A 143585-nucleotide genomic window follows, 5' to 3' on the forward strand; every position below is an offset into this window, starting at 1 on the left:
TAATAAATAAACTGAAATCGCCCACAACAGGTGTAACATTTTACAGTATAACTGAGAATGTGCATCAGACGCACGTGTTACCAAAATAAACATTACAACTGTATGCGTACTAAAAACGTGCACGTTAGAATTTATGTTTAATTCTTAAACATCTGGCTCATGTAAAATGTAAGGATTCATAAAATGTCAACGTTTCTTTCTTTTACTGTAGCGAGCTGACTTTTATCTCCCAGTAATGTGTTCCTATGCAAACTCCTGTAGATTACTGACGCTTTTGAACCGGTTGTGAGCCCATTGACGTCATTAAAAATTGCTTTTTAGCGTATACGTCATAGGATATAATACTTAGACAGGGTTTCACTCAGGTAGCATCACCCAGATTTAGAATGGGTCCTCTATGCACATGTAAAAAATGTGTTAACTACAATGGCAGATGCTTAGTATAAGCATGGGGCAACATGTCGAACTGCAAATGTGTCGTCATTTTTTATTGTATTTTATACCACGGTCACTTTTTCTTTGGTGACGTCAAAGTTAGCGTTGCGGTGAGGTCATACGCGTGCCTCGAGCGCGCTCACAGAACAGTTGCGCACTTTCACAGTTAAAATGAAAACAGTTTGGATCATTTTGACCAACGTCCAGACGGCCTCCCTCAAATATTCAATATGGACCATTGTTTGTTTTCTATTAGTAGGTGAGCAAAACTGGTACCATTTCTGGCTGTTTATCCAAGCTAGTGATAATGTTAACGTTTGTGGTGTTAAAATGAACCTGAAAGTCGCAGATAAAGCGCGAATTAAATAATATAATACCATCACACTTCTAAGCAAGAGTTTTTGATAGAAATTCGATTTTTTTTTTTTAAAAAAGCTATTATTATTATTATTATTATTATTATTATTATTATTATTATTATTATTATTATTGTTTTGAAGTTGTTTAAAATGTAAAATTAACGTGTTGTCAAGTTTCAGGGAACACATGTTTTAAGCCGCAACAATATTTGTGTATTGTATATTATTATATTGTAAAGTTGCCGTGTAAAGTTACTGTTTTTTTTTTTTTATCACAGAGATAACAAATACATGTCGTTTTTGTTTCTACAGTAAAAGTTTTACATTTGGGCGCACAGTTAGACAACACGATCTTTGGCCGTACAACAACACCAGGTAAAGCAGTTTTTTTTTTTTTTTTTTTCTCGCCTTGTAGGTTTCAATAACATAAAAAAAGTATAAGGCAAAACTCGCACGTTTATTTCTTTCAAATGTTTCCCGTCTTCTAGTAACTGTTTATGTGAAGGTGCGCCATAACAGCCCACGTTTGATCTGTATGACGGAAGAGCTCGCCAAAAGAGAAGTAATGGATCCTTTTTTTCTTTGGACCGGACCCGATGGAAGGAACATTAAAGGTTAATTATCTTAACTGTTAATATCTAAGATATATGAAAGGACAAAGCTATTCACTGCATTCGCTCATATTTATTTTTTAATGTGACAAAGTTTTATTGTACATTGTTAAAACTCTCATATGTTACTATGTGGAACACAATAGCTGTGTTAACTGGTTAAGCTTTTTTTACACAGTTGCATTTGGTATTATAATAAATTAATCCATAAACTCCTATTTCAAGATCAGGAAAGTGGAAGGGCTTTAAATGAATGTCTGTCACCTACATATGCTACATATACAAACACAAAGCAATGCACAGTTTTTATCACTCTCTTCTCTTTTAGATAATAGTCAGGTTAACCTTACAAACACAGGTGTGCTGATTCTAAACGACAAGTTTCAAGGCTCCCTGTCTGGAGTTTTCACCTGCACCTTGAATTACAGGAGCATGAAGAATGAGAAAGAAAAATTTGTCGTTCTTAAATTTTTGGTTTATGGTAAGTAGTCCATCAAAGGGAACAGCCCATAAAAATCATCAAAACATTGTATTATTATTATTCATTTTCTTAGCAGACGCCCTTATTCAGGGCGATTTACAATTGTTACAAGATATCACATTATTTTTACATGCAATTACCCATTTATACAGTTGGGTTTTTACTGGAGCAATCTAGGCAAAGTACCTTGCTCAAGGGTACAGCAGCAGTGTCCCCCACGTGGGATTGAACCCACAGCCCTCCAGTCAAGAGTCCAGAGCCCTACTGCTGCCATATGTTTTACTACATAAAGAGCTGTAGCCATATGGAGATATTACCTGTAAATACCTGAAGTCTACAGAACACCATTAAACTGTATGCTATTCCAACCACAGTACATAATTTCCCCACTAGCTGGCGCTGCACACTAGTCTGTTTAATTTGAATGATGTTTTTATTGAAATATTTTGTCATTTTTTTAGGATACCGTGATCCTGATTTTCAATACAGGTTTAGGAGCAGGTTTATTGCTGGGGATTGCAGGGATGGTGCAAACAATTATTTCTTTGACAACCTGACTGTTGCTTTAAAGCAGCTGGTTGCTAAGCTAACTTGCAGAATCCTTAATCCTCAATTTGAATGTCATGTTATGAAGGAGCCAGGGGCAGGCCTGCAAACCAATCTCTTCATTACTTTCACAGGTACATGTATGAATCTATCTGCTGTATGTGGGCTATACTTAATAGTTAATGAATGCAATAAAATAATTAATTGATTTATTGATTTATGCCAGGGCTTCTCAAACCTGGTCCTCGGGACCCCAGTGTCTTCTGGTTTTCGTTCCAACTGAGCTCTGAATTACTTAACTAAACCTTTAATTGAATTAATAATTTGCTTAAATTATACCTTTGTAATTGTTTTCAGCTCTTACACAGTTGGAAATTTCAAGTTAACTGTAACATTTTATGCAATTCGAAATTGCGTATAAAGACTAGAAAATGCTCTCAGTGACTATTGTATGATAGAAGTATGAAAATGAAGTTTGGATTAATTCTGCATGTTTACTCTGCAGTGGATCCTTATGGAAAAGGGTGGGAGCTAATATGTATACCGTATCACCATGACTGTGAAGATGAAACTAACAACAGGGCGAAAATGGTAAGCGTGTTATGGAGAAATAGAGTTCTTTATATACTAAAACACGATTCCTGACTGACGGCTTACTACATTCTTAATAGGACTGCGCCTTTTTTTCCAGCAGTAAAAGCTACATCTGTGGGTTGTAGAAATTCATATCAATTTCCAGGCATTTGCACAAAAATAAATAAATAAATAAATAAATATGCGTCATAGCTACTCCTGGTTGCCAGATATTGTAATTACACTTTTAGTTTTATAACAGCACTATATCAAAGTTATGCTGAAGGCCATCAATCTTTTGTATTTTAGGCGCAAGATCTTGTTCAAATTTTCTTTGAGAAACAAGCAAGCATACTCAATCAGTATAGTGGGAAGATGCCCCTTATATATTACATGAACGGCAGTTTAACGTCTGAGCGCGTAGACAGCTGTCGACCAGGTTATGGCAAGAATAACGAAATGCATCCGAATTGCACAGAATGCTGTGGTAAGTCTCCTTTGCTCTACATTCCATAATGCATTATTATTAATATTATTTGTTTATTTAGCAGACACCTTTATCCAAGGCGACTACAGAGACTAGGGTGTGTGAACTATGCATCAGCTGCAGAGTCACTTACAACTACGTCTCACCCGAAAGACGGAGAACAAGGAGGTTAAGTGACTTGCTCAGGGTCACACAATGAGTCAGTGAGTGAGCCAGGATTTGAACTGGGGACCTCCTGGTTACAAGCCTGGACCACACAGCCTTTACTGTTATATGGATATACACAAAAGATATAAAATATATCTTTGAACTCACAGAATTTGAGCGCTTTTTAGGTTTGGTTCTGGTTACTTTCCAGTAATATTTAGTGATACAATTGGCATGGGATTCTACACTGTATTTCACACAATCTCAAACTTTCTCTGTTTCAGTTGTTTGCGAGCCCGGGACCTACAGCCTAGATAATTCTGTAAAGTGTGTGCCATGTAAAAGCACTGAAGTGAGAATTTATGGAGCAACAGCTTGCTAAGTAAACTATTTTCTTTTGAATATTGTTTTTTATAGTGTATTTTATTTATGGAAAGTGAGGATCAGGCATAAAAAACAATTCTGTAAGTATGTTAAATATCCCTAGGTGGATTATATTTAAAATATGTTTTAACAGATGTTGCAGTATAATGTTGTATCTTCATTAAAACTATTACAATAAAACTCAATACAATCTAGGCACTTACCAATACTAGGGTAGTCCTTGCGATCCCCAGTGGCCTAGTTTGAAGGCATTATTGGTTTATTAATGAATTATAACTTAAATTAGATATTGACATATATTTATTATTGACTGGTAATGAAAAATACCATTGCTCTTAAGGATGCTGCTACTTCTCTGTGAACAACACCATTGTTCATCTCAATGCTGGAGATCAAGCCTTTCAATGGAAGGATCTGAACGAAAATGCAATGAATAGAAATACAAAACATAACAAAAAGAAGATTTGTAATCTTAAGGAACTGTTGTAAAACCAGAATGTCATTCTTGATTGTGTAGAATTCTGTATATGAGATAAATATTTTTTTTATCTGTAATTTATTGCTTTTAATAAATGTTCAGCTTGTGATGCTTTATTTAATTTCCTGATTTTATTTCATCAAATAATTAATTACCCTATGTTTAAATTAATGTATTTTTTAAAAAGAAAAAAAAAATGTTTAAAGAAAATACTCCAAGGCCCTTAAACCAAGTGCAAAAGCAATGCTACATTTTCTGATTGAACAAATTTTACTCCCTGGCCATGAACAAGATAATTGAACACTCGATTTTTTGCTGATCCCTTTTTCAAATTCTCTTATAGCCTCTTGTTTGTCATTCTAAATCTTGCATTTTGTTCGTACACTAAAGACATGAAAAGTTCAGCTTTAGAGATATACAGTACTGAAAGAGTTAAGAAAAAGAAAAAAAAAACATTGAGGGAGTGGTTATTTGTAAATCCTTCTGTGTCATTGGTTGTTTATAGTCACCTGATAAGGGTCATTCCCTTTGGTTGTGCTGTTGATTGTGATGCTGGAAGGAAATACGGTGGAAGAACTGCATTCCAGGTCAGTTTACATGAGCAACTACACACTAATCTATGTGACCTACATTGGGAAAAATATATGCAGAGCTGTGTGAAGTTAGACTGCTGTTTGTTCCTTATAACAATGCCTATTGTGTTGCCAAGCAGAATGAAAGATAGATATGAGTAGTAAAAGCCTAAATCATGATAAACTGGAAACTACCATTTCAAGGTAACAAGTAACTGGGCAGTTACAGCAGATTATATTGCTATTGTAAACACCATGTTTTTTTCTGAATGCATACTGCAACACAAACTACAAATGTAAGCACTATAATCATTTTCGATAAATGTATTGAGAAATGAAGGACACCTTAATCTCCTTTTAGCATTTTAACAACAAAGATGGTGCCTGTGCTAAGCATGACTGTTAAAAACTTTGAGCATGTGGTTTCCTGCATCACAGTCTCCAGCACAACAAAAACAGAGAGACAAGTGGGGGGGGGGGGGGGGGGGGGGGGTTGCTCTAACCACGGAAGTGAGACTGTGTCAGTACTGTACAGGTGGAACTTTAGCTGTCACCCAGGCAGTATAAATAAGACTGGGAGCACAAAGCAGAGCAACAGCTTTATCCTACAGACCCAGAAGGATTCAGGATCAGCAGAAGAGATCGTTTTGAAGCAACGGCATAGAACTCTGAAGAAGAACAGAGAGAGTTGGAAGATTTGTTTTGCTCCAGCGTTTTGAGATTGCAGAAAGGCACTTTCGTCTTGATCCACTATTCCAACACAGAAGAAGACAGGGCTTTCTCAATACAGACTCAAGAGAAATACAGCAGACCACCATGGGAATCCTATTCAGCTCAATCTACAAATCCCTCTATGGCGTGCAGGCCAGGATCCTCATGCTAGGGCTTGACGCTGCTGGAAAGACCACTATCCTGTACAAACTGAAGCTCAATGAAGCCATCTCTACCATCCCCACCATCGGCTTCAACGTGGAGACTGTGGAACCCATGAGAGGCGTGTCCTTCACCGTGTGGGATGTGGGCGGCCAGGGCAAGATCAGGGCTCTGTGGAAACACTACTACACGAATGCGGAGGGGCTGCTCTTCGTGGTGGACAGCTCTGACCCTGAGCGCTTTGATGAAGCCAGAGGAGAGCTGGAGGGGATCCTGAGCCACGACGAGATGAGCAAGGTGCCCTTCGTCATCCTGGCCAACAAGCAGGACCTACCAGGAGCCCGCAGCCCCGCTGACCTTGCTGAGGCGATGGGACTGAGCAAGCAGAGAGGCCACGAATGGCAGGTGCAGGGCTGTTGTGCGGTCAACGGGGAAGGGATAGTGGAGGGCATACAGAGACTCACTGAGATGGTCAAACAGTTCCAGAAGACGAGGATTTTAACAGGGACGTTTTCTTAACTACATGATAATAGAAGACTTTCCAAACTCAAGTATGAGGCGCTGCTGGGTTAGGGCATCTAGTTGTTTTAAGTGGATTTGTTTGTACTATCTCTACTAATAACCCTTCTGAAATGTAAATATACATACAACGTTGTGCAAATGTTGTTAACTATCTGGTCAGATCTACATGCACTTAATTTTTTTTATGTTTGGCTAATCCGCAGAGTACGGTACAGTGAAAATCAAAGTTTGTCTCTGTTCCAGAATTTTATTTTTATTTTATAAGCCCAGCACTGTTAGGAAAAAATGGTTACTGAATTACCTATTGCTATCATTTAAAGATTTTACTGAAAGATGAACAAAATTAATCGTTGAAATAAATGTTACTATATTTTGTCACACGCACTTTTAATTACATTACATTTTTGCGAATGTGTTTTTAAGAAAAAAATAATAATTATAGCAACTTGTCTCCTTTTGTACTTATTGTTATCGATTATTCAAATAAATTATCTACAGTATTTCATTTCTGCATTGATTTTATTTTAGCGTTAGGAATACATACTAAAGCATAAAACAAAAATCCAGCATTTTTACAAACGCATTGAAAAGCTCAGGAAATGCTTTTTGCCTCAAGTAAGGAAATCAGTCTGTGTAAATATGCTTCATGTATAACTCTTTCTGTTACTGTAAATAGGGATGTGGTGAATATACAGGGAATCCGCTGCTGTGAAGCAGCCTTTTCTCTCATTACTGGTTACTGGTACCCACAATGGGGATTACAAACACAGTACACAAGTTATAATATTTCTGGCAGTGTATCCAACTCTTGCCAGTACAGACTGTACAGTACATAACAGAACAACACCCCTATTTAGGCAAAATAAATCAATAAACAAAATGACGCATAAAAAAAACATGCTTGTATTTCATTTTTCATGCAGACTGCTGGCTCTGTCTCAGTATTTGATTTGCTTATCAATAATAAACACCTGGAAATTCCTGTTTTTTTTTTATTTGCGATGTGTTGCAACTACCACTAGGTGGTACAAATGTTTATGATATGCCAATGATTAACATATATATATATATATATATATATATATATATATATATATATATATATATATATATATATACACACATGCACACACACACACACACAAAGCTGTTTATATAGTAAACTCTCAATCATTCTTATCTGTAACTATACTTAAAATTGTCCTATAAGATGCTATTTCCTGGTCATACTCTGTATCTTTATTTCGACCACCAATAGATTACAACAAAGACACTTTAACCTTTTTTGGTCAGTTTTGGGCAATGCAGCATTTTTGCTCTTTTTTTTTGTTTAGGTTCAGGATACAATGAGGTTTGGTTTCTGATTCCACTAGAGCAGGGTTTCCCAATCCTGGTCCTGGGGCCCCCCTGTGTCTGCTGGTTTTCATTCCAACTGAGCTCTCAATTACTTAACTAGACTCTTTATTGAACTGATACATTTGCTTAATTAGACCCTTTTAATTGTTTTCAGATCTTAAACAGTTGCACAGTTTATGTTACTAATTCCATGTTATAGCTAGCTTGAAATATGCAACTGTTTAAGAGCTGAATTATTACAAGCTGATACTTTGCAGTCTCTCTGTGCTGTGAAGATGGAGAGAGAAGATCACTTTTCTCTGGTGTTAAGTGCAGGTACATTTTTTCTTTTTTTTTTAAACAAAGCTACTACTTGAAACCGAGTGAACGTTCAAAAACATTTCTCCTAATTGTGGATTAGAGAGCTCGCCTATTTAAAAAAAAACAAAAAAAAAAAACATCACATTACACCACGATGATATCCTGCTGGCAACTGGTCAGATGACTGATGCACCTTGATATAATTAAGAGAGAGAGTGTGTGTGTGTGCGTGTGCGTGCACGTGCGTGTGCGTGTGCGTGTGTGTGCGTGTGTGTGTGAAACTGATTTGCAACTAGGAGATACATCTTATCTGTTTTATATACATGTAACAAAATAAAATATGTATAGAGATAGGTACAGCATTATATAAAATAACACAGAACTACCTATCAAATATAAGAAATTAAAAAAAAGTTAATTATTCATAGTTCAACACTGCAGTTTGTAGTTTTAGAAAGTGATAAAATGATATAATATACAATATAGAAGAATAAAGGAAAATAAATGGATAAATAAACTCAATACCATGATGCGTGGAGGCTTAAATAGAAAGGAATAGGAGATACATCACTATGTAGTAAATTACATCACAAAGACATTCATATGTTTAAATAGAAATAAGTAAGTGTAGTTACCATGGCATCAAAACTACCTCCACTGTTTGTTTTCAACATACTTCCCTTGACAAAGGTATGTTTAACATAATGAAATGTATACATGTATATACACACATACTGTATATATATATATATATATATATATATATATATATATATATATATATATATATATATATATATAATGTGTAAGAAAACTGCTGTGTACCAGAATGATCAATAAGAAAAAAGAAAAAAAGAAAAGGATATTTCAGGTACTTAAAAAGGTAGAATAATTGATTACAAATCAATTATTAGGACGTTTCGGACTACAAGTCCCTCATCGGCTGAATACAAAAAAACAGTGCTTTAAGAAGTTTATAAAAAAACAAACAAGTAGTCTTTTAAACAAAATTCCAGAACATTCTAAACTTCTTAAAGCACTGTTTTTTTGTATTCATATATATATATATATATATATATATATATATATATATATATATATATATATATATATATATAATGTGTACCTTTGCAAACATGTGGCCCCTAATTTACTACAGGATGAATTTATATAAGAATTAGCCAGGGTAAAGAGAATTTACACAAGCCTGTGTTATTGATCTTGTCTGCAAAAGAGTGCAAAACGGCATGCTTTATAATGTTTTCTCCATTCTGTCCACTTTCTCACATGGAAATGTAAGAATTTTATACAAGGCTGAAAATGAACCCTCTCTTGGGTCCAGTTAATATGCACACATTTAAGTGAAACACTATTGCACATGATTGTTTCTAGATGTGTAATTTACTTTCTTAAACACAGAACAAAAAAAAAAAAAAAAAAAAAAAGGTGCACAAGATATAAGGTGTATTTAGGGTTAATGTTTTTCTGGACTTCAACAACGCCAGATTCTAAATGCGACTGCTGTTATTAAACACCCCATCGCGGAGGGACTTCAGTTGCTTTCTTTTTACAAACTGCATCAGTTTCTAGACTGGCTTAAATACCAACAGTGTGCCTGACTAGTGGACAGAGCTTAACGTTTTTTGTTCAGCTACAGACAGCACAGAGTCCCTCTCAAGCTGTACAGCAGACTGTGCCTGCTCGGCTCAAAGGATACAACATTCCTTGTAATTAGCAAAATGCAATTCTGGCTCTTGAAGGGGAGGGGAGGGGATGGGGAGCCTGGGATTTCTTCCCAGCCTGCCTGCCTTGGTGATGGGCTGCCCTCCCTTCACCGTTTCCTGGCTCTGCCTGAGGACTCGGAGGCGTGTCTACAGCCCAGTATAAAGTCCAAGAAGCTACAATTGTGCAGCCAGTCTAGAGTCTGAGCTAAAGTGTTTCTGTACTTGACTGAGCATTTGACTCAACCAGCACTAGCTACATATACAACTGGGGAACATTACAAGAGCTCTGGTGCACTTAGAAAACAAGAAATCTTGCAATTTTTTTTTTCTTGCAATTTTAAAGAAAGACAAACTTATAAATAAATAAATAAATAAATAAATAAATAAATAAATAAATAAACAAATTTTACAGCACTTTCTTTTCCTAAGGATATTTCTGCATTCATTAAAAAAGAACTGTATTTTGAGGCATCTATCCTGTGTTTTCTTGCCAACTTTCATTTTGAAAGCCTATAAAGGATCAAGGAGTCTTGCACTTGCTTGTGGAGGGAGGGGGAGGGGACAGGGAACCCGGTCCGTATTCTTCAATCATGCCCTCTCGCCTTGGCATCTCAGTGGCGGTCCTCTTGGCGCTCTGGGGCCTGTGCCTGAGCGATGAAGCCATCCGCTGCCCGCCCTGTTCTGAGGAGAAACTAGCCCGCTGCAAGGCGCCGGTGGGGTGCGAGGAGACTGTGAGAGAGCCAGGCTGTGGGTGCTGCCCCACCTGCGCCTTGGCCAAGGGCAACTACTGTGGGGTGTACTCTCCCCGCTGCGGCTCCGGGATGCGCTGTTTCCCACCCCCGGGGGTGGAGAAGCCCTTGCACTCCCTGATGCTTGGCCAGGGAATCTGCATGGCAGAATCGGAGCTCACACAGTTACAGGCTGCGGGTAAGTCAGGTTCCCTTGTCTTTTTTACATTCTGTCATGTGATGTTTTTTGTTGTTGTTATTTTTTCATTAACGCTTTCTTTCAGCACCCCCAAACATCCTGGAGATGCAATCCCATAGGTTAACATAAAGATTATTGTATAGCGTGCTGTATGACACTAGCTGAAACCCACCCTAGGAGAGGTTGAAGGCAATATAACGGAATACCGAAGACGACCCTTTCAGACCATAGACAGTGACCTGGTAAATTGACCAACAACCTTGTAGCGGTCGTGGCTTACAAGCTCACAGCCAACCAAATGTGCAGATACAAATGTGCCCATCCAAACTTCAGCTGCCTGACAAATGACACTTGAGTTACCTGGGGTTCCTTTACTGTAGCCACTGTGCCATTCTGGCATTGCCATGCTTTGTTAAGAGCTTTGAAATTGTTAGCGCACAAAAAAATCTATAGAGAGTATGAAATCATTACATTTATGATTTTTTTTTTTTTTTTTGCTGATCAGTTCACTCTTGAGCTATAGAGCTGTACATCAGTGGTGTGCGGAAGAGTTTTACTCTTTCTTTCAGTGGCTCTTGCCAACCCAAAGTCTAGTGGTCACACCTTTGTAACATTTACCCAGGCTAGTTGTCTTTATGTAATACTGATACATCAATGATTTAGTATTGCAAAAGGTTCGCACATGGGAACAGCAAGAGAACTACAAAACACTGTTAAAAAGGTGTCTTGAATGTCTAGACTCACTTCTTAACATATCACAGTACATGTGGCATGTACGTAAGTTTCAAATACCTATTCTTCTTCTACATGTCCAGGTGTGCTGAATGCTCCATTATTTTGTCCTTAAACTAAAGTTGAACAACTTTAGTAGAGTCTTGTTATAAAATACATGACATTCACTCGAGCAGAAACAAGAAAGCCAACTTGTTAGTACATGGTAAAGGGTCAGTCCGTCTGCAAGATAGCTAAATTAGGAGTCTGAAGCAACCGGGAGCTTTTCTTGTGTCTCAGAAGCTAAAGCAGCCCTCTGTAAATGTAAAGTAAACATTTGCGCTCCCTATACAAGCCTCATCAGTGTAATTGACGGCAAACAAAGTGTCACTTTACATAAATAAATAATTTCTGCGTACATCACATTAAATGAGGCAGAACCTTGCTATTTACATTTTTGTAAATCTTGGCGACGGACTGTATAGACCTACAGATCAGCAGACTACAGGGAAAAACAGCTTTCAGTTGTTACAGTTCAGTCAGGGTTTTTTTTTTTAAATTTTTTATTTAGACTGCCCTACTGTACACAGTCTTGCTGTCACGCACACTGTAGGAGCCAAAGCTGTGATCACATGTTATAAAACATATTTGATTTAAGGCAATGTATTTTGATGAAAACCTAACGCTTGGAGAGTCGTTGAACAGTTTGAGGATATATTATTAATTAGTCCTTTATCCAAAGTGACTTACAAAGACTAGGTGGTAAACTATGTGTCAACAACTGCTGCTGCAGAGTCACTTGCAATCTCCATCTCATCCGAAAGACAGAGCACAAGGAGGTTAAGTGACTTGCTCAGGGTCACACAGTGAGTCAGGGAGTGAGACGCAATTAGAACCGGGGACCGCCTGGTTACAAGCCCTTTTCTTTAACCACTGGACCACCAAGCCTACCTTGAAAAAAACAGTGGTTCCAACAGGGGACCTCAGAGAAATAGATGGTTCATGTGGGGGGGGGGCACAACCTTGGTGCACTTTCAGACTTATTCTGCACAGCAAGGTGTATGCTATTCCTTGCATTATGCATTAATAACTCATATTTCTGATACCAGTTATTTGTGGTTTGCAAACTCTTTTTGTGGTGCATTTTTTTAATAATAATTGCATTTCTTAATGGTAATAGGGATGTACAAAATGTTGTTGGACTAATCTCTTCTACAAACCGATTAGTCACAGATTAAAACCTCACATTTCTAGAATTGAGTTTCTTTGTAATAAACTCAGGGGTGAAATCTGGCTAAAGGCAGCTGCACCTTTAAAAGAGAAGACGGAAAACATGTTATTGTCAGGAAGCTTATCAATGTTTAATGCGTATCATGGTACTGAAATCAGGTCATTTTTTAATAAGTAACTACAGTAATGCACACTTGTAAAAGTTAAATATACTTGACTTTGAACTCTCCTTTCATGCATTGTTCTTTATGCTGGGAAGCACAAGATTGTGCAGAACTAAACATTTACATTGTGCAAGCCTTTTTCTTTTTCTTGCTCCGGTATACTTCAGCTGTGTTATCGCTTCCCCTTTTACATGAGATTATGGCTCAATTACAAAGTCAGATTGGAAGCAAATTCAAAGCAGGGTAAACACAGGACGAGTGATAAACTCGAGATTCTGAGAACAAAAAACAAGTGAGCTCTTTACCTCTTTTTTCTCTTTCTATCGTTGCCAAAGCAGACCAAATAAGATTCTTGTTTCCGAGCTCTGGTTTAGAACGCTTTCTGGGATTACTCCTCGAATTCTGTTTTATATTTGAGGAATGTGTTCACTGTATGTACATTTGCCTGGTTAGGTGCATTGACACTTGGCAAAGATGGTTGTATAATATATTATACAAATAGCTGTTGATGCCCATTGCTTAATGCAAGGGTGGCATTATAACAGAGATTGGTACCTAAAATGTCTCCAAGGGTTAAAGGGCCATGAATGAACAAATTAGCAATGTGTAACAGGGCGGAAGTTGGGCGTGAACCGGCGACCCCACACACCAGTGATTGTCTTAACCACAAAAGAGATGGGCTCGTCTGCATTCACGGTTTAGAGCTTGTAACTCACTCTCAATAAAGACAGATCCAACCATCGATGCCAGCTGTGATCCTGTTAAAGAGTTCACATATTTAACAGTGTGGTTTTCATCAACTTAATGCTGTAACATCAAATCCGTTGAATTATAATACGTAACACTTTGCATTAAGTGTCGATAATTACTGTGGAATTACATAGTAGTTACTTAGTGTACTTACACATAATTACAATGTTATTATGCATCGTTAGAATGTACTTAATGTGTACATCTTTTCGCACAATATATGTAAGTACACAATTATACCAGAAAATGGTTAGGGTTAGGGTTAGGTATAGGTGGCATCAGGCAGCTTCCAGTGTTAAACATTAACCTCATCACCAGAAATGTTAACTCTGCTGCTTACTGTGCTGGAAGTTTAATTCATGAGAAGATTTTTATTTTTCTACAGCTATGTCCACAATTTGTGACCCTATAGAATTATTAAACAAATTCTCGTTGTATTTGTATACTGAACTTCCAGTAACACACATATAATAGGTCATGCATTGATTTCATTTCTACAAGTATTTCCACAAAGTGTCTTTCGTCGTCTTGTCAGAATGCTTTACTTTTTTTTACATGTCACTAGTGGCTTAGTTTGTGTTTGTGTCCACTGTCATAGTGGATGCACTGTTGTTCATAACAGACCACTCTACACCCCAATTCGGTGCAATGATTAGCAGGGAGTGTTCAGGTCATGAATAGGGTGCATCATCTCCCTTGGCGACCCCTAAAAATGCCCTGAAAAGTGTAGAGCTCTCAGGTTTTGAAAAATAGGTAAAGTCAGCCCCAATAATAAAACATGAGGGACTGAGTCAACTGATCTTAATATAGAGGTGAAACCGAGCGCTGTTGTTGAGTGGCGTGTGAGGTGATGTTATGGACCAGGAAGTAACACAAACAATGAATGGGTGGGTGAAGCTGAACGCAACGGCGCTCAGCGTTTTTATTAAATAAATAAACCAAAACAAACAAAAAGATTTAAACAAACAACACAAAACACAGCAAACAAAAAGGCGCGTTGGCCAAACAAATAAATATCATGCTGGTGTAAACCAGCACGCTTAGCAGTTATTTGTAAGATAAGTTTCGTTTCGTTTTCTCTCTCTCCCGCCTAATACACTCTCCTCTGTACACCCTCCGAAGCACAGACAGCTGCAGGTTCTTATACTCTGGCTGAGGAGTTAACTAGCTGTTAATTATCTTATTACCCCTCGGCCACAGTCTGCACGAGTTTAGTAAGGCTCAGTCACGCATCCTCACTAGGTTTTTAAACACAAAATAACAAATAACAAAAATCAGCTTTCGCCGTAATAAACAAATCATAATAAATAAATAATAAACAAAGGGGCGGGACACTCCGCCACAAGAGCGTGTCCCAATAAAGAGAGATCTGATTTTTCGGACTGGTATTCCATTAGGCCTATACCAGGCAGTGAAAGGGTTTGGGGGGTGTGGGGGTAGGGGGTTAAGAGGATGATAATTCAGCAGTCAGCGTTGTTTTGAAACTCTGACCCCCTTAAATGCTTTGTTGAAAGAGAAAACATTGTTAAGCAAATTCCATTCTGCTGAGGTTATCGCTCATATTACTGTATTTAGTTTCTACAAAACCCATTAAAATAGTTTAACACAGCTTCTTACAGTTTCAGGGAGAGAGAGAAGAAAAAAAAATAGATTTTGCAATCTGCCAAGAATGTTAATGTAAAAGGTGAACAGTGGCTCTCAAGAGACAATTTGCACAGCTGAGGAGTTAATTGAGATAATAAATTAGTCTTCCCACACAGCACCTGAGCTGAACTATGCAGGTATGGTTTCAAGGTTTATCTTATAGCCCCAGGGATGGATTTTCTCCAGGGTGTAAGTGGTCAAGGATTTTGTTTCCCTCTTTGTACACCTGTGAATATTAGCCAACAATATAAATAATATAGGTTACACAAGACTTAACATTCAGGGATCATCTACAGTATTCATTTCGCCTTTGGTAGAGATTTGCAACTTTTTATTTCTTAATTAGACAAACGTTTCCGACAATCGTTTCGACGTGCTATGTAACTATTGTAACACTTTGAGAAAGACTTGTCTGCTTTTATCATTTTAGGGTCATTCAGTGTATTATGATTGGCCGAGTGTTGAAGTGTAAGCCCTGAATATGACAGGATTCTTTTTACCTAAGATCTTGTCTCAGTTTGTGCCAACGATTATTCTCCTGGTCTTTTGTTCAACATACAAAGAAGTATTTTCTTATATCTAGGTTTGACAATCCTGTTTCTTTCTAAATTACCCTAACTTGCTTGAGCAAGCCTGCTAGTATTTCACCAGCCCCTATGTAAACTTCAACTCCAGCAGCTCCGAGAGAAAAATCTGATAAAACTTTAAAATGTTGCTATAGAAGCTTCATACCCCTGCATACCTGCACAACTTAGCATCGCTCTGCTAATGGAAATGGTATGATCCGGCTATCCATTGCAACCTGAGAGCTTTCGCGGTGAGAGCAGTGGCTTTCTGAAATGCAACTGCAATTAGTAATTGTTCCAACAAAGAGATCGAAATACTTAACGTTAACCACAATAACCTGACTGCCCCAAAGCATGTGTGTGTGTGTGAGTGTGGGGGTATTTGTGTGGGGTGTACGTGGCTGTGGCCCTAATAAGAAAAGCAGGAGAGAGAAAAAAAGAGAATGAGAGAGAGAGAGAGAAAGATAAAGAGAGAGGTGGATAAAAAATGCAAAAACAAACAAATCGTCTTGGAAGAAAGTCTTGCTTCAGGAAATACTTGCGGAGAGACAGAGTAATAAAGAAAGCATCAAAGTTTTAAAACCATTGGCTTGTTTCCGGTTCATTCATGGCAACTTCTTTCCTTTTTCTTTTCTTTTTTTTGTTGCTATTCTAGAAAAAATAAACTCTGGTGACATTGCAGACCTGGAACGGAGATGCCCAGATTCTGAAAAGAAAACCCTCCAGAAACAATAAACAAGGTTCTTCCCAGCAGAAAGCGTTCAATCTTGCATTGGTAGTTTGAAAAATCTAAATGGGACACCCTCAAGAGACCCAGACAGCTTCATTACCAGAACCCCACAGTAACATATGCAGAATAACGCGGTCACTCTCTGGTATTTGTTATGGTGCCAGTGTGTATTATGTATTTATTATATTTTTGTGATACCATTGGCCCTAATTACTGTGTATTTACATAATAGTTACTTAGTAAATACATATACTTACACATCATTACAATGTTATTATACAGTAACAATGTACTTAATGTGTCATTTTTCGCATGATATAACCCTAACTCTAACCCTAACCTCCCAAACCCTAACTCTAAACCTAACCTTTTTTTGATACAATTGTGTTCTTCCATATATCCTGCAAAACGATTGACATGTTAAGTACATTGTAACTATGCATAATAACATTGTAATTATGAGTAAATGCATGTGTATTTACTATGTAACTACTGTGTAAATACATAGTAATTAGAGACACTAATATAGTAGGCCTACCAACAAGGTAGATAGCTGCCCTTGTACTAACTTAGTAAGACTGGAATGCCACTAATTTACCCTTCTAGAATTTTGATTCACCTAATAAATAATGTCTGGCCCCCTGTCCTTCTTATTCCAGCTGTGTGTGGAGGTTGAGTCACCACTTCGCTATGAGGGCATGAATTAGTCTCGATTTAGTCTGTCCCTATTATTAGTGGAGTTTTCTAACAAAATCAAAATGCAAAAAAAAAAAAAAAAAAAAAAACCATGGCCAACCGCCAGTCCCGAATAATTAAACTTTCTAGGGCTAAATACTGGCCCGGAGCCATATTCCCATAGGCTCTAACCGAGATTACATTTCCTACCCCTTGACACAGAGAAAAAAAAAGGGTTTTAAAAAAAGACATTAAATCAATTCTATTTCCCATTCGCTCGCATGCGGTTTATTTAAATAGCTCATATCGGCATTTTTAGAAGTTAAACAACAAACCGAGCTGCATCGGACCACAGTTACAAAACAAAACAAAACAAAACAAAAAAAAACCTCCTTCAGGCAATAGCAATAGTGTACCGTGACTCATCAGTTAAGAGAAACAATCCAGTTTGCGCTGCACGCGATGAATTAATACTATTGAGATTTTTTTTTTTTGTATTTTATTTTTTTGCATTTTAAAAGGACTTTTTTTTCATTTTTTGTTTATGGAATTCAATCACACCATCCTGACAATGGCTGTTGAGTGCCACCTCAATAGAAACCCAAGTGCTGAATCAGCTTGCAAGATCTTAGCTCTCTCTCTCTCTCTCTCTCTCTCTCTGAGAGACTAAATAGCCTTGGCGTCAGCTATCAATGACCTAAATGGTTTAAAATTGAATATCTGTGGACCTCCTCAGTCTTGGGTATTCACTGGGGCACGGAATAGCACAACACAGCTCCCTTATATAATGGGGCTTTTTGTAGGCTCTGTTTTAATTACACTGCACTGCGAGTGAAATGTAAGACTATACAGACCTGCATTGACATCACCATAAATTATGTATGCCCCAGGATTAATTGGCCGGAGGGATACTTTTCTATAAGTCTGCCTTACAGTTGTGTTTGAGCGTTTTTTGAAGTTATGGTTTTAAAACAGAGAGGGAAATCATTATTATCAGTTTGACTGTATAAAACGATATCTTCTCATGCTTCGTTCTGTTTAATTTCCGTCTCAGAATTGCACAGGTGTGTGTCTCGCAGTCTCACATTCCAAGTGGCCGTAACATTGATTTTTCAAAATTCTATGTGTAACTTTTCATATTGTATAATTTGGGGGCTTACACGAATCGATTTGACAGTTCACGCCAGAGGAAGGAGAGGGAGAGTGGAGAAGACAATCTGAGTACAGTTGGCGCCAGGGACCAAACAAACATGTACAAAAGCGACTCTTAAGGACAACAAAAAAAGCGGTTTGTTGATGTATAAAAGTGATGGACGACAGGTCCCACGACTGACAACAGTTCAACTATCTTTTTACTGTCTATATAAAAAATGTTGGAACAATCTGACACGCGTATAACATGTCACAGCTTCCTACCTACTGTAATATATTCGTTATCTCGAGTCCCTTCCGTTTTGCCCCCCTTAACAGCTGGAACGCCAAAATCTGTTCCTAATCTTAAAACACAATTGTACCCCAAAACATTTAAATTAATCCTAACGTTGAAGTCAGAGTGCGGTATTCAACAATAATAGATGGTGATCCAAAAAAAAACAAAAAAACACGTGTATATATATATATATATGTAGAGAGAGAGAGAGAGAGAGAGAGAGAGAGAGAGAGAGAGAGAGAGAGAGAGAGAGAGAGAGGCTATTTTAACAGCTTGCAAGAAAAAGTGAATGTCTTTTTATTATGTGTTTTTTCTTGCCAACATCTGGACGACTCAGTTCCAAAGATTAGCTTTTAAATTCCTATGTCTGCTGGCCAGACCCTGGGGTTTTTTGAAAGCTTGTGGAACTTTCTTTGGGGATATTTTTTTTGCAATCCAGAGAGCCAAGCTCAATTTGCTGTGCAGACACACACACAGATTCATATTAATCAAATCACTCAGCTACAGTACCTAAGAGACTTTCTTTCACCTTTTTTTCCAGCAAAAAAAAAAAAAAAAAAAACATTTACTAGTTCGTTCTTTAACAAGGAATAACCCCATTGATACCAAGGCCTCGTTTACAAGGGGGTCCTGGTATGATGACCAGAAACAGGCAGCAGTCATTCCACATTATTAAAAACAACAGCGTCTCTAAATGACAATATTACGGGAGCGTCCTAGTGCCAATTAAAAAAAAATAAAATAAAAGAAAGTATCTCCTACCACGGAGTGTATATCTCCTACGTAGGACTTTTTAACTCCTATGTCGACTTAATTCCTAAGTAGGCGATATAAAGTCCTCCTAGGAGACTGATTTTTTTTTTTATTGGCACTAGGACGCTTCCTTACAATATCATACATTCAATCTGCGATCAGAATAATTTACACTGCGATTGTTCTTGGAACCGACTCAATAAAATAAATGTAATCTTTGTTTTAAGTTTAGAGGATACATTTGTGTTACTTATCTGATGATCATATCCTGGATACTATGGTCAGTACTATTCCATGCCATAGGGGGCGCTGTGAGTAAATGTTGATCGGCCAACACAGGAACTTTTTCAAGGCACTTGATTAAGAAGTATAAAGCTGAGAGAACACAAAGTGGCTTGGAACTTGGTTTCAGGAGACTAGGTTTCAGGCCGAGCATGGCACAACAGGGGAGACTTGGGGTTTGATAAAACAATGTTGCCTCAGACTAGGTCTCCCGGAACCAGGTTTCAATCCAGTTCCTTAAAAAAACAAAACAAAAAAACACAACATTTACCTATCACTAAAGTGTCTCTAATGACTGTGTAGTTACTTTGTAAATACATGACTTTGTAATTACAATTTTGTTATGCATAGCTACTTCAATGCAGAAATATTTTTTTGCAGGATATATGTAAGTACACAGTTGCATCAGAAAAGGTTTAGGGTTATATCATGTAAAAAAAACAAAAACAAAAAACAATACACATTAAGTACATTGTAACTATGCCTAAAAACATTTATGTCGCTGTTTAGAGAGAGAGTTTCTAAATTCATGCATTACAGAGCTGCAGATAGCATCAACATTCCAGACGGGTTCGTCCTGCTGTGCATTGTGCTGTGTTTGTGACAGGTTGTTCTCGATGTTATGCATCTCTGGCCAATTTGGCAAAGCGTTGACTCGTGAACCTGTTGATATAGAACATGCCGCTCGGGAATCTGTTAATATTATCTGCCAGGACTCCCCGTGTCAGAGATGAACCTTTGCTCAATGTCGGTTTAAACTAAATAAACGGTAATAATCATAACAGAATTCTGCCAAGAAAATTGGGGTCTCGTGATTTGCAACCAATGAAAACTCTTTCTGTGGGGGTTTGAGGAACATCTTGTTCGGCAGCGTAGCCGATTTAATCTTAACCTCCAGGGCTAAACTATTCGTGAGTCAACTAAAAAAAATAAACAGTGAAGCCAGTCAACGGGCCAACCACGTACTGAAAGTACACAGTCGATACATTTGTCAAAGAAACATTGGTATTATCAGAGAGGTCACTGAGCCCAACTGGACTACCAATGAAGCATAAAGAAAGCGACAGCGAGCAATTATGTTTTTATTTTCCGTCCATTGAATACTTTAGTTTAGTTAGTTTAAATCTTGAGCTCATTTTGGCGTCAGCTCATTTTAAAGCTCATTTTAAAGCACATAATCTAATCTTTTTATGTCCCCAGTGTTTGAGATCCTTTTGATCCTACTACGTCACCTGGTAGGCTATTGCATGCATTTATAACTGTGTAAAAAAGTGCTTCCTACCTTCTAAAGTTAGTCATGTTTTTAGGCATTTTGAAAGTAATTTGCAAATAGTTTATAAATAGGTGACTGTAGGTTACTGTTAACAAAACTGGAAAAGGTTTCTTAACATTTTAATAAGCTAATTATTAACAGTTAATAAACAAACAAACAAAATATGCCATTCTTATTTTAGGGTGTGATAGAAATCTAGCAGGCTGACTCGTTGTGTTATATAAACGGGGGAACAGCTTTAACACAGCGCCATCTGGTGTTCGGTAACAGGAATAGCACAATTGTTGGCCCTACACACAAACTTTTTTTTTTTTTTTTTTAATAAAATGAGTAAATCACATCCAGTTGCTGAATTTAGCTGATAAAGAGCTTATTCAATCTGACTGCCTATCTTTCAGAATGATACAAGGCTCATAAGACAAGAGAGAAAATCCATTGATGGAAATTACACGCTGGTTTAGCACCTCCAGACCCATACAGTTTGGAACAATCTTGTTAGAAAGGCTTATGGAATTTGGCACTGTGAATCCTTTTGAGGATAAAATGTTCTGCCTAAAGCAATTCCACAGATTAAAAGCACAATGGATAGGGATGAGAAAACTGCTATCGTTTTTGCTAGGATTCACTCCTACAGTCGAAAAGTTTAGATCCCAAAGTGTCAAATCAAACTTCCCCTCTTTTATCAGCTTGAGTTTCACTGCCCTTATCACCTATCAGTGGAATTCTAATTTATAATACATATCCTTAAACTTCCAAAGATTCTACAGCACTCTCCTTAAGGTGGCTTTGAGTATCACGCTCTGTGCTTTCTTTACTGGGATGAGAATCCTTTTCTAGTTAGCTATAAATAGTGCAAAAGGTTTTTTGCATTGATTGGTCAATGTTTGTTTTGAGAAAGGGTCTGATTTTTGAGACGGCAATAAAAAAGGTGCCCACATACTGAATGTGCCCAAAAGCTGACTATGGGTACTTTTATCAGCCTGACAAAACAGGGATCCACTTTCACAATTAACCCCTCCCACCATCGTCCCTTACCCCTGGGGCAACTTAAAGAGTTTCCATTTCAATTGCCGCCGCCAATCTCCCAGCAACAGGTGGGTCTATCCACGCCCATCCTCAACGATCCCTTCCAAACTTGGGAGCCTTCAGAAGCTTCATGATTAAAGAAAGGGAGGGGAGGGGAGTTTCTAAATTCTCCTCTTCGATTTCCTGGAGAGGGACCATGGAAAAGGCACCGTTGCTCTGAAATTTATGCACTTTAATTTCATCAGCATGCAAGTCTTGGCAGCTTGATCAAACCCTATGAACTGGCAAAGCATCAGTCGCCAAGGCCGGCTATCGAGAGGCAGCTCATTGAAATGAAAAACTAACATCACTCATTGTTTAGGGGCCCCTTGGCTCCGAGGAGAAAAAGAAAAGAAATAAAAAGTTAAAAAAAGAGGTCAGATAAATATAACTCTTTTTCTATGCGGTAAGCAAGGGTAAACCAGATTAGAGAACCCAATCATCGTTAGTGATCTTCAATGGCAATGCAGCCAATGACTTGTACAATGGGACAGGCCTGCCATTGGTTGAATGGTATCACAGTGGTAACAGTTTCATATGTGGACAACGCAATCCAATCACAATGGTTGGAACCAATACACACAGATGGAAATCAATTGGAGTACCATCTACTAGATAGTTAATGATGTACCTTTCTATTTAAAACCCCCAGGCATCATGGTATTGAGTCTACTTTTTGTTTTTTACAGAAAAAGAAGAATTGTGGAACCTAGACCATCCCAACAACAGCCACATTCCCTGCAGCACACAGGATAAAAAGTGTCTACTGAGACACCAAGCCAAGATCCGAGAGCAAGGGATAAAAAACGGGAAAATGAAAAACAATGGAAATCGAGAAGAGAACAAGCCTCTGGTGAGTGTGCGTCAGGCGTTCCAAAACAAATGTGTCATCCATGAATCGATGATGCCCGGGAGAGAGAAATCCGGCCAGTGAATCTGCTTCATCTGCTTAGGCAATGCAGCCCGACCTGTTTTTAAAATTAGAGGCATGGCCTTTTTTGTGTTCGCTGAACAGAACATGCAGGGTTTATTCAATTAATCTCGTTTAAGACGGATCTCAAATCTCAGAGACTGTTGTGAGTATTGTGAATGGAAAGAGATTTGGGTAACATCTTACACGGAATCAAAATGGAAACTCTCTAATTACTGTGTACTTACATGTGATTACAGTGTTATTGTGCATAGTTACAATGTAATTAACATGTAAATCTTTTTGCATGACCCTAACCCCCTAACCCTAACCCTAACCCGTTTCTGGTACAATTGTGTACTTACATATGTCATGCAGAAAGATGGTACACATTAAGTACATTGTCACAATGCATAATAACACTGGGATTATGTGTAAGTACACACATATTCAGCAACGACTGTGTAAATGCACAGTAATTAGAGACTCTTAATGGAAAGCGTTATTGAGATTTGTCATTTTCGAATTGCTGTTTAGGTCCCCCCCCCATGCCAATCAGAGATGCAGAGAGCTCTCGACAGACTGGCAAGCCAAACAAGAAACCACGAGGACTTCTACATCATCCCCCTCCCCAACTGCGACAAGAACGGAAACTTCCACCCCAAACAGGTTTCTGTTAAGAGCTTGTACATTTATCTAATGTAAAAATGAAAGGTCAAAGTCTTGGGGAGAAACACAGAAACAGTGGGCAGTATAAGATGTTTAACAAGTAAGCAATTAACAAAACTAACATCCCCTTTGTTTTTTTTAGACATTTCTGTTAAGTGAATTTTATGGGGACAAGAAGCTGCCCTGCAAGGATTTAGAAAAACAAAAAATGAGTAAAAAGCTCTAAAAAGCATGTCATAGATGGGAAACTTAATATGTTACAATTATACATGCAGTGATTGACAGGTTTAAGATATTAAACAGGTTCTGTGAGAAGGTCCAGGATTTTTTTTAAATTAACAAAATCTGCTAAGAAATAAATAATAATAACATAACACAACAGCAGTGACATACAGAGAAGCCAGGGGCAAGTTTATTTATTTATTTATTTATTTAATCTTTACCTGTTTTCTCCGACAGTGCCTCCCTGCTCTGGACGGTCAGAGGGGAAAGTGCTGGTGTGTTGACCAAAAGACTGGCATTCGGCTGGTGGGAACTCCGGAGGTCAAAGGGGAGCTGGACTGCCACCAGTTTATAGAATCGATCAGGGAATGAGCGTTGATTGACACAGGGGCTGCTGCTGTGACCCTTGAGGACTCACCCATGCCAAAACCTACTGGTGCTGTTTTGTATGATGACAGAAGGGACAATACCACATAACCTCATGAAACTTGCGGTCAAAGGTACTAGGATGTGCAAAGGAAACAAGTTAAATAAATTGACAGAAAAAGTAATCTCAATTTCAATCAATGTTAAATTGTTAAAACTAAATAATAATAATAAAGAAATTAAAACAACTTCACTGACAGGCACATACAATGCTGAGTAATCTCTGTATTCTCAAAGGTTCTGTTAAATATTGAGTTCAAACTGAAGAAAACAATGTCATTTTGAATTTTTTTTTAAGTTTCTGATTCAAAACGATCATTTGGTTTGGAGCGTAGGGTGTTTTAATCATTTTGACTTTGATACCAAGCCAATGGTCCTAAATTCTGTCGATTGGCTGTAGTTTTAGAAGCAGTCATCAGTTTTCTATTTTTAATTTGACGAGCCATAACACAAAAAAGGGACTTTTTTATGGAATCATAAATTAAAGATCAAAACGCATACGCCTTGTTGAACTGCTAAGTTGTTTTGCACATCCTTTCCAATGTTTAAGCTACAAAAAAGAAAAAAAAAAAACACAAAAAAATGTAATTAGTTATATCCTAAGAAAAGGCAAAGCTTGCAGCTACAATAAGATGCCAATAAACTGTTCTCAAAGAATAGCATGTTTAATTGCCAATGATCATAAGCTCAAGCTTTCCATCATTACTTGGAAATGAAAGTGATTCTATGGAAGAAAGTCTGCTTTGGAGAATCCAAACCCTAGACCAGATGTACTTTATCTCATATTCTCTAATTGTCTGTTTGCACATTGCACATTCTAAAGGCTTATAGTGCGGTACACTTATGCACAGGCTTTGTGACTAAGAAGCTAAGTCTGGTCTCTAAAATATATATTTTTTTGCATGCATGCAAACATGTGAATCAATTCATTCCAGCCATGACTTAGCAATCCCAAAGCACGTTTCACTAAAACGTACTTGGTGTGCCGAGATTAATCATCGCACAGCATGTTCAACACTGCTCTTTCCAAACCTCCTGCTTTCAGCCTCTTAGTTAGACAATCCCAGCATGTTGGCCCTGAGAACAATGGTTCTAATTATCAAATGTTTTTGTTCCCCGGCATTGAGGTTTCTCCCATATTCAAAATAAACTTCACAGATGAACATGTGGGAAGAAGAAACCAGGGTTTTTAACTGTTCCAGCGGCCCGATCTCTAAGCAATCACTGACCGTCTGTTTCAACTGCTCTATGAGACTACACAGAATAAACATACTGGCACTTTTTTGCTGTGCAGTTTTGCATGGGAACTGAAGTCCTTTCCAATTCATGTGTACACAGTTTCTTTCTTAGTAAATGTCAGGGAAATCAATAGCTGTAAAACTAGCATTGATGTTTTGTTCAGATTACAAACAGACATACAGTACATAGCTGTGTTGACTGGTAAATTATACAGTACCTGATCAATGCCAGGGCTATTTTCTGTCCAGGAGCTTAGTTTTCTATGGGTCAAACATTTAGCCAATTGGTTATGTGGCACATAGGCTGAGAGCAATGCTATTTCTCTGCTTCAGTACAGGCTGATCCAAATAGAATTTCTGATAATACAAAGCAGTTTTTTTTCCCTAGTACCCTGCGTCTGCTTAAATACAGCTGAAAAATAATCTGTAGCTTCTGGGAATCAGTATGTATCAGTCTAGCGACTGATGAGATAATAACACTGACATCAACATAAGCCCTGAACTTTCCTCTCGACTACAGAGCTTGCTCTTAGTTGAATGGTAAGGGGTTTGTCTTTGAGCAGTATGGTTTGTGGTTCATGTCCACCACTTGCCTTTCAATTCAATTGGCTGAGATGCCAGTTCTTTACAAGTAGAACACGCTAACAAAGACTTTGTCAACACGTCTGCAACTGAATTCTTTTTTTTAGTACCACTGATGGTATTGTCAGCAGGTTTGGGGTCAATTCCTTTTTTCCAATTTTGAAATTCCAATTCCCAGTTCCCTTTTACTCAATACCAGCACGCCATTGATCGAAATTGCAATTAGCAGCATTCTGTTACAATGAGCTTCTCACAGTGGCAACAAATGACTTCAATTGAATTCGCTGTTTGTCAGTCAATTAAATGGGCTTCATATGAAAGCAGTTGAAGAATCGCAACATTTATTGCATCTCTAAAATATCGATTCCAGTTCCTTCGAAGCAACTGGAATTATGAATTGATTTTGAAAAGGAAGCAGAATTGGAATTGACAAACAGGAATTGACCCCAGCCCTGATTGTCAGGATGGAGGGTGTTATGTGTATATTGGAAGAATACTTTTTGTGACTTACATGCCCCACATTACTTTGCTACCTTACATTGGGCATGCTTGTATAGTGTACTCTTTGTATGTACTACAACCTTTTAGTAAAGGTGATGTGGAATGTAGAAAAATAAATGTGAAAAAAATAAACACATTCTTTTAATAATATTTATTTGGTAAAATCGTGTGATATCTGCAATATCCATGGTTCAGTCCAGGGCATAATTGGAGCGTTTGTGGAAGAAAAACTGCATTTTGAAGGAAGTCAAGGGACTGAGTTTAGGTACCGGTACTGCACTTTGTATTCATAAAGGGAATCGAAATTAGCAAACTGTGGAAAACTAAAAAGTTTAAAGATTGCCTTGTTATTTTAAATTATTATTATTATTATTATTATTATTATTATTATTATTATTATTATTATTATTATTAATTTCTTAGCAGACTCCCTTGTTACAAGATATCACATTATTTTTACATACAATTCATAATTATCACTCAATATAACAACCATACAATATCCTGTAAAACTATTTCAAAATTATCTTTGCAAATCATGTAGTGCTTTATTATTATTATTATTATTATTATTATTATTATTATTATTATTATTATTATTATTATTATTATTATTTTCTCAGTAAACTTGAATATTTGATAGTGTGAAACATAATTAGTATATTGCATTTCCACTTTAATGTATTTCTATGTAGTAAATGGAAATAAAAAAACCCAAAAAACTTTGCAGACTATTTTGGGAATATATGATAAGAGATGGAATCTATTTTATGTTGGGGGTGGGGGAGTATGCTTTTAAGAGTTTAGTTTAAGATGTGTGGGATAGTAGAGCATTTGGGTTCTTTTTTTATAAAAGTTTTAGTACTGCTTGTCAGTGTCAATAGTTGTACATTCATACCAGGGGAATAGGATAGCGCCCAGAACCACCATCAAAGCAATGGAATGGTGAACAAAAAAACAGTTTAACTTGTGTTCAAAAAACACTATGAAGTCTTCTTGCCATATTCATACTTTTTTTTATAATTTCAACCACTTTTACTTAACAACCCCTGTCCCCCAACGGTATGGTCTGGAGATTCAGGTTCGTGCACACCCCTGTTATACTCTTTCACATTCTCACCATGCTTTGCCCTGTTAATATGCTAGCTGACACTTTAATATACTGCAGTAACATTTAATTAGGGTCTTCTTAATTAATACTAATTGCAGGTTTTATTATAGTCTTGTGCTGCATTATTGCTTTCTCTGTTAGTAATGACCAGCACTGGTTCTAAGCTGGTTCTAGATCATGCAAAGTAGAGGTTTCTATTGGCTGGGAACTATGACTTCCTGGTTTTGATCTATTGTTTTCCCTGTCTAAATATTTTATAATGTGATTCTCTTGCACTGCAAACCACTTCTACAATGCTTTTTTTTCCCATAAAGTAGCGAACCTCCAATCCTAACTAAAAAACCAATACTCTCTGCAATAATTCATAAACTGGTTGTTGCACTTCTATCTTTTTCTAACCCCCCCCCCCAAGATGCATACATACAGATTTGGAAGCACCACTCATGATCCATATAATGTAACAAAGTTCCACCCCATAGTTCATTTACAATGTGGGCATGTATTTCAGTGCTAAGAACTGCCTTAACACAGCTTTTTAAGTAGATACAATAAACTGGGACACTGTCAAGAGACTAAGCTGAGGGGAACACTGAGTCACTTTTTCAAGGCAGTGGCTTGAAACCTGGTTCCAGGAGACAAGGAGACTTAATTATTATTATTATTATTATTATTATTATTATTATTATTATTATTATTATTATTATTATCATTATTATTCATTTCTTAGCAGACACCTTTATCCAGGAAGACTTACAAGATATCACATTATACAGATATCACTTTTTTTACATACAATTACCCATTTATACAGTTGGGTTTTTACTGGAGCAATCTAGGTAAAGTACCTTGCTCAAGGGTACAACAGCAGTGTCCCCCACCTGGGATTGAACCCACGACCCCCCGGTCAAGAGTCCAGAGCCCTAACCACTACTCCACACCGCTGCCCTTTAGGGTCACCATGTGGAAAATCATAGCTATTAAGGCAGTTATCCATAGATGATCATGATTGCTCATGTAAATGATCAATGTACTAATCATGTTTTCATCGATCACATGGTAACCATTGCCAGCTGTGATTTTTAAAGCAGGTGAGCATTAATTGCATTATAAATGGAATATACTCATGAAACTGGGTTTCAAAACAAACCCTCTGTAAAGAAAATGAAAGTGTCATTGTGTATGTATTAGTTTCACTTCTAAAAGATCAATTCTATACATTTGCAGAAATGTATTGCACATAAAGTGATACAGTACACTGTCTTCTCTCTTGATTTGTATTGTTGGATGGGCACTATGACATACTGTAACTTTGAGCTTGTTTTTCGCAGAGACATTGTACAGTATGTTGTGCCAATGGTTTATGAGTCATCTGATAATATACAAATGGGTTATCTTTCAAAACAGAATTCAGTGTACTCTCCTAATCTTTACTACATGCATGCTTGGTCATCCAGCTACACTGTGCAATGGACTCAGTGACCTGATAGAAGACAGTCATGCTGTGGTTAAACAGGTTTTTACACTGAAGACAAAGGAGGGTAATCGTGCATAACTGCTTGTTTATCATTTATAAGTGACTGAGAAATGTCCCAATTAAACATTTGCGCTGAACTGAGGGTCCTCCGTAGATACTACAAAGCAAAGACTTTTTTTGTTGTTGTTTATAAGTGAAACAAATTAAAACAAACATAGCTAAAGAATAATCTGCAAAGACGGCCAACGTTTGTCAGTTTGTCGTTATTGTAAGTTACAAATGATTGATGATTAAATGAATTTTCTAAAGAAAGATGCTAAGGTCGTGACTTAATTCAAAGCTGGCTGAATCTTAACCTCTCCCTTCAGTGAAGTGGATAGACTGTGCAATTTAGAATGTCCAGCAATTATTTTCCCCCCGCACAGCTCAGGAGAACTGAAGGTTCAGCGGGCTCCCTCTGATCCCATGACCGAGCCAGCTTCCTCTTCTACACCCAGGAACTCGAGAGCGGATGTCAGCGAGCTACCGGCCTCTGGAGGACAAAGGCCAGCACAGCAGGTGTCTGCCTAGGGAATAGGGTCAGCTGTAGAGCGATGAGGAAAAACAGTCCCTGACGGTTTAAAATGTTTTCGCCCTGTTTGAATTTTGTCTACTGTTGCCAGTTGATTTTATAATGTTATTTCTTGCTGCTTTCTCTTGCCCCCCCCCCCCCCCGTATATCTCAAGGGTTTTATCCTGGTTAAATAAATCAATTCATTTTTTTTAAAAAAATTCGAAGCTCTGTGTGACCTACAGCTGCTACAGCAATGAAAACACATCTAACCGTAACCGCGGTAACTCTTTGTAAGAACCTACCCTTCCCCTTCTCTCACTCAAAGAGCTGCTCCTTTTCTGTCTCTCCGGTGCCAGCTCCAGACGGGCACTGTGCCATGCCGTCTGTGGCGAGCTCTCTGTATAAACCTACATTATTTATAGCTGCACATTCCGTCACACTCGTAACTAGCTGCTGTGAACCAACTCCAGCAGCGGCAACACAAGACGAAAAAGGTAAACCCCATACAGTATCCCTCGTTTAACAGTCTTGCCCCAGATAACTTAAACAGACAGGCCTGCTTCTTAATATGTCATGAAATCTCTCTGCCCTTGTAGAAGCTGGCATGAACTCCTCGTGCGCGACCTTTGAACTTTGGGTATTTTTGCCAAGAACCTGCAGGGGCTCCAGTCTCTCTGTCCTTCTGTATTTTTTTCCCTTACAGAATAGTGTGGAAACCTATGACCGGAACACCAGCCATGTGTTAACCCTTGACAAAACTACGAGCAGACCACAGCTCTACAAGCACCTGCAACTGATTTAGGACAGATATTGCACAGTGGTTCTGATTCTAGACACAATAGCTGATAGTGATATGTTACCATATATATTGGTTGTTCATATCATTACCTTTTGGTGGTAGGTTTATGGAAGCTGTTTGTGATGAAGTGGTGGGTTTGACTATCAAAAACAGCCGTTTAATAATTTTAGAGAAAATCATCTATGTCACAGAAATGTGCCAACAAAAAAGCCTGGTCCCGTTTTAAGTCAGTGGTAATCCTGTCTGCTCGCATTCTCTCAATTTTTTGCTGCTTCATTCTTATCACGTACAGACTGTCTAGGAACTCCAACCCAAGAGGTGCTTTGAACTCTTGATCTAATTTCGTAGAAATTCCAACATCATTCTTCAATCATTTTCCAGACATTTAAACTTGAACAGCAGAGCTCTCTGTTTCCATATGAAAAAATAAAAAATGTGAATATTGGCATTGCCAATAAATCCTGTGAGTCAATGCCTTCCAAAATTCTCCAAGTTGACATTGCTCTTCTGTACAGACAGGGTTTCTATAATGAATAGTAAATCTGTATAAACTACTGGAGTTTACAGCTTTATTTCGTTTCATTTCATTCATCATTTTGAAACTGTTTCATTGTCAGACAAATGCTCATCTGATAACAGTCCTCACTAAGATCTCCCAGGCTGCACACACTCCCTTCTGTATATTATTGATACAAGGGCATCTAATTATAACTCGACTGCTTCTGACCAGTTGAGTATGCAAAAAAAAAAAAAAAAAAAATTTAGCTTTCATTAGCTTACCTACCTTGTGAATGAAACCAAGGGGGGTGTGGTTACAGAAAACATATCAAGTCTAATAATAGCATTTGGATTCAATTTTCCATGCCATTAAAAGTTAAACGGTACATGCAAAGCCGATGGTAGCTTAAGGTCTCCAAAGTATGTTTTCATAATGTCTGAAGATCTTTAGCTGTGAAACCATTAAAACGATTCAAACTCGGAGCTCTCGGTAAGGAATGCTTACAACTATGTGAAACATCCCAGCTCTAACAACACAGGAGCCAATGGCACCGGAGTCTATTATTTTATTATAAGCCTGTTTGTGAGTTCAGCAGAATGGCAGTTGATATTCCAGCCTGTACAATGTTAAAGTTATTTTCATTGCTCTGTTCTGACATGCCAGTATGTGTAGTTTTATTACAATAATTGGGTGGTTGCATAACTTACAGGAGAGAAAGGAAAACAAATATCTTGTTTAAAAAAAAAAAGCCTATGGGTGTTCCTCTAGTCAGGAGAATGGAGGTTTTAAGCTGAGAGAACACCAGCCACTTTGTGGCTTGGAACTTTCAGGAGACTCGGTTTCAGGCCACTGCATGGCTTCCCAGGGGAGACTTGGGGTTTGATACAGCAACCTCAAATTAGGTCTCCCAGTCTCCTGGAACCAGGTTTCAAGCCGCTGTTCCTGAAAAAAGCTGCTGTTCCCCTTTTTGCTAACACACAAAGCCATCAAAATGATAAAAAAGACTCGCACATCTTTCAAAAGTTCAGTTAGTTTCAGGCAAGGCATGGGCTTTTATATGAAACCAAACTTGCTGTGTTAATATGTGCTATTCATTTCATACCGTAGACATTTGTAAAGGATCCCTAAAATAAAAATGTAACTGACTATATTAATTACAGCAGTTTCACAGACTGGGTTTCAGCCCTTGCCAAGTGGCTACAGTACATTTTCGCACAATAATGACAGCCGCAGAGGTTCATGTGTTTTTGTGCATAGAAAACTGTACTGGAACGGCATTCGGGCGAGTTCAGTTCGACTACACCACTAAACAAGGCATGCGTCCTCGTATATAGACCCTCAATCACTCATCGCCAACTGGGTTTTTGCAGTGATCCATACAATTTAGGTCAGTATCACTCCATATATGGTCTATATGGAATCAGATCATGTGACTTAGAGATCATGTGACTCCGACTTAAGAAAGAAAGAAAGAAAGAAAGAAAGAAAGAAAGAAAGAAAGAAAGAAAGTCCCTTCACTTCTTTTTATTTTTCCTCCTGGCTCTGAGCTTGGATCAGGGCTTCATCATAACTAGAAGTAACATTTGTACAACTTGATCCTGGACGGAGGCCATGTGCTAAGGAGAGCCAAGTCTGGCGAAGGGCATTCAAGTTTTATACAGAATGGGCTTCAGCTTCGACAGCACAAGGTTCAGAAAGAGACACCTAAAACGAGAGAGAGAGAGAGAGAGAGAGAGAGAGAGAGAGAGAGAGAGAGAGAGAGAGAGAGAGAGAGAGAGAGAGAGAGAGAGAGAGAGAGAGAGAGAGAGAGAGAGAGAGAGAGAGAGAGAGAGAGAGAGAGAGAGACCCCTGGTGGACGCTCATAGTGTTGGCTTCGCCACTTTGTCTCAGTGCTGCCCTGTCTTAGATGTTACATCACACTGCTGTAACATGTTATTATTATTAATAGCATCGGTAACATCCTTTATCCACTGATAATGTCGCACAAACTAAAAGGACAGCCACTGATAAGAGAACTGTTGCTCGTGCGAAATGCTGTGAGAAAACAGATTCCACAGTCTGGGGTACATCTATCCTTTTAAGACTATAAACACCGTTCCTTCACGGTATTTGCCCTTTAAAAGACCTACAAATGAAAAACATGCCGCAGAGAGGTGAACGCCATCGGGCAGTTTTTTTTTTTTTTTTTGCCAGTATCAATAACGTTGTTCTATATTCCTGGCCTGGGAAGCTTGTATAAATATTATAATTGCCACCGCTGTGTGACTTTCAGGTCTTTTGATTAGACGATATTATGTGTTATTATTACATGATATCCCAGAATTTTCCCTAGACACCTCTGCAGCCAAGACGGACCTGGCATCCTCAGGGCTCAACCTTGCCGTCTCTGTTATTTCTCCTAATCTAAATGTATTTCAATCTATCTATATAATTACAGCCGGGAGTCAAAGACTACAAGTAAACTATTGTTAAATTTATTTTATTTTTTTTTTAACTGCAAACTCGACTCCCTCCCCAGGGTTTGAAGTAATAATAACACAGTCAACCCTGGGTAAATCTCTCTCTCGAAGAAGAAGATTGTATTAATTATAATGGTCTGATTGTGTTTATTTAACATCGATTGCACTCAATCAATCGTCGACATCATTTGGTTTCATTGTCAGTATAGCCATGGGTTCTCTAAGCAAGCTTCAGTTCAGCAGGCTCGCTCCCTCTCCGGCTTGTCTCAGTGTTGACCGGCACGTGTCTGGGCTGTTTTCAAAAGCGAGCTTTATGTTACATTAACAAGCCGGAAACACAGATAGGGCGCCTTGGGATGTTTTGGACTATACATTCCTAACTAAGAAGAATTGATTCCAGATGACACTCTGTTTATTTTCTTAAAAGCTTTTGTTGTAGATTCGTGTAGTCTAATTCCACTCTAGTTTAGCTGTTATGGCACTACCAAGATAAAATAAATTAAAAAATAAAAAACTAAAATTTAAAAACTAGTCAAACGTTAAAACGGAATGTGAATTAATAATCAGAATTATTAAACAAATAATCCATGACACATCATAACTTTGTAATCAAGGATTTACAGATGTCAGAATACACCAAACACTTGGAAAAACTGGGAAAGCAGGTCTGCAGTACAGCTGGGAGCTCAAGCGAGTGTTTAGATCATTAAAATAGACCTTTTGTTTTTTTTAATCCCTCTAAAAGTTTCTCATAAAGTGTCCGCAGCCTGCCAATGAACCATTCTGGACCTGCTGGGATGTGACCCTGCTCTCTGCTCTTCTCTAAACTCTTCTTATTTTGAATTGCATTCACTTTAAATGGACTCAGTTCACTGCCTGGTCAAGATAATATCTGGATGTTGGCTCTGGTTCGTGGTTAATGTTTAGCCAATTCTTTAAAAAATGTTTTCTAATAATTGCAAGGAAATTGCTGCCACATGTGTGTGTGTGTGTGTGTGTGTGTGTGTGTGAATGACAGTCACATCCTAAAGCAGGTTTTTAAAAGGGATTTTTGAAAAACAAAATTAATTTTCCTTTACCACTTATGACATTAAAAGGCGATCATGTTGGGAAAACATTTATTTATTTATTTTTTTGAAAGAGAAAGATTACATTTAAAGCAGGATTGTCCAATCACGGTCCTGAAGGGATATTCCACTCCAGGTTTAACTACTTCGGGGTCTGGCAGGAGGTTTAATTGGTTCAGGGTTGAAACAAAGACCAGGAGCGGATCAGCCACTCCTGATTTAAATAATGTTTCCTAGTAAGATCAGATTTGAAAGCAGGGATCAGAGGCTGTTGGAATTACGTAAGGGTAAAACACGTTTTAATTTAATTATCTTCTTTTGGAGATTATCATTACAGTATGAAGACAAATCATTCAGTCTCTTACACAGCTATGCTTTCTGTGCATTTTAACATAACCATTAACAACAACAACAAAAAACAAAATGTATTTTGTTACAATATCAGTAAGCTAGACATTACTAGTTAATAAAATGAAAAATAAAAAAAGCACAATTCTGTCTTGGGTTGTTTAAACTAACACAAATATAGTTTTTTTACTACCCCTTGTGGCAGAAAGCTGCAACTGCAGATAAACCTTTAACAAGCTCTCTGAATAATTTATATATTATTCATATTGACATGTTGGTTACTGCCTTTCTCATATAATCTTTTTGCACGATATCTGTAAGTACAAAATAGTATCAGAAAAGGGTTAGGGTTCAGGGTAGGGTTAGGTTTATACTGTGTAAAAAGATGTACACATTAACTACATTCTAACTAGGCATACTAACATTGCATTTCTGATGTATTTACTAAGAAACTACTATGTAAATGCACAGTCATCATTAGACGCTTGATGTAAAGTGTTACTGAATAAACTAATAATACGATAAAATAAATCCCGCTGTCTTTTTTCCACTTTAAGCAGAGCAACAGAAAAAAATGGGCAGATTTATGATGCGTTCTTGGCACGACAATATCTGGTACACTCAAAAAAATCTACAGATTATATTACACACACAGTACCCAGGATTTCTTTTAAATATATACTGTACTTTGACACATAATGAACAGCATTAGCTGACTTTAATTCCATTCCACGTTTGCACATTAGCACTGAACTGTATAAATGGACATATTGTATTTCATATATACAGTAGCAAGATTTTAAGGATTTTTTATTTTTTTTTTCAAAGTGGAATGTATGTTGTCTAATAGTCTTAAACATAGTAGACTTGTGTTTCTTGGAGTAGTTCATCCCAACCACTAGAGGGCGATCTACCCTATGAAATAATATGACCAAACAACAAAACGATTAAAGTAACAATTTTATAGAGCTTCGTGGGATGGGTCACCATGGCAACCTTAAAGTATTGCAATGTGCAAATACAGTATAAGTGCCATACAAAATACAATGGCAATGAAAATACAAAATGTGTTTCGTACGAAAAAAATAAATAAATAAATAGACTACATATATTAGATTTTATGTTATGTCATGTTAGATTTTAAAATGTCACAATTTTCAATTGTAGTCAGTTTTTTGTTAAGTATATGGAAAACTACAAAGCGGGGTGCAATTCAATATGTTAATGTAACATTGTTCAGCAGGTTTCATTCGACTTTACGAAGCAAAATTAGATAGAATTCTATAGGCTGACGCAGCTTTTGGCCGTAGCTGTATATTTAGCACAATAAAACACAACAGAAACATATGAATTTGACATTAAATCCCCACCTAGTACATAGGAAATGGGTTGAGATATGGCGGTCCAGGCTGTTGTATACACAGTGTGTATGTATATGGATGGTGTCCAGTCCGTGGGGGAGTCAGCCAGGTCAGGGTTGGGCTGCAGCAGGTGGTCACTGGGTGTCCAAGTCCTTCAGACCCCTGGCCAGTTTGATGGCTAGCTCTACTGGCTGCAGGCTGTCATACTCTGCAAACAGGTGGCACACATTCTCCTGGCTGATGTCTTGGCATTTTGCAACAAATCCAAAAATCCTGCAAATTCATTCAAATGGGTTACTGGTTATTATTATTATTATTATTATTATTATTATTATTATTATTATTATTATTATTATTATTATTATTAATAAAATGGTAGTATTGCCATTGTTATTTGTATTATTATTATTAGTAGTATCATTATTCTTTTTATTATCAATAATAGTAAAATTATTATTATTATTATTAGTAGTAGTATTGTTGTTGTTATTAGTAAAGAACTAATAAAAAATGAAATAATAAAGGAATATTAATTGTACTTTTAAGAGATTTGGAATGTTTTTTTAGTGGAGAGTGCGGGTCGTTCTTTATCAATTAATTGTTTTTTTTTTGTTCCTGCACCTCCACTTGAAACAAAATAACTATCTGTGTAGGGATCCCTCAATGTTGTTATTAGTAGTAACATTAATAAATGGACAAATCTTACCTGGCAGATCTGCAGTGCTTTTGCCACCTGGAAGTAAAATAGAAAAAAAAAGCATTTAGAAACTAAGAAAACAACTTCAGGTTTTACAGGGAAGCAGGGACCAGTTTCACACAGCACTGCTAGCGCTTAGCAGGCTGCTAGCTAGCAAGCGATCTGATTTGTATCTGTTTTAAAAAAAAAAAAAAAAAATATCAAGATAGAACGATAAAGTTTAATAGCAATGCACTCAGCAAGTCTATATCATCAAAGGATAAATGCGTTATTTTCTTTAATTTTTAATGGAAGTGAACTGGATTTCGCTGATTTGTGAAACCAGCCTCTGATGTCTATACACCAAGCCAGAGCAATCCTGGTACTTTTCAATATTTCTTTCCAGCACTCAATCTCACACACACCTTTCCTTGATGGGCTGTAGTCTGTGTATAGCGCCAATCAATTGACATGATCAGCTGTGATGTACTATGCTATTTATCTCCCTTAAGGCTCTGCGTGCAATCTGTATATGTGAGTGCATTTAAGGAGGCTGTCTTGCCCATGTATGGCTGTGTTTCTGTAACTACAGTCCAGCGCTTGTGCCCTTAGGCTACGCATTGTGCAGGTAGGGGTAAAGTTATTGCAATGCAATACGCGAGAAAGCAGGGTAATAGTTGACTTACTTCCTGTCCTCTGGATCAGCACCGCAGTAACTGAGGGTGTTTGTAGGGTAGTGTCGCCTGAAGAACAGTCTGAAAGACAGGAATGCACATGCATTGTTAATATAAACAGTGCCTCAATTTACATCAATGACTTATCCATATGAAAAAAGCATTTGAAAGTGCATACAGTAATGTGCAAATGCGTTAGAACACCTCATGGCTTCTGTGGTTTTGATTTGTTGTGCGTATTATTATTTCTTAGCAGACGCCCTTATCCAGGGTGACTTACAATTGTTACAAGATATCACATTATTTTTACATACAATTACCCATTTATACAGTTGGGTTTTTACTGGAGTAATCTAGGTAAAGTACCTTGCTCAAGGGTACAGCAGCAGTGTCCCCCCACCTGGGACTGAACCCACGACCCTCCGGTCAAGAGTCCAGAGCCCTAACCACTACTCCACACTGCTTCCACATATGAAATCAAACCACTGGAACTGGAAATCTTGGAAAAATGTCACAACAGGCAGTTTAGTGATTGTCCCATTTAAAATAGTAAGAAAAGGAACACACAGCCACAAATGCTAAAATGCACAAGACTTTTTAGAAGTTGTTTAAGATGCCTAATTAAAGCACAAAGCTGTCTAACATTTCCACACATGAGTGCGTATTGTTTCAATATCACTGATTAATGACTGAAAATTGAAATTCTCACACCCTTTCATGCAGGTAGGCATATAAAGGATATAAATGACAAATCTTGAGGTGTTCCAATAAATTTGCACACGACTGTATGTAAAGAATGTGGCTCTTATCCAATGAGCTTTAAGCCATTTTACATTTTTTTAAATGTCTGTTTTGATTAAAATCACACATTGCTATTTCTAAAATTCTTCTACTGAACAGAACAGACTTTAAACTTCTCTTACTTTCTCTGGATGTCAGTAAGTATGATGCCCTTGTGCGACACTTTGAAGTTGACGATGGTGGGGACGGGGAGGGGGTCTGTCTCGAACGTGGCGGACACGGCCTTCTGGACAGCGAGAGGCCCAGTCAGAGACTCTGTGTTGACTGAATTCAGGTACAGAAGGTTGCAGGTTGCTGGGGGTGGAAACAATGAAAGACTTTTAACGTAATCCTGGAGGAATCTCCCCATGGACAACTGCATCAACATATGATTGCATGTACACTTCATTCATTGCTGGGCTGTAATTCAAATTGCAAGTTTTCTTTGTCTTTCATTGATTTGAAATGTCATTTTTATAATTCAGGTCAGATTAATCATTGCCTGCATTGATGAAACTTGGGACCTGTGTATTATTGCACAAAAGTAAACATGGTAGGGAATGGATCGCTTATTTTTTATTATTTTTTGGAAGATGTTTAAAATGACTTTTAGTCCATAAAGAAAAAAGCTGATTATTTAAAAAACATTGTTTTCTATAATGCTTCATGCAGTTTTTGCTGCACATTAAACTAACAATTTATGCATACGATCTTGGAAAACAAAGGTATTATTGTTCTTTGGACAGTACTACTTATAACGTGATATGTTGTAGAAAAAAAATGTGGAGGTTTCTGTCTTAGTATAAATGAGTTCATTCCCACCTCTTTGTGAGTGGCTTAAATTAAAATTAAAGAAATCAGGAAGGATTAACCCATTAAGTGCCATTGTCATTTGAGGACAGGTTACTTTGTATTTTTTTGGAGCATTTTTAACTGCTATAGACCTGTTATTTTAATTTTCTCTTGAACTATATTTTTATCATAACTTACTCTAATTTTGTTAACCGCACAAGTTAAGTCTAAATGTAAATTATTAATTCCGCAAATATAGCCCTTCAGATGCTTTTATGATGTCTCAATATAAAATAATAAACTGAAGCCTAAAATTGATGCTTTTTCTTGGTGTTTTCCTCCCCACAGTGATGATAAAGCGACTCCATTTTCTATGTGTTGAGCTTCATAGCCGGCGTGACATGTCAGTGTTCTGGTTCGGGGCACGTCTAACTTGACTGTGCTCAAAATAGGACGCTAGGAATATATAATGTAAATGTGTCATTTTACACTTGTGAAAGATTGAAAACTTTTAGAATGGCAACATATTGATTTAGAATGTATCCAGTTACACTAATAGAACTCGTGTTTTCAAAGAATTTGATTTGGTAATTAATAAGTTCAGAAGGCTGATAAATGAGCTTGCCGACTGAAAATGGAGCCAGAGATGCCTGTAGAATTGTTACCTGTTGCCAAAACAGAATCTGAACTCACCTGGTGTTGTATTCTCATGTGTTGCTGACGTGTCTTCCCTGTGTTCACCTCTCTCTGCGAAATCTGCTCGAAACGAGAAACATTCGTCGATACGAGAAAATGCGTCGATGCGTGATGCATAACGTCTTCTTAAAACTATTTTTTATTATTTTCTTAGCAGACGCCCTTATCCAGGGCGACTTACAATTGTTACAAGGTATCACATTATTTTTACATACAATTACCCATTTATACAGTTGGGTTTGTACTGGAGCAATCTAGGTAAAGTACCTTGCTCAAGGGTACAGCAGCAGTGTCCCCCACCTGGGATTGAACCCACGACCCTCCGGTCAAGAGTCCAGAGCCCTAACCACTGCTCCACACTGCTCTCGAATATACTTTCGTTATTAAAAGCGTGACTTACCTGTGGTAGGAATAAGCAGTTTACGGGGCAAAGCCAGTTTAGTAATGGCATGCTGGTAAACCAAAGCAGAAAGGCTGCCTGTTGAAAAACAAATTGGAGATAAGCGCGTTAAACATTAAATGAGATGTGGTGCAAGTCTGAAACAGCAACTGTGCGTCATACAGTGAGAAAATCCTCCAGTTACTGCAAATGTTGACTGAGAACCCTTTATCTTACAGGAAATGCAAATGTTGACTCTTTCACAATATCCGAAGTTTACAGGAAAGCAGCCACATGAATGAAAACCATTTTAATCTTGAAGAAAGAAAAAAAAAAACTCTAATTGTTTTTCCAGGTTACAACAGTGGTTATGTTACATCTGGTTTCCATGAGCGCGGACTGACCGTCAATCCGAGCTGATCCGGGTTCAACTGCATTGCTCGTGAAACCCCACTGCTAGTCTACCCGAGTTGAGTGAAAAGACCGTTTCCATGCAATGCGAGTTTGACAGATGTTGGCGGTTCTTTCCCAGCAAGCTTTGCGGCTAAGGTCGCATTCGTTTGTTTACAAAACCGAAAGGATGGACACGATTGCTTTGCTTCTGATAATCCGAACAATTCTTAGGATTTTAAGAGAATATTAAAGCATGGAGAAACCCACTCTCCCCGGATGTGGGTTATAAGTTTACGACCCCTCGTCACTTGATTAGTCAGGGTGGTGATGTACTTCCACCCACCCCGCTTCGGGAAAGGGTAAAAAAAAAATCAGGGGCAGTTCGGACTGGCGACCAATGTGGGTTGGCTAAATGAACATGGAAATGCAGTATCAGTGCCAGCAGGTTTCTCAACCTGGGTTGAGTGGTGCATGGAAAAGAGGTATTAGTTGACATGACACTACATTACGTAATTGTAACACACCCTGTGAAGCCATTGCATCTGACCATTTGCCTAACAAAAACATGTACTTCTTTACATTACGTTCCTATTACAGAACCCATGCTGCAACAACTTGCAGTGTATCATCAAAGTGTTTATTGCTTAGGAAAGTAAAACAGTAATCATATCGATAATTCTTTAAGCTCAAACATTATTACTAATTCACAACATCATTTTTCCACATGCTAATCCGGGTTTAACATTTAATGACGTCTTCTGTTCCTGCAAAGCTTTCTGATCCACTTACCAAAATAGGGTTCTTCCGAAGCTCCTTTAAGACGGACTCCTTTTGCTGAAGATTCAATAAGGTACTGCCTGATGAGATCTGAGCTCTGGCCATCTTAAAGGAAAGCATGAGACTGGAGTTAGTTTGACTCTTTTGAGGGTCACGACTAGTTATAATATCGTTTTAGGAAGAGTCCTCCAAAAAAGTTCTCTATTACAGCCATCCAAGGAAAAAAAAGGGAAAACTGAGTCTCAGTAGAGAACTTGAGCGGGTTTTGCTGTTTGATCACAGACACATAAATAACACCAAGTGGCAGGCTTAGTTGGTATCTGCACAGTGCTAGAATTTCCACAGCAAGTACTGATAAGTATCTCTTAAGGTGATTGTAGCTAACTTTAATACTTTTGAAAAGGTACCTGATCTGCTTGAAGGTAACGGGTCTTTGTCGACCTTCATGGCCAACCCAAAAGCGCCTCGATAAGATGTGCTGTCCCGCACGATGAAGGAACCCGGTTCCTGGTCCTTCAGAAGAGCGTCAGCTACAGGAGAATGACACAGAGGAGTCTAAATACCGCCATCGCCTAAATCATTAAAATAGCACCTTCCCTGGGCCTTACAGAGAAATACATCAGTCGCTTTGCATAACCCAAGCAGGGCCCTGTTTAAATGATCTAAACTGTGCCAATATTTAGACATGCCTCTGTTCTGCATTCCAATATATAATTATTATTAATTAGTTATTTAGCAGATGCTTTTACCCAAAGCGACTTACAGAGTCACTTATAGGACCTCGATTTTACATCTCATCGGAAGGATGAGGAGGTTAAGTGGCTTGCTTAGGGTCACACACAGTGAGTCAGTGGCTGAGCTGGGATTGAACCTGGAACCTCCTGGTAACAAGCCACTTTCTTTAACCACTGGACCACCAAGCTGCCATAATGCCTCAGCCTTCATTATTCTCTTGAATGGGTAAAGCCCAGGGGCTGGCAGCAGCTTACCCTGGTCCCTGCTGATGTGGGGCTTGAACCAGAACTTGGAGGTATCCATGACAAACTTCATGGTGGGCTGGACATCTGAAGACTGACCTGGAGAAGAGAGGGAAGATCATGACGTATCTAGACACAGCAGAGGGAAAGAGGGTGCTCCATTCAGAGGACAATTCTAGCCCAGGTCTTTGTTTTTAAAGCACTACACGTTTTCAATGACAGCTTTACTTATGCATTTTCAGTCTGGCTTTTTGAACCCCAAAAGATGTTTTTAGCCAGTCCATTGAAATGGGTTTGATTACAGAAGCTAATCTTTTCTTGACTGGACTAATCTGCAGATTTCCATTTCCTAAACATGCGTCTATCAAACGGGTCAATTAAATGGGATTAATTCCACTGTTATTAGGTTTATAGTAATCCGTGCTAATAGAGCAGTCAGACAGGGTTAGGGTCAATTCCTGTTTTTCAATTCCATTTCCAATTCCTTTTTAAAATCAATTCCCAATTCCAATTCCCATTCCTTCGAAGGAATTTGATTTTTTATTTTAATTTTAGGAGACCTAGTAAGCACAGCCAATTTAATTGACTAGCAGTGATAAGCAATTTGCTGTCACTGTGAGAAGATCATTTTGACACTGCTAATTGCCACTGTGATCAATGATGTGTTGGAATTGATTAAAAGGGAATTGGAAACTGAATTGAGAATTGAAAAACAAGAATTGACCCCAACCCTGCAGTCAGATACAAACAAACAAAGGTAAAAAGGGTATCGTGGATGCCGTACCATTGACAGCAGGGGTGCTTGAAGCTTTGCAGGACTTCTTCATGGTCGCTCTGTGTCCCAGTGTCCCAGAGTTGTGACTGTTCCGGGAGTCTGGGATTACTGAGTCCTTGTGCTCGGGGCTCCCATTGATGAGGACCATGGGGATGTCAGCCATGGAACAAGTGACGGAGGGAGGGCAGCTGCTGGGGTGACCTCTGAGATAGGCACGGGAGAGGGGGTTTTGTCCCTTGAATGAACGGATGGATGATGGGTGCTGAGATTGGCTGTTGGAGACCTCAAGGTTTTGGTCGCTGAAGTAGGTTTTCTGGAGGTCAGGGGAGTTGGAATAAGGGCTGCTCAGGTTCCAGTAGGACCCTGAGGACCCGAAGAGTTTTCTCTCGGGACTGTCGGCATCTTCGCTCATGAGAGAGTGGACACTGTTGAGACAAAGTGTGTTGACTTACTCAAGGGAAAAGAGCTCTCTGAATTAAGGATGCGTTTTTTGGGAGGTGATAGAGAAACTTTCTATACATCCTGAAGTACAGTATGGAAGGGAGTGCTTGGGAGATGTGTATAGTAAACCACTGTACATTTCTATTTTAATTCAGTGCTTGTTCCAAATTTTATATTGATGTACCACCATGTTGTATACTATGTCAAGAGGTTGTAAAAATCAATGTAACATTTTTATGTTAACCTTTTTTTTCCCAACTACAAAACATTTAGCTTTTTTTCTAATTTACCCTACCAGGGATGTAAATAAGACTCCTATTGCACAGCAGTTTCACCCATTCCAGCTTTTATTAAAGGCTTGATTAGCCTCAAAGTATATATGTATCAAGCTCAGGTGCGTCTTGTTATACTAAAACCAGGAATGGATCAAACTGCTATGCAATGGGAGTCTTATTTCCATCTCTGCCTACACAAGTTTAAACAGCTTTAATCTTTTTGTTTGGTTTACAAAGCATCCTTGTGGGCTTGCACATGAAGGATGTGCCGTAAAAATGGAATACGTTAAGGTATGGTAATAAAAACGGACATTTGGAAAAGACTCACCTTCCCAGAATGTAGCTCGTGTCGGAGCCTGGTGATGTGGACAGCAGCGAGGCTCCGCTCATCCTTTGCCCGTGGATGTGCAAGTTCTTGGGCCAGGTGTCTGAACCAGGGGAGTGGGGCAGGGTGGAGCAGGAGCTGTGGGGGGTATGCTCCCATGTGCTGCACTGGGTAGCGGGGCTGTCAGAGCCCCCACGCCGAGAGCAAGGCTGAGGAGGCAGAGTGCTCGCTCTGGATGGGGAGCTGGAGAAGATGAGGCTCCCGCTGGTGGAGCAGCTGTTGTCCCTGGGTGACCTTGGGGGAATCGGGACCCCATAAGAGGCAGTGCTGGTGATAGAGCGATCCGATGAGCGAGAAGTGGAGGTGCTTCTGGACACCAGATGAACTTCGGAGATTTCCACATCATCATGAGATCCTGCAAGGAAATAGGTTGAATATAAATGTCATGCTGCAGACCTCTCTTCATTCCATTCCAGTCCACTCAACTGAAGATGGATTAACAGTAGATATTTACTAATTGTAACACAGCAGGGAGGGGGTTAAAATCCTCCCTGCAGAAAACAGGTATGCCTGCACGTTTTGTTAACTGTTTTATTGTTTTATTAGTTAATTATGACCTGCACCTGGCTGTTATTGTAAATTAGAGCCAGGTGCAGGATATAAAAGGGAAGCAGTCAGTCTGCTCGAGGCTGCTGTGTGAAGAGCCCGCTTGTGAGTGTGTGCAGGTGTAAAAATAAAAAGGCAGTATAAACCTATTTAGTTTTGAATGGTGTTCCAGGTAAACAGCTTAGCTGTCCTGTGTATAGGCAGGTTCCAGTGTGGTGTAGTTAGTGCTCAAAAAGAGCTAGGTGTTTATTTTGTTTGTTTTGTTTTTGTATTTGTTTATTAAAAAAACAGCACAGGTGTCCTGGGTCTATTTATAAAGGGGCAACGAACCCGAGCAGGTGAGGCTCATTTACATAATGCATGTTTATTAAAGGTGTGCATCAAAGACGAGTCAGAGTTTTCCCTATGTTATTGGGAATTTACTGTACCAATAAATTTTTACTGCAGCTTTATATATATAATTGAGTCATGGGCTCATAATTATCCAGCCGTAACTTCAAACACTTATTCATTACTGTACACAAACAGTACTGTTGTAAAACTGTGTCAAAAGGAAGTAGGCAGGGATTAGTGGCGATTCCCCAGTGTTGTAAAATACTCCAGTAATATCCAGCTGTGGCACACATGGCGGGGTATAAGTTGATCAAATCCACTCTTAAGTGAACTACAAGGGCAACTTGTCAGGTTCGTTTTTTAATATGTAAAACTAATTTGTCAAAACGTTCTACTAGACTTAGAATTTAATCGGACAAACGCTTCAGTGAATGTATTAACCAAAGGAATAGTTTATTATTCCCTCAAACATTTTTTCAGCATCGCAAATGTAAATGCCCTTGCAGGCTGGTTTTGATGTCTACGGTTTTACACATTATGCACACTCCAACATTAACCCACCTTACCTCTCCTTTATCCCAATCAGTGTCACCGCCAGGTATTAAATGCCTTGGTGACGGCACTTCTATTGAATACTGCAGAACGTTTCCGATAATCAAGTTTGTCATCTGTATAGACAGCACTATCCTTCAGTAGAAATTAGATTATAAAGTGGATTCAAAATAGTTGCTGTGTGCCCTTTGTTGATTTAGCTGTCGAGGATTATTAGGAAATTCTTTGGTTTCCGTCTTGTATGAACCTGCAGAGATGGAGTCTCCTGATTGTACTTCATATATCGTCATAGATATAACCTGAGGGCAAATCATTCCCCCCTCCACATCTCCTGTTATTAATGCTGTATAGAAATTGCACGCAAAGACTGAGCTCAGCTTTTCTTTTTAACAGGGCGTTGGCTGTTAAGTTAACTCGCCTTCCATCGACAGATCCAAATCCATGTGTATATGTGTAATGTGTAATAATAAGAAGTATGCCCAGAGGTCGAACAGTGGAAGTCCACTGAGTGAGCCACTCCTGATGCACACACGTTTAGGAAACGTGCAGATTCAAGAAAGGAAGCAGATTAATACTTTTAAGAAGGGAATATCGGCTGTGATAGTTTTTAGCAACAAAACGCTAAATACGTTTTCAGAATTCTTATATTGTTTTACCACTGATCATACTTTGCAAACAGCAATAGAAATAATCTTGTTACGAATACTTTGTTCAATATGGGCTCAACATGTAATAACCTATAATAGCACGGCAACAAACTTGATTAAACCTGGTTGCTATGTAAACTGAACAAATTCAAACAGACACTGTTGATATAGAGAACCAGGGGCTACTGTTATGCAGCTGTGTTCTTCTCCAAGTTTAACAGTACAGTTGAACTCAGAGGCTGCTGTTATTGCAGGCTGGGGCCTCCTTAGTCGTTCTGGGCAGGCCTCTTCATGAACCAGGCTCATGCTGTCCACACCCCAACACCAGACACTGGCCGGGGGCCAGCAAGACAGGGTGAGGCTGTGGTTACACCCACCTTCCTTTCTCTTCCATCAGACTGTGGGTGTAACCCCGGATCTGTTGTTTCTCAACTCGCTTTTATGGTTTGTGTTTAATGTCATATCCTCCATAACTTCAAACACAGCCCTTTTCAGGAATTCTTAAAGAACATAACTGGATCGATTGTTCAAAAAGGTACACAGTCATTCACAAGCTGATTAAAACTCAGTGAACCTTTGCAGCTCTCTTTTAAAAACTGAATTCTAAAACTGAGGGAACAGAAAGCCACTTTTTTTAAAAACAGTGGCTTGAAACCTGGTTCCAGGAGATCCAGCTTGAGGCTTATCAAACTCCAAGCCTCCCCTGGTGTGCCATGCAGTGGCCTGAAACCTAGTCTCCTGAAACCTAGTTCCAAGCCACAAAGTTCCCTCGGCTTAAGTCGCCCGAACTAAAGTCAGCTTCCCTTACTAGCCCACCATGAAAATTTAATTGCTTAGGAGTTAGACCCATTCCAGGTTGCTCTGTGAGCCTAATTTTCAGGTGAAAAAGCAAATTAATAAACAATACAACCTGGACTTGCCCAAACTGCTATCCATTGGGTGCCTTATTTACAGTCCTGTGCCCAGTAAATCTAATTTTGCATGGGTGTGTTTTGTATATATACACGTAAATATCCATGCCTTTGCTAAATGACACATGAGTGATGTCTACTGGGCAAAGATTACAGGGATTCCAGTATAACATATATAGCCGACAGCCACAATTGCTTGCTCATAAAAATGATTAACTGTGCTTTATGTACAGCATAGGTGTGTTCAGACTGGCAAAAAGATTTTTGGCATGGGTAGCAATCAATGCTTTTCATAACAATAGAGTGCTGGGCAATCATCTTGTTATGTTCAACTGTTGGAAAAGTGCACAGACTTCAATTATTATTTATGCAGCAGTAAAAAAAAAATGTAAAACAGACATTGAAAATAAATTGCATTTGAGGTGAAGCAGTTTCACAAGTGGTAATTTAGTGAGAAGCGACTTTGTTATTGTCCAGATCTTTGGTCACTCTTGTTGAAACAGGAACAGGTTGGCATGCAGTGGGTGCGGGATTGTTTTTGCATTGTTGTTTCAAAGAATTTATATTAATGATCCTGAGAATCAATTTCTTATGCTGTGAATGATGAAACACAGTGTTATTCTCTGAGGGGGAAAAGTGCCTCAAGCCTTCCTTCAAATTGTCCAACCCCTTTCTCTGTGTTGAGTTTGGATAATATACATGGCATTGTACACAGGACTGTGGATTGCAAGTAAAACTAAAATCTAGTATACAAACCCTGCTTTATTCATGCATCACTTTCTACACCCCCCAAAAGTGTGCTTACTATTGCTAACTTCTTACTATCTGCAAAACTCAGTTAAACATAAAGGAACTGGATAATTACCTTGAGCCGGTCGCTCAGATCTCATACTTGAAGATTCTCGGCTATTGAAATGGTTTGCTGTGTGGACAGGGATGGGTTGAAAAGATGGGTCCAGTTCCAAAATGAGCTGGTTGAGGTTGTCGATGGAGACGTCCAGCGTTGGAGAGAGAGGGTTCTCCTCATCCCTCTCCGCACAACCCTCCTCTTCTCTGTGCTGGCCTGAAGCACTGAAAACTTGAGTCCCCTGACTTTTAGCGCTATACCCCGCTGAGCCGGAGAGGACACAGTGTGTGAGAAAGTCAGGGTCCCCTCGTTTATCACAGATCTGGTAGTGTCCACTATTTTGCGTGGAAGTTCCACTTTGTTGGGAGCGGATCTTCATTGGTTGGCTAACCCATCTGTCTGTGGAGTAGGAACAGCATGTCGGAGAGACGGATGGACAGCTGCGCCCCAGGGGGACGACGTCCTCTTTTGACGAGAGACATATCGTCTGTCCAACTCGTAGCACATGGTTTGGAATAAGTTGAGACATCACACTGTCTCTATTTTACTGGGTCTAAGGCTGAAGGATGGTCCCTCAGCTACCTTTGTTCTTGAAGTTCAGTGTTCCCAATAGTACGCCAACGCCTACACGATAAAGAGAAGAAAAACTGTTATACTCAAAACTGTGTGCATAACTGAAAACTGGAATATTACTGGTGTGTTTTCATATTAGAAGAAACGGCACAAAGAAATTCAGTCGAAAAAACAAGAGTGCATGGGAAGATGGGTATATTTAAATATTTTGCAAAGCTTTTAGAAATACTGCAACATTGTTTTTGTTATTTATTATTATTATTATTTGTGTATTTAGCAGACGCCTTTATCCAAGGCGACTTACAGAGGCGACTTTAATTGGCTGCAGGCCTTCGTGAATAATTAGTATGTCAAAATGATAAATGATATTTCTTTAGAGATTTTGAAGAGAGAAATCAACCATCGTCATTAAGGATTCATCAAAATGATCCTGTGTACAGTTGCCATACAGAGCACAGTACAGCAGAGCTGTGAAGTTTAAAATTATATATATATATTCAAAATCAATCGTGAAAAAAATACAGCCTTCATGATGGGTCTTTTATTATAACAGAAATAATTTTGAAGCGTTTGAGCAAGGCACAAACTGTGCAAGGTGACATTTATAACAATTAACAGAGAACCTGTAGTATAATTCCAAACGACATTTAGAATGGATTCCCTTCCTATTATATGAACTAAACCTGTTCCATTTTGTAAATTTTTTTTTTTTTCAATAGATCCCTTGAAAACCCCAGCAGTGCCAGGAGCAAGGGCTCTTTTCTGTGGATTTGCCTGTGAGTAATAAATCTAACAGAGGCGTTGCCGTGGAAACAAGTTGTTTGTTATCAATCCGGTAGGCGATGAAGCCTGTCAGATATGGTTTGCTACACCTCATTTACAGCTTGGGAAGGAATATTGTGTAACTCATAATGTGCACATATGTAGTCACCACACAAACATATATACCCATTTAGGCATTTGACAGCCTAATTAAGCCTGGCCATACAGTTCTGGAACCATACCAACGAGTTGGATGCAAATCTTTATTTAAAAGTCTAGAGTGGTGCTTAAAGAGTTGTGCTGACATAATCTGTAACGCTGCAATGTAGCTCTGCAGCACAGGACTTAAAGTCACTATAACCTACACCTTTGTGCCCCATGCATTTCTAATGTTGTGCCTATTTGACAAATCTCTATTATGTCATTATACTTTCCATTGTGGAATAAGTACAGTAGAGGTGTTTTTCCCTCTCCTCCCCGATCACGCTGTAGTTGAAGTTGTTTTTGTGCTTCACGCTTGCCTGTCTCTCTGGCTTGAGGACACGTGAAGTTGATGCATGCTGTATTTAAAAGGGCTTCCCTCTGCACTCAATGCCTAAACTTGCACGACACAATGATTGGGAGAGGACTAGAATGGTACGTAAGCAAGCTAGTGGACATTTAAACACATTGTACTATTTTACAGTCTACTCTTTACTCTGCACCTCAATCGACAGTTTCTGCAGTAACAGAAAATGCCAAGTTTGCCTATTTACCTCGCCTCGGATCTTATGACAATAATTACAGTAACTCTTTAAATACAAGGATTGAGATAGCGTTATGTCATTCTTTCAAATTACCCTGTTCCCAAATACTGTGGGCGGTGATGTCATGATCCATTTCATCAGCATTCAGTAAAACGCATTAAGATATGCTAACTAATGCAGCCTATAATGCAAGCTTTCTGCAGGATTTATTAATTGTATAATGACTAAAGCTGCAACACATCATGTTTTTGTTCAACAGTTTGCCTCAAACTTTTGTTTCGGACTCATCCATACCTACACCTTATAAGAGTCAGAAAATTTACCTGTACAGTAAGATAGCATACAGGAAAATAGAATATTGCTTGAATGAAACATTTGTCAATATAGGGTGAATCTCTCTACTTTAAAAAAAGTGTCAGTCACCTTATTGTGGTATACCATGGTGAGGAATAGCAAAGCATAGGAAAAGCATGGGCAAGCATGTTGAATTATACAGCTGAAGACCTTACTTGCTTTGTATTAAGACCATGCTACGTCCTAGTGCACTGCATTGTCGACAATAAAATTAAACTCCAAAATTGCTACACGTATAAAACAAAGCAACATTATTATTAAATATTATGACATAGTTTTAAAATAGATTCTTACCTTAGATCTGTTTGTGACCACTGAGAATAGTCTCCTTGCTTTAGGCTGTGGTATTTATAAGCTCCTGCCCCACCCACATGGAACGCTGGCAAACCTGAGGTGAAGGTAGGCCCAGCCCCATCCCAGGGTAGGGCTGATGACATCATCCAGGTAGCTAGAGGACGGAAGTGCCCTTTGAAGGAAACAGTGGGGTTGTGTATGAATGTGTAGATTGGAAGACCTGTGGAGAGGAGAATGAAAAGATCTGGCTCCTCAAAAAAACATGCTGTTTAAAAATGTATATTGCAGGGTTTGTTTGACCATTTTAGAACTGTCCTGTCTCGCATTAACTAAGGTTTTAAAAATCTGTTCTGGTCTCTTATTATAACTGGTCCTAGTTGCCTAAGTAATGCGAACAAAGGGTTTTATTGGCAACCGCGCGATCCATTTGGTTTTTTATACAATAATGTGGACTATAAAGATAAAAACTGCCGTTGCTTCCCAGTATGTATTAAACTTCAAACTCGTTCCCATCAGTTAAATCATGTAAACTGCAGGAGCGGTTAGGTGAAAGGATGCTGAAATTGATCAATATCATTATATTATGCTACGGGGCAGCAGTGTGGAGTAGTGGTTAGGGCTCTGGACTCTTGACTGGAGGGTCGTGGGTTCAATCCCAGGTGGGGGACACTGCTGCTGTACCCTTGAGGAAGGTACTTTATCTAGATTGCTCCAGTGAAAACCCAACTGTATAAATGGGTAATTGTATGTAAAAATAATGTGATATCTTGTAACAATTGTAAGTCGCCCTGGATAAGGGCGTCTGCTAATAAATAAATAATAATATTTGGAATATTCGCCAGGGGCATGATTTAATATGGCAGCCCTGATTATTTTTTGTTAGACCGCTATTTAATGCACTGCAGAGTGCCAAATAAGTTTTAGTCACGAAATGGATGCTTGGCATGACGTCTTTCAGCACAATCAAGGGGAGCCAAAACGAATGCCTTCCCGTAAAGTACCTCCTTTGTAAAGATATCAGGGGGGCGAGGGGGGCGCAAGTTATTGTGTTTCTGCTTGATGAATTCTCGGAATTCTGCTGACGAATGCTGAAGGCTTGAAGAAGTTGGCCATGTTTGTTTGGGAAGGTCTGATTGTTTAAACACGACTACAATAAAGAATGGCTCACCCCAGGCTCATCGGTAACAGAACCCATCCTCGCTTTTCTTAACTGGTTTTCCTTTCTGACCGGGAGCGTCTCGTTTTTCATGGTGGTCACCCTTCATTTTCTTTTCTTTGACACCTGGGAACCCGGAGGCTTGACGTGACAAAAGCGAAGAAACACAATGGACTAGATTTATCAAAATTTCACGCAACTCTTGTGTAATGTATGCGTAACTGGTTTTTTTTTTCACTATTATTATTGTGAAGGAACACATAAAAGCCTATAATGTTACATTAGATACCTTTGCCGAAAACTCTATGTAGAGCCTGTAATAACAACTGATAGGTATATCGATCCGCTTCTGTGCCTCACTGAAACACTTCTGCATGGCGTTCTAAAGTAACTGAACGGTTCTGTAGCAGCTCTGAGCGGCTCACTTACTTAACTAGACAACTGCGGCGGTCACTTACTGTTGATTTTAAATGCTTTCCCTTTAACGTACAGGCGTTGGACTAAAAATAAACACAAATCATGTAAATATACCCTAAACCATTTGGTAAAAAAAAAATAATAATCTGTGGAATACAGTAGAGCCATTTACACTCAAAGAAGCTCAACAGATGACTCTCTGTGACCTCTGACCTTTGATAATATCACATGATCATACTACCCCACTGTGACATGTTAAATAAAAGCCCTTTAATATAGATGATTCACTATATAGTTAAATGTGCAATTATAGCCATGCATTTATAATGTACTACAGTCCTGGATGGAACCTACTGTACATCCCAGTTGAATTAGACACAATTTATGTGCCTTGGTTCAGTACAACAGCACATTTTGTTATGAAAATTAAATACTGAATTGGATCAGTTGGCACTGAACTCAATGACATCAGTCCTGTCTAAAACCATACAGATAGAAGGAACTGCAAACTCTAATATGTTTCATAAATGAAATGATCGGACAGCTTCACCTGGTAACCTTGGCTAGCACTCTCTCTCTCTCTCTCTCTCTCTCTCTCTCTCTCTCTATATATTTTTTTAAGTGCACTTTTTTATCTAATTTTCTCTCCAATTTAAAATGTCCAATTATGCTCCCTCAATGCAGACCCCATAACCATGTTTAATATACTGCATGTCATTTCTTAAAATAGACTTACAGCTTCTAAAAAGTCTCATGCATTTTATTATTTGTGGCTGTGTGTTCCTTTTCTCTTACTATTTTAAATCAATTGCATGTTTGGCCTACTAAAGTCGTCAATTAAATTAGACAATCACTAATCAACCTATTTTGACAATTTTCCAATTCCAGTGGTTTGATTTCATATGCACAACAAATCCAAACCACAGAAGCAATGGGGTGCTCTAACACATTTGCACACTGCTGTGATTATAATTACCCTCTGTCTTTTTCTCTGTAGTAAGGTCACAATACTCTGTACAAGCATGGAAAAGTGCATCATTACTGCACAAAACCCATTGCGGTCAATTAAAAACTGTCCTTTGAATTTTCCAATTCCAGTTTTGTCAACTGTTCGGATTGTACAAAAGCGGCTGTTTAAAATCTCAAAGCATCTTCCTGATGGCATGGGTGGAACTTTGAACTCATGATTCACGATTTCAAATGCAAATGATTACACAGTACCTAGAAAATCGCTTAGTAGAGCTTTATCAACATCGCATTGTGGCACTCCTAAAACTGTTTATTAAAAACATTGTTACAGACCTATGTTAGCACAGTCACCCAACCCTGCTGCCAGTTACCTAACAGGCTGTGGTTTCTAAACTCCAGCACAATACATCGCTGGCAGTCATGTTGGAATCTGAACAACTAATTTGGAAGTTTTTGAACTTGATCATCCAAGGTCTAGCCAAGAGACACATCTTTAAAAAATGTTCAGAACACAGTGGGGCTGCCAACTATGTAGATGTATATAACCAACAGTGTAGATGTAAATTAGCATAATTGGGCTGTTCATCATGCATTGAACTCACATACCTGTCATGGTTAATCAGGTAATATTATGCAATGCAAGCGTAAGGGGGTGGTGCTGTTTGATACACTGCCGCTACGGATTCTGTCCGGTCCTGTCCCCTGATGGTGAGATAAGATTAAAAGCTCTAAAACCACAAATGCAGACGAGCCTGAGCCTTTTGCATTGTGTTTAATAAGCTTGCTTGTGGTGTGCCACCCAGTTGATTGAATGGGACATTATCAAGTAAAAATCATCCCATAGGAATGGGTCAGTAGGTACCTACTAGCCTCCCAACAGGTGGAGTAGGTCCAGATCAAGCGCTTTAATGGACGTGGGATGTAGTAGCCACTAGAGGGTGCTAAAAAGCTGTGTTGAAATAATAGTAAAAATTACTTCAATAGTAACGCAGTTAGGTTTAGGGGTAGATTTAGGGGTTAGTAGGATAGTAGGTACCTACTGGCCCATTCCTATGGGATGATTTTTGCTTGATAACGTCCCATTCAATCGACTGATCTCAATCAGATCGGCTGGGTGTGCGGGGTCGCCGGTTCGCACCCCCCCCCCCCCAGCCCCCCTTGCATTGTACGAGAGGGACATGAAAAGCTTAATCAAAGTCAGAGAAATGGTTCCCAAAGAATTTGTTTCATTACCCAGAATTCCACAAGCATTGGCATCAACAGAGGTTCTATTTCAAGTTCGTTTGTGGAGACTTGCTGGAAAACTGACTGTTAGTAAAAACGACATTAGGACTATCACAACAAGGTATAAAGCTGGCTGGGCCCTAGCTAGTGTGTGGGTGGACTTCTGTGTTCTGCTGTAATAAAATGTGGATTTAGAGAGCAACAGTAATAAAGAAATCTGCCACTGAGATTAAGTTGAAAGGGATTTGAAATCACACTTATTGATTTCCATCGTCTCTAATCTTTTGTGAGCAAGTTCTGTGTTGCTAGTTTAAGAGCTACACTGTAAAACGGCTTTGAAACATTTGTCATTTTTATTAAGTTTATTTTAGTATTTCTGTAGTTTAAGTTAGTTATTATTATGCCATATGCCAAATGCTCTGGCTCCTCTCTAACTGTACATTACCAGAGGAGACAGAAAAGCAAATACATTTCATCAGACACCGTGTTGTTAGTAATTGCTGCAAATGAGTCGTTACTTATCTAGCAGTTGGCAAGCAATGAATACAAAACACATTTAAAAAAAAAAAAAAAGAAATACCAGCATTTTCAGTTTCATTTTGAATTCCGAATGCATGTACTCACAAGAAATGAAATCAGTTCAAGAATCATTGTGTATTATTGGTCATTTTCACACAAGTGCCTATTATTTCTATATCACTGACCGGTATATAAAGGATACAAATGACAAATCTACAAATACATTTTACAGAGTCAGGAAACACCAATAGATAAACACACTTAAAAACATAAGTGTGCCATACTCATTCTCAATAATATAACTGTAAAAGTGACATACATATATACATACATACATACATACATACATACATGCATGCATGCATGCATGCATGCATATAAATGTCCCGAGATTCGTCAATAATTTGTGCTGAAGAACATCCGTACCAAGTTTCATTACAATTTTGCAGTGAGTGGAATATCATTCAACAATCAGAATTGGAACAACATAGTGAACTAGTCTTTATTTTTATTTGATTAAAGTATTAATTAAATAGTAGCAAAACTAGTAATCAAAAATCAGACCAAGGCTAACGGGCATAACATGCCAAACTAGTTTTCTATTTATATTGATAGAGGCCATTATCTTACAATTACAGAACAGTGTGCCCACTACATTTCAGCACATCCCATTGTGAAAAAAGCTACTTGCATAAAATAAGTGTGTATTACTCGATAGGTAATGCAACTTCTGGTGAAAAAGGTTTAAGATAAATAAGGGACAAGCTGAATTTGTCAGAGATGGAGGGGATGGATATTGCAACATGCTTATCTGGTATGGTAACATATATGCAGTGGTTAAAAAAAAAGGGGCTTATAAAGGGGCTTGTCCAGCAGTGTGGAGCAGTGGTTAGGGCTCTGGACTCTTGACCAGAGGGTTGTGGGTTCAATCCCCAGTGGGGGACACTGCTGTTGTACCTTTGAGCAAGGTACTTTACCTAGATTGCTCCAGTAAAAACCCAACTGTATAAATGGGGAATTGTATGTAAAAATAATGTGATATCTTGTAACAATTGTAAGTCGCCCTAAGAAATAATTATTAATAATAATAATAATAATAACCAGGAGGTCCCCTGGTTCAAATCCTGGCTCACTCATTGTGTGATCCAGAGCAATCTTGAATTTTAACCTAGAAAATGACAGATTATTCGTAGACTTGAATTAAGTTCCAGTCAGGCTGAAGTATGAAAAAAAAAACATCTTTTAAGCTACTTCAAAGCAGAAATTGTATCAATAATACAACTAGCGGTACAAGAAAGAAATATGAGCGCCGTTTGTGACACCTAGTGGTCAATTATAGCAACAACACTTAGAGGTTGAATGATAAAAACATACGGGTACATCCTATAAAAAAAAAAAAAAAAAAAAGATACAAGTGTTTGCAAACACCGCCACCTGGTCGTGGTGTACATGAAAACAAAACAAAACTATCTGAACCAAAACTTGTATTGCGATGCCCAAAATCATTATTATTATTATTATTATTATTATTATTATTATTATTATTATTATTATTTTATCAAAACAGTTCTAAAGACTAATTGGACTAGTCTACTTTACATCTTTAAAATTATATTAACTCCGGTTAACGTCATATGTTCAACCAAGTTGCGAAATAATAATGCTAGTTTTCCAATATGAATTACGGTAAATCAATACCTAATTTTTTCGATCGAGTCCTTATTTGTTTGTTTGTTTGTTTGTTTGTTTGTTTATTAAAATAGAACCCCCTGCGCTTTCCTTTCATGTGGTTTGTGCCCTGTGGTCATGTGATATATTGTTTTGGTTGTTTTTATTAGTGGATGGAAAGCGCTACACATTTGAACTGCATTGAAGCGGTGGAAGACGTTTTTGTTTTTGATTTGGGATGTCTTCTCCACCGAAGGATACATCTGAAACCAAAGCTGGACACCCTGCTGCAGGTTTTACTGTTATTTATTTACGTCTTTATTTGTGGGAGAAATACTTTTTTTTGTCTTCTGTGTGCGTTTTAGTTTGAGCAGCTCTTGCAATGTACAACGAAAAAAAGTTATGAAAAAGCACAGCACGATTCAGGAATCTTAGCTGTATCGGTTATTTTTTCTTTTATTATTATTTTTTTTCAAAATGGCATGTGCATGCTGGACTATTTTGAAGCGTCTTTTTAATTAGAATCGTTTTGTATGCTGAGCGCGATGCATGTGAGCAATGCGCATAATAATCGATATGAAAACATCTCGGTGTTTTTTTTAATCTGCTGTTTTTAATTTTCCAGTTAGACGAAAGTGAAAATGTTTTTTATATACCAATAACAACTCTTAAACCAGCCACAACTCCCTTAAATAAACTGTAGTTTCCATACTTACTGTAAGTTGAACCCTGAAGAAATTCTGTTAAAAATATACATACTTGACTATTTCGAGGTATGACACGGGCCCGACTTTTGGGATGGAAGCACATCAATCTCGCGTTTTGATTGGTCCTTGTCTGTCAGAGGCATATACGTCAGCAGTGGAGGTATTTGTAAGTTTGTGACCACAGAGGGAGAGAGCTTTCCAGACCCTTACAATTAAAATATAATGTGGTATTTTGATGTACTATTATTGTTAGGATACATTAGTTTATCTCAAATGTAATTTTAATCACAGTTTTACACATACAGACTGACCTGATCTAAGGCTACCCCCCAAAATCTGGGCCTCTGGTTTTCAGATAACGTCCCAAACATTTAAAGGCAAGCAGTTGTAGTACGAATAAACGTCAAACACTACCAAGTCTATTTATAATGTGAGGCTGTTAAGAATGTCAGATCTAGAAACTCAGCTGTCATCCTTAAGAGCAGAACATCCTAAAAACTGGTCTGAATTTGGAAAAGCAGAATTTGGGACTTTATCTGAAAAGCAGAGCTGCCCAGAATTTGGGATGTAGTCTGAGAACAGGGCAGTCTATATGTGAAACTGCTTCAATTACATTAGAGATAAACTAATATATCCTGTTACAATAGTGGGCAGGATAAACAATTAGCAATTCAAATAAGTCCCTCAAACGATTATAGATATGTTCTATTTGAAAGAAAGCAGATCACCACAGAAAGCCAATTCTTACATTCGTGCATAACATGATAATTTATATAAAGTAATAGTCACCCATAGTTTGTTATATTAATACAGCAAAATATCATACGTTATTTTGATTGAAAGGGTCTGGAAAGCAGGTCTCTCTGTCTCTGTCTCTGTCTCTCTGACTCTCTCTATGAAAAATCTTTCTTCTAAAAGTCACAGCAGTTCTACAATCTTAAATAGTTAAAGACTTTGGCCTTTTGGGCTCAAAGTAAAGGCTGCAGTGGCATAAACGTCTGTTTATGATTCTGAATGTGCATGACATAAAGAACTGTAAATTAATCTGAGGCTTTAAAAGTGGAACCTGTGTACCTTAATCTGAATTTTGCCTTTGTTTTGTTGTCAGCAAGGAACCTGGTATCCAGGAACTGCCATTTGACTGGATGTCAAAGCACGCAGTACAATTCAGTAAACAGATTTAAGACTTTCTAATCTCAAAGTCTGTGCGCGCTGTCCGCGGTCGTAAAACTTGTCAAAACAGTGATTAATTTATTCTACGTTACCTCCTTTTTTACTTTTTATTTCTCCTTTTTTTTGTGCATTTTGTTATAATATTTTTGACAGTAAACGTATGCATTTTCAACTTCCATTGCAAAATATATGCACATTTTTAGTCATCGTGGTTGGAAAAAAAAAATAAAACACTGAATTGGGCCTATATGCAGATTTTGCCGCCAGTAACCCACAAGTCATTTTGAGTCATTTGCTTAACTATGTTTTTGGAAAATGTCAAAAAAGAGATCATGTTTGTAAACCCCCACACACATTTTGGTTTTCAGATAATTATATTTTGTTGGCAATAGGAAGCAAGGATAACTTGTTAAATCATATAACTTAGAAAATAAATATGTGGGCTGTTCAATTTTTCCATGACATCCTTCAGATGGATTCTAAAATGAAGTTGAAAGTGCACATAACCCTTATCTGGAAGCCCTTGTGTGAATCTTATCGATTCCAGTGTTAAATCAACTCTGTAGGAGTCAAATCTAAGACTTTTCCAGTGTTCATATGGCTCCACAAAAAATAAATAAACAACACTTCCATAGTGTAAAACATTGAACACTATGGGAGTTAAATTGACAGCTCTTTTGGTGTATAACTAGCACCCCTTTATTGTAAATGTAACTACCTAAGTGTTGGGACATCAACAGTGCTGTATTGACAATTGTAATCTTTGTAGATAAACTAACAAATCTATTATTTGACAAATAGTACAATGTCATTTATTTAATTCTGCACCATCTACACAAGTAACACATACACCCAGGCAGCCCTTTCTCCCACCCAGAGCACTACCCCGTCTATCAAGGTGACATTCACATATTACATAAAACAACACTTTCAGCAGTTACAGGGTATGGCAAAATAACTAATAGGGGCACTTGCAACAATAACAACAGTATTTCCTTACCCTATTTCCCACTCCCAGCGTCCTCTGCTGCTCATTAACATATTTGTGGAGGCCGGCTCCAGGCATGGCACACAATCCGCCAACAGGTGGCAACGACGAGTCAGTCCGGCCGTGCCCGTTACAGTATATTTAACTAGAACTTCTCCAACACAGACAGAAATGGCGCCATTATATAAGAACATAAGAAAGTCTACAAACGAGAGGAGGCCATTCAGCCCATCTTGCTCGTGTGGTTGTTAGTAGCTTATTGATCCCAGAATCTCATCGAGCAGCTTCTTGAAGGATCCCAGGGTGTCATCTTCAACAACATTACTGGGGAGTTGGTTCCAGACCCTCACAATTCTCTGTGTAAAAAAAAAAAAAAAGTGCCTCCTATTTTCCGTTCTGAATGCCCCTTTATCTAATCTCCATTTGTGACCCCTGGTCCTTGTTTCTTTTTTCAGGTTGAAAAAGTCCCCTGGGTCGACATTGTCATTTTTTAATCTGCGCCGCCAACTTCCGGATGTTGATATTATTAGTGTACTTTGTTTTACACTGTGAAATGTATCTTGGTTTGGATATGAAACAACATCGCGTGGTGTGGAGTGTGAACATTTAACACCTGAAATCAACTGTAACGGTTAACACTGGGATTCCAACACAGGCCAATTTGCTGTGAAAGGGGCACTATCACATTGTGTGAGGCATCAGTTAAAACCAGATGCGCTAAAATAAAAAACCGTGCCCAGCTACCTACTGTACCTACCTACCAGGTCTCTCAAGGTTAAAGTTCCACCTGGCTGTTTCAGATTGACAGTACTGTGTTTCAAAAGCCACATTTGAGCTTTAGTGATTGAATTTGTAACAACAGTCTGTGTGCTGGGAGAGCACCTTGTTTTTGTTACATCAAAGGCTTGCTCGTAAGCGTCTTGTCAGGATCTTGCACTCTCCACAGCCCACTTTGTTGTTTTTCAAGTTTGCAATACCTTTTATTTTGTTCTCTGCTGGCGGTGGTGCTGGGAGACTAAAGGTTATGTAATGTGTTTTTGTTTTTTTTGTGTGTTATTTTTTTTTCCTTTCTTCGCCCGATTTCTCCTATTCTACTCCCACACAGCTGATAGAGTAAAGTTGAACTAAAGGTGCAGAATTGCAACCTATTTCCTAATGGAGTATGGGACGGGTAACAACTGTCAATAATCAAAGTGCTTTATTATTCAAAAGGTGTAGGTTCTTCACAAAACCCTTCGAACTGAAAGCATGCATGTCCATAGTACATAATTATATGCGTTGAGAAAACATTGGCATTAAATGGCAAGAAGATTATCGGATGGTTTTGCGTCATTAAAGAAATACAAATGAAAGCGCTTTCGTCTAGCTACGCACAAGGGAAGCATGTGTTGCTGGGTAGATCGCCAAGTGCCTGTCCAAATAGGGGACCTGAGCAATTAATAGTGGGGGGAGGGCTGACTAATTAGTAGTACATAAGAAAGTTTACAAACGAGAGGAGACCATTCGGCCTTTCTTGCTCGGTTAGTTGTTAGTAGCTTATTGTTCCTCATCAAGCAGCTTCTTGAAGGATCCCAGGGTGTCTGCTTCAACGACATTACTGGGGAGATGGTTCTAGGTTCTAAAAAAGTGCCTCCTATGTTCTGTTCTGAATGCCCCTTTGTCTAATCTCCATTTGTGAGCCCTGGTCCTTGTTTCTTTTTTCAGATTGAAAAAGTTCCCTGGGTTGACATTGTCTATACCTTTTAGGATTTTGAATGTTTGAATCAGATCGTCGTGTAGTCTTCCTTGTTCAAGACTGAACAGATTCATTTATTTTAGCCTGTCTGCATACGACATGCCTTTTAAACCTGGGATAATTCTGGTCGCTCTACTTTGCACTCCTTCTAGAGCAGCAAAATCCTTTTTGTAGCGAGGTCACCAGAACTGAACACAATATTCTAGATGTCTTACTAATGCATTGTACAGTTTTAACATTACTTCCCTTGATTTAAATTCAACACTTTTCACTATATATCCGAGCATTTTGTTGGCCTTTTTTTATAGCTTCCCCACATTGTCTAGATGAAGACATTTCTGAGTCAACATAAACTCCTAGATCTTTTTCATAGGTTCCTTCTTCAGTTGTCTGGTTGGGTTTTGTCTCCCTTTTTGTGGATTGGTATTACGTTTGCAATTCTCCAGTCAGTCAGTACAACCCCTGTCTCAAGAGACTCTTGCATGATCTTGGTTAGCGGTTTGTAAATAACTTCTTTCATTTCTTTGAGTACTATCGGGAGGATCTCATCCGGCCCAGGGGATTTGTTTATTTTAAGAGCTCCTAGTCCCTTTAACACTTCTGCCTCTGTTATGCTAAAGTTATTTAAAACTGGGTAGGAACAGGTCGGCATGTGGGGCATGTTGCCTATATCCTCCTTTGTAAAAACTTGTGAAAAGTAATAATTTAATATATTTTCTATTTTTTTTCTCTTCATCTATGATTTTGCCATTTGTATCTCTGAGACATTTTACTTCCTCTTTGAATGTTCTTTTGCTGTTATAATATTGGAAAAAACTTTTTTTGGAATTGGTTTTAACCTCATTGGCAATGTTAAATTCTATCTCTCTCTTGACCTTTCTAACTTCCTTTTTGACTTGCGTTTGCAATTCCAAGTACTCTTTCCGTGTACTTTGTTCTTGGTCCCTTTTAAACGTTCTGTAAAGTGCCTTTTTCTCTGTATATGTTTTTTTTTTTTTAATTTATCTATTAAACCATTTTGCCCATTTTGTTTTAGATTTTGATTTGTTTACTTTTGGGATGTAATTGTTTTGCTCCTCTAGTACTACATTTTTGAAAGATAGCCATGCTTTTTCTGTGGATGTGTTCTCTATTTTGCTCCAGTCTACATCAATAAGTCTCTGTTTCGTTCCTTCATAGTTTGCCTTTTTATAATTGTAAACCTTAGCTTTAGTCGTTACTTTTAAAAAAAGCACTTCAAATGAGACCATGTTGTGATCTGAGTCTGCCAATGATTTGCTGTACCTTGAGAGATGTTTTCAAGCCAACCGCACACTTATAACCTGAGCTGTAGAAATCTAAATCTATTATTATTATTATTATTATTATTATTATTATTATTATTATTATTATTATTATTATTATTATTATTATTTATTTCTTAGCAGACGCCCTTATCCAGGGCGACTTACAATCTTAAGCAAATACATTTCAAGTATTACAGTACAAGTAATAATACAATTAAGAGCAAGATAAATACAATGACTTTGGTTCAAGCAAGTACAAGTGTGACAAAATACAATTCAATAATACAGCAGATAACAGTGTCAGTGATAGTTACAACAGGATATGATTAAATACAAAATACTACAGATTAAACACTTGGCAGATTACAGTACTCTGAAGTACAGGATTAAATGCAGTAAAATAGGGGGCAGATAAGAGCAAATAAAGCGCATTTAAGGAAGGGTGATAAGTGTCCCAGGGGAAAAACAGAGGAGTTCTACAGGTGCTGTCTGAAGAGGTGAGTCTTAAGGAGGCGCCGGAATGTGGTCAGGGACTGGGCAGTCCTGACATCTGTAGGAAGGTCATTCCACCACTGCGGAGCGAGGGTGGAGAAGGAGCGGGCTCTGGAGGCAGGAGAGCGTAGAGGAGGTAGAGCCAGTCTTCTAGTGCTGTGTTTCTAGTGCTGTTCTTTTAACTGCTGTGTTTTCCGTTTGTTTGTTTTTTAGTAAAAGCAGGAGGGATGCGTATCGTACAGAAGCACCATTTGGGCGGGGAACATAATCACGAGAAGGACAAAGACAGTAAAGAACTGGAAAGCAGCAGGTATGAAGACGGGCTGACTCCCTGCTAATGCACTTAACCAGGGACACGGAACTGGGCTAAAATAGTAACAGCTAATTTTCTTTTTTTTTTTTTTTTGGTTTTTACAGCTGAAGGCTTGTCCAGGTAGCCATCAGTTGCACATTGTATTAAAAAAAAAAAATAATAAAATGTCTGTTACAAGACACACTAAGTTGCCTATAAAATATTATTAATGTAAGTTCAATCCAAGACACTTAAGGAGAACATCTGTACTAAACATGGTAAGCAGATGGTGCTTCTGCTGAATGAAAAAAATATATATATATCTCTTTATAGTAAAAGGGTGTAACTCCTCCACTATACCTGTTTACCAAATTCAGTTATTTCAGCCTGTTTTTTTGTCTCTTTGGCAATCCGATCAAAGTGCTCAGTTGTTGAAAGGTTTGATGGTGAAAGGAAAGGGGTATACTAAAGCAGACACAGACCTGCAAACAGGATGTGCTTGTTTCTGCAAGAGAAGCATTACCATGAAATCAGAGTGCTGTTGAAGCATCCAGCACAGGAGGTGATAGGTCATTATGCAGTCATTCAAAAACAAAGTGATGTGAAGCACTCAGATATTACTGTCTTATGTCCAAGACTTGAAACTCTCACCAGTCCTGGGTTTTAATAAATACCTTATTTAGGTGTATTATTGAAGTGATCAGGTGCCAGGAGTTTGAACAATCAGGCCCCTATTTAATCTGCTCTGAACTGACCCTCCTTATCGCAGGAGGAATAAGTCACACATGAGTCTGTAGGTTTATTATTATTTATTTTTCAGCAGACACTCTTATCCAGGGCGACTTACAATTGTTACAAGGTATCACATTATTTTTACATACAATTACATTATTTTTTTACACAATTACCCATTTATACAGTTGGGTTTTTACTGGAGCAATCTAGGTAAAGTACCTTGCTCAAGGGTACAGCAGCAGTGTCCCCCACCTGGGATTGAACCCACGACCCTCCAGTCAAGAGTCCAGAGCCCCTAACCACTAGACCACGCTGCTGCCCTTACTAACAGGAGTTTATCATATGGGAAGGGCAGTTTATTTAACATCAAATTGCTGGTTCCTGATCATTTCAAATAGTATACTTCATTGTAGCTACTGAAATCTAGACTGTGGGCAAATTCGTAAAACACCCACCATAAGCTTTAAATTAGAAGAAAAAAAAAAAGCTGTCTACAGTTATCTTCATGTCAAGCCACGCATTCATCAGATAACAAACATGACCCTTTCCTCTTGAAACTAGCTATAAAAAAAACTAGCGCCTGAGGTTTTATCACATGCACCAAGGTGAAACGTGGTTTTCTGCTCTTTGTCTATAAATACAGTGCCTTGCGAAAGTATTCGGCCCCCTTGAACTTTGCGACCTTTTGCCACATTTCAGGCTTCAAACATAAAGATATGAAACTGTAATTTTTTGTGAAGAATCAACAACAAGTGGGACACAATCATGAAGTGGAACGAAATTTATTGGATATTTCAAACTTTAACAAATAAAAAACTGAAAAATTGGGCGTGCAAAATTATTCAGCCCCTTTACTTTCAGTGCAGCAAACTCTCTCCAGAAGTTCAGTGAGGATCTCTGAATGATCCAATGTTGACCTAAATGACTAATGATGATAAATAGAATCCACCTGTGTGTAATCAAGTCTCCGTATAAATGCACCTGCACTGTGATAGTCTCAGAGGTCCGTTTAAAGCGCAGAGAGCATCATGAAGAACAAGGAACACACCAGGCAGGTCCGAGATACTGTTGTGGAGAAGTTTAAAGCCGGATTTGGATACAAAAAGATTTCCCAAGCTTTAAACATCCCAAGGAGCACTGTGCAAGCGATAATATTGAAATGGAAGGAGTATCAGACCACTGCAAATCTACCAAGACCTGGCCGTCCCTCTAAACTTTCAGCTCATACAAGGAGAAGACTGATCAGAGATGCAGCCAAGAGGCCCATGATCACTCTGGATGAACTGCAGAGATCTACAGCTGAGGTGGGAGACTCTGTCCATAGGACAACAATCAGTCGTATACTGCACAAATCTGGCCTTTATGGAAGAGTGGCAAGAAGAAAGCCATTTCTTAAAGATATCCATAAAAAGTGTTGTTTACAGTTTGCCACAAGCCACCTGGGAGACACACCAAACATGTGGAAGAAGGTGCTCTGGTCAGATGAAACCAAAATCAAACTTTTTGGCAACAATGCAAAACGTTATGTTTGGCGTAAAAGCAACACAGCTCATCACCCTGAACACACCATCCCCACTGTCAAACATGGTGGTGGCAGCATCATGGTTTGGGCCTGCTTTTCTTCAGCAGGGACAGGGAAGATGGTTAAAATTGATGGGAAGATGGATGGAGCCAAATACAGGACCATTCTGGAAGAAAACCTGATGGAGTCTGCAAAAGACCTGAGACTGGGACGGAGATTTGTCTTCCAACAAGACAATGATCCAAAACATAAAGCAAAATCTACAATGGAATGGTTCACAAATAAACATATCCAGGTGTTAGAATGGCCAAGTCAAAGTCCAGACCTGAATCCAATCGAGAATCTGTGGAAAGAACTGAAAACTGCTGTTCACAAATGCTCTCCATCCAACCTCACTGAGCTCGAGCTGTTTTGCAAGGAGGAATGGGCAAAAATTTCAGTCTCTCGATGTGCAAAACTGATAGAGACATACCCCAAGCGACTTACAGCTGTAATCGCAGCAAAAGGTGGCGCTACAAAGTATTAACTTAAGGGGGCTGAATAATTTTGCACGCCCAATTTTTCAGTTTTTTATTTGTTAAAAAAGTTTGAAATATCCAATAAATTTCGTTCCACTTCATGATTGTGTCCCACTTGTTGTTGATTCTTCACAAAAAATTACAGTTTCATATCTTTATGTTTGAAGCCTGAAATGTGGCAAAAGGTCGCAAAGTTCAAGGGGGTCGAATACTTTCGCAAGGCACTGTAACTATTTTGATTCTGGACTGAAAGTGATTATCATCACAGTTCGCTATAATGAACCTGTTGGGGTCCAAGCCTTTTGTTTGTTATGCCGAGGGGTTCGTTATAGTGAAAGGACAATCAACATGAAGCTGTTGGAGTAAGTTAATGAGATAAGGTGAATACAAGTAGAATTGCACGTACCGGGACATTTCATGTATGCAGTATTCTGCCTTTGTTTTATCCAATTCATTAAAAAATTAAAACACAGTATGTATATGTTACAATATTAACATGGTGCTTAAGTCACATGCCTAGTAGGAGGCGACCCTGAGTTTATTTTCCTTGATTGAACGCGTTGGAGAAAGTCCAATACCGTCATTTGAATCGATTTTAGTTTACAAGGACAGTAACTCTGAAATACAAATGGAAAGTATGCCTTTGTGAATTGAGCTGCTCTCGAATCCCCAGGCATCTCAATTTCAACATTTTCTGTTCATGATGCTGCTGTAAAAGCGTGAGTCATTGTGTTATTCATTCATTTATTCATTCAGATTGTGTTCACCGTTAACAAAAGAGATGTAACCTGTCGGCTACAAAGGGGCATCGGTTTCTTCTCATAATGAGCGGATTTTGAAATGCTTTAGGTAATGCATCCTAGTCTTCAAAAACACTTGTAGGTTTTTCCGTACGTTTGTCCTCCTGGCTTAGTTTGCTAATAGTTTTATCATAGAATCTGTACTTCAGTGTTTTTTTTAAGTTTATAAAGTGCAATGTAAACCAATCTTTAAACTGTTTATGAGTAATGCAACTAGCAACACTTCCTCACTCACACCCTTAAATAGTTCATCATCAATTATTTGATCAAGTGCATAAGTCATTACGAGTGCAGATGTGATGTTGGTTTGCATGCAACACATATAAAGATTTTATTTCTTTCTGTTTTTGTTTTAGCCCGCCGAAGCCAATTCTTGTCATATCCGGAGCTGTAACTCAGGTGAGAAACCCATTTGATTCTCTTGTTTGAAGGCACCACCTCAGATCCATCTCTTGTTTAGCATTTCGGTCACGCTTTATTTTAAGGACCGCCTATTAAACTATTAACAACCAGCTAATAAACACGTCAATATACGTGATTTGTTTTTCTGTTGTAATTGTTAGTTAATATACAGTAGGCCAGCTACAACTGCAAACATCAGAGCCTTATGGATGATCAGTTTCCCAGATGATCGTGTAATCAAATTGTTACTGTAGTAATGTCCAGGTTTTTATTAGCGGGCTCGTCTGCATTCGTGGTTAGAGAGCTTTGAATCTCCTCTCACCGACGCGTAACAGAATCTGTAACAGTGCATCACACAACACTACCCATTACATTCGGTTATAAAGATCGTAATGTAGAACCCTTACCTCAAAATGAACAACTTTTAAGTTTATAAACTTAGTGGCCCTTAAAATAAAACGCTACCAACACTTCTATGGATGGCCTTTTATTACTAAACCAATTACTTATCTAAGAGGATAAAAAAAGTGTCCTTTTCCTCGACTTTTTTTTCCCGGTCTGATTTCCATTGTGCATTTCCTCCATAGGGTGACAAGGACTTTCCTCCTGCAGCCTCCCAGGTGGCACATCTCAAACCTCAGCCCTGCGTGGAGAAGCTGCCCCCTCCACACCACATCAACCAGCACATCCACCAGCCCCGCAAGTGAGCCCAGGACAGTCCAACCGCATTCCACCGCCAGGAGGCCTCGCTGCTGTACCATGCTGGACCTGGGATCTGTTGCACACAAAGGAAGACCTATCTATCTGATCTCTCCTGTCATGGGTTTTTAAATGTTTTTTTTAAAGAGTTACTCCTTTATAACTCTGCTTTCTGTGCGTGTGTGTATGTGTCAAGGGACAGGTGCGTATGTGTCAACTGAGCACAGTGCACCATTGCAGAGGCACTGTAGTGGATAAAACCAAAATAGTTCTGTATTATATACAAGGGTGGTGCCCAAAGGACATGCCAACAATGAGACCGTCAAAATTATATCCTTTGGCGACTGTAAAGAACCATTTGCTGCTCCAGATTTGAATAATTGCCGTCAAATACTTTTGCCGAGAGCCAGGATTTAGCAAGGAGTGCTGTGGTCACGTAGTTTTTACAACGGGTACCTTTTACCTTTTTTGACCAATTGGCCTCACTCAGGAGGTAGTGAGGTTTTAACTACATTTTAAATAACGAAGCAAAAACAAGCAACTTCTATTGCATGAGTTGGAAGGATAATGTTTAGATAACGGTTATGGAAGTATCTGTGTGGTCCAGTGGTTAAAGAAAAGGACTTGTAACCAGGAGGTCCCTGTTTCAAATCCCACCTCAGCCACTGACTCATTGTGTGACCCTGAGCGAGTCACTTAACCTCCTTGTGCTCCGTCTTTCGGGTGAGACGTAATTGTAAGTGACTGCAGCTGATACATAGCTCACACACCCTAGTCTCTGTAAGCCGCCTTGGATAAAGACGTCTGCTAAATAAACAAATAATAAAAACATGCTCTGTTTTTGTATTATCGTCCACATACACACACCATGTAAGCAGCCATATTAATTTGTGGTGAGTTTAAAAAAAAAAAAAAAAAAAAAAAATCCAGCTTTTTTTCTGTTTTCAATTTGTACTGAAATATTTGGTAGCTTTTATTGTGACCTGATTAATCAAGTGTGTGTGTGTGTGTGTGTAGCTAACAGGAAGTTATAGCATTTGTTGTTGATGTATTGTTGACCAAAAGAGAGTGAAAACAATTATAAATTGCATTTACAGGAAAATGGACTTGTGATGCTGTTTTTGAAATTGCCGTTTAAAAGCTATATTCCTTTTTATTATATATATATATATTTTTTATTTGTTAAAAAAAAAAAAAAATGCTTGAAATGGTTTGCAGAATAACTTCAGTTTGGGATCTTCATGGTAATATAAACATTAAAACTCTCTTCTGTACATTTTAAAGTTGTTTAGCTGATAGACCTTGCTTGTCGTGCAGAACCATTCGCTATGCACACGTGAAGTTTTGACATGTTAAATCAAACATGTATTTTCAAGAATGAAATAAGACTCCTATTGCGTAGCAGTTTCACCCATCCCAGGTTTTAATACGAGCTTGATTAGCCACGGTGTAAATAGGTTACAAGCTCAGATGTGTCTTATTCAACTCCCAGTAAAACAAGGAATGGGTCAAACTGCTATGCAATGGGAGTCCCTGATTCTTATGGTGATGGGTATAACCTCCTACTGCTGTAATAGTAACAGTGGAATGCCTGTTGGCAAACAGTGACATGGTGGAAATCAGGTTAAAACTTAAAAGGGGGATTAAGGGTGAATACAGCTAAAGCAAGGCTAGGTGTACAGAAGGCTAATTATGGGAGAATATAGAAATGGGAGAGTTTGTGGAGCATCTCAGATTTTAGTCCCTTGGCAGGATGATATACATATATTTAAAAAGTCATATGAAATTGCTCAGATTTTCAATTGCAGTCGAAGAAAAAAAGTCCTATCCATTCACACATATACAGCAGTTTTCCCAGGGTTTATCCAGTTTTAACTATATAGAAAGATTTTACATACTACAGCCTACTATTTTGTGATCAGATCCCTTTCCCCGAGTTCCCTAAAAACCTAGTGACGTTGTCCAGTACAGACAGATGACCAGAAAAATATATTTTAAAAGAGATGACTTATTGTTTTGTCGTCGTTTTTATTTTGATTGTTTTGCTGTAGAGTAAAATTGGAAATGCTTTATGTGCAACAAAAACATAAAATAAATAAAACATTACTTTTGCAGAAACTTTGCGTCCTGTAGGATTTTATCTTGAATAACTAACAGTGTTTGTATCTTTTCTGTTGTCAAGTTACAGATTGCAAAACGTCATGCAAGAAAAAATTAAATCCCTTTTCCGGATTATATTTTTATCATTTTGTACCTGGTTGGTCTAATTCTTTAAGAAAAAAAAAAATATGCTTTTTCCATTTTACAAAATGTATAAAACAAAAATGTTTACAACATACATCCACTTTGACATGATATAAAATACATTCTAGAAAACATGCATACATTTGATACAAAAAAAGTTAACAATGCAAAACAGCTTACAGTTATTTTTTTCCTGAGTGACAAGTTAGTTAAGTGCTTGATACACATCCTCATGTCCAGGTAACCCTTCCCTGCAAACTAATTGTCAAATGTACAGGTTGCACTGCTAATCCCAGTCTTGCCATGTTTTAAACCAAGAAAACTCTTCATGGCATTTATCAAGTACTGTATTTGCATTAAATGGCTTGTAAAATGCAAGGACATTGTATTTATTTAATAATGTATTTATTTACTGGTTATTAATTTGTTAAATTGATTTGATTAACTCTTCATTTATTATTTGCAATTATTTTAAAATGGATCCATCAATTAAAACAAAACCTCCGTTGTCACATTATCAGTTTGTTGAAATCAAATCCCTTTCCCAATTTATTTACATCTCCCAGACAACCTTTTTACCTCCTTACATACAAATGAAGACATATAAAAATACTCCAGCAAGTCGTATCCTCATTTTACAAAAGCCATTGGAACCACAATAACCATAATTTTTTTTAAATGTTGTCTTTAATTAGAATTAGGCTTACAGCGGTTTATATTGAGCAGACAGTAATAATAAAAAAATAGCAAATAAACATGTAACATTAAAAGAAAAACTGCAGTATTATCCCTTACATACATGTTATAATACTGTGCAAGCAGAAATGTGTTGTGGACTTTTGTTTAAAAAATTAATACAAATAAAATAAAAGCTTATTTGGCAATCTCGGGGAAAGTATATACGTCAAGTTTGCAGAACTGTAAATAAATCCTTCCCATTTTGACTCGGAACTTGTTTGTGCTCTTGATCAGGCTGACGTAACGGCAAAAAACCCATATATCATATTCTAAGGGGGTTGCAATATACTGTCTGAACCAGGGTAGGATAAAATAGACCTGAAAGTAACAGAAAGGTTGAATACAAACAATTACTACTTTTAGACAGGTACAAAATATACAGCAGTAGGTACAATTGGTAGGATATACCAAAATGTTACATTTTTCACCCTGTCTTTATAGGCAACACCTTACAACTGCTTATCTCTTGCGATATTCTCCAGTGTAGAACACATCCTGGATGTGGAAACACAATGCAAAAAGAAGCCTTGTGTAAACTCAAAGCATAATGACAATGTTTGATCTTATCCTGCAGCTTGGAGCTTACTTGTGTTTTGTAGAATGTAACACTTTTTTCCTTCCATAAACGGTATTGCTATGGGCGTTAATGGTCTGTTTCTCATGTGCTCTTTTCCCATGCCTGGCAAGCAGAATGCATAGCAACCTATTACAGTAGCATCTTATGTTTTAATAACATTAGTTAACGAACACCTTAATACTTTCTATAATAATAATATGAATGGCATACTATTGCAGAGATGTGTAACATTTGTGTGTAAACAGCTAACCAAAAGACATTAAGATGTACATAAAGTAAATATAAAGAGAAACTAATAAATTGCTAACAAACTATTCACATAACTGAAGGCATGCTTATCTGTTTTACAATCTGTAATTTTGGTGGTTAAGGGCTCAGAACTGAAGTCTTTGATTTCCCTTTCTCTGTAAACAAGCGGAAGTTCACACAGAAGGGTGCAAAGACCTGCCAGTGTAACTCAAGAGTAAATCATCCAATCGCAAATGACTTAAACATCACTGATCCCAATCACCTGATTGAAGTGGCCATGCGCTTTGGTTGCATGGATGAAATTAAACACATTGTTTCAAAAGTCAAAGACCCTTTGAAATCTGATCACCAGAACATTTGAGCAAAACGAGACATCCAAATAGATTTCTTCAGATTGTCTCCTAATTGAAATGGACGGACAGACAGACAGTTGGACTGAGTGGTGAGTTTTCACAAAGGACAAGGGTTCATAAGATGAGAATCTTGCTGTAAAGTGACAAAGTTCAGGAAGTTGTTTCACCTCTAATGGAGTTACCAGAGGGTATGTGCAGAAATGAATGTATGTATAATTGTACCATGTTAAAGTTTCCTATCTATGTATCTATTTTATAATGCATATATTTTTTTTGCAAAGTTTTGGCTGGGTTAGTTATCAGAGTCCATAGAGTTCACACACACTGTTTTAAAATTTTTAAAAAAATATATGTAATTAAAATTGTGACTGCAATGGATATAGTGGGTTTTCAGTTTATCATTTGCTTTTCTTTTTCATTAAAGACTTTCTAGTGAGTATCCTGTTTGAACCTGATTCTCCTAAGTTATAGAGCCGTTTGTTTCTCTGTTTCCCTCTCTAGGTAAAACAACTTCCATATTAATTTTTTTTTTTTTTTAAATTCTAATCCGTCACTTGCAGGCACAAATTTTGCTGTGTAAACACTTAATGCATTTCATCCAGTTTATTTGTTTGGAGCAGGTGGAGGCAGCTTGTTTTCCTGAAACCCCCTCACGGGGAAAAGGTGGTGGAGGTTTCCGTTGTTTCCATGGCGACAGAGCTCCTCTTCTGTTTACAGGAAGTGTACCTGAAGAACTGCTCCTGGCTCATGCAGCCGATCTCCTTGAGCAGCTTCAGGAGGTCATTGCGGAACTTGACCCCGATGAAGGCGTACAGGAAGGGGTTGAGACAGCAGCGCAGCAGGGCCAGGCTCTTGGTGACGTCCTCGGCCACGTCCAGCTGCTTCTCGGCCTGGCAGTCTGTGTTGTTGCCCCTGGCCAGGGCGATGGTGCGCATCAGCATGACTCCGTTGTACGGGAGCTGGAAGGTGATGAAGACCAGGACCACGGCGAAGACCACCTTGATGGCCTTGTTCTTCTCGAAGCTACGAGCCTGGAGCAGGGTCTTGATGATGACGATGTAGCAGAAGAACATCACCAGCAAGGGGAGGAGGAAGCCAGCCACCATCTGCCCAGATTGGATCTTCACCTTGAGGTGAATGGAGTCCTCCGAAATGGGCATGCAGAGGGTGAGGTTGCCGTTGTTTTCCACAAGCGTGCTGTACAGCAGCTCGGGCAGGGAGAAGATGAGGGCCAGGATCCAGAGGGAGACACAGGAGACCTTGCTGAAGTAGATAGCCTTGGAGCGGTGGCGGTGGGCAGAGGTGGCGCAGGCGATGGCGAAGTAGCGGTCGGCACTAATGCACATGAGCAGGAGCATGCCGCTGAAGAAGCTGACCTTGTAGATACAGTAGACCAGCTTGCAGGCAACCAGACCGAAGACCCAGCCTTGGGAGAAACTGATGGCCCAGAAGGGGAGGGTGAGGAGGAACAAGATGTCGGCAGCAGCCAGATTCAGCAGGTAGACGTCCGTCATGGTTTTGAGCCTCTTGAAGTAGATGTAGGTGAGCATCACTAGCAGGTTTCCCAGGAGCCCCACAAAGCAGATGATGGCATAGACAACAGGCAGGAACCAAGCCCTGAAGGACCGGATATCTCCTTTGTAGCACTGCTGCTCAAATTTGCCGTAATCAACCGTTGTTGAGTTGTCTTGATCATCCAAATCGGAGTAATATTCCTCATCAGATCCATAGGACGTTACGTCGTCAGATACATTGATCTAACATAAATACAGACAGATTGAAATAGTTAATAATAAAATGAATAATGTAATACATTGAAATAAGACTTGAAGGCTAGCCTACTGGTAGTTTTTGATAAGCGTAAAAACAAATGTCTAAGTTGTCATGAATTGGCATCTCAAGGGCTTGATGCGAATCGCAAAGCATACAGTTCAAAGACGAACGGTTAATTGTTCAACTGAACAGACGTCAACTCATTTGCCACTAGGAGGATCACTACAAAGAGTTTAAACATGCATGAGCACAGAAATGTGTAGTATTTTTTTGTTATTTTTGTTCTGTTTACTGTTTAAGAACTCTGAAGCATAGACAGGTATTTAACACGACACAAATATGAAAGTTCAGTTGGTAACCAAAAGAAAGTTTAGTGGCAAACAAAAGCACTACAGAAAACAAAGGAAGGGAAATGGCCATATGTGCTGCTTTTTCAAGCTATTGTAAACGGCTACAACTAATAACAAATAAAGCACACCAAAGTGTGCAATAAAAAGCATGTAAATCGGTCATTGGTGACATGGATACTCCAGCTTCGGTATTGTCATTTATCTTGCTGCGAGAGTTTACTCCTTATATCAGCAGTTACCAACCCTAGCCTTGGGGACCCCCTGTGTCTGCTGGTTTTCATTCCAACTGAGCTCTCAATTACGTAACTAGACCCTTAAATTTAACTGATCATTTGCTTAATTAGACCTTTTAAATTGTTTTCAGCTCTTAAACAGTTGCACATTTCAAGTTCGCTCTAACATTTTACAAGTAATGTTTATATGCCATGCTTAGTTGTAGTGATTGCGAGAGTAGGATTAGAAATGGAACCAGCATAACAGATTTGTGAGCTAGTTTATCCCCTAGTTTAAGTCTGTATTTCAAACAGGTGTAATTGTAGCTTTTGTTGTTGTCGAGGACTATTTGGCTATCACTGTAGTTGCTGTTCTGTCTCGATGGCAGCGTGCTGTGTTTAGTCATTTTTAGAAATGGAAACAGTGATCATTTGATTTCAGTTTCCTAATGTGACAGTGTAGGTGCTATGAAACTCAGGCAGAACAAAAATGCAGCACTGTGATTGACAAACACGTTACCATGTGAAAGATTTTTGGGGGCACCCTTGGTAGATAGTACAACCCCTGGAACGGCCTACAATATCCTAGACAAGACATCAGTATAGTTCAGTGTTGTTGTAACACACATACAAAAGGTGTATCTGTACGCTTGCTAAACAGGAAATCGATAAGAATTTACAAGAATTAGATGAAAGGATCATGAGACGCAGATGTTAGTTACCCCCCCCCCCCCCCCGAATGCCCAGAGCAAAAGTGACACCTTCAATATGCAGAAGCACCACATCCTGTTACCTGACGGTTTGTTGAAAAAGTAGATGCACATGTATTAGACCTTCTCTTTTCTAATCGAGCCTTTGAAATCAGAGAAAATAAAAGCACACACACACACTATATATTATATATATATTATATATATATATATATATATATATACACACACACACATATACATATATATACACACATACATATATATACACATATATACATTATATATATATATATATATATATATATATATATATATATATATATATATATATTAAGAGCAAGATTATATATATATATATATATTAAGAGCAAGATTATATATATATAGATATATATAGATATAATATTATATAACTCTTAATTGTATTAATACTTGTACTGTGATTCTTGAAATGTATTTTTGTTTAGGACTGTAAGTCGCCCTGGATAAGGGTGTCTGCTAAGAAATAAATAAATAATAATAAATAGTATATACACATACATATACATACATATAGTAGTGTGCAAACTTAACACCTAAATGACACCTCAAGATTTGTCATTTACATTCTTTACATACCTACCTGCATGAAAACGTCAGGGTAATCAGTGATACAGAAACAGCAGGTACTCGTGTGAAAATGTTAGACCACTTTGTGCTGTAATCAGTCATCTCCTCAAATAAGCAGTGATTTATAAATACTTTATTAACACCTAATATAATGAGGTGTGTACAGTAACTCAATTTTCCTTTTGCAATATAAATTGCTTTGCAGTACCATGCTTGCCTGTGCTTTACAATACTTCCCCATTATCTATCAGTTTACTTTCACAAGGGAGCCAGTTGACGACCTGCAGTTAATCTAAGGTCTTGTAATGTTTTCATGATGTTTGAATATGAGTATTGCTTACCTTCAAAAGGAATAACAAGTTAAAGGCGACTGGGAGAAATATTTGGATTCCTGCAAAAGAAAAGAAAAAATTGCATTTAGTAAGTTAGCTAGGCACTGTGACAACTATCTTACCAACATATTCCCCTGGCAATTTCCCCTCAGAGTAATCTCTACAGACCTTTTCATAAGAAACCACAATCCTTCTGGGCTCGACTGATTAGTGTCTTTTCAAAGTTGGGCCAAATGCATTTGCTACTGAAGTATCCTTTTTCAGAAAACCAACCGGTCACATTCAATAAATGACAATACTATTTATAGCATACACACTGTACGCGAGTTTCTATCTCATAAAGGTGTATATAACTTAATTACACTTTGTATTAAAACTACTACTACGACTGCTCCTCGCCCTACAATGGCTGCTCCTGCAATGTCTCGGCAGGAACCCCCCCAGCTCCCACAAGTCGAGAGTCCACAGTGGGAGGCTATGCACTCCCAGTTAGTCCCGAGAGGAGCTGGGGATCTAGGATGGAGAGTCCAGGGATGGTCTTTGACTGCAGAGCCATGTTCAGGGCCCTGGTCCACTCCCGGGTTCATTTGGAGCACACCCATGTGGAGTCCACTGGTGACATGACGCCCTTTGTCGACCAGTGGGTTCTAAAACTGGGCTGGAGTAGTCCCCCTACGACCGTTTAGAGAGAACTACTGGTGCGCTTGTGCAATTACACATTTCATTTGCAGTCCTTTTTAAAACCGTTTTTTTTTTCATTAAAATTAAAACAGCCATTTTCATACCTCTTTGTTTTGAGGATGTTAATTTAAATTTTTGCACCAGTTGTCTTTTGACAGATTGGTGCTTTATTGATGTTTAAATAGGCCTACTATGACTGTGATTACTAAACTTTAAATGGTAAGACATTGCATGGGTACGCATTTGGCGCTAGATTCTAGAGCCATAGCGCCAGTAGACACATTTAATTTTGTTGTATTTCTTAGCAACAATAGATAACGATAGTTTCTCATTGGGTTTGAACTTCTCACATGACCCATCCGCACACACATAAGAAGGTATGTGCCTTGTGGGAAGTTTAACTGCAGAAACTGGTTGTAAACATGACTTCTCAGCCACTTTTACCCAATGATCAATTAAATCAAAGTGAAAAAAAAGGTATGGTAACGATACACGCATTTTACGTTTTTCAAATATTGCAAAAGGTGGTTTGGTGTTCACAGGCCTCTTTGTTTTACCGCAAAAGTTAAGACGACTTGATAATTTACTCCAGTAGGCTCTCTGGTGCTAAACTTTCAAGAGAGTTTAGCACCAATTTTCAATTTTCAAAAACTGTGCATTGTAATGACCTCTAAACTGCTAACTCTGTACGTGCTATCATTAGCTACAGCAAATCGTGTCTAATAATAGTTGGATTTTGAATCAATTTATAAATACCAGACGACTTGCACGCAGTAAAACCACAAAGACACCAATCATTAATCATATTTTGTATGTGCATCCTGTAATATACATTATTTATTTCTTAGTGACTTACAGTTGTTACAAGATATCACATTATTTTTACATACATTATATATATATATACACTATATATATATATATTTTTTTACTCAAATTAAGAAATACGTTTTTCTTGCCAATTTTGGATGTTATTTTGGTAAGATTCATCATGTTTAAAATGATCCTGCTCTAAACACAACAACCAATGATATAACTACTATAGAATTTGATCTGTAAAATAGTATACTATATTAATTTCCAGTTACTTGTTTAAAAAGGCAGTATCTGTTAGCATTTTCTTAATATACAGTTGATATTGTATATTGTTATAGTGATGTGTGCATATAATACTGCATAATGTAATCACTATATTATATTGGTTACATTTTAATATCCCTTTACTGCAGTAAACCTACACAGGAATTTTACAGTTCTCCCATGCTTTTCCATTGGTTTTAAGATGCATTTACCATAGATTCCCCTGGTTTGCCATGGTTTTTAATATGCTTTGCCACCAGACCTCTCAGTGCTTTATAATGCTTCCCTATGCTTTACCAGACCTCTCTGTGCTTTACAATGCTTCCCTAAGCTTTACCAGACCTCTCTGTGCTTTACAATGCTTTCCCATACCTCTGTGCTTTACAATGCTTCCCTATGCTTTACCAGACCTCTCTGTGCTTTACAATGCTTCCCTATGCTTTACCAGACCTCTCTGTGCTTTACCAGACCTCTCTGTGCTTTACAATGCTTTCCCATACCTCTGTGCTTTACAATGCTTCCCTATGCTTTACCAGACCTCTGTGCTTTACAATGCTTTCCTATGCTTTACCAGACCTCAGTGCTTTACAATGCTTCCCTATGCTTTACCAGACCTCTGTGCTTTACAATGCTTTCCTATGCTTTACCAGACCTCAGTGCTTTACAATGCTTCCCTATGCTTTACCAGACCTCTCTGTGCTTTACAATGCTTTCCCATACCTCTGTGCTTTACAATGCCTCCCTATGCTTTACCAGACATCTGTGCTTTACAATGCTTCCCTATGCTTTACCAGACCTCAGTGCTTTACAATGCTTCCCTATGCCTTACCAGACCTCTGTGCTTTACAATGCTTTCCTATGCTTTAACATACATGTGCTTTACAATGCTTTCCTATGCTTTACCAGACCTCTCTGTGCCCTACAATGCTTCCCTATGCTTTACCCATGCTTTCGCTGTGCCTTGTCACACTTGATAAAAGTTTCCTTCTAGTGAAAGCATTGTAAAGGGTAGTTAATGCTACAGTATTGCTTTCAGATACACATTCATGTTTAGATACATACAGATTCATGTGGCAGCATTAAACCTTAACCTGTAATAATCAGAACACAATTGAATCAATCTTTTTAAAAAAAAATAAATAAATAAATACAAATTTTCTAAAATAAACAAGAATAAAATATATTAAAAGATGTTTTAAAAACAATGCTCACTTACCCCTACTGTTTGCCATTTTTCTCTTGTATAACCTGGTGATCTCAGGTTCCAGTTTGATAACAAAGCCTGTATAAAGCAGACCGCTCCTTTAAAAGTCAAGCTTGCTAATCAGGTGGCAGGGGTTTTCTTCTCTGAGTGTCATCCTGACTTTCAATTTAAATCTGTGATATTTAGGGACGGTCTAGACTTAACCACAATGCAACCGCCTCCTATCAGAATGTAGTTCATCTTCTATCAGAATGTTTTGAATGGTTGCATTACTATATTCACAGCTCCACGTATCATTAGGCAGTTGAGCTGTTTGTAAAATGACATACAGATTCCAAGGCAGTCCCTATGCTTTATTTAGCTAGAATGGTTCGGAAAATGAACAAAAAGAGCTAATCTGGAATAAATGAAGTGCAAATTCTCTACAATGAGGTTAAGCAACAAAAAACCAGTCAATTGCACACAGTTGACTTGAGATGTACAGCCTGTTCTTATGTTTTGATGCACATAGTTTTAACTCACTATTTTCTGATTTGAGTGTATTAAAGCTATGGGTGAGGATATTGACAGACGGATGGTGGTCGATGGCTTTCTCTAATCATGTTGCTTTCCGTTTTTAAAATAACATCTGTAGATATCCTTCTAGGATACCTTGAAATGCTATTTTGGCTTGCTATGTTGCTGAGTGTTTTTTTCACATTATTCTTTGTTCTGGGAGCGTAGCCAAGCAAGCTGAAGAGAAACCACATAATCATATTAAAAGAAAAAGTGGTGGTAATGTTAAACCTGTTTGCTGGAGGTGACTTTGGCAGAAGTAGAGTTGATTGTGCAAAAATATATGGAGGAACAGCTGAATAACTATTATAAATTAGTACGATAACAGAAATAATACTACTAGAGTATAAATACCAGCCATGAGAGCCATACACAGGCAGAAAAGTTCCCAACACCTCCAGAATCATCATGGACCATCGCTGTAGCGTCTGAGGCAATCTCTCCAGGGATTCAGGTCATCAGATCAATTGCCTGTCTGTTAATACTAGTGGCACCTTTTGTATCTCAAACAGTAACGTTCAATGTAGCATACAATGTGGGTATTTGGAACTAATTAATGGTTAAAATTTGAAACATGGTCCGGTCTCATTCTTATAGCGTAACAAAGTAGTTAATTCTCTCTTTACCTTAATTCATAAATCTTGCACAAAGAAAAGTGTTCTACCTTATTGCAAGTCATTTAAAGCTGATGAACAATTTGAACAACAAACTCAATAGCTGGTTCTGTGGGAGGTGAGATTTGAAGATGCCCTCCATGAATGAAGCATCTGTTAACGCAGGACTAGCTGTGTTATCCTTTTAAATACTGTTATGATATGTCCTTTAGCACTCTAAGAGAAAGGGTGCTTCCTCCAGTCCAGGGCAGGCTTGAGGCATGGAGACTGAACTGCTCAATCCCTATGTGTCTGATTCAGTCGCAATAACATGAACTTTTGAAACGAGACAATTTCATGAACAGGAGTATCTTCAATTGTTAATTTAAGAAGGAAGGCATAGAAGAATTGATCACATGACCTGAATGGAATAAGGGAGGCTGTTATTATTATTATTATTATTATTATTTGTTTATTTAGCAGACGCCTTTATCCAAGGCGACTTACAGAGACTAGGGTGTGTGAACTATGCATCAGCTGCAGAGTCACTTACAATTACGTCTCACTCGAAAGACGGAGCACAAGGAGGTGAAGTGACTTGCTCAGGGTCACACAATGAGTCAGTGGCTGAGGTGGGATTTGAACCGGGGACCTCCTGATTACAAGCCCATTTCTTTGACCACTGGACCACACAGCCTCCTTAACATGGGCTGAATGGCCTCCTCTCATTTGTAAACTTTATGTTCTTATGCTAAAACTATGATGTATTCAGTACTAACCCACACCAGTCTCCAGACAAACTTAAAGCATATACAAAACCAGGTACAATGATCATTTAAAATGAGATCAGGAGAAACCCGAACCAGCCAGAATGACTACAAACACCATACCAAGGGATTGCAAAACAAGCAATTACAATGAAGCTTTGGAAATCTGGACCTAGGGCTCTAAAGTAGGCATGACTTGCATAGTAGCAGACATCCCCTCCCTTTGCTGGGGATTCACTGGATTACGAGTCACTCTGGAATTTCCTTTTTTTTGGTTAGAACTCAAAACAGAAGGTCAGAATCTGATTAACAACAAGCTCGGGACTTTTGAGGGTTTCATATCCCCTTTTTTCGAAAAAATAGAAACGACACAAGTTTCCTTTGTCTAAAAACGCACTTCTGTTTCGTTTCCTTTTGATCATAGCGACACCCACCAAGTCTTGTAAAAAAAAAAAAAAAAAACAATGTTCTGGTATCTGGGCGACAACATTGACAGGACACACCTGGTAATTATTATAGCACAATGTTGATAAGAAAGCAGTGGAGCCTGAGACAATGAAGTAGAATGGCACACACACTAATGCAGGGGTGTCCAATTCTGGTCCCAGAGGGTTATTCCAATCCAGGTTTAACAGGTAAAATGAGACCATGAACTACGTCAGGGTCTGGATGGAGGTTTAATTGGTTCAGGACAGGGTTGGAACAAAGACCAGGACTGGGACGACCCAACTTAGGCAATCATTAAAATATGGTTTCAAAATAATTTTTGTATATAGGTTACTATACTAAATTAAAAGTATGAATAATGATTAAACTAAACCCTTAATTTAACAAATGTTAATTTTAACTAAAATAATGTGCTTAAATTAGCCCATTTTAATTGTTCTCGGCTCCTAAAAAGTTGCAGATTTTCAAGTTGTAACATTTTATAGTTAAGCTGAAATCTGCAACTGTTTAAGAGCAGAAAACAATTTTAAAAGGCCCCATTAAGCAAATTATTGGTTCAGTTAAGGGTTTAGTTAAGTAACTGAGAGCTCAGAATGAAAACCATCAGACACGGGGCCGGGGATGAGAAACAGTGGTTTAAATGTAAAAACAGTGAGAGTGTTTTTTGCTCAAAAAAGGAAGCATGCTTTAAAACAACAACAGCAACAGAAAGTATAGTATTAAAACTATTTTGTCACCCTGACATTGCAGGTAGTCATCGAAGAGTGGCCTCTCACCTGATCATCTGTCACTCTTTCCAGGTATTGCAGGTACAGTCACCCACTTCCTCTCGCTGTAGCTGCCGCGTCAATTGCTAAACCACAGAAGTAAACAGAGTTGTAAGAAAGTGATTAACTTTCCATTGCTTAAACGACTTGAACCTGCATTTCACTGCCGACTCCCACACGTATAGAACAAGCACAAACACCACGTTTGAACAGTGTGTGTTGCTTACTCACGTTGAAAGGAAATTCAACTGCATTTTACACGAACAATGTGTTGGGACCCCTCCCCCCCTCCACCTCAAGTTTAACGCAGAAAAGACGCGAGATTCATCTTTATTTCTTTTAATATTAGAAAAGTCATTTTACTAGACCTATCCTTTGAACCCACGCTGTTTATTAAAATAAAGAAACGAGTCATAAACCATTCATAATAGGACTTCTAAAATAATCACATATCAATAATCCCTTTACGCATGACCGCCCTGCTGTGTTATTTGGTACTTTCTGCCTTTGTAATAATATTTTTTGCTAGTATTTTCACGTTTTTTTTAACACACTGAGCGAGGCTCGACGTCGTGTCTTTTTTTGAGCTGTGGTTTTCTGGTGTTGCTCTTTGACTGCAGAAGCCGCATGTTTTTGCGATCTCTTTTTTACATGATTTGTCATCGACACAGTGGCATCGCAATGGTCCTGTACTTCCTGATCTAAAACCGTTGCAGCTTTCAAGTTAGCTAGAACATTTTATAAGTAGCTTGCACTCTGCAACTGTTTAAGAGCTGAAAACAATTAAAAACGTCTAATTAAGCAAATTAATTAAGGGTAAGTTATTGAGAGCTCGGTTGGAATGAAAACCAGGAGAAACAGGGGGTCCCCTGGACCGGGTTTGAGAAGCCGTCCTGTAGGGGGCAATGGTATCTCAATGCTATGAACTACCCTGGTCCTGGAGACCCCTTGGTCCTGCAGGTTTTTATAGATGTCTTTACATCATCAGTGGCTGAAGACCTGGAAAACCTGTTAATTTTGACTAATTAAGCCAATAATTTGGTGCAATGGAGTGTCTGAGAGCTCGGTTGAAAGGAAAACTTGCGTTTTGTTTGTCCATGGACAATAGCCTATGGTGCCGACCGCTGATCTTGATACATATCGCATCTATTTTCTTACATTTGTCCCCCCCGAAATGTATTTATGGTTGTATTGCTGTATTTAAGCATAATATCTAATTAAACGTATTGGGCGAGCAGTTGTAAAAACAATTTTGAATGTGTTTTTGGAGGAACAAGCTGCGGATGGTGACATTCCAAACCTGTCAGCCCACAGTTTCCTGCATTTATAATAATATCTCCGTGCACTAAAATGGAAGACCGTCAACAAACCCCCTGTGTTGTACGGATCGCGACTGATTTTTTTTTTTTAAATCGTAAAATCGTTCGGGTTTTGCTTATTGTATTCACATTTTGTGTAAGTACTAAACTGTTGAGCAGGTAGACAGCACACAAATGTATTATAGACAAATAAAATAAAGAAACGTATGGATTACTTGTTTAATAATTTGATTATGTGTTTTATAATTACTAATCTGTTTAACTTTCTGGACCACGGCTAATTTTTATTTTATTTGTATTTTGTATCTTTTGTATCTTGGAAGTGCCACAGGCCAAGTTAGTCTTTTAATTTACCACTAGGTGGCAGGCGTGTCCTGTATTGAAGAGCTCCAATCGTAATTTCAATACAGCTTTGAAAAACTCTTACTCCATTTAATGTGCACGTAGACAACGTCGACCCAGGGGACTTTTTTTGACCTGAAAAAAGAAACAAGGACCAGGGGTCACAAATGGAGATTAGATAAAGGGGCATTCAGAACAGAACTTTTTTTACACAGAGAATTGTGAGGGTCTGGAACCAACTCCCCAGTAATGTTATTGAAGCTGACACCCTGGGATCCTTCAAGAAGCTGCTTGATGAGATTCTGGGATCAATAAGCTACTAACAACCAAACGAGCAAGATGGGCTGAATGGCCACCTCTCGTTTGTAAACTTTCTTATGTTCTTATGCTAAAACTATGATTTATTCCTTTAAAAAAAAAAAGTTAATTATGAAGAAAAACAAAACAAAAAAAACTGTTCAACCTGGCGTGGATTGGCCCTCCACGACACCCTTGATCTAGTCTATGTTACATAAATCTATGACAGGCAAGTGATGAAAACACTTGATTTTAAAAACGCTATTTCAGCAATTGCAAAACAAACTATAAACATCTAAAGGAGTCGTATCTAAAAAAAAAACATGTTGAAATGAACAAGGGTGCAGTATCCTTTTATATTGCACATTTCTTTGTGCACTATATGGTTAACCTCAACTATAGAGAATGAAAAACACGGTGATACCTCTGTGCAACCTCAGCCTTAAACGCATGCAACGTTTTAACAATCATGTTTTTGGGGTTTTTAAGGGTGAGAAACTGCCTCGCCTTTAAAATGTGTTTTTTGTTATTATTATTATTATAAAAAAAGCTGATGACTTGCTATGCTCATCCATACACAGAATAAGATGTTTTTTTTTTGAAGCACAGAAAACACTGCTGGAACATTTTATTTAGAGATAAACAAACACAGTGAATTAATGACTGAGGTGGGATTTGAATCTGGGACCTCCTGGTTACAAGCCCTTTTCTTTAACCCACACAGCCTCATAAATTAAACTCTTTAATTAAGCATAGGTTCTGGTTACATTTCTAATAAGACTAGGGATCTGATTAACACCTTTTAGTCTCCTGAATTCTGGTTAGACCCTGGGAAGCTGGTTGTATCCTGGCTTTTGTCTTTAGGACAAAAGTCTGACCAACAGGTCAAAGTTGTAAAAACAAGTCCTTTGATGTCCAGTCCTAACATTAAATATATTTGCCTTTTGGGGAGACCACTGTTTTGTATCAGAGCTACAAACCTATTGATAAAACATCTTCCCAAATAGTAAACTAGATAAACCGTTTTTTGCTTAGAAAATACAGTTGGTTTAAGAGGGCGTCATAAAAGCTAGCTCCTTCAAGCCAGATACTTCAGGCTAAGAAGAGATTTGTATAACTGTAACTAAAACTTGTTTACTTCTGATTGAGTTAAAGGAAAAAAGTGATGTTATAAGGCGAAGTCTATAACTACAACATTGTATTGTCTTTTTGATTCTGTGTTCAGGGAGAAATGCAATACCCAGCTGTTTGACTGTATTGAATAAAATATCTTTCGAAATTACAAAAATAAAATATCTGTTTGGAATTACAATAATTATTTATACTCACGAATGCATGGAGAAGAATAGATCACTAACTTCTAACTAACCTCTTTATTTTAAACCGCTGATTCATTTTAATAAGTGCATTACATATGTTCAAATACTAAACGAATAAACACGATTTTCGTATTGCAATTACTAAAATGGCTTAGCAGCAGCTACACACTAAATGAGACGGAATGCAGTTCGAGAAAAACGTGTTATTATTATTATTATTTATTTCTTAGCAGACGCCCTTATCCAGGGCGACTTACAATTGTTACAAGATATCACATTATACATATATCACATTATTTATTTATTTTTACATACAATTACCCATTTATACAGTTGGGTTTTTTTACTGGAGCAATCTAGGTAAAGTACCTTGCTCAAGGGTACAACAGCAGTGTCCCCCACTGAGGATTGAACCCACAACCCTCTGGTCAAGAGTCCAGAGCCCTAACCACTACTCCACACTGCTGTTAAGTACAATCGTGTAAAATGTGAAAAATGCAAGATTTCCTATTAGAGGTTGTTTCATCTTAAATGGACCATAGGATATATTTGGAGCAATGAACTTGTCTATTTCCTACATCTATGCCTAGTTGTACAATTTAGTTAATTCCCACAGTCCTTTGCATCCATTTATAATGTGATGCAAATTTTGAACAATGTCCATCATATCCCCTTTAAATGCTACTGGGTTTGTGTTACATTTAAAAAAAATCCAATCATAGAACTTTCTGTAGGTGTATATAGACTAACCCCACTGTGTGCACAGGAATGAATAACATGCTACCTGTATCTTTATTTCCGAGCCTGTGGTTTTTTTTTTTAATGCTAACGAGAAGACCATTGCTCGTTACCAAGAACTAAAATGTGCAAACCCTGAAAAAAATATCCACAGAATTATTCTGTGCAGCAGCAAAAGTGCATCAGTAACCTCACGTGACAGGTACCTGCAAGATAATATCTACACACAGTAAAACACAATCCCCAGCTGAACGGTTTTCTGAGCGATTCAGTTTAAAAAGCACACCTTTATAATTTTCTATTTAAGTTTTCCTTATCCCTGTATTGGAGTGCAGGTACACACCCCTTAGTTATAAATGGTTTTGTTACAATTCTTTTTAATGTTATTGCCCCCCCCCCCCAAAAAAAAAAGGTATGGATGGATATTCATGATCTGATTTACAGTACTGACATTAACTGAACATACAAGTGGGTGGTTTGGTTTGCAATTGAACATAACATTATATCTTGTAAGAACTTCTCAAAACAAAACAAAACAAAAAAAAACATTTCCTTTATTCCTTTATTCATGATTTGGTTCAAATAAATCTTAATGGACCATGATAAAAAATGCAATTTTTATATATATATATATATATGTGTGTGTGTGTGTGTGTGTGTGTGCAGTTGAGTCATCATAGTTTGGATGTATACTTTGTAGCAATAAAATTATATATATATATATATATATATATATATATATATATATATATATATATATATATATATATATATATATATATAATTATGGTAGCAGGTTTCTTAAAATATGAGAACGACCTAGATTCCTGTCATGCTAATTGCTTCCTCACAAGTGACTATTTGGATTTGGGGGTACCTTACAGTAAAGGGGTACAGTTTGGGGGAAGGAGGGATAGGTGAAAGATGGTGCCCTTTATTGTTCAAAAACAGGAAACAGAGCTAGTTACCCTTCACCCAGGATTGCTCCCCACCTGTCTAGTTAAACCCATTTGACCACATCCTACTTCATGTTCGTTGTGCTCAATATCTCAAATGTGTTACATTTACCACAACAGATTTTTTCTCACCAATTTAGAAGAATATAGAAACTGAAATGGCAGTACCATTGATCACAGAATTCTAGTTCAGCCTTTCACTGGCTAGCAAGCTTTTAGTTCCACGGGAGAACTCGCGCAAAACAATACCTAAACGCAAGTCAGGCAAAATCCTCTTAATTTAAAAAACACTCCTCGCCCTTCTTGAGTGCAAGATCCTTTAACTGACAGAAGCACATTAAGTGTCTGATAAGTGCCCCCTCAAGGAAGGCTTGGCATTTCTAGACAATGCAGTTGTCAGTGCGGTTACATTTCAGATCTTTTGACGAAAAGTGGAATGTTTTAAAAATGCAAAGTGTACAGTGAGATATTAGGAAACGTACAATAGTCACGAAAGGTAAATGAGCGAAATAACAAACACTTCTTAGTAGCTGAAAAAGGAGAGTAAGTCGGGCATCTACAGATTTATTAAAAAGCATACAAAAAAGTAAAAAAAAAAAAAAAGAAAAAACAAAACAAAAAACTATTCTTTCTTCTTGGAAGCAGCTTCCTCGGGTCCCGATTCTGCTGGAGGTTCTTCAGGGGAAGCGCTGTTGCTTTCAGAGCCGGTGTTGCTGTCGCTTGTGCCCTCTTCAACCACGCTGTCCACCTCCCCCCCAGCACGCTCTTTGTCTTCTCCTCGCTGTTCTGTTGACTCTCCGAGGCTTCCTCTGTCCGGGGCTCACCTGTAAAACAATTCATTTGTATACATTTTGTTTTAAATTCCAATTCCAACAAATTGATCAAAATTTCAAATGAGCAGTATTGTCAAAACAGGCTTCTCTCAGTGGCAACACATTACTTAAACTGAAGGCTCTGTTAGACCAATAAATAAATAAATAAATAAATAAATAAATAAATAAAGCAGTTGCAAAACATCACAACAATTATGTCTAATATATGAATTCCTTCAAAGGGAATTGGAAATCGATTTAACAAAAGGCATTGGAATTGAAAAAACAGGAAAATCTATTACACTGCCAGTAATAAAATAGAGCAAAACGTTACAATTCTACTGTGGTGCGCCATGCAGAGGAAACACGAGCATAGCGGCAAATCTAACTGAACGCGTGCCACGTGTTGAATTACAATTCGAGAGAGAGACTTGAGGCTTATGTTCATTTTTCTAGTTTCTAGACTTCAGTTTCCTCAGGACTGCAGATGCATTGGACTAAAACATGCTCCAGTTGGAACCAATTGAGGTTTCTGGAAAACAAAATGAATCCGCACACCTCTATGTGTGTCTGCCACCCCCCAGCGCTTGGACCACTTCTGTTGCATATGTGCTTTATTTGGTATGTTGGTATCCACTCTTACTGTCCAACACCAGTCACAAATACTTAAACTGCTTATCAGACCTTTGCAACATCTGCAAGTCGCCTTAATTGGACCAATTAAGTGCTTATTACAAGCTTAATTGGTCCAATTAATGGATTGTGTACAGATATTATTTAGCTTTAAAAGGTGGGAGTGTAATCAAATGATAAAACAGACCGCAATAATATGTACTATTAGTGGTATTTAGATAGGACTTGCCACCAGGGGGCACTGTGGTACCACATACCAGGATGGCAAAAAGCTATTTCTACTCAGAAGCTGCAGTAACCTCTACATTGAATGGAATGTAGTTTGGACAGAAAAATGCTTGGGACACATTATACCTCGGTGAACCTTTAGAACAAGCACTTCACACCAGTTAGTAGTCTTGGCATGTCATTTTTCTTTAGTATACTGAAGGTTTAAAAAGGAGACAAAGCTAGCCATGTCTTTGTTACACCGATAAGTCAGATATTAGAATAATGCTATGTCCAAGACTTAAGAAGTCTTTACAAAATGATTTAAAAAGTCTTGGGCTCAACAGTGGTACAATTGATTTCCTATCCAAGAGAACACACGCTCCATACAGAATGGCACCTGGTATTCTGCCTGGCCTAGCTGTGGAGGCTGTGAGTATACTGAATCACTCACCTGTTTCACCCATTCCAGGTTTTACTGTGAGCTTGATTAGCCACAGCATATAGGTAACAAGCTATGCAAATGACAACTTGTGAACACATCTTTACAATACACACACAGTTCTTTAAATAAGCCTTCCAATTCAGGTTAGTAAATAGGACTGCTGTTGCTTTTTACTTCTTACAGCATGGAAAACCAGATGGTGCCTAAAGCCCCTTTCACACTGGCAAGCTGTACCCAGGTCGGAACCTACCCAGGTCGGGACCTGGTGTCTTGCGGGTCAGCTACACGATTTCACACTGCTTTTGATAAAGCAGGGTCAACCAGGGTGACAGAAGCAAATACGGACGCTTCTCTGGATTGAACCGTTGACTGGAGCAAATGTTTCTTCACCCCTACTGCAATCTGGCTCATAGCGTGACTCAATTAACAATGGCTGTTTGTTATTTTGTCAGCTTACGAATGGCCGTCATGGATTTTGTCTCGCTCGACTCAGGTACGTGGTTTGACACTACGCCGGATTGTGACCAGGGTAGCCAGAAACCAGGTTGGGACATGGGTAGTGGTGCCAGTGTAAAAAGGGCTTAAGAGTGCAAACCTACATTCACTTTGCCATTCGCTGCGTTTGAAGTATACGGTACTTAAATCTTCTGCATTATCGTAACAATGCTAGTAGTTTTTGTATTACATAAAAAATAAGAAAGGATGATTAGACAGGGGTTGGCTAGATTCCTATCGTTGCTGGGTAATAACAAGCATTTTTCAGTTGACAGTACGTGAAGGAAACTTGCCTCAAGCATGGGTGGATCAAGCTAGCACGTCAACCAGTCTGTCAAACCTTTTAATGGCCTCATACAAAGCCATTATCCATTATTACTGCATTTCTAAAGTCACTTGTCCTTTCAATAAAAAAAAATGCCATTAGCAATATTCTGTTAAAAGAAGCTTCTCATTGCTGCAACAAATGACTCAAATTGAAATTGCTATTAGTCAATAAAAAAAACAGTTGAACAATCACTACAATTATTTATGTCTCTAAAATGTCAATTCCCTTGAAGGAATTGTAAATTGATTTAAAAAAAAAGTTAAGTTGAGAAAATCCATTGCAAGCCACCGTCTGGCTCGAAGCCACGGCAAGGTCAGAGGCTAGGTGAACCACTCACTCCTTTGAAAGTATAACCAGTCTGTTTCAGCCTTGCAGTATGTAAATTAATGAGAATATTATTGGTATTTCTGATTTAGTTTACCTTTTCTGCTTCGTATCCATTTAAGTACTCCTGCTTTTCTTCATCAGTGAGGTCTCCACATCCCACCAATAATCTTCCCTATCTCCCATAGCTTCAGGTCTGGATTCGAGGCTTTCACTTGGTCCCAAACCTATAGGAAGAGTCTCCGGTTAGCTAATCGGTAGCCAAATTAATAAATATTTTGAATGCATAGCTGTGACCTAGCCTGAACTATAAAATCAATTCTTTATAGAAACACAGACACACATTCACTTAATATAAGATTCAGTAAATAGAGGGGACGTTTTATAATAGATTATTGTCAAATCAAGTGCACACTTCATTTTTTAAACATGCTACTGCTTGTCTCTTTAAATCAAGTTGGCAAGCATACCTTTCTGCTATATCTTATGTAGGGCATCAATGGCTTATCCGGAGGTTTTTGAATTGTAATCCCTGAAGAATTCTAAAAACGACAACAAAAAATAAACCAATTATACAGGGCTCTTAAATAGATTAGGTTTATGTACAGTAGTTAAGGATAAAGAATGAAAGATGTTCAGGCAAGATAAATAAAGCAAAATGGAGCTGGCAAAAGCTGGTTTGCAAAGCAACACATGTGCATCATCATACATGTTCCACTATCAACTTGGACCAATAGCAGAACTTCCATACAAACAATTTTTTAAAATACATTTTGTAATACAAATTCATCCATTTGGGGTACAGTGTTAATAAGCATACAAACAATTAACTTGGCTGTGTTTGAAAGTATAATCTTGGTTACACTGCTAGGATCCTGCAGTTTCATATGGGTTAAAATGAATACATACAGAACATGTGCATTACAAACAAACTGAATATGCACACACATTATATATATATATATATATATATATATATATATATATATATATATATATATACTTATATACACACACACACAGTTAATGTGCATTATAAAATAGTAAATGAAACTAAGAATCTAGAATGATAAAAATAAGAACATTTGAAAAACAAAGTTATACTAACAAAGGTCCTACTTTTAATTTAATTGCAATGAGAGGGATTGCTAGGTACTTCACTAAACTGAAAAGTTCATACAGGTTTGTTAACAGCGGAGGTGGCGAGTGGATCTTTCAAGGTTTTGCTCTTTTTGAAAGAAATAACGGGGAAAAAAAATGAATAAAAAGGAATATTGGTTAAGAACAGCATCCACAGGGTAAGTTGAAGCCAGTTTAAGGTTCAAGGTGATAACACAAAAGAGAGGAAAAAAAAAAAAATTAAATAATTCCATTCACTGGCTCATTTCAAAAAGGGTGTTTTCTGAGCTCCCTTGTTCTCCGGGGGGGGGGGGGGGGGGGTGGAAGTCATTTTATTTCCTACTGTTGCCCGGCTGTTGCTGCCTGAGTTGCCCCCCAGTCTGTAGTTGTTGCACGCCAGATGGTTTTATGGGTTGTATCCCACAAACCCTGGGGTGCTGGGCATTTGCTGATGGAAACAAATGAAAAAAAAACACAAATGAGAAATCAATACAAAAAAGAGGCAGAAACTAAAAGAAAAAAAAATGGGGAGGGGTATGGTCTGATTACACATGCATGCAAAAGCAAACACTTTTCAAATCAGCAGCAACAGCAACGCTGTCTAACATTTTCATCACTGTGAGTAACGGTAAACCACAAGCAATGAACGAGAAAGTCAAAATATATGTACCGGTATATATAGTCAAGTTATTGAAGTTAAATGCCATTCATGTAGCTTAAATTGGGGCTGTGCCTTTTACTGAAGATACTTTCAATGTTTGTGAGATTGCAGACAGTTAGTTAAAACATTTAAGACTAGGAGGATGAACAGTGTTTAATTACTTTACAGGCCATTTGCATTCCTGTTTTGAGTTTGGAATATTTACTGTTGTAGGGGCTGGGGCAGGGGGAGGGGCATAGGATGGCCTTTCTGTATAAGAATTCTGAAAAAAGACACAGATGAAAATTCATAATTTGAATCAAATCATAGACTTATACAGCGAATGCACAATAATGAGTTTGAACATGAACGATCAGTACACTAAGGCTCTGGACTCTTGACCGGAGGGTCGTGGGTTCAATTCCAGGTGGGGGACGCTGCTGCTGTACCCTTGAGCAAGGTACTTACCTAGATTGCTCCATTAAAAACCCAACTGTATAAATGGGTAATTGTATGTAAAAATAATGTGATATCTTGTAACAATTGTAAGTCACCCTGGATAAGGGAGTTTGCTAAGAAATAAATAATAGAAGCAAGGTGCAACTACCTCTTGCAATACATGTCATCAAATCATGGCTAAATTTAACATTCTGCAGCTGCCAGGCACAACTGATAATTGGCAATTTTCTCCATTAAAACAGTAAATATTAGAATGGAATGGTGGATCTAAACTCATCTTCATGAAGACCTTTTCTTCATGTGCCAATGAAACCACTAACCAAACATATGACTATAACCATTTACATTTCCTTATTATATATATATAGGACACTATATTCCAAGCACATGAACTGAACATTCTTACTTGACATCTTGGCTGATGGAGGGAAGAGATCAAGCTATTCCACTGGCGTCTGTAATAAATCAATCGTTTTTAAACAAAATGGTTGTGAACGTAATACCGAGTGAGAAAACACAGCTGACTCCCTCCTCCCCTCCCCTCTCTGGTAAAGTTTGTGATCCAGGTTACACAAATACTAAAGAGTCCATACACATGGGGCTGATCCCCCAAAAATGTTAATAAAGAAATCCCACCCTGTATCTAGTTGAAAAACTTTTGTTTGGATACATTTTTATTTATTGGCCTTCAGATAATATTAAGTTTGGTATGTCACAGCCTGTGTCCTTAGGGCAGATTTCTAGAGTTTTGTAGGGTCTGCCACAGGGCTTCCTTGAGTCCTAAACCCTGCTAGGTACAGACGAGGATTGCAGTATAAACACTAACCGGCCATGCCTTTTGCAGACATTAAAGGTTTGCTGACATGAGGGGGTTTAACAGTAGTTTTGAGCAAATACGAGAAGTGTCCAAAAACAGGAGAATTGACAGGTCTCAAGTAAAAACACCTCATTCAGCAGCAGCCCAGTCAGAAATTTCAGTTAGTGGTTTTGTGTAAAATAAAATCGGACATATTCCCCCCAGCGGAATCCCTAACTTTATATAGACATTAATTATTACAATGCCTTCCATTGGTTGTGGGTTTTGTCTTGGTTCTCAAGCAACCAAAGCTTCTTCAAAAGTTTTGTCAACACTGTTGCTTTGACTTCACTTTTTGTGAGTTTGTTTATAATCACTTTGTACCTCAGTAATTAAAGGAGATTGCAGCTGGCCACCCCTTCAGTAAGTTTACCATTATTTGTTTCATTATTAATTCATTTTTTTCTGTTTTCAAGTTTGTACAGTGCATTCTATAATCCCCCATTGTGATTGTACACTTTTATATAAAGAAAACATTCATAAAAGATATTGGTGGGAGTGGAAAGAAAACTTGCTCTGAATGGCACAGTGGCTGCTCAAAAACAGGTTTTCATTACACAGGTGTTCAAGTTTGGTCTTTAATCCTTTGCCAAGGGGATATTATTTTTTTGAACCAGGAGATTACTGAATTATTTAGAAGTCTTAAATGCAACAGCTGTGATGTGTAATGTTTCTTTTAACAAAGCTGGGCTGTCACTCTGTCTGAATGTGTCCACTAGCTAGACAATTAAATACAGAAGGTATACTGATAGTGAGGGATAACCAAGGCTTTTACCCGTTCAGCCCTGAATTATTTTTTGGTGAGCTCTAAAATGTGAAATTAAATGATATAATTAAAAGAAAAACTATTTTATTGAGATGGAATGAAGACTCATTCCAGGTTTTAATACAAGCCCCAGTGTGTATAGTGTGGCAGAGCAGGGCTCTGCCCTTGGAAATACTGGCAGGGATGGAGTTAAATTCTTCTCCCTGCACAGGTTGATTGCGTCAGGTGCGAGCAATCATTCAATCAATTATCCAATTAAACACTCAGCCACCTGTCATAAAAGGAGGACACAGCCTCCCATGGAGGGAGAGTTCTAGAAGGAGAGGAAGTAAGAGTGTTTTTCAGACGAGAGCCAGAGGGGGTGGAGCTGCCGTCCCGCGAGCCAGAGGGGGTGGAGCTGCCATCCCGAGAGCCAGAGGGGGTGGAGCTGCCGTCCCGAGAGCCAGAGGGGGTGGAGCTGCCGTCCCGAGAGCCAGAGGGGGTGGAGCTGCCGTCCCAAGAGCCAGAGGGGGTGGAGCTGCTGTCCCGAGAACCAGAGGGGGTGGAGCTGCCGTCCAGAGAGCCAGAGGGGAAGGCGGCTGAAACCCCTCAGCCTGAAAAACACTCTTACTTTCTCTCCTTCTAGAACTCTCCCTCCATGGGAGGCTGTGGCCTCCTTTTATGCCAGGTAGCTGAGTTTTTAATTGGATGATTGATTGATTGCTCCCACCTGACGCAATCAACCTGGGCAGGGAGAAGAATTTAACTCCATCCCCGCCAGTATTTACAAAGGCAGAGCCCTGCTCTACCACAATAGGTATACCAAGCTCATGTGTGAAACTCATAGTAAAACCAGTAATAGATCAAACTTGCTTTAGTTTTTAGTTTTTCTTAAAGCAGCTTTTTCTTATGGAGATTTTTCCTTTATTGCTTATCCTGTCCTATCAGTCACACTCACTGCAGTCGGGCCATATAATAAGTAACTATAATATGAATGCCCTTCATCACACAGGTCCTGAGTTCCTCCTCAACCAGCTGACCCGCTATGTCTCTGCCCGCAAGCTGAGGTCCTCCAACTAGCCTGTTTGTTATCCCCAAGCAAAAGCGCCCCACACTTGGAGAACGCTTGTTTAGCTTCATGGCTCCGACTCTTTGGAACTCTCTCCCAGCTTTGGTGCATGATGCTCCCACCGTCACTCGCTTTAAATCAACTCTCAAGACCCACCTGTTCTCTCTTGCTTTCCAAGCTCTAAGCCTGATCTCTGCTATTAGCTGCTGTGTTGCTGCTACTATTTCATGTATTATGCTACTATCATGTATTATGCACTTTCCACTGTATTTCATGTATTATGCATTATTATATTGTAAAAGACTAGCACCCACTCGGGTTCTTGCCCCTTTAAAAAAAACTGATCCAACACAGGAATTGGAGGTTCAGCGCTTACGCGAACTTTTAATAATACAAACAAAACAAAACACAAAATAAACACCTAGCTTTTTACAAGCACTAACTAAACTTACTGGAACACCCTGACTACAAGTGGGACGGCTAAGCCGTTTCCCCACCAAACACAACACCAGAAACAAACTCAAAACAGGTTTAAATTTCACACTCTTTACCTCGCGACTGCTCAGAAGCAGAGGACCTCATCTGCCTCCTTCCACTCAGCAGCCTCGAACAAACGCACTGCTCCCCCTTTTATACCCTGCACCTGGCTCTGATTTAATAATAAGCACCAGGTGCAGGGGATAATTAAGCAATGAAACAATAAATCAAAAACAATGAAACAATAACAAATACAATACAATTAAACTAAACAAAGGTGCCTTTCGCACATTTAACCCCCTCCCTGCTGTCTTACAATATATATATATATATATATATATATATATATATATATATATATATATATATATATATATATATATATCTGTATTTAAAGTATTATGGATTTTCTTGTTGTTACTGCATCTTGTAAAGCGCTTTGTGATGGTGGTTCACTATGAAAGGCGCTATATAAAATAAAGATTGATTGATTGATTGATTGATTGATAATAACCTTTACAGGGTCTATTTATGAGAGGTTTTGCAATCAAAAACTTCACAAGGCTTTTTTTTATTTCAATCTAAAATTGAATTTGTTTATGCCACAAAAATGCCTGGGTTACATTTCAGTCGTGTTGTTTCTTACGTGAAAGTTTTCCCAATGTGCATAACTAACCTGAAAACAAAAGGGTGACGCCTCTAACCCTAAGGCAAGGATAGACCGCAGTGTTTCAAAAAACAATTCCAATAAAATGTTCCCCAAGAAATCATCTCTTTCGTGAGAGCCGCCCTGCCTCGAAACTGTTCCCAAGAACCAAAGGGTTTTTGATGCCAAAGCTGCTAGTGATTTACTGAGACATCAAAACCATATTTTAATAATATAATTTTTATAATAACCATTTAGTGCTTGCAAAATGCTTTGACAATGTTGTGCAATTACAGGCGGATGAATTTTCAAGGGGGGATTCTAATACCCTCAAGGATTTTTTCTATATGTAGTGTGATATGCATACAAATGCACAGTGCCTGTGTACCCAATATAGCCTTGTCGCCGCTGTGGAACTTTAAATGCAATAAAGTCAAACTACTCTGAACTTTAGAACTTCAAATGAATGTATTTACATAAGAAGACTAAAAATAACTTGATGGCAGACCTGGTGTTAATGGGGTAATTGTGCCATCTGTAATTAACTGCAATTTACAATGTAATTGAAATTGATTTAAACCCTGGCACACCTGAGTAGTTGTAATTGTAAATATAGCTTATAATTCATAGATACCGGTTCAAATACACATTGACATTCCATAACTATTCTTGTAATTTTAACCACTTTTAGTGACCCCATTTGCTTGGGAAAGAAAAAGTTATGGTATGTTTCTGTATTTGTACCTGTGAATACTGCTTTGGTTATTTAGGAGACAGAGTAAACTTGTTACAGTGTGTATATGTTTATGCTGTTTATGTTGTGCATTAATCCTAGGAGGCTGTGTGGTTCAGTGGTTAAAGAAAAGGGCTTGTAACCAGGAGGTCCCCGGTTCAAATCCCACCTCAGCCACTGACTCATTGTGTGACCCTGAGCAAGTCACCTCACCTCCTTGTGCTCCGTCTTTCGGGTGAGATGTAATTGTAAGTGACTCTGCAGCTGAAGCATAGTTCACACACCCTAGTCTCTGTAAGTCGCCTTGGATAAAGGCGTCTGCTAAATAAATACATAATAATAATAATCAATGCACTGGACTGCTGATGTGGGGTCCTTGAGCTTATCGATTTCAAAATATAAATGCATGCTGTTTTCAAAATTAGCAGTCTCTGTAAACGCTAAGCACACCAGTATGAATGCATGCAGCCTTAAACCGATACAGTATCTGAGACTGCAGCTCAGTGCAATGGACAGTGTGTGACTGATTTAGCCAAGCATTTAAAACCCATATAAGCACTCGCTGAACCGCTTACATGTGGATGTTTCTGCAATCAGGTGCTGGCAAATAACTGCAAACTGAACCGCATCAGAAGCAACAGATGCACACACACAGAGACATTCTTTTTGAGCTTCAAAAGTTATTTTTTAAAGGTATGTAAAACCTACATTTTCTGTTTGCTGTCATATAGAAAACCCACCAAATGTTATGTAAAACGATTTTGTTGTTGTAGTTGTATATACTGTAAAGCTTACTGATTTTACACGATTAAAACTTGAACCTGATGTTGCGAAAATCACAAATAAAAAAACAAATCTTAGATTCATTTTTGTTTTTTCATACTTATATAGACAGAGTAATTTTATTTTGATGTAGGTATATTGTATTTAAAAAAAACAAAAAAAACAGTTGAATTATCATCTCTGTGCCCTCACACACCATTTCCCCCTACCTCCGTGATTTCTAGTACAAATTTCCGTGACAAAATCCCAGCCTTAACTACAACACCCAGTTCTTCATCGGCAATTAGTGAAGCCATCGTTTACAAAAGATAATGACAGGCTGAAAGAATGAACCGATAACACCGGCTGGGTCAGAAAGAAAAAAAAACTATACACACTTTTGTTGCGCAAATAGTTGCTGAGCTGTGGACAAAGCAGTTGCGGGTGACTAAGTCTCGCAATTTCAAGAGCGATTTGGTTGCGCAACTGATCTCTCAGGTGTGTATCCAGCTAAGCCCTGCATGGCTCCGGCGTCAACCTCTAATAGATTATTTAATTTCATATCCGTGCTGTCAGATTCACTTACCACTTATAGGAATCAGAAGCATCCAGGCCTCTTTGTACTGCATCAGTCATTCTCCTTGACTACAATTCACATTTACTGTCCGAAAAAACAAGGATTCCCCACGATCTGGCAGACATAAAGCTTGCAATTGCCATATACTTTACAGTACTATACTGTATACACGTGGTTGTTGTAGTTGACAATGAGTGATGTATGCACTAGCAAGCTATTTTTTATTATTCATAGAAAATAAGCCACACAAAGAGCATTTTTTTTTTCACCATTTTATTGAAACAAACTTTGCCTTGGGTAAAAAGCAAAACCTCCCCTTCTAAAATTCCACAAATAAGAGTTCCCAACCACAAACTTCCCATTCAAATATTACACTAGCAGCATAAAACAAGTATATCAAGCAACTGCATAATAAATTGAGATATTCATGAACGCAGGCATTGTACATTCAGGATGCCACACTGATTGGTAACCACTACTATAATTAGTGTTAGTAATATTTTCTGTATAATATTAGTAGTATCATTAATCTTGTTAGAAATGGTTAGGCGCCTACAAATATCAGCTAAAGAGTGTTAGGTTGTCTCTATTGTACAATAATTATAACATATAGAGGGTACTGTATATGACTTGCATCGCAAAGTGCATATTCTGTCCTATATCACTATATACATTAGAAAAGATATACGATGCTCAAAGATACAGGTGAAAGCTGTATGGCAGTAGGTCCAATATTTTTTTGAAGGTCCCTCATTGAATGGAAGGAGCAACCAGTCCTGCATATAATATATTGTAATGATGAAACTCCAGAATGAAATGCATTAGAATTGTTTTCTGGCTCTTACTGTAATAATCTTATAGATATCATCTTTTTGGATAGGTTACACCTTGGCTGTAACCCCAGTTTCTTCAATCTAGGTCAATGGGTAACTGAATATAATGAGAGGATCGGTGGTATACTGAGCTGTTGCATGTACTTAGCAGTCATGTGAACTGATTTGCATAGTGCTGTCATGTTCTATGTTGTGGGTGTAATCTTAAAAGCGTGTGGTTCTACTATTGCTTAAAGTCAGGGTGCGGTAGCCCTATATTTGTTTTGGTTTACCAAGATCCCTGGTGAATTTTTGTAAATACATGTTTTGCAAAGAAATTCATATTTAATAGCTATTTCTTTCAGGAACAAAGCTTTTACAGGAAAATAATGGTGCAATTTTTGCATTGGAATAAATACATTTCCTAATTGTTATAATACATAATTATATTTTTCTGTCTATTTTTCGTAAAAATAAAAAAAAATCAATTTAGAGAAAAAAATAAAACATTTAAAAGATTTCTCGAACACAGGTAAAATAAATCTTAGTCCTTATAAAAGTTTACCATGGTATTTTTAATGGTATTTTCTCAGTTTTACCATGGTTATACTATGCATATTTACTCTAGTTTGCCCTGTTTATTAATATGCATTACCATGACTCTCTATTCTATACTACCATTACCTATACTTTACCATCCTTTCACTGTGCTTTATTACACTTTGCTATGTTTTTTACTATGGGAAGCTTTTATAAAGGAGCAAAAGCCAATTTTTCTGAGTCAGATTTTTCGTAGAAATCCTTCAGCTTAAGGGTTCGCAAAAAAAAAAAGTTTCTTACAACTTTTATATCATTAGCTGTAGCTTATTTGTACGTGTTCCATTGGATCAGGTACTAATATTATAATCCGCCAGATTTTAGGAATTAGGAGCCATGCTACTGTATTATGATGCCATGAACATTCCTGAAGGATTTGTACAATTCCAATGATTTGCTTGTAAATCTAGCTTACATACAGCATACTTTAGATCACTTGTACAGAACAGTGCATGCCTAATCCAATGTGAGTAAACCAGTAAAAGGCTACCTTCAATTCACCCCCATCAAAAACAACTGCAGTAAAAGTGCATTGCATTTGAACCACTGGCTGTAAAGTGCGTTTAGACTGTGGATTGATAATTGATGTCCTTCATGGTTTACTACCTTTTAAAATATGTCATAACTAAGGCTTACAAAAAAAACATTTTCAAAAATGCATGTACATAAGAACATTCTCAACCAGTCCATCACTGTTTTGCCGTTGACCCTTTTGACTAACGTCTGCCCAGTTTTCTTTCCTTTTGCCCTTCCTGACTCCTAGCTCCTACAGGACACAGAGTCACATTACATGAAACACTGTAAATGAACTTACATGTGAAACAAACATATTTTGTTTCACACAAAGGCTTCTAGCCCAGTTTGATTTAGTGTTATATTTGACCATTGAGTGGTGTATAGGGTATTACACAAACATAATAACATGCAAGTTAATCACTACACCCTACATGTGAGCTCAGTTGTTATGCTGATGATAGGTGAGAAAATGCCATAGTAAAAGCCTTGGCAATGACGTGGCTGTGCACATTTCCTGCTGTGTTGGATCCTGTGCCTCTCTGGTTGTCAATGGCAGGAAGTGACCCCTGATTGTTAGGGGGTGATGGTGGCGATGCTTCGGGACCTCTTCATGACAAGCCTGACCTCCACGTCGGCCACACTGTCCTCCTTGGTCTGAGCGCGGCTCTCGTCCGCAGCGGCGAGGTGGAGATCGAAGCGCAGTGACACAGACTTCTTCCGCAGGTGAGGGTTCCCCTTGAAGAACGAGCCCTCCCACTCCTTTATCACCTCGTCGATCTTCTCTTTCCTGGGGGGAGGGGAGAAACAATCAGCAGTGAATGTCCCTCCTTGCAACCCTTAGAAAAGCTTAGTGCAACATGCACAGGAAATGTGCAGACCCCTTATAAAAGCTTAAGGAAAAAATGCCTTGTGACTCGGATGTTTTCCCTTTTTGTTTTTTATTTCCCTCCCATGCTCAATTAGCATGCTTTAGCATCAAGGCTGGGATCAATTCCATTTCTAATTCCTTTTTAAAACTCCTTCAAAGGAATTGAGATTTTAGAGATCTAATAATTGTTGTGGTTGTTCATTTGAAGCCAATGTAATCGACTACCACGATGGTGACTTCAATTGAAGTCATTTGTTGCCACAGTGAGAAGCTCATTTTGTCAGAGTCCTACTAATAATGATCAACAGGAATTGATCCCAACCCTGCTGACCATAATTATCTGTGCTTCACTGTACTTGTCTGCTTTGTTTCACATTGCCATACAGTCATTTTTTTCTTTAAACACATTCTATGATTAGATTTATACTCTTGGCTGATTTTACCATACCATAGTAAAAATATAATGACTTTTAAGCTGGAATAATGATCCACTTCTGTTTGCACCTCCAGCTTATCTGGACCAAACACAGTGAGCATTTCATCCAGGAGGCATCATTTAACCGGCCACTCACAAGAAAAATACAAAATCACTCTAGTACTTTTATGAAAAACAAGTGCAGTTTTGTTTTCCAAAAAAAAGAGAAGAAAAAAATGACAAGAATTTCAACTGGTCTCTTCCCTCCTTCTGAAGAAATATTTGATAGGTTCCGGGAAAGGGTTTTTACAGCTGTCATTATTAAGGCATGTTTGAACAGAAACTTGGAAAGAATCCAGTCTTGTCATTGTGACCAAGCGCATGAAAGAGGGGCATACTAATGACTCCTTTGTATTCCACATGTTGATATTGAAACACAGGGCAAACAATGCAATCAGGATATTATTCAAATCTAATTTATATGAATTAAATAACTACAGTCCCATGAAATGTAAAGAGTATTTATGATGATATCTGTTTGCCAGCGTGGGCGATTTGGCTGACGCTTTGATATGGTATTGGAAACGCCTAAATTATGCTTGATTGTTATGTGATTTCATCTAAGGTTAAAGTGAGTTCCCTGGCTAAACCACTGCTTTATATTAACATCTCAATTCCCGAATACCGAATTCATCCCAAAATAAAATCAACAGCGGTAAGCAGTCACACAAATACATAGCATATCAAAGCCAAGTTCTACTGCAGGCATGTGTAAGTCTGTTGGTTAATGTTCTTTGAGCTAAACATTCTCAGGCATGAAAAAACAGTGTTCTGGACCCCGGATACAGAACAAAAAAAAAAAAAAAAGCCCTTTCCCAATTCTGTAGAAAAAGAAATGTGCATAGCTCAGGGCTTCAGAACCAGTTGTGTTACGGGAAACCAATGCATAAAGGATAAAAAATACAACATATTCTACAGTTTCTCTCCTTTTTGGTTACTGTTATATAGAACGAATTATACTTTTGTTTTCCATTCAAAATGAAAGAACATTCAACTATTTTTTTACATTTTAGAAAGAATATTTGTGAGGAAAAAACATCCTGCTAACCTTTTAGTTAAAAAAAGAGCTCAAAACAGTATAAGGGTGATAAGGCTGCTTCCCTCTGAATTCCCACAGTGTTGCACGCTTCTGATTGGAGGATTCTAGTGATGTCACTCACCAGCATTCCAGTATGATTAACAAGCTGATTTCCTAGCAACGAATCAGCTAGTTACCCCCCTCCTCCCCCCCCATAACAAGATCATAATTTAAGGCTGTCCCCACAGTGACAGTAACGATTTCTTGTTCACATCTGCAGAGCATACTTGTATTTGCCAGGACTTGCCGTGACAGATAGTCATTTAACATTTGAATAGGTGAAGAATTTGTTTGTTCCTTCTGCTATAAAGGAGGGACAATTTAAACACTTGGCTCCTGATCATTTCCTTGGTGCACCCAATTGAAGACAGTTATGAAACCCAGGACCAGATGCAGGGCTTTGTGAGTTTCAAGCCATGGTTCTTTATTTCTTTGGTCTTTACTGTGCTTTACTCTTTCATACCAGTTAATGTTCTGGGTGCCATACCATAACCTACAAATACTAAAAGAAAAAAAAAAACATCTCTACAGCTGAGTATTATTACATACCTTACAAATCGAGAGTTTTATAGTTATGAATGGGTACCATATCATTTTTGGAAACGTTTGAATTGAATAAAACTAGAGGATCAATGACTCTAGAACAGAACGAAGATGGTTTCCCCATGCTGGAAAAGTCCACGGGTTCTTTGCAGTGTCATCCACGTTGTGCCACACTTACTCTATGGTGCCGTGGGCCTCTGCACTCTCCCTCACCACGTTACCCTGCAGGATCTCATGGGTGGTCACGGTCTCGATCCTCGTCTCCTTCTCAATATCCAAGACTGGAAAAACAAAACCCGGTTAGGAGCAATAAGCGCTTAAAGACTTGTTGTCTCTCTCAAAGCGAGGCATGTTAGAAGCTGGTTGTAAGGCGAGATCCGATTTAAATAAAGACATGCATCTACACAACTCCAAACAGTCAAAGCGAAAGTGTAGTGAGAAGGTGTTGGTAATGTTAAACCAGCTTGCTGGAGATGATGTTGGCAGAAGTTGAGTTGCTCAGGTAGCTTAGGTTAGAATGATGTATGATAAAGCATGAGCAGAAATGTATGGGAAAGGATAATATGGTAGACAGTTGACCACACTCACCTTGGTGGTTGGTGGTTGGTTGCATTTGAATACAGTAACAGCTGAATAACTAATATCTATTGATAATTAGCAAGATAACAAAAACAAATTGTAGTCACATAAGCTCTGAGTCTACTATAGTATAAATACCAGGCATAGAAGCATGCACAGGCAGAAGCTATGAATACCACTAAAATCATCATGGACCATCAGTGTGGTGTTTGAGGGCTCTCTCCTAGGGTTCAGATGACCTGATCAGCTGTCTATCTGTTAATCTAGTGGCACATATTGTATATAAACAAGGTAGAATGTAATGTGGATATTTGAAATTAGTAAATGGTAACCATGGTGTGCCTCCTTACGGTGTAACAGACTAGTTAATTCCATGTTAACGTGAATTCATCAGCCTTAAAAAGGGACATGGAAATTACCTGGAAGTAGCACAAGGCTTTTCTGTCTCCGCAGCGGTTTTGATTTCTTCTTCATGTCATTCTCAGAAACCTTGGGCTCTACATGGTTCTTCAAGGTGCTTGGCTGCACTCCATTCCTCAAGGCTGGGTAGTCCCCATCATTCCTGGAGGTGTTCCATTTCATCAAATCCCCAGAGGGACCTGATTTTATTGCTTGGCTGGAAGGACGTGAGTCTGTGACGTTCATGGAGGTTATTGATTCTGGAGAATTTCCGGAGAGGCTCAATTCCAAAGCCTTCCCAGAGGCATCTGATCCATGGAGCCTTTTTAAAGAAGAGAGAGAAAGACAGGTATAATTCAAGTCATCTATGGGGGCTGCAGCGGGGAGCTGATGACCATTGACAAAACATTGGTTCACATCACTGTCAGTCCCCTGCACTTTTCAAAAGAGAAAATGCCTTAACACTGATGAGTTAACAGAAAATGAATTACAAAACATGCTACAAAAGAAAGATGCTCCAAACACGAAAATGGCGATTAAAACGTCACTGTCACTGTTTTCAGACTTTCTGAAATTCAAACAAATTAAACTCGACGAAACTAAATATTACAGGCGGGATATAAACTGGATTATGCAGCAGTCAACAAACCAGACAGATGTGGAGAAAAACTTTTCTACCTATACAGTATGTCCCCTTCTTGTACTGGACAGAGCGATCTTTAGAAGAAACGTTTCCAATCTTTTGATGTCTTTCTTGTTGAAGAGATTTTAAAGAAATCATGCAGCTCTATGCAGTGTGAGTTCAATCATTTACCGGATGCAAACTAAACCGGCTGCCAGGTTCCTAAATGCAGACTAACGGGTAGTGCGACAATCAGGCAAACGTTTGCTGTATTTATTTTTAAGTGAAAACTAAAAAATCTGTATATTTACACTATTTATTCAGAAATATGAATTTTCACAGGGAACTACTAAATGTCGCTGGGAAATCATAAAATACAGCCTTAGCAACGACTTCCTCGCTCAAAGTCCAGGCCAGTGTTGCCTCAAACTCAGGTTACGAGTTGCGTGGCAACAGTTACGGCAACAATAGCACAACCAAAACATAAAAGCTTCTCCACTATAAACGAGCATAGATAATTACAGCTAACAAAACACAGCTGTTTGAGATTTATTAGGCCCTTTAGGAGAGGAGTGTGTCTAGGTTTCGTGAGGAGCTGTGTTTCCCCTGGAGGAAAATACTATTGAGTGTTTCTCTCGTTAAAATTCTTCAGGCATGGGTGACAGTTTCTCTTAAGTTCTAGACTTGTGATGCATTATATAACACCAAGATAGTTTTCTATATTATTTAACCACAGTAACTCAGAAACACTTTGAATCTCACCGACTGGGGACAGGACAGAATCTGTGATGGCAGTGTTTCACACGACACTGCCCGTTACACTCTCCCCCCCCCCCCATAACCCCGGCGATCGGCTGCAGATCCATGCGATCCGGGTCACGGCACTAATGTAACAGAGTGGAGGCTGGGCGTGAACCGGCGATCCCGTACAACGCAAATGAGTGTCTTAACCACAAGCAAGTTGGGCTTAATGGCCTCCTCTCGTTTGTAAACTTTCATCTTACCTATGGGATAGAATCTGTAATGGCAATGTATCACACAACACTGCCCGTAACGCTGTGCTCCTGTCTACTCTTAGCTGGTGCCAAAATTGCCAAATTGTTATACTGGAATTAAGTAAATTAAAGATGTCACTCAAAACCTACCACTGCCAGAAGCTAATTGAGCTGAAAGCTGGTTAGAAGCTGTTCTGGGGAAAAAGAAAAAATATATATCTTTGATGCTACACGGTGAACGGTGAACGGTGCTGTACAGCCGCTTGTTAATGCTACTGGTCATTCAACCTTCTGGGGACACTGGGCCCAGTGTTCCAAAAGTGGGACTGTCCCGTCCAAAACGGGACGTCTGGTCTCTTTAAAATTACTGTATCCTAATTAAACAAAGTGATGCCCCAACTAAATGATGTTGAGAAGAACCATCTCCCCCAGTTCTGTACCATTTAATCAGAAATCCAGTGTCCCGTTTCAGCAGTGCTGACTCTACATAGTAATACGAGACAAAGTGTCACTAAAAAATGTTGCACAGCTCTGGTATATGATATTACTGTGGAAATCAAAGGTGTTGAGATGGCTATTCATTTTTCTATGATTTTACCCCAGATTTTCTCACACAGCTGGTCAGGAGAGCGGACGGTTCAGTGGGCGTCCTCCGATCCCACGACCGAGCCAGCTTTCGCTTCTACACCCAGGAACTCGAGAGCGGATGTCAGCGATCTACCGGTCTCTGGAGGACAAAGGCCAGCCCTGCAGGTGTCTGCTCTGAGCTCACTATGCGCCTGGCTGGTAGGGTCCGCTGTAGCACGATAAGGAGAATCTGTCCCTGCTGGTTTTGCCTCCCTAACCCAATGCGAAACCCTTCCAAATCACCAGCAAAGACCGGTGACTCCGCACTGCCAGGATGTGAACCTGCGCTGTATGACTCCCCCTGCATACCACACTGCTTCGCTTTTATCAAGTGAGCAAAGTAGGGACCTCCTGGCTATAATGTTTTTTAAACAACCGATTTGGTTGCATTTTTTTTGTAGGATCAACAAGACTTTGCGTGTCATAATTATTGATGTGCTTCAAAACCCTGAATCTGCAGACATCAAGCAGCCCATCATGGGATGGGCTGCTGTGTGGAGGTGCCACTGATGTAATTCTGTCTGCAATGTGCTTGTGAGGTTTAACTATAGGCGTTGTATCACTTAGTGGGATTTCAAATCCCTCATTACCTTTCTAATGTGCTTCAACATGATTTTTCCTTCCCCTTTTCACATTGTTAAGTTCAACGTGCTTTCTAAGGCATTGTACAGCAGCTCTTTTTCTCTATATAAGTCCAGAGGTGTTGGGCTCCTGTGTCATTCAGCTGGAGAAGAGTGAAGAAAGGCTGAGCTCTATCAAGGTCCTCTAATTGTGAAAGAACCACACAGTAACTGGAAGGTTACAAATATTTTTATAAGATCGAGAGTTTATCAGAGTATAGCCAAATGCAATCCAAAAAGTCAATGGGACTCTTATAAAAGTTTCCCATAGTAAAAGCATAGCTAAGTGTAATAAAGCATGGGGAAGCAAACGTAAGCATTGTATAGAATAGCGAGAACCAGGATTAACTATGGGAAATGGTATTGTAGTATTGTAGCGTGCACGGGGGAAGGTAGGTGACGTAATCACACACGAAGACATAAGCCCGATATACGCTCCTTGCAAAGGAGCCACCTCTTTTGTACAGTGGTATCGGCGCTATGCTTTAGTGCCAGAGGTCCTGGGTTCGCGCCCTCTCTCTCCGCCTGTGTGTGGATTGCCTCGCCCTGTGTGATGCGCCTGCCTGCGTTAACCGAGATCGTTACAGTATAAACATGGGGAAATCATGGTAAAACTGCAGAAATGCCTTGCAAAAATACTGTGGTATAGTTTTATAAGGGGGGGCTAGGACAGCATGATAAAATTTGGTGCAAAATCATGAGACCCACGCCTTTATCTCTTGGGTTTATTATGCACAGCTTTTGAGTGTTTTAAAAAATACTAGTGGTGCAACAATTAATCAATGCATCGATTACTGATCATCTGTCCTTGAATTGAATCGATGCATCAGATTAGAACCCAGTTTGAAGTCTCCAGTTGCCGGTTTGCATTAAAAGTTTGAGTGGGTGAGAATGCGCTTCTTTTAGTGCTATTATTGTAGATAAATTACGTCATCACGTTGCTAGGATAAACACTTTAGGCCTGTACATTTCTCAAGTAAAATGATTGCGTTGCTTCAGTGGTGAGTCTGTGTATTTTTTTTATTTTTTTTTGCACTAAAAAGTGACATACCTTTCATGCGATGTGTAATCGTGTCAATAGAATGTCAATATTAAATCTACCAGCTACCTATAGTATGTTGTGTTTGGATTATATGGCAATATTATATAAAACAGAAGCTGGATTTAGTACGGTAGTTTAGTTGTGATTTGTGAGAAAGATTGGTGGAAGCCCAGCATTCGGTCAATAGAAGTATCGTGCTGTTCTATGATTTGAGAGAGTGGCTGTGCTTCTTCTTATAAACAGTACTTAAGTTGTCACCTGAGGCAGGATTATTAAAGGCTATTACATGTCCAAACATCCTGGGTTTTGTACAGGTGCTTACATTGTTTCTCTGAATCCCGAGGGGTATGTTTTTGGCTTTTTTTCTACTTTTTATTTTTCAAAGAAGTTCACAGAGAAGAATCATGGGTTGGAAGAAAGTCACCTAAGTACTATTATGCATTGTGGTTAAGCTGCACGCTAGCGATGCGCAGGGTCGCCGGATCGCACCCAGCCTCTGCCCGGTTCAACTCACCTGCTCTCCACTCTCTCCAGCAGGCTGCGGTAGGTGGCGATCTCCCTCTCCAGAAGCTCCTTGGTGTTGAACAGCTTCTCGTGCTTGTGCCGCTGGCTGTCAATGCCCTGTCTCATCTCCCGCAGCTCAGCCTCCAGTCCCTGGATCACGACAGCCAGGCTGTGGAGCTGAGTCTCGTACTGCTGCTCTGAAGCCAGCAGGGAGTTCTCCAGACCCTTCTTCTGGGGAGGGAGAAAGGGGGGGGGGGGTGGGGGGGTTGAGGATCAGTGCCTTTATGCTGTTTATTACCATTGGACATCCAAGCTTACAGCTGACGCTACTTTGTCAAATATTTGCTTTTGTTGTTGTTTAAACTAAATAATAACCACAACTCAAACTTAGCTAAACCGCTCCCCTTTATTGCAGGAAGCTGTTGTTGTATTTGTTGCAACGGCATATAACGGCATGCTGTTCTCGTACAGTAAAGCATTATTCTCACCAGTGCGTGGAGGGACTCAATCTCCACCTCCAGACTCTGCCACTGCCTCCGAGCCTCATTCAACTCCGCCCTCGCCTCCTTCAGCGCCCTCCCGTCTCTGCTCATCCTCTCCTGGGCTGCCTCTTCCTCGAGCTGCACACACACACAACGAGGCAGAGGATCAAAGAATAACGGTCCTTCTTAAATCTCACTGACATAGCAACATGCACGCAAGCCTATTGTTTTGCTTGTTAATTTTCACATTAACAGTGAGCATGCCCACTGACCTCATATCATGGATCACAATCTGTAACAGCAGTGCATCACACAACACTGTCCGTTAGCAAAAGCAAGGGCACATATTCAAGGAATTAATCTAAGAATTTGGTAATGCTTTATTTTGAGTGACATAAGTAAGTATTTAATCCATTTGCTGAAATTTAGTTACTTGTCAATAGATATGCCATGCATGTGTGTGTCTAGCATTAGACTGCCCTTTGAGCTCCTATTTAATATGTATGCAGAGTATGTTTTTTGAGACTTGGTAGTTTTCCTGCTCCAGTAAAAAAAAAAAAAAAACATCCATAGATGGGTATGTAGTGTTACTGATATTATTCTATAAGCTATCCATACGACCTAAATAATGTGCATTTAAACCACATGATTGCATTCATGTTAATATGGTATTCATAGTTTTACAATCCAGTCTTTGCATGTCTGGAGCAGGAAATCAGTCTCAAAAAAACATACTCGGCTTACATTTGAAATACGAGCTGGGAATATCGGATTGTTGTGATGAGATCATAGCAGGCCTCCAACACAAAACATTTTAGACAGCATACACATAAACCCAGTCTCTAGAAGCACTAGTATTGGATGGTTCTTTATCACATCACTACATCCTGCTCCTGTGATATCATCATACCTCATTTTAACATAGCTATATTTAGGATGGCATTATATTCTCTCTTAATGATTAAGCAGTGCCATAGCCTGCACTTTAAACCGGACAGGAGACAGAGAGAGGGGGGAGCACTGAGGGGGAAAAAAAACACTTTAAAGGCAGGTAAACAACCAATGCCAATGACACAGAGACAATTTACGCTTGTGCTTACAGTATGCAGGTATTGGCCCAGGCATACATACAGTACTGTGCTAGTAGTTTCAATCCCATTGCTGTTGTTTCAATTGGGATCCCCTGCCTCCTTTGCCTAGGGAGGGAGAGGGGAGGGACAGGGAGGGTGTTGCCGGGGAGAGGAAGGCACGTTCGTTACCTGGGTGATGGCTGAGCTTCCCGGGACCTCGGCCCTCATCCCATTGCTGCTGCTGCTGGCGAGGAGGCTCTCGTAGTGCGTTCTGATCTCATTGATGAGTCGGGAGAGTTCCATTCCGCTCCCATCGTCCTCCGACAGCACTAGCAGAAGATCAGGAGCGACGAGACAAGACTGCTGCAGAGCCTGCGCTGCCTGCAGAGAGGAGGGGGCGGGGGGGGGGGGGGAGAGAGAGTAGGCAGAGAGAGAGAGAATGAGCAGAGAGAGAGAGAGCAGAGGGGAAGCATGGTGAGAGAGAGAGAAGATGAAAGCCTTTAAAATTGCTACAGCAATACTGGCCTACTGTAGGTCAAGCCAGTAGGGGAAAATGATACAGCAGATTCTCTTTCTATTCTTTTTGCATATTAATACAATAGTATAGATTATGTATTTCCAGACTCACATTTATATACGTCTCTATTATGCAATATATATTGCAGTCTGGATTGTATTAAATATAGTACAGGTATATAGGTGTATTAAACAAAAACAAAAAAGTACAAACTAATATTTGGTAACACGTTACATTAAGTCTGTATAATTATGTGTATTTACATTGTAGTTTCATTGTAAATACATGTTTACTTGCACATAATTATGTTATTATGCATAGCTGCAATGCACTTAACGTGTAAATCTTTTTGCACGATATATGTAAGTACACAATTGTATCAGAAAAGGGTTAGGGTTTTATCGTGCAAAAAGATGTACCTATTGAGTACATTGTAACTATGCATAATATCATTGTAATACACAGTAATTAGAGACACTTAATGTACAGTGTTACTTTTACTAATTTTACTTATTTGAACTTCCATACACAAGTAACAGTGTATCCTTTTTTAAATTTCCATACAAAGGGACTTAGACACAGCCAGGCCAACAGCAAGCCTGGGTACCTCTTTGTGATTGAGCTTCAAGTCTCTGATCTCCCCCCTCCTCATCTCCAGCTCTGCCTGCAGCTCACAGCTCTGCTGATCCAGGCAGCGCTGTACCTTGCGCAAGGCAGACACCCTCTCTTCCACCAGACTCGTTCGGGATTCTTCTGCGGCACACCTGCGGCAAAAAGGACGTCATCTACCAACAAGGCAACTAGATTTAACTCTGGAATTCAGGGAAAACTTGCCAGAAGACACTAGCCAGAATGTTTACTTGACTTTGTTCATTATACGTTTTACCTTTTGATTTTTGATTGAAGTGTTTGCAGTTATGGATAACTATGCAAAGGCAAATGAGATCATACATGTTTGAGAGCTGTATGACGACCACAAGAGTGCATTGAAGCTTCAGAGTTTTAAAAAGCCCCCAAGATGTGATGAGTCAAATGGAAAATGATATGTAAAGGGAGCCTAAAAAACAAGAATACACTAGCATAAAGAACTATAATATTTGACACCTGTATCAAAGTTACCCATTAAGTACCAAATAAAATTTTGTTTGAAAAAAAATGAGAACACAAGCTGCATTTATGCAATGTGATCCACAACATTTACACTTCGGTTAACAAAATTAGAGCAAGTTATCATGACAATATAGTAAAAGAGAAAAATTTAAAATAGTTATGAGTTTGTGAATCTGAAAGATCGGAACACAGTTCATTCCCTTTCACATCTAGTACTTTTAACCATTTTAGTATTTGAATATACTGTCAATAACCGTTTCATTGACTAACTCTTGCTGAGAACTGAACTTTTTCGATACGCGCAATGTCAGAACTGTCGGGAGTGGTGACTGCCTACCAAGTCATGAGAGAGATAAAGAGAGAGGTCTCTCTCGTCTGGGGAATGTGTGGGTGGGTGCAAGTAGAAAGTGGGGTTTGGAGGATATATCTGTTGTGGTATACTAGAGATTCAGGACAGTTTGGAAAAGGGAGAAAGAGCTAACATCGCCAACTGTCCAGAGATGTGATACTCTGTATTAGGGCTAGTTCATACACTCTAGTAGTAGTGAATTTCTCTGTGTAATTTTACCTGTATGATAATAATAAAACCTGATTACTGTGATTTGGAATTGCTTGCTGTGCCTGGTGTTTTTACTCCCAGTGTCTCAACAGATATTAAGGAGTAGGCTTTGTTTTCAATGCCAGTTCAAAATGCTCCAGCAAAATTTCAAAGTAGCCTGTCCTCAAATGAGAACAATGGCACTTAATGGGTGATCTATATAGTGCTAATAAAATATTTACATCAAATTGATCAATACCAGGGAAAAGTTACCAGGGTAGGACCAAGCATGTAATGCATTGGGATGCCAAGGGCACACCTTCCATCTCGTCTTTGTTTCCAAGCTGCATTTTGGATCTGTAAAGCTGTTTAGCTGACCTTGTTTTGAGGTGGTTCAGATCCATGTGGGTGATATCAAACTGAAGGGTCAGGTTTGCATTCTCTACCATCAGACTGTGCACCTGCAGTGGGGATTTAAAACAGGGCTTCACTTGCAAGATGGATTTGTGTGTACTTCCACATAATTATAATGTTATTATGTATAGTTACAATGCACAGATATATGTAAGTTTGCAATTGCATCAGAAAAAGGTTAGGGTTGGTCTTAGTGTTAGGGGGGTTAGGGATAGGGTTAGGGGGGTTAGGATTAGGGTTATATCATGCTAAAAGATTTACACATTAATTATAATAGCACTGTAATTATGAGTAAGTAGCTACTATGTAAATACACAGTAATTAGAGACACTTAATGTAAAGTCTTATCAAAAGTTCTTCCTAGGTCAAGCTTAATGTCATCCAGAGTTGCTTTCTCTCAGAAACATTCCATGTTAAACGCTGTTGAGTCTGAACATGACAAGTACTTCAATCTCAAGTGCAACTCAAAGATAATCAAAGCCTTTTTCAATCACCACAGATATCACTGTAGGGCTAATATGTTCTAAATCTTTTTCCATGGCCCATGGATGCATATATATATATATATATATTTTTTTTTTTCTTCTTTCAAGCATCACATGGTCTTAGTATGTGTCTGAACTGGAAACTCATCAGCATTAATGCAGGCCTTAGCATGTTGTGGCACTGTAGGCATTGAAGGATTCCCCTCTCTTGTTTAATGTATTCGTTTTAGTTATGCTTGTCAGTGATTTACAAGACGGGTTTGAACTGAGGATTACGGGAGTCAGATTGTTCCAGAAGGAACGGGAAACCATCGTAAAGCATTTTAGCAGAATTCCAGTACATCTTATCGAGCACACATGTGCCATCCAGTTCACAGATCATAAAAACAACACTTTTTTATGATCTATAAAGTTTTTGTAATTATGTGCAAGTATGCATGTATTTATTAAGTAACTGCCATGTAAATACACAGTAATTAGAGACAATTATTTTATCTGTAACTGACACCAGAATGATTTTAAGCATGAAGGCAAATTAACCTGTTTTTCCTCCTCCAAAATATCAGACGAAGCACTAATGAAATAGAAAACACAGCGCTCTGAGGAAAATGCATTCAAATCACCTACTTAACTTAAATTGCAAAAACTACAGTTTATCAAATTGAACTGTTTCAGTACCACTACTGACTGCAGCTCCAGTGCCTTTGGTCTAATAGATTTTGTACTTACATGCAGAGACAGGCTGACTGACAGACAGTGATTGGGGTACATGAAGGATGGCCTAAAACCATCTGACAGTCATCTCTGTTCAAAACCATGTGAAAGGCTTTTCCAAAGTAGATAGGATCTCCCTTTCCGTGTCTTATTAGGACATACTCCCAATAAATATATATTTGTTTTAATTTATAGGCGGCCTTTCTGGAAGCTGTTTGTTTTCAAATACACTTTCCCTTGACACAGGTATGTTAAACATACCAAAACATCGTGAAGTTGGCTATTTTAAACAAAAATTCCATTATATATACTCTGACTCTGACTGTGAATGTAGAAGCCGTTTGGCGACTTTCACACGATTTGATTGGCTGTTGTATGCTGAAATTTGCATTTCCTGATTACCTAGATATTGTACAATACTGCATATGTACTGTAAGAAACCATGTTATGTATCACTTGCTCAACTGATTAGAATATATTTAAAAGGTTTGACCAAGCGTTTCCCAGAAAAAATTCAAGCCCCATTGAAACATTGAAATAGCATGATTGCAACCAGAATAATAATGACGTGCAGAATTATTCTGCATTGAAAAGCCAACCTACTTCCCCCCTGAGCTGGGTCAGAGCCCCCTCTGCCTGGCTCCAGTCCTTCTGCTGGGGTCCGTGGATCTTCATCCAGCCGCAGATCTGCCTCTCCAGCCCCTGGTTGACCTTCTCCAGGCTGCAGATCTGCTCCAGGAATCCGGCCAGCCGCTCGTTCAGGTCCCTCATGATCTCCTGGGCGCTTGAGTGCAAGGGCTTGCTGACCGACACCATCCTCATCATCTCTGCAAGCTGGCTGCGCTGACCAGGCAGGGGGAGAAAGCCGAGTGAAGCGCTAGTTTAGGAAGGAGGAGTGAGTGAACGAGACAAGCTCACTGCTCTCTAGTGTTTTAATTGATTTCATTTTATTATCATTTTTCTGTCTCCACCTGGCTTCGAAATCTGCTTTGAGTTTGTCTGGAGAATCCTAGTTGCCGGTACTGACAGCCTTCTGCATTCCATTCAAATCATCTGCGGCCCCAGCCTCTTATAACATATATAAAGACAGATGTATATATGATTTGAAGGAAATGAACAAGAGTGATCAGTCCCGGCACTTACCAGGATACTCCAGGTAAACTCAAAGCAGTTCAAAGTCTAATTAAATTAAATTAAAGACTGAGAGTGAAGCTTTGATAACACGTTTCTTATCAATCAATCACAAGCATGATAGAACATGAATCCAATACAATTTATGATGATTGCACACTAATGACGCTGACAGCAAAATTAAAGGGTACCCTCCCCTTTAATGTGAAAATACACACGGATCAGTGCCTTGATCACAAATCCCAGAGGCTCTCCCCTTTCACCCTGTTCACAATCCTAATATAACCACCCCCCTCCCTACCCCCTCTACTGACATCTTAACTCACTGTGCAGTTCAAGACCAGAATCCAGCTGCCTTTGTGTTGCTACAGACAGCAGGGCAGTCACTGGCTCAAGCCTCACAGACTGACTATTGCTGGCTGTCAGTTCTACTCTGATACCCCTGAAGCCTTTATGAAAGGTCTCCTGGAAAGAGCGGGTAGGTAAAACTAACTAATTGTGAAATTAGAGCTATTCTTTCTAGTTGTTGTCCTGGTTGCTGAACAAAAGCCAGAGTCACACCTCTGGCAAAAACATCCCGCTTTTGACAGCACTGTCGCTATTGTGCCCATTGTGTGGCTGGCCTTATATATAAGAGGCCTCCATTCAGGCTCACAGCAGCATCCTAGCTGGACACGGTTAGGGTCCAGTTCTGGGGTATACCAACAATAACACAAAATGTATTCGCTTATTTTATGTAATGCTAGGATAAACATGGGGGTTTCATGTTGAATATCCTTTCAAAATAGTCTCCCATTTGGGCTCCCGAGTGGCGCATCCGGTAAAGGCGCTCTGCGTGGAGTGCAGGATGCGCACTATAGCCTGGATGTCGCCGGTTTGAGTCCAAGCTATTCCACAGCCGACCATGGACGGGAGCTCCCAGGGGGCGCCGCAAAATTGGCCGAGCGTCGCCCGGGGGGAGGGAGGGTTAGGTTGGCCAGGGTGTCCTCAGCTCACCGCACACCAGCGACCCCTGTAGTCTGGCCGGGCGCCTGCGGGCTTGCCTGTAAGCTGCCCGAGAGTTGCGTTGTCCTCCGACGCTGTAGCTCTTGGGTGGCTACACGGTGAGTCCGCGGTGTGAAAAAAAGCGGTCGGCTGACAGCACACGCTTCGGAGGACAGCATGTGTTCGTCTTCACCACTCCAGAGTCAGCGCAAGGGTGGTAGCGGTGAGCTGAGCCTAAAAAAATTAATTGGCCATTCTAAATTGGGAGAAAATAATAAAAAATAATTTGCAACGACTAAATTTTAAAAAAATAAATCAATAGTCTCCCATTTTAATGAGCTGCAAAACTGTCAATCAAACCATATTGTCACAATATAAAAATCTTCCTGGAGAAAAATAAACCTGATACCCACCACATAATTACCTATTAGAGAAAGCAGTAGTATGCAAATGTATTAGAAGACCTCATTTATATCCTTAATGTACCTACCTGCATAAAAAACTGGGTGTGAGCATTTCAATTTTCAGTCAGTAATCAGTGCTATAGAAACAATAGGCACTCATGTGTAAAAATGTTAGGAATCTTAAACTCCTGCATTTTACCATTTGCAGCTATGTGGGCTATTTAAAGAATGTTCTGTCAGAGAGGCTGTGTGGTCCAGTGGTTAAAGAAAAGGGCTTGTAATCAGGAGGTCCCCGGTTCAAATCCCACCTCAGCCACTGACTCATTGTGTGACCCTGAGCAAGTCTCTTAACCTCCTTGTGCTCCGTCTTTGGGGTGAGACGTAGTTGTAAGTGACTCTGCAGCTGCTGCACACACCGTAGTCTCTGTAAGTCACCTTGGATAAAGGCATCTGCTAAATAAATAAATTTATTGTGGGGTTAAAAACGCACCTGGAAGTCCTTTAAAAAGAAACAAAAACAATAGCGACTTGCTTAAGTAATTCCATGGATGCGTATCGCTTTTTCAAAGTTGTTTGTACTGCGTAATCTCTCTCAGCAAAGCAGAACCACACCTGCTGTGGAGCTCTAGCAGAACTGAAACATGCATTTAGCACTGGTCCCACCTAGTTAATTATGTGAGGTGGCTTAAACTTGTGCTGCCCAAGGTAAACAAACTCCATTGACTACAATAAAGAACTAAGTTTTCCATAGTAAAAGCATGGTAATGCATTGCAAATCCTAGCAAGAAAACTGCAAAATTGACATGCAAAACATACTCTTGTAAACTTAAAGGGTGATTCCTACGAAACCATGTTTCTAAAATACAAACATAACACCTTTCACCTCAAAAATTGCCAAACAGCTCTTTGAGAGTATAGCTTTACACAACAAACAAAGCCCAGTGGCACGGTACAGAAAATCAAGTTAGAAATTCTTCTTTACCTGTTGGTCTTTGAGGACGGTATACCAACTGGTGAAGGGATTTACAACAGCAAAACAAAGAAAGAGTCAAATGACTGCAGGGTACTGAGACTGCAAAAGACGCACAGGCTTCTGGGGTTTGTTTGCCTCGGACTGCTTCATTGCCAGTGGATTTTTTACTATCTCAGACATCTGGCTTAATTGGCAAGTGGACAGATTAAACATTCACACTATTGCTTTCGTGTTCCTTACAGTCATAGGCAGCATTAGATTCAGGAGAGGGTAAAAACACACATACAAACAAAGTCCATGGGCTATGAGAATGCAGTGTGTAAGACCCTGGGCAGTTTGCCATATACAGTGGCTCTATTTCCACATTTTATTGTGTTACAACATGGAATCAAAATGGATTTAATTTTGAGTTTTTGCCACTGATCAACACAAAAAAGTCAAAGTGAAAAATAAAATCTACAAATTGTTCTAAATTAATTACAAATATAAAACAGAAAATAATTGATTGCATAAGTATTCACCCCCTTGAGTCAATATTTGGTAGAGGCACCTTTGGCAGCAGTGTGGAGTAGTGGTTAGGGCTTTGGTGAACAGCAATTTTCAACTCTTTCCACATATTCTCAATTGGATTGAAGTCCGGGCTTTGACTGGGCCACTCCAGGACATTGACCTTTTTGTTTTTAAGCCACTCCAGTGTGGCTTTGGCTGTATGTTTGGGGTCATTGTCCTGCTGGAAGATGAACCTTCTCCCAAGTCACAGGTCTCTTGCAGACTTCAGCAGGTTTTCCTCCAGGATTTCTCTGTACTTTGCTGAAGCCATTTTGCCCTCTATCTTCACAAGCTTTCCAGGCCCTGACGCAGAGAAGCAACCCCATGGCATGATGCTGCCACCACCATGCTTCACGGTAGGGATGGTGTTCTCAGGATGATGTGCGGTGTTAGGCTTGTGCCAAACATAGCGCTTAGCATTGAGGCCAAAAAGCTCTATTTTGGTCTCATCAGACCATAGAATCTTCTTCCACTTGGTCTCAGAGTCTCCCACATGCCTTCTGGTAAACTCTAGCCGAGATTTGATGTGAGTTTTTTTCAACAATGGCTTTCTTTTTGCCACTCTCCTATAAAGGCCAGTTTTGTGAAGCACCCGGGCTATTGTTGCCGTTTGCACAGTGTCTCCCATCTCAGCCGTGGAGACTGTAACTCCTTCAGAGTTGCCATAGGCCTCTTGGTGGCCTCCCTGACTAGTGCCCTTCTTGCCCAGATACTCAGTTTTTGAGGACGGCCTGTTCTAGACAGATTCACAGTTGTGCCATATTCTCTCCATTTCTTAATAATGGACTTTACTGTGCTCCGTGGGATATTCAATGCCTTGGAAATGTTCTTATATCCTACCCCTGATTGGTGCTTTTGAAGAACCTTATTCCGGATTTGCTTTGAATGTTCCTTCGTCTTCATGATGTCATTTTTGTTAGGAAATGTACTAACCAACTGTGGGACCTCCCAGAGACAGGTGTATTTAACCTGAAATCATGTGAAACACCTTAATTGCACACAGGTGGACTCCATTCAACTAATTATGTGACTTCTAAAGACAATTGGTTGCACCAGAGCTTATTTAGGTGTGTCATAGCAAAGAGGGTGAATACTTATGCAATCAATTATTTTCTGTTTTATATTTGTAATTAATTTAGAACAATTTGTAAAAAAAAAATTTCACTTTGACATTATGGACTTGTTTTTGTGTTGATCAGTGGCAAAAACTCCTAATTAAATCCATTTTGATTCCATGTTGTAACACAATAAAATGTGGAAAAGTCCAAGGGGGGTGAATACTTTTGAGAGCCACTGTAATACCTAGGACTGTTAGTTAACTAGAAATGCTAAGTAAGAAGTAATTCTCAGAGTTTAAAATGTTGGTGAATGCCCTATTAATGGCAAACACCCCAGAAACACTAGTGATCGGTCCACTGTAACATGCGACATGTAGGTTTATATGGGAAGACTGCGGCTGCAGAGGATTACGACATCTGAAAGATCAATCTGGACAATAACCAAGTCGCAAACAGTGAGTCAATCAGAGAAAAAAAAACAATATTTTAGATTAATATTGGAATACTAACAAACTTGTGCAAAATCAACAAATACATCTCCTGTTTTACTACAGTAGATGTTTTACTAGCTGTATCTTCATGTAATATTCACACAATTAAAAACAGTATTATCTAAGTGCTGTGGGACCTATGCACTGAATAACAATAACCACTGCCCTTCCCTGCAACAGCTGTGCTAGACCATAAAAAAGATACAAACGATTGTTACTGACTGAGGAATCTTTTCTGTTTGTTTTTTTTATGAACATTTCTCAGGTCACCCAGAAAATGCACTAACATACTTGTTCAGGCTGTCTGGTTGGTTTGCTAATTAGGTTTATGAGGTAGATATACTGCGTAGATGTAACCGCCTACACATTTCTGTATATAGGACATACAGATACCAGTAATATATATTCATACAGATAGATACATAGGGTTTATTAGATATAGACAGGCAGGCAGACAGATAGATCGAGGCAGAAGAAGGGGATTGTAAAATACACTAGAGAATAGTTTATTATAGTATTTCTAGATCATGGTATGAAATCCAGACGTGGTATAGAAGAGTAAAGAGTAAAGAAAATAAAGTTTATAAAGAAATAAACAAAGAAACGTGGCTTGAAACTCACACAAGCCCTTCATCCAGTCATGGGTTTCAGAACTGCCTTCAATTAGGTTCACTAAGTAAATGGTCAGGAGCCAAGTGTTTATTAAATTGTTCCTCCCTGTAGTAAAAAGAAAGGAAGGAAGGAAAGGTTGAACACAATTGAAAAACATCAGACTTGTTCAATTTACAATTTATATTGGAAATTAAATTGCTAGCATAGCCATTACCTTATATATTATGTTGCGTGTTTTATGTCTTACTAAATAATAAATAGGTTTCCTCAAGTAGTAAATAGTACACTGTAAAATGTCAAAAATATATTCTATATTGACTCTATTTAAAAGTAACCAATGACCTCTCTTTTCGATAACTTTTAAAACAACAAAACACCTCTTATATTTAAGTAAAAGAAAACTTAAAACATGTTTGGCAAACAGATAAACACAGAACAACAAGAAGTAAACATCACATTGTACTTACAGCAAAGCCGACAGACAGACAGACAACTATAAAAAGTATTACCTTTTCAAAGATAAACCTCAAAAGGTTGATATCTTTCTGACCCTTTGTTTTGAATAATCCTGAAGGTTATGTTGATGTGAATTGGCACTTTACCACAATTGGAATGCAGTTATTCCAGTTTCAATCTTCCCTAACCGTCGCTACATTGTAACTATGCATAATTACCTTGTGGGTGTGTTTTTACGAAGTGCATGTACCATGCATTTAGTAAGCAACTACTATGTAAATATATGAGAGACACTTAATGTAAAGTGTTTTACTGTGCTCTTTTGAATGGTATAATCTTTCAATATAGCTTTTAAGGGCGGACACAATAGAGATGTCATGCTACCTGGTTTGATTAGGATAAAGCGGTATTAGGCAAGCTCTGTCTGTGACACTTCTGCGGTGGGTACATTATGATCCCTTAATACCTCTACATGTTTTGCCTCTTTTAAGGTGAGCACGACATCAGTTGTGGCTCACTTTCCTCTATCCTCCTGTCCCCTGCCTTTTTGATTACGCCAATCTGAAAACCTTGATTGGATATCAATATTCAACAAGTCATTTCCCAAAAAAGCTTGAAGCTCACACACTGAGGTTTGCAAGATACACAATACTGTGTCCATCTGCCTACCATTATTATTAGTTTATTTAGCAGATCCCTTTATCCAAGGCGACTTACAGAGGTGTGTAAACTATGCATCAGCTGTGGAGTCGTTTACAACAATATCTCACCCAAAAGACAGAGCACAAGTGACTTACTCAGGGTCACACACTGAGTGAACTGAGATTTGAACTGGGGACCTCCTGGTCACAAACCCGTTTATTTAACCACTGAACCACACAGCCTCCTATGTCATCCTATAGACCACTGATTGCCATAACACAGTGAAGAAAATTGAATTATAGTTTATTGTGTTGTGCTTTTTTTAATTAATTCATTTAATAAGGTTTGGAATTTCTGTCTGTATTTTGGATTTTATAATAATAATAATACTAATAAATACTACTACGACTACTACGACTAATAATAATAATAATAATAATAATAATAATAATAATAATAATAATAATGTGTGCATTTGACCTCAGCTTTGTGGATCTAGTGGACTGTTCACTCCTTTGAGAAATGATTTTATTCGTTATAAAAATAAAAAAAATGCTTTTTAAAAATGGGCTCATATATATTGCCATGCTAAATGTAAACAAGTCAGTTCAGAGAGACAGAGGTTCTGTAGTTCGATAAAGATTCCAGAGAGCAGTGATGGAACACACTTGCACTCCGAAAAACTTAGTAATACTACAGGTGCTGTAGAAGTTTTAATCTGGAAGTTATTTAAGTAGGGACATGTTTGCCATTATCGTTACGCCTCGAGAGAAGGAAATACATCCCGAATTAAACGAGAGGCAGTTGAGATTTTTAGAGGTACCGGGAATATGACTCCTCCCGCTCAGAGGTTCCGGGGTTGCGCCCCGGCACACCCCGGCACAAATTAAACACTGAGCCGGCTGTAACGCTCAATCCAGATATCCATACAGCTCATTTAAATAAATTGAAACCATATCTTAAAAAGTTTCACACACGAATAAGACATTTGGGTATCACTTTACATGAAGCGTCTCTAATTGCTGTGTATTTAGGTACTAAGTAAATACATGTGCATTTACACATAATTACAGGGTTTATTATGCATAGTTACAATGTACTTAATTTTAAAATCTTTTTGCATTACCCTAACCCTTTTCTGGTACAATTGTATACTTACATATATCAAAGATGTACACATTAAGTACATTGTAATTATGCATAATAACATCGCAATTATATGTAGCCTAAGTATACATGTATTTACTAAGTAACTGTTAATACCCAGCAATTAGAGACACTTAATTGTTACTCAGACTTGTTCCATTTCAAGTGATGTGGCTGTTCACTCGCTGTAGTGCTTAGCATGAATTAACTCCCTATGGAACATGCTCTGTATAGATGAATGTCTCTGTGGCCATTCACAAAAGCCAAGACGTAAGAAATGCTCTTGATGTAATCACCGGCACATCTAGGAGATTGCTTGTATGCAAATTGTGGTTTGCAAAGGCTTAAAGGGCATGTCAAAGCTTGTTCAGTTCGAGTGCCAGCATTTCAATGTGAGTGATCTTTTTTCAGGGATTGCCAAATTAATCAAAATAACGACTTCTCAGGACATAAAACAAACAAAAAAATCATTAAATCTGTATGTGTGACGCTAAAATCCCTCAAACGAGTTTGACGCGCCCTGTCTAAAAGGGAGTGCACTGCGGGCAGAACCGCGGGGAGGTTTTGAATACATTTCATAACACGCTGTGAACAAGTTGCTGACATATTTTTAATTACTTTTTAATTAATTTATTTTATTTCTTTTACTTACGCTAGCTAATACGTGTATGTAGGAGGTTCCTGAACTTAAGTGAAGAACAGTTTTTGGTAAAGCTCGATACATGATCAAACACAATAAAGTGCAAATATATATGTGTTATATCATTTACTGTGAAGTACCGTAAATGCATCGGTCAGTCTACAAAGTTTGCTGGACATCATTTTTTTGTAACGATTTACTGTAATCATTTCTGAAAAAACTGCCATTAAAAAAAAGAATGCTAGTTGTTTCACGTTTCTGCAATTTCAGACTAGTATTTTTAATGAAATAAGAAAATGAAAAAAGGCTTATTTTTTAATTACCTAGAACAACATTTCTGCGATTGTTCATGCATTTTTTGAAGATCTTTATGTCCGGCCACTGTTCAGCAATTCAATCGACTTTTTTTTTTTTTTTTTTTAACGTGTCTGTGTGTGTGTTCAGCCACATATATTTTGTATTTTCTATCACCCGATTTTACTCTATTTTGCTAAACAGGAAGTATGGCAACAGATATGAAGACGCAAGAGGAAGCTGCAATTGATCGATTTTTTTTTCCCATGATAGAAAATGATATGGGATGTCAGGTGTGTGGAATACAATATAAGAAGAATATAAGGAATTAGCAAATATTTTAAGAGAAATCACCAGCAGAGGTTAAAGACAAAATGAAGAGTGTACATACAATCATATGCTGATCATGCCAAGCGTTCCTTTTTCACATGCGCATAACCGAAGATCTTACATAAGATTTATTTTGCGTGTTGCACAATGGCTGAGGTGGGCCTACAGGATTTGCTGACAATTCAGTCCGGATGTTTACCTCATTACATGGCTCTACAAACCCAAATAACCCAAATAATTATCAACTACCAGGCAAGGCCAGACAAGCTGAAACAGCAAGGGTTGGGAGTATTACTTTACTGGCAGCACATGTCAAGAATATGAACATAAGAAAGTTTCCAAATTAGAGGAGGCCATTCGGCCCATCTTGCTCGTTTGGTTGTTAGTAGCTTATTGACCTCAGAATCTCATCAAGCAGCTTCTTGAAGGATCCCAGGGTGTCAGCTTCAACAACATTACAGGGGAGTTGGTTCCAGACCCTCACAATTCTCTGTGTAAAAAAGTGCCTCCTATTTTCTATCCTGAATGTCCCTTATCTACCATTTGTGACCCCTGGTGCTTGTTTCTTTTTTCAGGTTGAAAAAGTCCCCTGGGTCGACATTGTCAATACCTTTTAGGATTTTTAATGCTTGAATCAGATCGTGTAGTCTTCTTTTTTCAAGACTGAAGAGATTCAATTATTTAAGCCTGTCTGCATATGACATGCCTTTTAAACCCAGAATATCACTGATCACTCTTCTTTGCCTAGAGCAGCAATATCCTTTTTGTAGCAAGGTGACCAGAACTGAACACAATATTCTAGATTGAGGTCTTACTAATGCATTGAAAAGTGTTAATCATTAGAGAGGGTGAGTCTGTGATGGGTCCTCTAAAGAGAACTGCCCATTTTATAAGTTTGAATAAGCTGATATATTGCATTTTTACAGCGTTTCAAGAATTTGAAAAGAAAAGTTAATGAACTTACTTTAGGGATTCACATGCACCACCCTTAATTACAGGCATTTCGAGAATTTTTCAAAAGACTTCAAGATAATGTTTCTGGGAATTGTAATACAGCCAGGGGTTTACGGTGACGCTTTGTATAAAATGTATATAGGTCAGTCCATGCGGTCTGTGGCTGCTTTCTGAAACTAAAAGTGTACTGTTGTACTATTAAGAAAAAAATAAGTTTAAACTGCTATGAAATGCAATATATGCACCTCTCAGATATAGCATTGTACATTTTAACAAATAATTAGAAAGAAAATTGCTCCACCTGCATGCTTCTAAAAATTAGAACACAAAACAGTTGGAGATTCCAAGTTAACTTTAACATTCTATAAGTAACTTTTTCAGAGTCTAATGAAGCAAAATATGATTTCAATGAAGGGTTTAGTTAAGTAATTGAGAGCTCAGTTGGAATGAAAACCTGAAGAACACAAGGGTCCCGAGCACTGGGTTTGAGAAGCCCTGTCCTGAGGGAAAGGTGTTTTATTTGCATAGCATGTCCGCATATAAACCACTTATAGTACAGGTGTTCTGATCAGTCAGAGAGAGGGGTTTTCTCACAAAGAGTAGCTTGAAGCGGCTTGACTCAATTTCAATGAACTAAAAAAATAAATAAAAAAAAAATCAGTGACAGATCTTAAAGATGGTCTCTCGTACAGTATTTATTTTCGACTAAAATACCTTTTCATTTCCATTGAATGTCTTTCCAAAACATTTAATGATTTAAATCTTTTTAACCCCTATCGATCTGTGCTGCACCTTTGATTGGCTTAGCATCAAACACTTTTGCTGTAGCAACTATGATGACGCACTCCCTTAAAGACTTAGGTGAAGTATCTACACCAATATACATCAATGCTATAAACAAATTCACATTAATTGTCCTAAACTAAAGGGAAATTTGAATGTAAGGATGTGATTGTGGTCTGCTGTATAATCAAGTACAGTTTTAATACCACTGTCCATAAACTCTATACAAATTACACAGTTTTCCCCCCTGCCTCTGTGATTTATTAACATCACTTATTGAATAGATATATTATGGCACGATAAACAGTCACTCAGGAATCATATTATAGAAAAACAGCCCTTTTAAAAGTTTGTCTTCTGAGTTTGTCATTTCTTGATTGATTAGGAATGGGATGAACCTTCTTTTCAAGCATAGCAGTACTGCAGGGGACAGGGTACCATGTGGTCCTCGTCCCTTTGGGATCTATGGAGGGTGGACCACCATCATCTACAAAGGGCAACGGGGGCATTTCAATCTCTTATTATTTTGTGGTATTGAGGTATTGATAGGGGTCAGAATCTGTAACATCAGTGTGTGTGTGTGTGTGTGTGTGTCACAAAATACCATGCTTCTACTGCTGATACGTTGTTAATTAAAAAAAAGGAAAAATAAATGAAAAAAGATTCTTCACACGAGAGCTTTTGCAATGCAAGAAAGAGCCATTTATTTATTATTTTCAGAAGAGGACAACCAAAATATAGGCATGCAATGTATTCAGTACAATACTCAGGAAGATTCATTTAGTTTATTTGATTTATTATTTGATTTATTTCAGTGTATCAAATTAACAGAAAAGAGAAAGGTTTTTTTTGCTTCCACCAGTTGTTGCCCTGCGTTGCTCTTCTTCTTGCCTGGGGAGGTGCTGTTCACATGGGCTCCTCAACCATCTCCTCCCTGGTATTGACCACCACACCATCAACCTCCTCCACAATCATGGTCTTTACCATCCTGGTCTTGGTAACAACAGGTGCTGAGAAAGTGAAAGAATTGCAATTAAATTCCCGGAGTATTGTAATGAAGTGCCTTGTCTTCCATCTGTATTTCTCTAAACAATCTGTATCAATCTGGTCAAATCACGAATCCTGGGTGTGCTATTAATTGCGTTCTGTGAAGTGTGGCACATGTAGGTAATAGAGTGTTATTTCATTGTTTTTATTTGTAGTATAGAACATGAAAGTAATATACTGTATGCTATTAAATTATGAATACTGAAAATAATAATAATAATAATAATAATAATAATAATAATAATAATAATAATAATAATAATGAATTTAAAAAAACACTACAGTGGTGTGCAGCTGTATTAGAGCACCTCAAGATGTCTCATTTATATCCTGTATATACCTACCTGCATGAAAACCTGGGTGTATTCAATTTTCGGTCACTAATCAGTGATATAGAAACAATAGGCACTTGTGTGAACATGTTAGACCACTTTGTGCTTTATTTAGGCATCTTAAACAACTTCTTAAAAAGGTCTAATGCATTTTATCATTTGTGACTATGTGTTCCTTTTCTCTTAAATTAATTGCACGTGTGGCTTATTAAATTCATCCATTAAATCAGACAATCACTAATCTGCCTATTTTGACAGTCTTCCAAGATTTTCAGTTCCACTGGTTTGATTTCCTATGCACAACAAATCAAAACCACAGAAGCAATGGGGTGTTCTCATAAATGTGCACACTGCTGTAGTAACACACATTACTGTACGTGACGTAATCGTTATAAAGAACAATTAATTACCTTTGGCTTTCACTTCCTCCACTTTTTGCACCACAACCTTTTGAGAAGATTGCGAATTGTAGCCTTTCCTGCAAGCAAGACAAGGAAAGAAAAGCGTTAGAAATGACATTCAGAGGAGCATAACCCACCAAACAACTTTACTGCACACTGCTTGTTTTTCTCACCCAGAATCCTCTCCGTCCAGCAGGCGCCTGTACTCCGCGATCTCCATCTCCAGACGGGTCTTGATGTCCAGCAGCATCTTGTACTCGTTGCCCTGGCGCTCCATGTCCATTCGGACCTGCATCAGTTCAGTCTGCAGCCTGTCGATGATTGTTTGCAGATGGCTCAGCTTTGCCCCGTAGCGGCCCTCTGTCTCTGCCAAAGTGCCTTCCAGCGCAGATTTCTATAATGCATAACGACAGCAGCGCGTTATTGAATGACGAGGAAAGCGCTACAGCATGTGCGAGTTCTTGATCAGTGGAAAAACAATGTACAGATCGCGAGTTACTGATCGGTGTTGGCATCTCCCCTGGACCTTGTTGTTTAGGAGAGGTTGTGCGTTTTGTCCACCTCCGCTGCTTACCATGCTGAGCTGAGACTGCAGTTCAATCTCCAGTCCCTGGAGGGTCCTCCTCAGTTCTGAGATCTCGCTCTTGGATGTCTGGAGAACTTCTGTGCTCGTGGCCACTTGCTTGTTCAGGTCGTCGAACTGATAGAGGGGAAACAAATTAAAATCGCAGTTGTGGTTTTGCATCGAATTCCTGTTTTCTATGATGACATTCAATCTAACTTAACAGTTGTATAAATATACACACACACACACACACACACACACACACACACACACACATACACAGTAGTCTCAGAACCGCCATCATTTAGTATTGCCTCGTTTTGTATTCTGAGTGCACCTCATCGCTACAAAATGGCACGTAAACAAACGACAAAACACACTGCTGTTTCTCTTGTTACAAAAAGTTGGAAATTTACCAAGCTATTGGAAAAAAAACCTGAATCAGACACAAGTCGCTGAGCAATTTGGTGTTTTCCGTTCTGGCGAGTTGCTTCACCATTCTGTTAAATATTTGTATGCATGTCTTGAATATTGCTCCTGTACAGGTATTCATAATGAATCTAGAGCTGCTGCTGCTGCATTTTCTAACGCGTGTAGTGGTGCTGTGTTAATTTAGTTTGATAGTTTGTTTATTAACGTTAGTTTGTCTGTTACTTTATTATGATAGTTTATTTACATAAACTTGCCTATTGCTTTTCTCTTATTCTGTTCATTTCACATGTTGATGCACGTGCGTCATGAAAAGTAATACATATTTATTTCTTTATTGATTCATATTGTGTCTGGTGGTTAACTCCGTCTTAGAGAACACTTCGGCTAAGAGAACGTACAAAAATTGTGACCGAATATATGTGTGTGTGTGTGTGTGTTTCAGATGAACAATGTTGTCATAGCTTTCTCATGACTGGGAAATTGATTGAATCTGATCCTAACTGTAGCCCAGGCATGGATCTTTACCTTGTCCTTGTACCAAGCCTCCACATCTCGGCGGTTCTTTTCGGCGATCCCTTCGTACTGCGCTCTCATTTCATCCAGGACTCTGGACAGGTCCTGCTGTGGGGCAGCGTCCACCTCCACATTGACCGAGCCACCCACTTGAGAACGCAAGGCCAGGAGCTCCTAAAAAAAGCAAAGCAGAGATGGGAATAGTTAGCAAGCTGACACTGAGCTATGCTTAGGGCAAATACAGCTCTGTTCCTAAGATCCCAGTACTGTACTGTACCAAGGATGGGCAACCATTGCCTCAACTTAAAGCTTCTCCTGTGCAAACTGGAAGCTCTCCACTGCATGTCTGCAGGGTCCTCTCTTGTTTAATCCCAGAGCTTTTAAAGATGACATTGCTTTTCCTATGCTTTAATAAACCTTGTTATGCTTTTATTCGTCCCATGAGGCCCAAGGAACTTGTTTCAAAGGGATTGCAACAGCCCGTCTTGTAGTGTGTGGCTGGTACCCACCTCCTCGTGGTTCTTCTTGAGGTAGATCAGCTCCTCCTTCAGACCCTCGATCTCCATCTCCAGGGAGGATCTGGCCAGAGTCAGCTCGTCCAATAGCCTCCTCAGTCCGGCGATGTCAGCCTCGACAGACTGCCTCATTGCCAGCTCGTTCTCGTACCTAAACTCAACGAAAGATGAAACCTCAGTTCCAAGGTCAACATCCCTTTGTTTGATGCCCAAACTAGAGACGCTACAACTATTAAAACAGCATGGTCTGTAGCCCACCTCCATGCCCATTTTTGTTCAATTAAAGCTTTAGAGATGCATAGTATATTAATAAATATTTGTCACAGAGCAAGCTGAAACAACATTTGCACATGCTTTAGAAATACCCGATTTAGAAACTTTATTACGAGGTTGAATATTTTACTGTAGTGGTCTGTCGACCCCACAACCCTGTCAGTCATGCATGTCTAATTTTACCACATTAAATTTCCTAGCTAAGCATCTATTTTATCATGCATAATGTTTTTGTTTTTTTTCCAGAGTCTTGCCAGGGCAACTTCTTGAACGCAATAGAGTTCACACAAACTGTTTTAATTTTTTTTTTTAATTAAATAAAATCATGACCCAAGGGGATATATGCAAGAGAGAACTATATCATTTATAGTTCTGTGCATATTTATTGTACAGAATTGTTTTGGTTTTTTTGCATTATATGGCACATAGGAAAGGAAAACTCACTTGACTCTAAAATCATCGGCTGCCAATTTGGCATTGTCTATCTGGAGAATAATCCTGGCATTGGTCATGTTTGCTACACCAATCTGTCAAGAGAAAGCAAGAAGGAGTATCGAATTACACCACGTAGATAATCTTTATTCAGTTCCTAGGGATTTTAACATTCTTGTAACGTAACTAGATAGTATCAAAATAGAAAATGAACACTACAGCTGTCAAAACATACTATCAAAAGCATGTTACAAAACCTGTTAACAAACATTCATATTTCTGGGTGTTGATGGGTTGCTTTTTACAAAGCCCTGTCTTTTAATGATTAGATTTTTCCATGCCATTCACAGCAGTGTGAAAGTGCACCAGAACACCTCCAGATTTGTCATTTATATCCTTTATATACTCCCCTGCATTAAAACCTCTGGGGGTGAGAATTTTTTCTCAGTAATCAGTGATATAGAAACAATAGGTACTGATGTTTGTACTTTAATTAGGCATCTTAAACCACTTCTAAAAAAATATCCGGCATTTTACCATTTGTGGCTCTGTGTTCCTTTTCTCTTAATATTTTAAATCAATTGCATGTGTGACCTACAAAAGTCATCAATTAAATTAGACAATCGCGAATTTGCCTGTTTTGACAATTTTCCAAGATTTTCAGTTCCAGTGGTTACATTTCATACGCACAACAAATCAAAACTACAGAAGCAATAGGGTGCTCTAATACATTTGGACACTACTGTAGATGAATGGAACAGATAAATCCAGTGCATGCAGAACTGAGGATGTGGACTTACCTTGTCCCGGAGGTCAGCAATGGTCTTCCAGTAGGCACTGTAGTCATGGGTGATAACTGCGCGGTTCTGGCTCCACTCGCGGATCTGCTTTTCCAGGGTGGCGTTGGAGGCCTCCAGGGTGCGCACTTTCTCCAGGTAGATGGCCAGACGGTCATTGAGGTTTATCATGGTGGCCTTCTCATTGAGGGAGAGACCAACATCTCCGCCGCCACCGAAACCAGCACCGCCACCAAAACCAGCACCGCCGCCAAAACCAGCACCGCCGCCAAAACCAGCACCGCCGCCAAAACCAGCACCGCCGCCAAAACCAGCACCACCACCCCCCAGGGATAGACCACTTCCAAAGCCACCACCACCACCACCACCACCACCGCTAGACATGGAATAGGACATACGGGCATCAGAGCCACCTGCACCTCCATACACACTATGTGCACGTCGGGCAAACACCTGGCCGCCCATGCCAGATGAGGAGCCCGAACTGGCAATCTTCTGAGAGGAGTAGCTTCTGATAGACATGCTGGCGATCTTTTTCCAAGAGATGAGCGCAGGGTGAAAGAGAGATAGAGTAGATGGCTTCTCACCCTCACCTCAGAATATATATACTGTAGCCCCGACAAGTGGGAGGTTCAGCCACCTTTTTTTTTTTTTTTTATTCCTGTTAAGCAATTCAAAATTGAAGGCATGCCAGCAGGGTCGCTGGTGCCTCTGGCAAAAAGGGGGAGAGTAAGGTGTGGCTTGGCGTGTCAGCATTTTGTTTTGTTCTGTTTTAACATCAGGACACTGATAACAAGACCTTTTTTGTTCTGGCAGCTTTCCACAGAAAATATAATTACATCAGGGTGTGGCTCCCATTACTACTCTGTGTGTGTAATGTGTTTGATGGGACGCTGATAAAAATAATAATAATAATTTGTCTCTAAAATTGTTCTAAACACTCTGAAGCTAGAAGTTTCAAGTATTGAACATTACTGCATTCATGACAAGTCCCTGTCTTGTTACACAGACAATACTTAACAGTAATTACAGTAAAATTATATAAGGGCATAATTTGTCACTTTCAACTTTCAGCAAGAATTCGCGTAATAAAATCAACTAATACAAAACGACTTGATAATATATATTTTTTCAATCGTATTTGCTAGGAATTGCTAGTTTAATAACTAGTTAACACAAAAACTTGAACATTTAATGATTTTTTTCTGGCAGATCCAGATGCGCAAACAGCAGCACACAGCTCACATTACATCACATTGTCGCTAAAGGTTTAAACGTGTATTTTCTTTGGCTTTTTCAACTTTAGTTTTAAAGGGCGCACTATGTTTTCTGATAAACGTTCTGAACTTTGAAAAGTGTCTACTGGCTTTAACAAGTTTATAAATCGGAACATTTACGTTAAAACCTTAATTTACCACACGTTTTCTTTTTTTTTTTTTTTGTGAAATTGTCACTGCAGCTCTGAGTAATGAAAGCAGTAACATACAGCCAAACCTGCTTAATACCATTTCTGCTCTGCAACATCTTTTTAGTTATGAAAATATTACATTCTACAGTATATTTCCTTCATTCATTAACACTCAGTCATAAATTCATGGTTCTGGGTTGGATTGCCGGTTTTGTACATAGCAGGGCACATTTCCAAAACATTTTCTCGTTGGGAAAAAAAAAAAAAAACACACACACACACACACACACACACACACACACACACACACACACACCTTTTTCCAAAACTGTAACCAATATTTTAAGTAACATAATGAAAGACCACATGATATATTTTGAAACTAATAGTCTCAATATAACTGTCAATTATTATAGGTTTTATAAGAACTAAAGCCAGGGACAGGCAGATGTGGCTGGCACACCACGCGAGGCATTTTGCCGCCTGTATCTGCCATTGCTTTTATATGGTGTTGGACAGATCAGCACCGGACTATACAAGCTGCGTGCGCCGCTCAAATCGAAGCCAGAACGATATTTTCTGTCTGTCGCGCAGTACCTTCGCTGGATTAACCAATCACAGCCAAATGCATATAGATGATTTTCAAACAATTTTGAAAAACAAACCAGTGTTTTTATTTTTTAGATTATATTTTATTTAGTAGACTATATTCGAGTAGATAGCTTACGGTGTGGCACTGACAACCTCTGCATTGTGCCATTCAATTTTTCTATACTGTAAGAAAAGTCAGTCGCGTAGTGCATAACGCTCCTGTGTGTCTAGGTGCAGTCTAGCTGTATCGCACCGTGAAAATGCGCAGCGATGCATAAACCCTGTGTGGAAGAAAAACAAATCAGACCCACCAAGATCTGGTGAATTTAGTTGTCTTGGAACGCCCTCTGCTGGTGGATAGTGTGTATACTACAACCAAATACGTGCATATGCAAAATCGCCAAATCGAAAGCAGGAATGAATGCGCGTGAATGGCGACATCTGGTGGATACAAAGTGCCATGACTCTCCATTATATACATAACACTATGTACAAATGCAATGTGACGAACGTGTAGCAATTTAAATGATTAAATTGGTTTTCGAATAATTAATAACTTTAATTTTGCTAACGAAAGTTTAAGTGCTGTTTGAGTATGTTTTCCCTATAACATTGACATGTTTATTTTGTTTTATTGAAGCTTAAAGTAAAAATAATTATTGTCTAACGTGTTTAACATGCTTGTAACGGTAATTGAGTAAGGAAAATGAAGCTTCAGTTGATATACTTCTATGATCAATATAACTAAAGTTATATCAAAATGAAGCTTTAGTCTATATTCTCTTTGGGGAAAGGGGAGTTGATTATGTTAATGACGCACATTGCTTGGGTGCTAGGAACTGTCATTCAAACTCTGGAAGCCAATGAAAGGACTGATTTCGGTCAAGGGTGAACTTCCTGTAACTCACTTTGGGCGCGATATTTAAAGCGAAACGAGCATGAACTCACTTTCACTTTCTGAAGATTTCTTATCTCTATATCCTACGTGTTTCCAAGACGATCAACTGCATTTCAAACTTTGTTTTTCAACAACTTACACAACTCCAGAATAAGTATTCAGTAGTATATTTTCAACAGAAGTATTTTAATTCAGAATGTTATGATTCTGAAAACATCACTTGCCAAAAGAGACGACTGTGGACACCTGGACTGTAATACAGTACATACTTTTAAATCCAGTGTTTCTAGCGCTTTATTAAGATATCGTCAGCTTCATCTCCCATGGCATAATAATGTGTTTACTTGAATATGGTAATGCTTTTCAATTAATTCCAAAGTTTCTCTAAATCGCGCAAATTAGATCGAATCCATTTCGGCTGTTTACCGGCGGCACTAGCTGAAAAGCCGCCGCCATCTTTAAGGGCAGTGTGTTTACTTAATATGAAAGACTCTTTTCAGGACTCGCCCAGCGGTCTCTTCTTCTTCTTCTTCTTCTTCTTCTTCTTCTTCTTCTTCTTCTTAAGAACATAAGAAAGTTTACAAACAAGAGGCCATTCAGTCCATCTTGCTCGTTTGGTTGTTAGTAGCTTATTGATCCCAGAATCTCATCAAGCAGCTTCTTGAAGGATCCCAGGGTGTCAGCTTCAACATCATTACTGGGGAGTTGGTTCCAGACCCTCACAATTCTCTGTGTAAAAAAGTGTCTCATATTTTCTGTTCTGAATGCCCCTTTATCTAATCTCCATTTGTGACCACTGGTCCTTGTTTCTTTTTTCAGGTCAAAAAAGTCCCCTGGGTCGACATTGTCTATGCCTTTTAGGATTTTGAATGTTTGAATCAGATCACAGCGTAGTCTTCTTTGTTCAAGACTGAATAGATTCAATTCTTTTTGCCTGTCTGCATATGACATGCCTTATAAAACCGGGATAATTCTGGTTGCTCTTCTTTGCACTCTTCCTACAGCAGCAATATCCCTTTTGTCTTCTCTCTCTCTCTCTCCCCCTCTCCTTTGGTTTATTTTTTGTTTTCTGCTCACTCTGACACCATGTGTAATTATTAAAGAGGACGGGCGTATAAACTGAATAATCTGGCTTTAAGTAACAACCACGAAGTAACACACCCAATCCCCTAGATGGCGGTGTTGTAACATAAAACTCAGTAATTCTCTAAAAACACCCTAACACTACAGGTGTGAGGGCTGGTGTTTTAGTTAAAATTGAATTTTACAGTACGTCTCGTTACGTTTTTCTTTTGTATTGAATTGCTTATTTTAAACATCTGATATTCTGACGTACGAAGTCTGAAACAAACAAAATATAATTACCTGCCATAACATTATCAGTAAGGTATAGGGGAAAGCCATGACTGAGTGTGATGCAACACTGTCAAAAATGTTCCGGTTTGATATGTGATCAATTTTACAGATCTTCTATCTTACCTATCTTGACTGAAACTCTGGAAATTAAACTACAATGGTTGTCACTTTCATGATGCCATTGAATGTATATGTGTGTATCATTTTGTATTATCTTACTGTTGGCTTTCATAAAACAGATTGTGTAAATGTGGAACTTTGTATATGTGTACATTCTGTTTGTATGTCCAATATTAAAACAATGAATTACGTTATGTATGTAGTTCAAAAGGGAAATATTGTGTACGAAAAAAATAAATTATATGGATATATTTATAAAAATGCAATAACCAACAGGACAAAACAAAGTTTGAAATATATTGATTAATTTTTATTTGTTAGAGATTTGCATGCAAGATGAGTGATCATCTATCCTTGTAAAACACCCCATCGATACAGAACACCCAAATTTACATCCCAAATTTTAAAATGAGATAATCACCTTCCCCTATTGCTGATTCTGCTTAGAACATTATTGGCAAAGCTTACTAACTAAAATAGAGGGACTGTTTCTGAAGGCATACCAAAGCTTAATTCTAAAGTGATGTAGTTTTATAACTGACCACTAAGGGGCGAGCAGCTGTCATTTCTGCCCCATTCTGCAACAATGACCACTGTGAGTCAGTAAATTAAAAATCTCAATACCCAATTATAGTTTTATAGGGAAGAGCAATATACATCTGCACACCATTGGTAGTATTTTTTTGAAAATAAGACTTTGGAATTAGACCCATTGGTTAAAAAGGCCATTGTTGCTGGAATACAGTAGTTAGTGAAATTATCTTGGAAGAAATTACAGTGAATAATATATGCTTGATATGATATTTAGCTGTAGAAGGTTGAAAGTGTTAGTTCTTTTACATCTTCTCTTCCGCCTCCTGGACTTGAGTAGACACAAGTTTTCCATTGACTCGTTCTTCCACAATGGTCTTTACCTTCCGGGTTTTTACTGGATCTTGTTTTTGTTCAACTAGGGGGGTAGGGGGAGGAGATACTGTTAACAGAATGCAGAACACTCGGCTAAAGTCAATGTAAAGCAAGGTGGGTATAAAGTGAGGTGGTAGGACTGTATTGTTTTCACTGTAAAAAAATAGCTTATTTCACAGTCTAAAGAAAAGGTATTTCAAGATATTTTACAACTACAAATATGTATTAAAGCGGAAAAAATAGCGTTGTCACATTCAAGATGTATTATTTTCTTTAGAGTTATTATACAACAAATGTTCCTAAATATGTAAATGCTTACCTGAAAAACAGTCAATGCTAAATGCTAGAACATTTCCTTTTCTACGGACAGATTTTAAACACATTCTACTTATCAAACTGATACTGCAAGGAATGCATTTATCACACAAGGAACATGCAAGATTTGAACTTAAAATAAAATACAAAGTTTTGCTTACTTGGTGGGTAGGTCGTGATCACTTCATGGTATTTTCTATAATTACAAAGAAAGCGTGTTAGTTGTCATAAAACATTCCAATTTTTTTTACAATTTGTTTTATACTCCTTTTTGTTGTTCTATTTCTACAAACTAGCTTTTAACAATGAAAATTTCTGGTTTACTACAATTTTGTTTTCACTCCTCATTAAGATTGCTGTTATTTTTTTCATATTGTAGCAGAACTAGATAATAGAAATCACTTTTGACAATCTGACCACCCGAGGGCGCTATATAATAGTCGTGAGATTATTTAAGATTATCATCCCTCTATATGTAATCAATGGCATATGGTAGTCTCAAAATACCTGGCAAACCCCAACCCCTGGTACTTCAAAAGAATTAAAAGGTAAATAAAAAGAGCTTAAGGAACTGGGGAAAAATACTAAACATATCTTCTATGGGCTGCTAGACAAATCCTGTACACAATATGTCTATCTTTGCGGTCCTTTGTCGGACTGGGTCCGACATCATTATAGCAACGCAATAAACGGGTGTCTAGTCGTTTTTTCTCCGGAAAAAGCCGAGAAAACCATTCAATTGCCGAGTGGGAACGACAGGAGCCGAGACAAGTCGAAAAAAAAAAAAAAGGCATATCTCATGAATAGTCATACATTGTATCAGGTATCAGATAACGGGGGCGGTCTGAAGTAAACAAGTTGGCTGACTGAATCAGCGCACAGAAAACACGGACATTTGCAGAGCTTTTTTGAGATGTTATAGTAATAAAATAATGACTTGGATCGCATTATTGAGGAGTTTGGTGATAAAACGAGTGATCTGGAGATGAACGCTATAGCAAACAAAAGGGTGGGGCGGGGCTGGAGATGCCTAGTGAGTGCTTTGTTGATATGCAGGGCCATTTAAACCCGTTTGACTGTGAAAAAAAAATACCTTTAAACAGCGCGTCTAAAATTAACTGCGCGTGTGAAAATTAATTAGACCTGGCGTGCCTGACGCGCGATTAATAAATGGACCGCAAAGGGCTATTTATCCCTATTTAGTTACTTTATTATATAGATAGACAAGTATACAAGCCCGTGCTGTCCTCACCTGCCACCCTCTCCGTCCAGCAGGCGTCTGTACTCCGCGATCTCCATCTCCAGACGGGTCTTGATGTCCAGCAGGATCCGGTATTCCTGGGACTGGTGTTCGGTGTCTGAGCGCAGCTGCATCAGCTCAGCTTCCAGGTTGCTCACCATCCCCTGCAGTCTGTGGAGCTGATTGGAGTAGTTGGCCTTTGTCTCCTCCAGTGAGCACTCCAGGGCCCCTTTCTGAAAGACAGGAAAGAAAGAAAAGGGTAAAAGCTGTCCTTCCCTCACCTTTAGAATTGAGAACCAGTCAACAATAATTAACTTCTGTAGTTAACTTTTTTCCAGTTTACGACCTCGGTACAGCAGTGAAAATGTCAAGGCCCCGGATGAGAGGAAAATGTGCTTCCAATTGGCTTTTAAAACACTCGGTTGTTAAATACTTCAGCACACCCCTCCTCGCAACAGGGAGATGCAGCTGTTATATAGTGTATTCCTCTCTCACCATGCCGAACTGAGACTGCAGTTCAATCTCCAGGCCCTGCAGCACTCGTCTCAGGTCGATGATCTTATTCTTGTTGGCTTCGAGCTCAGCGGTGCTCATGGTGACCTGCTGGGTCAGAGTGTCAAACTGCAAGACAAAAGGGGGAAAGAAATGCATGCAGTCAGCTGAGTAGGTACTGAACTGAGGAAGAACTGTACTGTAAACCACTTGCATACAACACAGCATTCATCACTGTACAACACAGTGGTAGAGTGTGTAGTAATGCAACTAGAAACTCACACAAGTTGACAAATGTTTGGTTTACTTGACCTAGTTTCTTATATTTACCTTGGAGTTTTGTGTTTTGAAGTTATGCAGATGTTTACTATGTACTGTATACAAAAAAATCTTACTACAGTTTCTGATGAGCTCTATGATAGGTAATCTAACCAAATCTTTCCATTTGTAATTTAAATGTGGCCTCTTTGACAATAAACAGCCCTGATTGAATGCTCTATGGTGCTCCTAGAGGGCATTCGTTAAACTGCATTCTGAGAACACCCAATAGGTATCCAGCTGTCCTCCCAGGTCCTCTGTACTGGAATGAAGGCTGTCTGTTCTGTGGCTCCTCACCTTGTTCTTGTACCACGCTTCAATGTCCCGGCGGTTCTTTTCGGCGATGCCCTCGTACTGCGCTCTCGTTTCTTCCAGGACTCTGGCCAGGTCCTGATGTGGGGCAGCGTCCACCTCCACGTTGACCGATGCACAATGCATCTGAGCCCGAAGAGCTGCCAGATCCTACACAAGACAGCCATCAAAGTGGATTAGCAATCAGTTTTAAAATGGGGTCCCGTAAACCAAAAGAAGTTTAGAATCTCTGATCTAAGGGACCTTGGTACCACTGGGGAACCGGCGATGGTTTGCATTTTTGCATTGAGTGGACAGAACATAGGTGGAAGTACAGAGCTGACTCGGCATAATATCCGTTATATGACAACAGGGTGATCGTGATGGAACATGGCAAATGTTTTGTAAGCAATTAGCTGTCTACACATAAGAGAGCTGGAGCTGTAGCATACAAATACTCTCAAAAGTAAAGGCATCCTTCGGCTATTCATTCACTCCTGTCCCTAAAGAATGGCCTTCGGTTTACAGGTAGTTTGATCTGCTGTCTCTTGTAACTGTATTAAAACTTGTTGACCATTATATCGCGTCTTGAGGTATATTTGCAATAACTGTATTATTAATAATCTGTGAATGCCAATCTTTCAATAATGTAAGTGTAACTAAATACATTTGAATTTAATTCACTCACTGTTGTCAAATATCACTAATTATTATTATTAGTTTATTTAGCAGACGCCTTTATCCAAGGCGACTTACAGAGACTAGGGTGTGTGAACTATGCATCAGCTGCAGAGTCACTTACAAGTGCTTCTCACCCGAAAGAAGGAGCACAAGGAGGTGAAGTGACTTGCTCAGGGTCACACAATGAGTCAGTGGCTGAAAGCCCTTTTATTTAACCACTGGACCACGCAGCCTCCACACAGCTTCCTAATAGCATGACTCAGGATAATTGATTATAGTTGCTTCCACAGTCCTTACAGTAGTGTTGTCCAAGCTAAGCTTTAATAAATAACCGATAGTATGAGTTTCCAGACTGAACCAGCAGATGATCCTGTGCTTGTGGTTCTCATACCTCCTGGTGGTTCTTCTTGAGGTAGATCAGCTCCTCCTTCAGACGCTCGAGATCTGACTCCAGGTTAGATCTGACCAGAGTCAGCTCATCCAGGGCTCTCCTCAGTCTGGCGATGTCAGCCTCAATCGACAGCCTCATCGCCACTTCGTTCTCATACCTGCACAGGAATGTAAGCCAGGTTGCAGAAGATTCTTTGGTTTTGATAAGTCTATCTATGCATACTACTTCAGAAATCAAAGACCATAAATCGGGCTGTATTTTTCATTTTTCATGTCAACCTTTTAAAGACATTCTATCAAACAAGGTAAAAATAAATAAATAAATGTAAAAATAACAAGAGACACTATTCTACTGAGTGATCTTCAGCAGATTGCTTTTATCAAGGAAACTCACTTTACACGGAGGTCTTCGGCAGCCAGTTTTGCGTTATCAATTCGCAGAAGAATCCCAGAATTTGCAAGACGAGCAGCATTGATCTGGAAAATTTCAAAAAAATGATTTATCCCAAATAGGGGTTTCTATTGATCGATTAATTATCTGATCTATGATTGATTAATCACACATGTTTGCTCGTGATAATAAATTGCATTGAAAGACAATTACAAGTAATATAAATTGTTAACATAATGCTAAATGTTTCATAATGCCAGTTAAAAATTACTGACTAAACCATTACTGAGGAAATGACAAGTGTAGACTGTCAGAATTTAAGTCAGCATCAGTCAGCTGCCTAGCAACCAATAAACACCACACCTCCTGGAGATAAAATATCATTTTCCACGTATAAAAAATGTGACAAAAACATGTTTTTTGTTTTTTTTAGCAATTACCCCACGGAAAAAAGAACATGCACCATCACGCACAAACTTTTTTGCATTAGCAGTCAATGTAAATGACTCAAAAGCTGGAAGTTGCTATGCTGAAATTCCATTTATCTTTCCTTTTATAATCTGACCATACTGCTTCAACAACACCTGCTTCTTTAACTTTCAACTTACATCAACAGAAGAGACTTTTGAGGTATTGAAAGCCAGTGTTTTTATATCACAGTTAATCAAATAAACAGTTTAAGATCAAACCTATTCTCAGTTTTTGTGTTGTTTCAAGACACGTTTGTCAAAGAATTAATCAACCTTTTTGTATTTCCAAATGTACCACTATTGCATGACTCTAATACCTATGCAATGCGCTCCCAAACAAGGCACCAGAGTGGTCCTGACCTTAACAAAATCATTATTACCTGTTGCTGGAGGTCATGGATGATCTTCTCATAGGCACTATAATCGTGGTGTTGCGGTGTCTTATTGTTCAGATATTCCCGGATCTGGAACTCCAACTTGGAATTGGCTGCCTCCAGGGAGCGCACCTTCTCCAGGTAGGCGGCCAGGCGGTCATTGAGGTTCTGCATGGTGGTCTTCTCATTGATGGTGAGACCATGTTCTCCACCGGCACCGAAGCACCCTCCTCCTCCTCCTCCTCCTCCCATGGCAAAGACTCCACCATAACCTCCAAAACCACCTGACATGGAGTGGCTTGAGATTCTTGTGCCATGTCCTCCAGCGCCTCCGTAAACACTAGGAGCCCGACGCTTGATGACAGTGTGTACAGACCCTGCTTGGGGTACCTTGAAGTGGCCCCCGGAACTGACTGAGCGAGAGCTGGAGTAGGACATCGTGGTCGGTTACTGCTGGGGCTGGGAGATCCACAAGCTTCACTGCAAGAGATGAACTGCAGTAGATTCATCCAAGTCCCCTCTTATATAGAGATCCAAGGAGGATTAGGTTGAGCTACTTTGTCATAGACAACAAAGACATTGGAATCCATCCCTATCTAATTGTTTTGCAAATTTAGATAATGTCAAGTGGTTTTAGCGCCCCAGGCGTTTAGATGATTAATGTGGGTGGAGTAGGTGGCTTAGCAGTCTTTAGCTCAGCAGAGTATCATCAATGGGGATTCTAAAATCCTAACGTATTAAAAGGCATGGGATTTTTTTTATATCAAGCATTTGCATAATAGTTCTCATAAAAAGGTGAGGTAGGTGTCGTGCCAGCAGTCGAGCAAAAAGATGTCATTAGAGCATAATCTACCAGCCCTGCCCAATAACACACCTGCACACATTTCTTAATCTTAATCATTAATTTCAATTAAACATTATTATCTATAATGGCATTATTGGCACTGCCTGTGTTTCTCACCATCATCTAAAGCTATTGAGTGTAGTAAGGCATACTGAACATGACAAGTATACTAGTAACTTAATGATTTAAGTTGTTTCACATTTGTCTTCAGGAACAATTTCTGCTTTAAGACAGGGTACAACGTGACCTTAAAAGACCATTGCAGCAAATAGAAAACCAAAAAAAGTCTTACAACTGATTATGTGTTTTGTTTTGTTTTTTACTCCTTATTTATTGTGTTTTATGTTGTTGGATGTGGTGGTGGGAGCCTCTTGGCAGGTCGTCATTGGATACGAGAATTTGTTCTCAATTGACTCATCCAGATCAATATAGGTTTTGATTGATTGATTGATTATCCAGGGGTGAAATCTGCCAGTACCCAACCTATGCATCTGTTGATCAAAGCGTGACTGGGTTGTAGGTTGTGAAGATTGAGTTTGTCATCAGCAATTTCCACAATTTAACAAAACACAGACTTGTGTATGGCTTCTTTTTTGCAGAATGCTATTTTATTTTGTGTGTTTAATTTTTGATTACTGTTATTATTCACATCAAAAACAGATTCACAATTTTGCACAAAAAAAAGGTTTCTTTGAAACTGAATCTGGTGCAAAGCATGTAGATGTAATATTGAGGCTGTCATAAGCTCCCTTAAAGTATGGATTAAATTAATTCAGAAGAGGTTTTCCGAGTAAGGCATGGACAGAGTTTTTAAACCATGGTTAAAGATTTAAAGTGTGAAATGTTTCACAAACAGAAATTGAGCTTGAATTTTTACATGCTTTATTTTTTTCCTTGTTTCCTTTTATTGTGTTGATTACTCACTCCATCAAGATGCCCTATATGAAAACTAAATATACTGTTTGTGTGTGTGTGTGTGTGTGTGTGTGTGTGTGTGTGTCTGTGTGTGTGTGTGTGTGTGTGTGTGTGTGTCTGTGTGTCTGTGTGTAGCTAGATAGCTAGCTAGATCGATAGATAGATCGATAGATGTACACACACAGGTTACAAGTTTACAGACAGTACCTTTACTCAAGTGATGGGGCTGAAGCCTCAGTTGATTCGACCCCACGTGAACCAATCGAAGCAATAGTGTTAGGAAGCAAAACTTCGTGTGGTTAATTTGAACGGTGTTTAGCAGTAGCTGATAAAGCAAAGAACCTATATATATATATAAAATATAAGATTTTTTTTCCCCACTTCGACATTATGGACTATTTAATTAAATCAATTTTAATTCCAGGTTGTAACACTACAAAAGTATATGTGTGTGTGTATATATATATATATATATATATATATATATATATATATATATATATATATATATATATACAGTGCCTTGCGA

General features: G+C 38.7%; 9 protein-coding genes and 1 pseudogene across 21 annotated transcripts; 4 read left to right on the forward strand and 6 right to left on the reverse strand.

Moving 5' to 3' along the window:
- The first annotated feature begins 606 nt into the window (after positions 1 to 606).
- LOC117964738 (zona pellucida-binding protein 2-like) lies at positions 607 to 4531 on the forward strand. The gene is made up of 9 exons (XM_059006578.1): positions 607 to 694; positions 1107 to 1169; positions 1283 to 1408; positions 1734 to 1886; positions 2348 to 2610; positions 2883 to 3023; positions 3315 to 3492; positions 3924 to 4021; positions 4364 to 4531. Exons 1-8 carry the CDS (start codon positions 607 to 609, stop codon positions 4019 to 4021), a joined length of 1110 nt encoding a protein of 369 aa, XP_058862561.1. The 3' UTR covers positions 4364 to 4531.
- Positions 4532 to 5035: 504 nt separating this feature from the next.
- On the forward strand, positions 5036 to 7449 carry LOC117433239 (uncharacterized). Its single transcript, XM_034055338.3, has 2 exons — positions 5036 to 5088; positions 5435 to 7449. The coding sequence occupies exon 2, from the start codon at positions 5890 to 5892 to the stop codon at positions 6463 to 6465; it is 576 nt and encodes a 191-aa protein (XP_033911229.2). The 5' UTR covers positions 5036 to 5088; positions 5435 to 5889; the 3' UTR covers positions 6466 to 7449.
- Positions 7450 to 10027: 2578 nt separating this feature from the next.
- On the forward strand, positions 10028 to 26745 carry LOC117433249 (insulin-like growth factor-binding protein 4). Its single transcript, XM_034055350.3, has 4 exons — positions 10028 to 10775; positions 22737 to 22900; positions 23495 to 23626; positions 24086 to 26745. Exons 1-4 carry the CDS (start codon positions 10439 to 10441, stop codon positions 24218 to 24220), a joined length of 768 nt encoding a protein of 255 aa, XP_033911241.1. The 5' UTR covers positions 10028 to 10438; the 3' UTR covers positions 24221 to 26745.
- An 8089-nt stretch (positions 26746 to 34834) lies between these two features.
- Positions 34835 to 57893, reverse strand: LOC117433385 (tensin-4-like). 3 transcript variants are annotated; one of them, XM_034055578.3, is made up of 15 exons: positions 57521 to 57893; positions 52020 to 52148; positions 50852 to 51071; positions 48141 to 48746; positions 44230 to 44641; positions 43195 to 43610; positions 42423 to 42509; positions 41841 to 41963; positions 41446 to 41538; positions 40285 to 40362; positions 39882 to 39944; positions 38540 to 38711; positions 37629 to 37697; positions 36973 to 36999; positions 34835 to 36539 (listed from the first exon to the last, which is right to left on the reverse strand). In XM_034055578.3, the coding sequence occupies exons 4-15, from the start codon at positions 48649 to 48651 to the stop codon at positions 36401 to 36403; spliced, it is 2190 nt and encodes a 729-aa protein (XP_033911469.2). In that variant the 5' UTR covers positions 48652 to 48746; positions 50852 to 51071; positions 52020 to 52148; positions 57521 to 57893; the 3' UTR covers positions 34835 to 36400. The 3 variants fall into 3 exon arrangements, with proteins under 3 accessions (XP_033911469.2, XP_058862550.1, XP_058862551.1); XM_059006567.1 differs by lacking the exon at positions 52020 to 52148; XM_059006568.1 differs by lacking the exon at positions 57521 to 57893 and having other exon boundaries at positions 52020 to 52158.
- Positions 56945 to 70020, forward strand: LOC117433387 (death-associated protein 1 homolog). The gene is made up of 4 exons (XM_034055581.3): positions 56945 to 57097; positions 63399 to 63495; positions 67409 to 67451; positions 68042 to 70020. The coding sequence occupies exons 1-4, from the start codon at positions 57043 to 57045 to the stop codon at positions 68159 to 68161; spliced, it is 315 nt and encodes a 104-aa protein (XP_033911472.1). The 5' UTR covers positions 56945 to 57042; the 3' UTR covers positions 68162 to 70020.
- Positions 70021 to 70145: 125 nt separating this feature from the next.
- On the reverse strand, positions 70146 to 83142 carry LOC117433386 (C-C chemokine receptor type 7-like). 3 transcript variants are annotated; one of them, XM_034055580.3, is made up of 3 exons: positions 79281 to 79422; positions 76313 to 76362; positions 70146 to 74071 (listed from the first exon to the last, which is right to left on the reverse strand). In XM_034055580.3, the coding sequence occupies exons 1-3, from the start codon at positions 79294 to 79296 to the stop codon at positions 72965 to 72967; spliced, it is 1173 nt and encodes a 390-aa protein (XP_033911471.2). In that variant the 5' UTR covers positions 79297 to 79422; the 3' UTR covers positions 70146 to 72964. The 3 variants fall into 3 exon arrangements, 1 of the variants encoding a protein (XP_033911471.2); XR_009310065.1 differs by lacking the exon at positions 79281 to 79422 and adding an exon at positions 82407 to 83142 and having other exon boundaries at positions 74039 to 74071; XR_009310064.1 differs by lacking the exons at positions 70146 to 74071; positions 79281 to 79422 and adding exons at positions 75408 to 75502; positions 82407 to 83142.
- Positions 83143 to 87990: 4848 nt separating this feature from the next.
- Positions 87991 to 98435, reverse strand: LOC117433298 (SWI/SNF-related matrix-associated actin-dependent regulator of chromatin subfamily E member 1-like; annotated as a pseudogene).
- A 523-nt stretch (positions 98436 to 98958) lies between these two features.
- LOC117433504 (keratin-like protein KRT222) lies at positions 98959 to 121122 on the reverse strand. 9 transcript variants are annotated; one of them, XM_059006643.1, is made up of 12 exons: positions 121014 to 121122; positions 120514 to 120609; positions 117130 to 117274; positions 114906 to 115140; positions 113068 to 113150; positions 111649 to 111805; positions 110714 to 110905; positions 109461 to 109592; positions 108983 to 109200; positions 104583 to 104884; positions 103763 to 103865; positions 98959 to 101407 (listed from the first exon to the last, which is right to left on the reverse strand). In XM_059006643.1, exons 2-12 carry the CDS (start codon positions 120524 to 120526, stop codon positions 101194 to 101196), a joined length of 1794 nt encoding a protein of 597 aa, XP_058862626.1. In that variant the 5' UTR covers positions 120527 to 120609; positions 121014 to 121122; the 3' UTR covers positions 98959 to 101193. The 9 variants fall into 9 exon arrangements, with proteins under 9 accessions (XP_058862626.1, XP_058862625.1, XP_033911710.3 ...); XM_059006642.1 differs by having other exon boundaries at positions 108983 to 109203; XM_034055819.3 differs by lacking the exons at positions 120514 to 120609; positions 121014 to 121122 and adding an exon at positions 117804 to 118241 and having other exon boundaries at positions 108983 to 109203; positions 116908 to 117271.
- Positions 121123 to 126428: 5306 nt separating this feature from the next.
- LOC117433391 (keratin, type I cytoskeletal 13-like) lies at positions 126429 to 131639 on the reverse strand. The gene is made up of 8 exons (XM_034055589.3): positions 131060 to 131639; positions 130272 to 130354; positions 129549 to 129705; positions 129052 to 129213; positions 128104 to 128229; positions 127703 to 127923; positions 127539 to 127606; positions 126429 to 126759 (listed from the first exon to the last, which is right to left on the reverse strand). The coding sequence occupies exons 1-8, from the start codon at positions 131576 to 131578 to the stop codon at positions 126656 to 126658; spliced, it is 1440 nt and encodes a 479-aa protein (XP_033911480.1). The 5' UTR covers positions 131579 to 131639; the 3' UTR covers positions 126429 to 126655.
- A 4076-nt stretch (positions 131640 to 135715) lies between these two features.
- Positions 135716 to 141802, reverse strand: LOC117433392 (keratin, type I cytoskeletal 13-like). The gene is made up of 8 exons (XM_034055590.3): positions 141304 to 141802; positions 140457 to 140539; positions 140064 to 140220; positions 138998 to 139162; positions 138386 to 138511; positions 137903 to 138123; positions 136812 to 136846; positions 135716 to 136378 (listed from the first exon to the last, which is right to left on the reverse strand). Exons 1-8 carry the CDS (start codon positions 141733 to 141735, stop codon positions 136266 to 136268), a joined length of 1332 nt encoding a protein of 443 aa, XP_033911481.3. The 5' UTR covers positions 141736 to 141802; the 3' UTR covers positions 135716 to 136265.
- Positions 141803 to 143585: the final 1783 nt, after the last annotated feature.

The sequence above is a fragment of the Acipenser ruthenus genome, chromosome 33 (assembly GCF_902713425.1).
Source record: "Acipenser ruthenus chromosome 33, fAciRut3.2 maternal haplotype, whole genome shotgun sequence".
NCBI lineage: Eukaryota > Metazoa > Chordata > Actinopteri > Acipenseriformes > Acipenseridae > Acipenser > Acipenser ruthenus.

Excerpts from the sequence above, each read along its gene's own strand:
- LOC117433386 (XM_034055580.3), bottom strand. Across the intron at positions 74,072-76,312 it reads ACTTGTTATTCCTTTTGAAG|ATCAATGTATCTGACGACGT; the intron begins GTAAGCAATACT and ends TATTTATGTTAG.
- LOC117964738 (XM_059006578.1), top strand. The coding sequence starts at position 607 with ATGAAAACAGTTTGGATCATTTTGACCAACGTCCAGACGGCCTCCCTC. Across the intron at positions 695-1,106 it reads TGTTTGTTTTCTATTAGTAG|TAAAAGTTTTACATTTGGGC; the intron begins GTGAGCAAAACT and ends TTGTTTCTACAG. Across the intron at positions 1,170-1,282 it reads TGGCCGTACAACAACACCAG|TAACTGTTTATGTGAAGGTG; the intron begins GTAAAGCAGTTT and ends CCCGTCTTCTAG.
- LOC117433387 (XM_034055581.3), top strand. The coding sequence starts at position 57,043 with ATGTCTTCTCCACCGAAGGATACATCTGAAACCAAAGCTGGACACCCT. Across the intron at positions 57,098-63,398 it reads AGCTGGACACCCTGCTGCAG|TAAAAGCAGGAGGGATGCGT; the intron begins GTTTTACTGTTA and ends TTTGTTTTTTAG. Across the intron at positions 63,496-67,408 it reads AAAGAACTGGAAAGCAGCAG|CCCGCCGAAGCCAATTCTTG; the intron begins GTATGAAGACGG and ends TTTTTGTTTTAG.
- LOC117433392 (XM_034055590.3), bottom strand. The coding sequence starts at position 141,735 with ATGTCCTACTCCAGCTCTCGCTCAGTCAGTTCCGGGGGCCACTTCAAG. Across the intron at positions 139,163-140,063 it reads TCAAGAAGAACCACCAGGAG|GATCTGGCAGCTCTTCGGGC; the intron begins GTATGAGAACCA and ends TGTCTTGTGTAG. Across the intron at positions 136,379-136,811 it reads GATCACGACCTACCCACCAA|TTGAACAAAAACAAGATCCA; the intron begins GTAAGCAAAACT and ends CTACCCCCCTAG.
- LOC117433391 (XM_034055589.3), bottom strand. The coding sequence starts at position 131,578 with ATGTCTATCAGAAGCTACTCCTCTCAGAAGATTGCCAGTTCGGGCTCC. Across the intron at positions 129,214-129,548 it reads TCAAGAAGAACCACGAGGAG|GAGCTCCTGGCCTTGCGTTC; the intron begins GTGGGTACCAGC and ends TGCTTTTTTTAG. Across the intron at positions 128,230-129,051 it reads AGGCTTGGTACAAGGACAAG|TTCGACGACCTGAACAAGCA; the intron begins GTAAAGATCCAT and ends CCCCTCTATCAG.
- LOC117433239 (XM_034055338.3), top strand. The coding sequence starts at position 5,890 with ATGGGAATCCTATTCAGCTCAATCTACAAATCCCTCTATGGCGTGCAG.
- LOC117433385 (XM_059006567.1), bottom strand. The coding sequence starts at position 48,651 with ATGTCTCAACTTATTCCAAACCATGTGCTACGAGTTGGACAGACGATA. Across the intron at positions 39,945-40,284 it reads ACTGCTTATTCCTACCACAG|ATTTCGCAGAGAGAGGTGAA; the intron begins GTAAGTCACGCT and ends CGTTTCGAGCAG. Across the intron at positions 37,000-37,628 it reads GCTGATCCAGAGGACAGGAA|GTGGCAAAAGCACTGCAGAT; the intron begins GTAAGTCAACTA and ends TTTTACTTCCAG.
- LOC117433504 (XM_059006642.1), bottom strand. Across the intron at positions 115,141-117,129 it reads ACAATGAGTCAGTGGCTGAG|CCAGCTTGCAGAGATGATGA; the intron begins GTGGGATTTGAA and ends TGGTCAGCGCAG. Across the intron at positions 110,906-111,648 it reads TGAAGCTCAATCACAAAGAG|GCAGCGCAGGCTCTGCAGCA; the intron begins GTACCCAGGCTT and ends TCCTCTCTGCAG.
- LOC117433249 (XM_034055350.3), top strand. The coding sequence starts at position 10,439 with ATGCCCTCTCGCCTTGGCATCTCAGTGGCGGTCCTCTTGGCGCTCTGG. Across the intron at positions 10,776-22,736 it reads CACACAGTTACAGGCTGCGG|AAAAAGAAGAATTGTGGAAC; the intron begins GTAAGTCAGGTT and ends TGTTTTTTACAG. Across the intron at positions 23,627-24,085 it reads GAAACTTCCACCCCAAACAG|TGCCTCCCTGCTCTGGACGG; the intron begins GTTTCTGTTAAG and ends TTTCTCCGACAG.